Genomic DNA, 144,179 nt, shown 5'->3' on the forward strand with positions numbered 1-144,179 from the left:
ATTGTTTAATCAACAAAGCCAGCAGGAAACCTTCAAACAGCAGGAGAGTGAAGAGACATGCGCTTGTTTGCCGATTAATTTTGTGCATGCTCAAGCCTCTCAGGTTTCCTGTCCTGAGCAGGGCTTTCCACTTCTCGTTGGGCGACATCTTCATTTTCTCTAGGAGGAGTTTCTGTGGTCAGCTGGGGGCTAACAGTGTGTGTCTACATCCACCACTTTCATCACCACGCTTGCCTTGTGACCAGCTGCATTACAGGAGCTGTTGCTCGGTCAACTTGGATCTCACTAATAACGACCACAAGATAATTTGGACATGTATTTTCTGTTCAGAAGGACTGAAGATTTCTTCTGCACTGGAGTAGTTTTCTGACCCAGCTGTGACTATTTTATAGGAAAGACTAAACCTCAAGGCACGAGACATGCTTGCACTCTCCCATGAGAACTCCTGCATGAGAAGAAAACTGTATTTTTAAATTCTTATGTACATTGATTGATCCATTTCTATGCTTAAGTCAAAGTACGGTCAATATGCCTGAATTTTAAAATACTTCTCTAAATACCTGGGTTTGTTCCTGTTAAGAGAGAAGCTGCTGCCCGAGCATTCACACACCAATCAAGGTGTCACACACACTACCCGAGACTTTTAACTGCTAGGACCGGGGTCCCTTTGCAGCGGGCGACTCCAGTGAGCCAAGGGGTGCCCATTCTGACGCCTCACACACACACCACTCTCACCCTCGGGCGCTGCTTCTTCCCTCAGGCTCAACCCTACGTTCCCTGAAGCAGAGACTCCAACACGACGTATGTCAGAGGAATTTATTGAGTGGTACAGTGGTATAGGACAGCTTGAGCTGGGGGCCTCCAGAGAGGGACCCCAAACAAAGAAATCTCTGGGCAATTTATCCCTTACAATCCAAGTTCCCCTCCCCTCACACAACGGTTCAGTCCAATAGTAATATTTGGATCCGGGGTTGTCTTGTTCCTCATTGGATCCCTTTTCAGTCTCCAGGCGGGCTGTTCCTTTTCTTATCTTGAGGATGCAGCTTCTGCTGACAGATGTGGCTACTTTATTTTTCACAGGATGCACCTTCTTGGGGCCTCCCTTCATGTAACTAAGTATAAGTTCAGCATAAGCTCACCTCTTGTGGCCTAAGGCTTCAGCAAGTCTTTCTATTAATGCTATACAATGGATTTTGTTTGAGCTAGGAAGTAACTATACAATGGATTCAGTTTTAAACTACTGTAACAGTTCCCATTCTAGCCCTTCATCGGGCAGTGATCCTTTTTTGTTATATGCACTGGACCTGTGAAGTGCCATGAAAGCGCAATCCATGACCTGGCTTGTTTATCTTAGTGTCTCATCTCTGCTTTCTAGATAACTTAAGTGTAATCTGTGAACTCTTCGGAGCCAAGACATTGTTTGGTATCTACACCTAAAATTCCACGAGCTCCGAGACACCTTGGAGTCCAGAAACAAAACATCTACAATTCCTAAAATTAAAAAAACCTTACATATTCTCCACCGAAAGCTTGAAATTAGGAATGAATGTATTGTTCACCCTTTTAATAATACCTGGTTCAACAGACAAACCAACACATCCTGATGATACCCGAGTTCAGATCGGGTACTGCCACGTTTCCAGGCGTGATCAGTGGCAACCTGTCTGAGCCCTGAAAGGAGACAATACACTGGAGGAGATGGAGGAAATCAGAGATTTGCTTTTGACGCAGTCATATAACATCATGATAAAACTTTTCTTTTTCAGTTCTTATATGCAGAATATGTACTCCTCATTGTTGCTTATTTTGTTAAAACCCACCAACTTGTTTGACTCCAGCAGGAGTTTTGCTTTTAGAAAGAGGCTTGCATAAATTGAGACACCAAAATTAATTTCTAGAAACAACCAATGATTTTCTCTTAGTTCTAGTATATCAGACTGCATTTTTACCTTTGCTTCTTTTAGAAATGAAGAATAAATGTCTTAATAACATTAAACTAAACAAACTGAAAGAAATGTAAAAAATGTTGTTATGGGGATACAACTAAAATTCTGTAAATGAGTTTTATGCTGTAAATGACTTGTACTCACCCTTGTGTATCCTTTAGAAATACGTTAAATCAATTTTTGAGACTTCTGCAATGTGCAATGTATTCATCTTTATTCACATAACATTCAGACTCAATGTTGGAGATTTTTTAAAAAATGAATTTTATTTAGTTTTTCTATATATTTCTGTTCAGAGGAAGATTTCCTAACATTAAAAAAAGTCATAATTGATAAGTTTAGCTGATAGATTGGCAGCTGGCATAAACTTTTAACTAAATTTTGTTGAGTAATGCTGACAGACAGGTTGCAAATACCAAACAGTTACTAAAAGGAATTAAACCACCTAATGCTAAAACTATGATGGATTCCTTATAGGACAAGGTCCACCTAAACACTTACATAAACAGCTCTTTCAATCTAAGATATTAAATAAGAGAAATTATTTTAAGACTGTTTTGTAAAGCCTTTTAGTTAAGACAAATAAAAATAAGAGTACACATCAAACAGAGTCTGATTCTTCAAGCCTGATGGACAAGTCTTCCCTGGCCTTCAAAGGAGTTCTTTCCTGGCTGTACTTTCAGGACAACTTCTTCTGAAAATTTTTCATAACTGTATTTTAATTCCTAATTAATAATTTAATTTCTTTTTTAAATACAGACACCAAGTTCATTTAAAAATAAACATATCTGTTTTCTTCTTCCTCTGAACTCGACACCAAAGCTTTTGCTAAAAAGTAAAACTTGAAATCCCATTTTTAGTAACTTGCTGCTGAAAGCAGATACTGCTGATTGCACGAACCCAGATACAAATGAGCAATGAGGAATTAAACTTATAGATACACTAAAGCTAAATGAATTGATTTTTGCAAAAGAAAACCAAACAGCTTGTAGAAGGCAAGTAATTAGTAACCAAAAGAAACCACAAAAGCAATAAAGAACATCATAAACCTATTAACATTACACAGAATAAAACGTTAAAGAATAATCTCCATTCCAAAGTAAAAATGATTTGCCAAAATGCTAACAGCACCAGGTAAAAAGCAGCCTTGCATTAAAGCCAGAGCTGGAACAAAGCACACTTTGGGTGAACACATACCCTTTTGTGACACAGAAGTGCTTTGCTCAGTTGTGTCCTTTTTTAATTATTTGGTGATGCAAAGCTGGCTGCAGTACTTTGATGCCAGTCCCACTGCCCCACCTTTGCTCCCATTAGCTATCTCTTAGTCATAGCTCCCATCACCAGAAGCAGCAAGCAACTTCCAGATGCACATAGTAAACCACGTATCTAATTTCTTGTTGCCCACAGAGCAGTGCATGAGTTCAGTTTCGGGGGGAGGGAGGCCGAGGCACTTGCTGCGTTGTATTTCATTTGAATTATTTCCTGAGGGAAAAGGGATCCTTGGTGGTCACTGGTGCCTGTCGACAGATGACAAGAATACAAGCCTTTTTTTCTTTAACACAATTGTAATGAAAGCTCCAAATGAAGGCCATGGAGAGAAGAGCTGCTTTGCTAGCTTCTCACTCTATTTCCCTAGGAGAGATCACCACACTGAGGCTTGGGCGGTAGGACTCCTCCTCAGCACAAGCCTGCCTGACGGCTACCGACATACCAAATACACTCTCTGTAATCTCAGTACTCCTTACGTGGGATCTTCATGATTTCCTAAGGCGGTTTTTCCCATCCCTCTGAGTGAGGGCTGCTCTGATGTCTATCTATCATGGAAGGTTCCCCTCTTCTCAAGACTCCCCCCACCAAACCCCAAAGAAATTACAACAAAACACCTCCTGTTGAGCTTATATATGACTTTTGAGAACAACACAGCTAGTGTCATGCTTAAACGGGATGGATACTTCCTCACAGAGTGGTGAGATTTCTTGGTTGTTTTTCTTGAGACATTTCCCTAGTCCATCTTTTGAGCCTGTTATCACAAACCTACCTTGAGATGTTAAGCTTTCACCCCAGCCAAGCCGAGTCAGACAACTGAGATAGGGAAAGAGGAAGAACCCTGAGAGCTTTACATATAAGTCTATCTCCTAAATTTAGTGGCCAACCAGGAAGACTGATCTGGAACTGGGACTATTGGCTCCTAAGGTTATAAGAAAGAAAAAACATGCAACATGCACACCTGTGTATACATAGATGCACACTATGTTATAGCTAAAAAAAGTTCATCTATAATTGCTAAATATTAATTTTGATCTGTTCCTTGTTTTACTGTTTAAGATCTTATGTCTAACTTTGCACTTTGGAGTAATAAACATTTGTATTTGCTTTTTCATTGGACTTACTATTCCCCCAACTCTTGCTTATTATAACCTTGAATTCCTGAGATACTGCACCATTCCCTGTCACAACCTTTAGTACGATAAAGCAACTATTTGTTACACATTCACCTTCTGCAATACAATTAAAGCAAAATAGTTATGACTCAAATTGTAGCTACTGCTGTTTATGATAGAATGAGGATTTTTGCTTCTTATTTATATTATCTGTTGAAGAGGTCTGAGAGACTCAAGGCACATTCATAGATCAATGTACAACTTTTAAAGCCTGTATCAACAGTCTTGTTTTTCCAGTTTAGTATTATCAGTATGAAGGTAGACAAACCAGACATCCACACAGGATCTGGTGGAATCATCCACCAGGAACTACTACATGAGCAGTTCAGAGTAATGAGGGCATGAGCCATGGGAATTTTCCTTTTTGACTTAGGATAACTTGATTTGCGTGGATTGTGCAAGTGATTTCGCCTTTTGGAACTCTGTCCTTGCCAGAGAAAGAGAACTGCTGTGTTAGTGGCTAACTGAGATGAAGTCCATTCTTCCAACAGGAGATGATATTGCTGTGACGTTCCTGCCAGTGGCCACTATTAAATCCTGCGTATGTTGTATGCTACAGTGCAGGGTCAGACTCCAGAGAGGAGTAAACAACACTATTCCTTAGAACAAGAGTGCCTCTGTATGGAGTGATAACAGTTCTGTAAACCAAACTGATTGCACTAGAACAATATAAAATTATTGCATTAGAAACTGGGTTAATTAAACTTTAACTATAGTAAAAAAAAAGGAGTATTTTTGATTCAGCTATTATGTAAACAGGACAGACAAACTCCCCTAAACAACAACATTTATAGCAAAAGAACAATGGACTGCTTTAAAATGGACTTTTCCCAGTTTGCTTCCACACTTCTTTGGCTCCTTTAATGCTTTCTCTTTTCACACACTTCCAGTAACCTTGAATGCCTTGCTGTTGCGGTACCTGTTAATAAAGTTAAAGTATGTTTAGCATTTACACAAAAAAGACTTTTATTCACAGACTGTGTAAATATAACATGTAATGCAGTGCTGCTGCTTCCATAGTTCACATGCATAATAACAAGTTCTTGGTGGCAGCACTCCTCCCAGATTCATAAGCAGTAAGGAATATTCAGTTTAAAATATAACTTCTTTCTATTCACTATCTCTACTTGTGTTTCTACAAGCGTTAACATGATAGTTGTAGCATTCATCTGTGGTATTTAAAAACAATGATGTCAGCTTGTTACCCTCAAACCGCGATGAATTCGGTTCCTCAGGACTCCAAGAAACTCGCTGTGACTCAGGCAGTCATCTCCATCTAGATCAAAAATCTTGAAGATGGTATCCAAAACATTATCTGAGAGCTCCTGTCCTGTTGCCACCTTCACTGCTCTCTTGAACTCAGCTAGTAAAGACATAATATTACATCACAGGTGACTGTGAACTTGTAAAGAAATTGGAAAGCACATAAATAGCAGGATTCTGTACAATTTACAGTGTCTCATGGGTATCCTAACTGGAGAATTTGTAATGTGTGAACTAGTAAACTATTAGGAGGCCTCAGTTCATGTGCTCTTGAGCTTGCTTCATCTTCCATAACACTACCTTTCTTAATTGTATCATAAATTTTTGAAATGCACTACTTCTCAAGCAACAGCAAGAGTGACAATTTTTGCTAGAAATAGCTGCATGCTGAAAACTTACGTACTTTCGGCTGATACCTGTGCATATGGATGATAAGTGTTTACATCACTACGGTCTCATAAAAAAATTTTATCTCGAATCAGTTTCATGCCAATTCATTCTGCAAGAAAACTCTTTTCCTCAGAGCACAGTATTTTATGATATGCTCCACCTCAACCAACAATCCCCTCAGCAACTCTGTAGAAACACAGACCATCAAATACTCAATGCACTCTTTACAGCACATAGCTTTATATACCTGTAGTTCTTTTAAAGTAGGCTACTTTGTCTTAAATAATGATTGAAGAGTTTAGGAGGATTTATGGCAGAAAAAGCTGTCATACCTCTCTGGATATCTACTTTCCTCTTCAGCTTTTTGGCCTTCTCTCTTCACACTACCATGTGCATTACACTAATACCTCCATATCCCCACTTTTGGTCTTATGGTGTAAAGAATTTGGAGTTTTGACTCAAAGAAGATGAGGAAATGGGGGGGGGGAGATAGTAAGAGTGAAATGATTATTGTTTATTATAGCAAGCACAATCACAACACATGAATTGGATGCATTTTTTAAGGCATCATGGAAGTGTGAATTTCAAGGAGGGACTGGAGGTTATTATTGCAGTATTGTAGATTATTACAACAAGTTGTCCAACTAAGCCATAAATATAGTAATAACATGGTTCTGCTATCATAAACAAGTGCTGTTAATAAATATCGCTATAAATATAATTAGTTCTGAAGCTTACTAGAGGAAAGAGCACTCCTGATTTAGCTCTCATCTTTGCCTCTTTGAACAATTCCTGTATAAATGCAGTTGATTACAGTTGGTTTAAATACACTTAAGTTGAAAATCCTTCTGTAAAAGGATACACCACAATTTGAAACGGACATGAAATATGGGTTGCTTATAGTAGAGTCTTAATTTTGTCTTTAAAAACATGTTAACTGTTTCAGCTCTTGAAGCTAAATGTAAATCCAGAAATGGCACTGCACTTTTTTGAACAGAAGAAAAGGAGAAAGATCTTCTAAAATGGTGAAACACAATAATCTTCAAACCAAGAAGGGTCACCTTAACAGAGAGAAAAGATGAGCTGCTAACTTAGAAGAAAAAAAAGTCTAGAATGAAAGGAAGGACTAAAGGACTGTCTTATTTTTAGATAAATATTCATATGTGTGTGAATACACGCATGTACACACATGCAAACAGCAAGACAAAGAACTTAGTGAGATTCAGGAAAGGATTAGACGTGTATACATGTAACATCCGTGAGTTACCTCAGGAGCTGACTGGTTTTGATCACAGTATGGTTCAGTGCATAAACAAAGTCACAACTGCCTGTTGGTTAGGAATGAGGTTTTACAAGGAAACATTACCAGAGTCAACACCAACTGTAGGCCTCATCATCCTTTGGCATTTAAAAATGGGATACTAAATAGAAAAGCGAACTAAACTCTTGTATCTCACTTAGGACTATATTTTCACCATTAATTCATCCTCTTTCCTCTCCACTCTTTGTACACCTTGTGCAAATAAAATCTGTCTCCCCCACAGAAGAAAGATGTTGTCAAACCAGGCAGAGGAGGGCCACAAACACAGCTGGGAACTGGAGCACATGGTGGAAGAAGGGAAGCTGAGGGAGCTGGGGAGAACAGAAGCATCAGGGGGGACCTTGCTGCAGCCTCCAACTGCCTAAAAGGGGTTACAGAGAAGAGAGTGCCGTATTTTTCTCAAAGGTGTGTGGAGGTAAGACACAGTCATTGTAAGTTGCATCAAGGGTTTGACACAGAAGAGGAAAATCTTCTCAATGAGAGTGGTTAAGTACTAGAACAGCCACTCGGAGAGGCTGTGGAAACCAAACTCTTCCTGAAGGCTGGACAAACTAGTGACAAAAGTCACAAGTTGTAAACCTCCCCAGTTTTGGCCTTCTTTGGTTCAAACCCCATCCAAACACTTCTCTCTCAAGAATACTGAATTATCTTCCTGTCCTCTCACATCTCTCTCACCTTTTTCACATGACCCCATCAAATATTTATTTCAATGAATGTTAATGTCTCATCAAATTTCCTTAGGAACTTTTTATGATGCTATTTTCAAATAACTTATGAGATCTGTCCTTCAAGTATAACAAGCAAGTAACAACCTCAGGTTTATAACAAAAACGATTTTTATGTCCATGAAACTTTTGTTGCACTGCACCTATTTCTACTATATGGGAAGGAAGCAACTTCCCTCCTCCAAATCTTTATTTTAAAACCCACTTTACTACATTGTTTGTTCTTCATAGCCATGATTGCATAACACTATATAAGCACATGGAGAAGGCCGTATGGAGGAATAAATAAAAGACAGCAAGATCCTACAGACCCTGCAAAAGAAGAGATTTCTATTGTTTAGTTTCCTCAGAAAACTAGTTTCACTGTGAGGAAAAAGCTTTGTTATCATCAACTGCTACTAAAGCATGTACTGTTTCAATAAATCCTTCCTAATCTAGAATTTAGATTGGACTGAGAGCAGCCCTGTGGAGAAGGACTTGGGGTACTGGTGGATGAAAAGCTGGACATGACCCAGCAACGTGCGCTTGCAGCCCAGAAAGCCAACTGTATCCTGGGCTGCATCAAAAGCAGCGTGGCCGGCAGGTCGAGGGAGGGGATTCTGCCCCTCTACTCTGCTCTCATGAGACCCCACCTGCAGTACTGCATCCAGCTCTGGGGTCCTCAGCACAGGAAAGACATGGACCTGTTGGAGCAGGTCCAGAGGAGAGCCCTGAAAATGATCAGAGGGATGGAACACCTCTCCTGTGAGGAAAGGCTGAGAGAGTTGGGGTTGTTCAGCCTGGAGAAGAGAAGGCTCCAGGGAGACCTTATTGCAGCCTTTCAGTACTTAACGGGGGCCTATAAGAAAGACAGAGAGCAACTTTTTACCAAGGACTGTAGTGACAGGACAAGGTGAAATAGTTTCAAACTGAAAGATGGTAGATTTAGACTGGACATAAGGAAGAAACTTTTTAGAATGAGGGTGGTGGGACACTGGAACAGGTTGCCCAGAGAAGTTGTGGATGCCCCATCCCTGAAAGAATTCAAGGCCAGGTTGGATGGGGCTTTGAGCAACTTGACCCAGTGACAGATGACCCTGCCTATGGCAGAGGGGTTGGACGAGATGATCTTTAAAGGTCGCTTCCAAGCCAAACCATTCTATGATTCTACGGTTTAGTTTGCTGTGAACGGTCCAGCATATGACAGCACATAAGAACTTACAAATCAAAACATTTTGGGGAGTTTATATTATTATTTTTTCATGAAATAGAATTCATTCAGAATAAAGAACAGCATACTACTTTTGGACTTCACAGCGCTACTTTGGGATAACTTGTTTACATTAATTCCATAACAAAAATGCATTTTTTCTTTTTTAAAAAAATACATACGAAAGGTGTACAGCACTTACCCCGTTTAACAGGACGATTGGCTACAGTAAACATCTGCATGGCAATAGAAAAATCTTCCAGGTTATTTGTAAACTTGCAAAAAGTCTTGAATTCCTCCAAACTGATATTCTAGAGTATCACAGAAGTCAGATGATATACAATGAATAATACATTCAAACCCCAGTAAATCTATTTCATTAAATCTGGTGGGACCTAGTGTTTAGGTGTGATTGCCTACTGATCACCAATATCTGTGTTTCTCATTGGCAAATTATCATTGTTATTTGCGTAAAATTCAAGGGCTGCAATAATTGACCTGGAAACTAGTTACATTATTAGATACTCATATGCAAATGAAAACCTATACGTAAAACAAGGAAGTAAAACAAAGCATGCTTTATGTACTAACCTCTCCTGCTTCAATTCTGTCTTTCACATTCTGCCAGTAAATTTCATTGTTTTCCTCATCAGTGAAGTACAGTAACCATTCTGCAAAGTCTTCTTTTCTCATGACGTTCAAACCCTTTGAAAACTTTATGAATTCCATTTCTTGGACTTCAGTTTGCAGATTTTCCATGAATCTAAGTGTAAACAGATATTATCCAACAGTTGACACATGCATCACTGTGTCACTACTACTAAATGCAGTAGACACTAACTCTTAATCACAGATACTATCGACATCATTGTTTAAAATGTCACTGGTTTAATTTTACCTGTGCGTGCAGATGTTTCCATGGCTGCATTTCAATAATGACACCAGTAGGGTGCTCTCTAAGTCTGCATAGATGGCTGCTCCTTTGCTATTTTACAGATACACTTGGCATCCAGTTTAAACTAATGTTTACAAATGTGCAGATAGTGAGATAAAATAATTGGTAAGGCAGTATTATAATGAATGAATGAAAAAGGACATGGTAACTAAAGGCTTGATACATGATTTATGAAATTTCATATTAATAAGAGAGGAATGACAAGGTTGGAGAGTGCCTAGAAAGACGAGGCCCTGATAACCACAAAAGTGAAAGAAAAGAGGGAACTTGAAATTATAATTTCAAGAAAAGATGACTAAAAGCCCCAAAGATTGTAACTGCAAAGAGAAGTTCGGCAAGTCAGTTCTGTGCTCACTAGAGGATGGATTAGAGAGGATTACCAGTGACATGTACAGGGTTCGGAAAAGCACAGAAAATGATGTTGCAGGTGTTTGGGAAGGTAAGAAGACAGCTGTCTGAAAAAAGGAAGGGGTGAATATCAAGGTTTTTAGGAGACACCCATTCTTTTAGGAAGAAAAGAAAAAAAAGTAGCACGAGAAGCAAGTAACAACCTGCAAGCACAGAGCTAGAACTGTAAGGAGAGTTGTAGCTTTGAGTTTCTGCAGTTTGGTCTGTGTGGCCATTATAATTTCTTCTGGCTAATATTAATTTTGAGAAAGTAAAAGACAATACTGTGTGATCCATTTGGTAATTTCCACTTCAGAAATGGAGTAATCCAAAAACAAGTGATAACTTTTAAATATAAATAAAGGCTAAAAACACAGTGATGCTTGCCAGAATCCCTTTAGTACTTTGAAAGAACCCTGCTTTATTGAGTTGCAAAAATTACTGACAGGAGAGAATCAAATACTCCTATACTGGGACAAAGCAATTAGTTGGAGAAGAGGACAGCTAAGGGTCTATGTAGCAACTATCAGTAGAGGCTCATTTGCTCATCAGTGTTTGCACGGCCTCACTGGGTTTGAATTCTTTCCCTTGAAATTACGGCATTTTAGTCCACACAGCTATCTTTAGTTCTTTAATGAGATCACTTGGAAAATTAGTGTCTCGAAGCTCTGTGAAATCTATAAGGGGTTAGCTGAAGACTGCTGTTGCAGCAGAAGGTCTCTCTTGTATTTTTCCCTCTAATAATTAGAGCTGCACATGCAAATAAAGGGCCAACAAATGCTTCACGGCTCAGGACATGCAGGTAAATGAAGGCCTGACAGTGGAGGTGATTTGAAGTTTCAGGCTAGAGTTTTATTAGGGTAATACTGAGGAGGGGCATGATATGCTCTCACATTTTATATGGGCATTTTTCTAGTCCAGTGAAGGGGGTGACAAGCCTTCCACAGTACAGTCAAACACTGCGGTATATTCCTCCACAGTCCACCGCAAGACCCGGCTCGCTTTCAGGTCCCCAACTCTCCCTCTCGCACGGGGATGGAACACCAAAGGGTCTGTTTGTGCCACCAGTGCGAAGGGGAGCCCCTTGCCTTACAGACCAGCGAGAGCTTCCTTGCACGGCTCGCAAACCACCCTTCAGCGCTCAGACACAGCTCCTGTCCTTCTCACCTGGGAGGCGACTGCTGCCTCTGGCCAGCCCAGTGGTCAGCACAGTGCCGGGGAGACCGGCCAGCGTGGGCTGGCAGAACCAGTCCTGCCGAACCGCCCGCTGGAGCCTCCCCGGATCCTGGGAAGGGAGGTCGAGCCGCGGGAGGAGAAGGCGGCATGGACCAGGCGTGTAGAGCAGGCACGGAGTCAGTCCAGCAGAGACTGAGTAGGGCCACTTGGCCGCTTTTGGGAGTGGTCGTCAAAGGCAAGGAGGAGATGGGAACTGGGATGTGTGGCTTGTGCTTGGCTGGAAGTCGCAGCAGAGACCACGCGGAACAGCAACCGCGTCTTTGACTGTCGTTTCCAACCCATGTAACATCTGGTCTGGGGGAGGAGAACCTGCTGAAAATGAGTTCACTTACAGAAATATGCCTAAAACATGGATGTAGGGAAACAAGACACCATGTGTTTTATTTTCTTGGCTTTTGATCTATGAAAGGTGGACACATTTTGCAACAGACTTTAGGTCTGTTATTGAAAGTATGAGTTATTTATTTTGGGGAGCTAACTCTCAGTCATTTGCTTTACTGGTCAGTAGCCACAGGTGATGACAAACTACACATTCTTCCATCTTTTCTAAATACTGCATTTCCTTAGGGAGAAAATCCTGCCCTCTAGCCATACCCAATAAAGGCAGGACAGCTAAAAGACCAAGCATTTCTACATGCTGAGGAAGGAGTGGGTGGCCCACCTAGCCACACGCATCAGCCAGCTGAAAGGTGCAGCAAAGCCAAAGAGGAAAGTGAAGGGTTTGGCTGTGGCATTTCTGATGTGTTCTTGCTTCTGCACCCTCTTCTAGTCATACAGCAAACGAAGCGTTCTATTTCTCCAGCCCCACTGTGGGTTTTCCACTGCTTTTTCTGAGGCCTGGGTTCTTGCCCTCTCCAGTTGCTTTGAGGCAATGACACTGCACCCTCCCTGTGGCAACAAGAGCCGTGCGTCTTGCTGCACTACGCAGATTAGGGAGGGGAGTGGGAATTACTTATTTAGGTACAAAAAAATTAATGGATATTTCATTTCAACCTGTAGGCTTGCTCCTGGCAAGCCAGAGTGAGAAGATTTCCTGCCATACCAAATGCTACTTGGAGCAGCAGCTGAAATGTACAATTTAAAATTTATATGATAGCCTCCCATATTACAAAAATTAAAATACTATGAATCATCACATCAGCATTCTAGGTCACTCTTATTCCCAGATGTGAGAGTTAAAAATCCTAATGAGTTTTTTTTTAAGTGAAAGTTATTAGAAGTTATTAAAAATAACTTTCTGGTTAGGAAGTAAAACTTGATACTTAAATGCCAAGACATCACTAGGGATACTTGCTTTCGTATCTTCTGGATCATGGTGCGATGAGTTTCAGCTGGAAATTCCTTAAAAATTTATCCAGATCTTAGGAAAAATAAGCATAGGAATGAAATTCCTGCTCTCCCAAAGTCAGTGGGAGCTTGGCCGGGGACTTTGAAAGGAGTCAGAAATCAACGACGGGAACAGGATTCTGATTGTAGATGTGCTCTACAATTCAAAAATAATTACACTGGGAATACTCTTATGCTGTAGTAGCTTGAAAATAAAAGCAAGCCCTAAGTTTCCAAGTAACAAAAAGGAAAGGTAAATCATAAATTTATAAGACAGGGAAAAGGCTGGGAACAGACAGTGCTTTCTTTAAGATGGCCTGTTTTATCCACGCTCTCTAAAACACCCACGTTGAAGGCCAATGGCCAAATTCGTTATCATGTTACAACAGCATCCAGAAACCTTATCAGGATTTATCCCTCATTTTGTAATGTGCTCTACTATAGAAAGAGGGAGTCTCTCTAGACTTTTTGGCAACTCAGCTTTAATAGAAGTGAAAATGTAATAAAAGTGGGGAGACCTCAGGAATGCAGCTATTGCCCCTCCAACCTGAGATGTTGCAATGAAGTGCTAGCGTTGTATTACTTATGGTACATAAAGTAGTAGAATGAAACACAAAGGGAAAGGTTAGGGCTAGTTTTCCTTCCTATACCTCTTGACCTGAACTGAAAGTCTCTGCAGAGCTTTAACACTCTAATACAGAACTGTCCAGTTCTTGTTGCACTGATTTATAGGAAGGAAACTTAACAACAAAGATAGTGGTGAATATATCACCCTGCCATTTGTACTTTGCTCCGGCTCCTCTTTGGACACTGAAGCCCTTTTGAAGACTTGATGACCCTCTTTGCACAAAAGACTGTTGCAAACCAGCTGCAAGGTTGCCTTTTTGCAATTTGACCTTCAAAACAGAATATAGAAAATTTAATAAAGGCTTGACCATTGACCTTTAGAGAACATTTAAGTCTATGCTTGTAAATTCAGTTTTGCAAGCGGTAAGACAGTTAATCAATCTCCCCATTTTCAGAATTACAGGCAACCCCCTTTTTGATTTACTGTCCTCAACGTTTCCAAACCAAACAAAACAGAACTACTCACTTTCATTTATAAGCATTCTGTAGAAACTAATCAAGCTATTCTTTTGCTAAGTGTATAGGAAAGGAAGAAACAGCGATTCTTCTCAACATCATTACTAAGTATTTGGGAAATATTCAGATTCAGTTATGATAGGAATACAATCACAAAGCCAGATTTTGTTCCCATCTCTACTTCCTCACTCTCTGATCCTGGGTGCACAAGATGTAATCTCTATGTGTATTAGGGCTCTATATACATACACACACACACAGATACAAGTGTAGGTACAGGGACAAATGAGGTGGCAACCATATTCTATTTCTGCAAAGCACTTCCAAATCCCTAGATGAAAATCACTGAAAATGTACAAGCTATCATCACAGCAAAAGCCCTGCTGGCTGACGATGCTACCTGGAAGAGATTCTGCATCCAGGCATTGGCGCAAACACAGAACAGCACCAGACAAATGTCAGCACTAGCAGTGTGGTTCAGCCCAGACCATTCTGGTTTCTTAAATGAAAGGTTTCAGATGAAACGTACCATGGAATTCAAAATACTGAAGGAAAGAAACATGACAGGTAGGGAAAAAGACATGTTTTGTGTATGGTTATACAATTTGTGACCTTTAAGCTAAAGCAGAAAATAAAAAAGAAACCACGATTAAAGAATATTTCTGGTGCAAAATTCTATTAACTGCTGAGACGTTTGGAAGCAACAAATCAGATAAGAAAATGCTCTAAACTGGATTTGAAAAGTTAACTTTCCTTAGATGATTAAAAGATGCCAATTGTTTAACCATACTGGGAAGTACGTTTTTGTAAGCCATCCCAGGAAAAACATACAACGATCAGAAAGTTTTTTGAATATTCTTTCCATACTCTCTGCACTTTTTCTTTTTTTTTTTTTCTTCAAGAAGATTGTGAGAGATTTAAGCTTGCTTGGGGACAGATTACAGAAAAAAATCATGGCAGTCATAAACTGTTTAGGGAGTGAATTACTGTCTCCTCTTTTATTTGGGATTAGACATACTTAAACAAGATCAGTAAGGGACTTTTTTCAGGGAAAAAAACCAGTGGCTGTCAAGAAGAAATATTTGCTATACCTAGAAAAAATAGTTTTCTGCTCAGAATAAAAGATAGTACATAGAATATAGCTGGAAATTAAAGCGCAAGTGAAACATTTTTTGGAAGGAAAAGACCAAGAATTATGTATGTCTTAAGAAACAGAGGAAACACATGCAAAAGAATAAAAAGTGTGGAACCCAGAGAACTTCTGGCTTCATGTTTGAAATCTGTCATTCCCCAAGATGAGTCCTGGTATTAGAAGATGATGCTGTTGAGGTGTAAAACTGAGTGGTGGTCATCTGAAACAGAAACTTGTTCAGCTCTTCTAAGAAAGTCTCACCTGGTTACAGCTTCTTGTATTAAATCTACCCTTCTTTATTATATGATTTTAGGCTTGCTGCGTATTGTTTTATATTTTCTTAAACTGATACAGGAGTATAATGATTCCAGCTGTATCTGACTAGGAGGCAATACCTTTACCAGTGATGTACATAAACATACTCCAGAATAATTCAGATTTACATTTCCTAACTTTTGCCAGGGAAACAAGCTGTTGCTTTTGAAGTTGTGAATTATTATTAATAATTATCATACGGTCCTTATGTTAAGGACAATACAACTGGCAAGAAACCATGTAGCAGTCTGGAGCTGAACATGTGTCCCTTGAGTCATACCTTAAGATCCCTGAAACCACCTCGTTACTATGGGAAAGACACAGGACGGTGGGCTTTCTGCATTGCTTCCACTACTTCTAAGCAGTCCCTGGAGAAGCTGCAGAACAAAGCGGGAGTCCCACCACCACTGCTCAGCAGAGAATGAAAAGGAGCGGCTTTGGTTGCTGTTTTGACTATGTTCTGTAGGACAGTGAGAAAAGAGCATGACTGGTGTCACAAAATACCTATGAAAAGGTTACTTCTTTACTTCCAAGCTCCCAGAATCCCAAGAAAGGTTGAAAAGTGATTTGATATTCTGTTTCATGGTCTCATTCTTTATGTCCAGTAAAAAACACCCTGAGGACTGTGCTTGTGTGTATTGCCTACCTATGATTTCCCAAGAACCATGCACCAGCTGGGCACAGATGGAGCACAGTGTGCTTAACTATTTTCCCTCCCTGCATCAGTGTGCCTCCTGTGTTCAGGGCAGTAGGAAGGGAGGCACAAGAGCTGGCTTATATCAGCTCCACGTTGCCTGGAAAGATGTAGACAGTTTCCATTTTTGTGTGCTGTCTGAATGCAAAGAAAGGAGAACAGGGCAAATTAATTGCCCTGATATATTCGCTGTGGCTGTCTGACTTATTTTAAATCTTGGGACTGTGGGCTAAAAGGGTCAGACATCACTGGTGTACATGTAGATACAGATGGTTGCACACTTACAAAAGGATTTTTTAATGTTAGCCAAACTGAAAAGGAGGAAGCATGAGGAAAATATATGTAAGTAATGAGGTGAGAACACTAGTCTCAGCTTTCTGAATTCCCATGTAAGTACAGTGAAATTTTACAAAGAAAGCATTCCTGCCTTTTTTTTTTTTTTTTTTTTTAGTTTCAAGGACTCTACAGCACAGCAATATCTGTGTATTTAACTAATGTGACAAGTTTTAGTGTGTCCTAATCAAACCTAATCACCCCTACTTTCTACTAGGTACTACACTGATCAATGGAAAAGCTTTCTAGGCAAGAAGTTGGAAAATGATAAAAGCATTTACCATCATTATTTTCTGCTTTTGACAATGATCTATGTCTGTACAGCTCATCAGTCATCTCTTGTAAAAACAGCATGGCACTTTGATCAAACAGCCAACAATGGCTTCCCGCGTAAGGTAAAATGTTATGAGAGGCCATCAGATAGAAATCACATTTTCTCTGAACAATAGGAACCCAGAAATGATGTGCTTGATTTACTTGCAAATAAAATCATGTGAAAGGTGATATCTTCACAGAGGTTAAAAAGACAGTGATCCTTTTATTCACCTTTCTGCGTGTTAAACAAACTTCACTGTCATGTTGCAACTGAGATGGAGTGTCTACACAGTGATAAAGAGGCACATTCCAGCTCTACGAAACATAACTGCCACTGTTGAAAAATTACCTGCATTAAACCTTACACTTATCCCACAAATTTTAAGAGCAAGATGTGGGAGTTTGATTTTGATTACAGGCCTCTATCTGTGTGGTAGGCAAAGGTCTTTAACCTATGCATTCTGAATGTACTAGGTACATAGTTTCATCAATGTCATGCCTCATTGGGTCAATGTAGGATTTTATCTAAAACCTGAGGCTTTTCAGTTTACACTGTGTATGCAAACACAACCTTTTACTGGTGCTCTCTGCCTTTTGTTTCATTGAGAGGATCTACGGTATTTACAGAAAAGGTAGCTAGAGGCATCTTAAAACTTATTTTACTCACTTAGATTCCTATTGAGTCGAGGTCTTCAAAAGAGAAAGGTTGTTAATTTGAAGACTGGTGTGTGCCAGAGCCAGTGGAGCCAAACGCTTTTCAGTGTTAGAAAAATTGCCACTCTTCCTCTTCTACTCTGGCTTTCCCCAAGCCTCTATAGATTGCAACAACATTCATTTTTAAGAGGGCTGAGACAGATTCTCTGCTTCTGAACATAAATTGAAGTAAAACACATTATCCTAATTTATTTTTGCAGTCTGTAAATGACTTATTTTTGTAGAAAAGGTAATACTGATGTAGGTAATCTTCTCTTGAAGTTGTGCTACCAGGCGTGTGTCAAGATTCACACAGGTATTTAGGCACTTAACTTCCATTTATCTCAAAGAAAGACTGTATGTTTGGATTCTGGGCACAAATTCACATAGCAAGATGTGTCTGGAGTTCATACTAACAGGAGAAATTGATCTCCCAAGTAACTGAGAGTTTTAACCACTTAAGTTGTGATGCTGTGTAGGTGTTGGTCATCATTACTGATTGAAATAAACATTGGAAGAAAGAATCTCATCCAACTAAAACACTAACAGCTGATACCTGGTTGGGTTTTCAAGTTAAAAGCAACCACAGCAGAACTTCATACTCTGTTGTAGACAAGGATCACACCATCTTTCTGACATGTATATGATGTACAAACTGAACGATTCCCTACACCAGTCTTAGAACTTTCTGTTAACTGCTGATTTTGCAAAGCTTACAGTGAAACAGGTGGGTAAACAGCGCTACGTTTCCAGGAGTAATGGCCGCTTGGTATTCCAGTGTAGTTTCAGTCTGACGTGGTGTTTACCATCTGGCTCAATTCTCAGTTTTGACCTAAGTGCCATGAAGTATCCGCATAGTCCCATTGCAAAAGTAGTTCAAAGGGTTAAGGAAAAGGCACAGGTGAAGTTTCAACAGAAGCTGGAATTTAAAGCAAGCAGAGAAGTTTCCTGTAGCCTAACATGACAGCTGTAACGGGGAGGGGGGTATCTCAGCTCAGAAAAGCTTTTTTAATTGATTAGCAGTCACTTCTTAGTGATTTGATCAAGAAAAATATTCATGAATCATATTGTCTTAAGGTATGCCATCACAGAGCTGCCAAGAATGGTAGTCTCAACCCTCACAGCCTCCAGGCCCTCTGCTGCTTTGGAGTTATCATGGTGCCCAACTCCTCCTGCAGACAGCAGACTCCAGGAGCTACACTAGAAATTTAATCATGCAAAATCATAAACAATCTCCTGCTTCATTACCTGCTCAACTTTCTGAATCAGCTCAGTGTGAGGTCAGATTAATGCCAGTGTTGGTGCAAAGTAGAGGGGGTAGGAACAGGACTGGCCGCCGTTAGGCTTGCCTAGCTGAAAAAATACCTGAAAAACTCAGAATAGTGAAGTTTTTCCTTTCCTTCTTTTCCAAAGAAATGTACCAGCAACATGGTATTAACACCACAGCTTTCCAGTTCTACTCCCTATAAAACAAAAAATTGTATGATTAATTATTATGCATTGTATGATTATTAATATCTATTCACCACAAATCTAGAAATATTTATTTGAACTACAATTTCACAACAGATACTTGCAATTCAATTACCGTTCCCAAAGCTATCCCAGAGGATCTCAGAGCTGAATAATTATTCCACATCAACTAGTAACAGTGTATTATTATATGTTCTGCTTCTATATATTCTGTATGAAAGATGAGCACAATTTACAACCACCTTCAGTGTATTTTATTAGAACTGAGAAGGTTGCTAGTTAAATCTTTAAAAACCTTTATGTGCAGATGAATAGAGGCTTTAAATAAAGTTATTATCTTTGTAAAAAAGTTTTTAGTCAGATATTTCTAATTTGTTACAGCCATTTAAAAACATTCATGATAGTCTAAGAAACGAAACTAGAAAGAAACATTCACAGTGCTCTATCATAATGTGGTCTTACAAGGCTTCTCACAAATTTTCGATGTGAGTGACTTTTCTATATATTTTTTAAAATCTGATGAAGAGATTTCTGCAGAAAAAAGCATGCACATTATTTCAACTCAACAGCATCTTTAACAAGCCTAAAACCACACATAATGCTGGATTTCTGTTCTATTCTTCTTTCAGCACTAGCATACTGGCATTTCTTTGAACACAACAAAACACTAAGCAACATGAAGAGAGATTTTTTTTTTTTTGTAAGTCCGGAGGGATTTCAACAAACTATTCTTATGACATCTAAATAGCCTCTGTGTCTTTTATCTGGTTGAAGAGTTAAGATGAAAGACGAGAGTCTATTCATAAGATTTAATACTAATGGTTATTTAGCTTTCAGCATCATCAGTAACAAGTCCCATTAGTCCACTGTGTGTTTCATGCTTACTGCATATGTGACACAGTTATTTTATAGTTAAAGAGGTAACATTCCTCATTTCTACTGCAAGCTCCAATTCACTAAATGCCAGTGATACGAGTTCTGTATGAGTGAACCTAGAAGAAAACTTTTCAAGCCATATGCAAACTGTACTTACTGAACTTTTATCATTTAACTGCAGGCAAAAAATATTTAAATACCCACAAGATCCATCCTTCTAAAGTTTAAACCCTTCAGATTACAGTGAAAACTGATGCATAAACATTGGTATATGCTATTTTGAAAGTTAAAAGTCAAACATTCATGTATGCCTTTTTGAAATTGGAAATTTTTGAATTTGAAATTCAAACCCCAAACTATTTACGTCAGAATGTAAAGTTTTCTAAGAAGAAACAGAGAAGAATCCACATATTTCTCACTGCAGCATGATTCTAATCTGCTTTTTGTGTTTTTTTGCTTACATGTTTAAAGGAGACTTGAAAATTGCAAGAAATAAATTTGCTGATGTAATTTTAAAAACTGAACTCATGATTATGCGATTTAATGCTTCGAATTTAATTCATATTAAAATCAGTGTTGTATTGAAAACAAACTGAAAAACAAGGTTTAAAAGAACCTTTTAAAAACTAAGTCTGTGACAGAAAAAGATTTTTTCTTCTATTCATGTTTCTCTAGTTATAAGCTAGAAGAAGACATACAAACAATACTCATCTCATCTTATCTAAGATGACAAAGCCTATCCCTGGATTTATAACAAATACGCACCTACTTGTTGGCTACTCTCTTTATCAGTTGAAATTCCAAAGTGAAACTGGCAGGTGTCCAAATGCTATGTTAGTGAGAGTTAAATGTATTTTAAACTACAAAACAGTACATTTCTTTAAAACAGAATATGCAATAGGAGACCACAGAGACTAAAGCTTAAGGGTAAAATTTCAAAAAACTGCTTTTCCTGGAGTTAATGCTATTAAATTAAAGTACATGTTAGTACGTAATTCCTTTTTGTCCACAGAATCATTAGGAGCTTTTGCTGCTGAACTGTATAAATTAGTACCAACATGACAAATCTTTGTTAGAAGATAATGAGAGCTCTGTTAATATTTCCAACACCTCACCCTCCTGAGCTTAGGTAAAAGAATAACTTACATTCAGAATGTCTCGCTTGACAATGAGAATGAAATGGTAACCTAATCCTGGAGCTGTAAAAAGGACCAGACCGGTAGCTTTGAGTCAGAGCTACCATCTAAATTGAGTCAAAGTTTGTATTCTGGCGTACCTGGTAGCTTCAGCCCCAGGAGGTTGCACCATCGCACCCTGTTGGGCTGTGCACTTTACAGCAAGCTGAGGCACAGCGTGGAGAAAGGACGGGGATGTTCTGAGTCTCATCTTGATACAAGCACGGGATGGGGCAGGGACATGTATCCCGACGGGGAAACTCAGACATGTTCCAGGGTGCATTGATTCAAAGAATCCCAAAGACCTACCTCTGATGCCACACAAGTCTAGATGAACTAATGAACATATGTGTCCATATTACAAACACAGGCTTATTTTCCTAGAGTAATGTTAACATCTCGTACACTTTTCAAAAGCACCAGGAACTGCTGAATTATGCAGTTATTCCTTTTCAAGCAAGATCGGATAACACAACATGTATTTCCTTATTACATTACACAGACTGTTAACATAGAAGCCTGATGCTGCAAACACCAAGTCACGGGCACAGACCTACCTAATCCTGTAGCTCCCCACTGAGCTTCTGACATTTAGGACCCGATACTGCAGCAAGTAGCAACAAGTGCCACTGAGAAGAAACTTATCACACAGTGAGACAGGATTTTCGGAATCATGTACCCAACTGATTTTCAAAACTCATCTGAAATGTTAATAGACTTACTGTCTCTAGATTCTTTCCGCCTTTCCTTGCAGAATTTGCCTGAGGCATGACTGGAAAGCATTCATAATTAAAATTTGTAATACGTTCCTTGTTCTCTTACTTGCTTCCTGGGAGATGGTATTTGCTGTGCAATGTCTTGTTTCAACAGAAACTGTAAAAATAATACATATTTGGGATAGAAATATTTTTTGGCTAAGGTAGAAGGAGAGTGAATAGATGAAGAACAGGGGCAGAAAGAGAGGAGGGTCAAGGAGAACAATATCTCAGTTTCTGTCTGATAGTGATCTCCCAAATCTTTCCAAAGGTAAGACTAAAACTTTGCAAATTTTTCTGAGTCCACTTCTCTGAAATGCTCTTTGTTTTTCAGCTGCTAGATCAGTCAATTCATCATGCCAGGCTTCTATTCCTGAAGGCAATCAAGACTTCAATCTAAGCAGCCTAGCCTCAAACACTGCTCAAGAGCATCAAGCTTTCTGTCATTTTGAGAGTCTCCAAGATGTTGGGATATATCCTACAACTCAGTTCTGGGAAGAAGGTTTAAAAGATATATCCATTATGAAATTAATCCTACCAGGTACAGCCAGTCAACAGAACTGTAAACAAGCAAGCTAGTGGGACCAGGAGATCCAGATCTCCAAAAGCTGTGTTTTTTGGCAAAGCCCCGACAGCCTCAAGTGGGCCCCAGAATAAAACAACATATCATTTGATGATGAATCAGCTTTAATCATGATGTAAATCCATACTAAAGTTTTTAATGTTTTGCAAGACACTTTCTTACTAGGTAGGATTCAAGAATGCATCAGGTCTGATACAGAAGGGCTAAAATGTGCACAATTTTTTTCTACAGAGAGTATATAACAGACAGTATCTGAGAAGTCTGATGGAGCATTTTCTAAACAATAAACAGCTTATATCCAGCATTCAACAACATCCATAATTCCCATTATTGGGGGATTAATTGTTTTTTCATGATAACTAATGCCGTGGAATCGCTATGCTGTACTGTTAGTGCCTTTAGCAAGGAAGAAAATGTAACTTCACAGACATCCTCAGCTTTCAGTGTGTTACCCACAGTTCTGCACCAGTTCATGAGGAGGTACAGAATAAAAACGCTTTCCAGCCAAATGGGCTAAAGCTAACGGGGAGTAGACATTGTAGGAGATACTTTATGCCAAAAATAGGAACAGGTTGAAACTAGTCTTGTCGCCAGCAGGTTGACTGTGTCGAGCAGTCAGGGAATGGCACTGTTGCACTGCGAAGCCTGAGGCTGCCTGACCGCTGCGGGGAAAGCAGCTCCTATGCACAGCTGGGAACAGCCCCTCACAAGAATTCAGGTCCTGCCTCCCTGTCATGCCATACTTGAAAAATATTCATTTCCACCAAAAGTGGAGAATCCGTAACAAGGACCGCCCTCAGGAGGTACGATGTTCTTCGAAGCACACTCTTTTGATTAACGTGGACTTGGCCTCAAGGGACGAGCGCACCCATCCTCAGCGTACGTAAACTTGCTCTCGGTGCTAAAACTGACTCAGATGGACTGTGACCAATTCCCCTACCCCGCTGTCCAGATGCGTCCCAAGGCAGTCCCACGTTCAGGCTGCCATCCCAAGTTTCGGTTATCACAAAATGCCAACTGAGCATGCTTATGTGCACCATTTCCAGTTTATTCCAATTAATTTTGCAAGCACATGCACGAGGTAGCCTTCGGAGATTACGACCAGATTCTTACTGCTTTGAATCAAAGATCAGAGCTGCTAGTGCAAGGCCAAATCATGTGTCTTCCCTGGCCTGTCAGTAGCCCACACTGCTATCTGGCTTCTCTATATAATTTAAAGTGCTTCAGACTACGCTGAGTAGCAGAAACTAAAGTGGTAGCCTTGCCTCACACATCTGTGCAATGGAAAGCAATGCTACCATGACCACAGTGGGCTTTCCAGATTAATTCCTCGTGGGAGAGACTTGCGCTATCCAAGCCAAATTCAACATACTTGCAGAATAGGTACCTAGAAAGATGTCAGAAAGCATGTTTCTTTGTCTCTCTTGAGGTTATAATGTTGTCAGATGACATGGAAAAATAAAATAATTTCCTTGCCTGCGAGGTAAGCAACGACCCAGCAGTTTTTTAATAGCCTAATATTTTGATGCCACATGGCTTGGTTCTTTATGGGGTTTACCTGCCTAGAGAACTTCCTTTAAAGCATGCACAAACATTGCAGTGCTCCTTGGTTTAAAGTACCTAAAAACTTTTCAACAGAATCCAATGTTAATCTCCTGATACAAAACATACACATGTTGGAAAAGATAGGTCAAGAAAAAATGTGCATTCCATCTGAACTGAGAGGTGACAAGATTAATGACACACTCTTTTGAGGAGGGATATTAATTTTAGTCTTGGACCAGATTCTTGCAAAATTCGATGTGCTGCACCCCTGCTACGGAGTATTACTGCACTAGAAGAGCATAGCTCTCAACCACCATCTTCCTCCCTTCAGTTTAGGCAGTCTTTAGTTATTATGGGCCCAGAGCTTTACAGACATTGAAGCTATGGGTAGAAAATTTTAAACTAAATAGAAATTCTAGGAAGCAGATGGGCATGTTACGTTAGCCTGCACAGTCTGGCTGAGGAGATGCATTGCAATGCCACAATGTCTGAAGGTCCAAGTGTAAAACCTTGTGCCGACCAGCTAAGTGGTGATAAAGGTGTGAATGACTAATGTCATTCACCTCTCTTAGGACCAAAAAAACCCCCACAGAAAGAGAAGTAGACAGGTTAAAACAACTGATATACAATTAATAAGAAAATATCCATGTGTGGGTCTAAAAGTATACTGCTTACAGTCAGACTGAATTTTAGTTCAAAAGTTTTCTGGTTAGTACAGTATCTCAGTGAGTATTACGTGGTATCTCCATACGGTAAATGAATCACTGGGACCTCTGTCTACACACTGTACAGGGAACATACCTGGATATACCGCCTGGTTAAATAAAGTTGCAGACTGCTGTTTGAACCTTATTTTCGTAAGTCAGTGACATTTACCATCTGGTATCAGAGACCGGGATTACTTTGAAAAACCAGCAACTCATATGCAAACTGTGAAAGTGTTGTGGAAATACAGAACTATCCCAAACACCAAACTTCTGTTGAAGTATTTCAGGTTTCAAAGAACACAGTCAATTTAAAAGCCCTATTTTTATGCTTTATCTGCTTTGCTTGAAAGTAATACTCTGAGTGCCATAATTATTAAGAATAAGGGGTAAAAACATATGCACTGACTACATTGTATAGTCAGAGTCACTGCTTATAAAGATAACCAACTTATTTTGTGAGGGGCTGAGACAGGAGAGAAAATAAAAATTAGAAGAAAAGTGATAATTTGGACTTTGCCAAGTAGAAACATAGAAACCAGAAGAATTTCAAGACAGCTGTACTCCCCAAAGCTATTTAATTCTTCTTTTGAACATACTATAATTCCATTTATAATCTGCTAAGAAACTGTATTAAATAGTATTTTCTGGTTACAGTAACTTCAGATTTTTCTCAATGGAGAATTCTGAAGACAAAATTTGAAGCAAGACAAAAAACAAAATAGAGACATTCAGGCTCAGGTATTTAATTAGCTCCCAATAAGCTTATGTAGTTATAACTAAATCTGTCCAACTGTATCAAAGTTTCTCTGGAAATTTTATACTACAGCTGTGCATTCATGCAGAATAAAGATCCTTTTTCTTTCACTGTCATGGCAGTTAAGTCTCAATTGAAATAAGTTTTGAGGAGCAGACAACCCTATTAATCCCAGCTATTTTAATTTGGTGACTGATGAAAAGATTCAAAAAAGGAGATGGTTGTTAGTCAGTCAAACAATTTTTAACTGAACTCTGGATGCATATTGAGGAAGTAAAGCCTTTATGCATCAGAAGACAGGTTTTTTTATGCCTAGTAAATATTAAAGGTGTTAGCAATACTGCCACTTCCCTTTTTTCCTCAGGCAGGTGAAAAAGTAAAGAACACAAGCTGGACCAACTCTTCGTAGAAACTGTTGACACATGATAGGTTTATAAAGCAGAGCCCTGTATAAATTTCTTATTGAATGCTTCCAACATGACCAATTGCTGCCTCATGCCTAATGTTTCAGTTTACAACTGAAAGCAAGTTTGTGGTGAGAAAAACATCCTTCGGCTACACCATCCAATTTAAGAATGCAACAAAAATAGTGCTGCTGATGTATGCAGCACCTTGTAGTAATGGATGGGGATAATCCCTCTGTACTCTCCCCCTACTTCGCCCTGGTTCATCAGCTTCTCCCAAGATGTTTTCAGTATGCTCAGGACATGGCCCTCTCTGTTTTCGGTCTCATTCAGTCTCATCCAGGCTAGAGTATCTTGTCTCTACAGCCTGAAGAAGAGATGGCAGCTGGCAAAGACTCTGCCTGGGAAGAAGGCAGGTTGCAGTGGCAGGATTCAGGGGAAAACAGACAGAAGGGAGCAGGAATTTACCTGCCCCTTTCTTTGACAAGATGTATTTGCCGTTTGCTAATCATCTGCAACCCAGTGAAACTTCTAACCCAGCTGGAAGATCATACTAAGATTGTTTCTTCTGGTCTGCATCTACGCCATTTCTTTCTGGAAGTGGACCTAACTGAAGTAATCCTTGCCTTTGTCACCTCAATGACAGTAATTACATTTCAAACCAACTCAGAATAAGCTGATACTACTGCAACAGCAGCACTTAGGTATGTTTAAGGTATCAATTTCTGTTTGGAAAGCCATCTTTTCTCATATGGCAACACAGTTTTTTCTGAGTTTTTCATAAATAGAAGAGAGTTACTTTGAAACAGCGGCTTACAGAAACTAAATAACGGAGTGGCTACACAGTAATGAAATACATTAATTGCATACATTTCATCAGGAGATTCAGAAGTGACAAACATTTTTCTTCCCCAGTTAGAAAGTAGTTGACACATCATGCATTTTCACTTAATTAAAGCACTAATACTGATGCTTACATAGTTCTCTAAAACCTCTGGAAAAAATAACAATGTTCATGGGAAATATGACAACGTTTTTGTAAAGAAAAGTGTATTTCTATTTCATACCCGAAATACTGCTTCATCTCCAGCTATTTTCAAATCATCTTCCTTCCCAATGATTCTCTGCAGCTGTATTTGTTAAAACACAAAAAAAGCACAGGAAAATTACAAATTAGGTCTTACAAGAATCTCCTTTTTCAGAAACTTACATTAATTTCATTTTTTCGTAATTATAAAGTCATTACGTTTCTGCAAGGTTCTCTAGTCATGACGAATATTTGCATACTTAAGGATATTTTGCTATTCAGACACACTTTTTCCCCAGAATGTCTTATCTACTGTAGTTAATACAGCCAAGCAAAGCATATGAATCTATCTCATGCAACCCAGTGCTTGCTCTATTTTTAGAGATTTTCTTGCACTAGGAGCTTAGCATTCACTCCATAAGATTTTGAAACTCAGGGGTATAACATCAAGGGTCATTCAGGAAACAAAAATTATCCTGCGATTTTCATGCTGTCCTCCTAGATAGCTTTACATAGTCCTGCTACAGGCACAATCTTCTAGACATAAAAAACATACCTGTTCAAATGAGGTACTATACAACTAACAAAGAATAATTTAATTAAATAAGCAAATGTATTTTCAGAACTGGCCACTAAGCAGAATGTGGTTTGAATTTCCCCTCCACCCCACAAATAACTGAATCTTGAATGTGTAAGCTAAGAAGATTTTTAGAAGTACTGAAATGACTCGCATTTAAAAACACTCACATTTAAACTTCCACTGTTGCAAGCAGAGCTTTAAGGTAATATAGAAAGTGCATTAATTTGCAGCACCTCAAGTATATCTCAGCTGCAAGGTTTCTTTGACTGTATTTTAGGTCAACACTGCCACAAGAATGAGTGATTTAACATAGCACAGGGTATACCTACCTTTCACAGACATTTGCATGAATCCTCAAAAGGACAGCAAAAATGAAAGAACAAGGGACTTATTACATTTCAGGTATAGATATGGACTTACACCGATCACTCTGGATTTTGAGACTTTAGGAAAGATGCTTTTAAAGCTCAGGATTTTCAAAGCTGCTCAACTTGAAGCTACTCAAACATTTCTGAGTGATTCCTCACCTTGCCCATTAAAACTGGGAAAGAAAATCCATGACTGAATTTGCATAGCCATTATTTTGTGGGGTTTTCAAATCTCTTCTTAGGGCTTTATTTTTTTCCTTTTTTTGTTACGTTGTTCAGAGAAGCAATATGGGCTTTTAAGTAGTGAGTAGGAAAAAACCTGCTAACTGTTCATGTTGGCAAAGGTCTTCCCTTGGCCTTCAAATTTTGACTAATTCACCTGTTCTGTTTTTTTCATAGCCTCAGTTTTTTAGTTCCTCAGGATAGTTACTTTCTATTATTAATTTTGAATGACATGCCTTTATCGTTTTTATCAAAATAAATACTGTAAAACAAGACAATTAAACAGTACTAGCTCTTCTAAGTTTCTCCAAATTCTTTTTATTTTTAATCACTTACAAAACAATTGACTAGTACAGTAAAAGCATTATGAATTTCTTCATAGCAAAATAGCAATATAGAGCTCTGGATAAAAACACAACTACTCGCCCATATTCTCACTGAAAAATTAAATTTTTTCTTACCTGAAAAATCCCTTTTGCTCAAACACAAGAAATACAACTGCAAATACCTTCTTAACAAGAGAAAATATGATTTTGTCTTTTGGTTTTTATTTTTAAAAAAATCTGCAGAGACTACTAAAAAGCACAGACACACAGTATAATTTTTTTCACAAGTGTTCTGCAAGATTTAGTTTATTGTTTTCTTACACTGTATGTAATCCTTATAGTGCACAATGAGCAACTACTCACAGAAGGAGAAAAATTCTGCCCTCAAGAAATGGACTCTAATACTCATGTGCTCCATGTGACATTTATCTGTATTTAATATTTATATCTGTTCATCGTTGGAAGATACTAATGGCTAATTCAAAGATAATGAGACCTATAATGCACAACTAATGCCTCTTTAGTGAAAACAGACTAAGAAGTAATCTTTTCTGAAGAAGACAAGCTGGCAGAAAGGCTACGTCAGTCTTAAAAAAAAAAAAAGGTGATTTTGCATCTTCCAGTTGTTTTGAGAGAGATCAGTGCTTGTAGATGCTCTAGGGCTGCAGAGGTGCTCTGTACCAAACCACCAAAACTGCTGACAGTGTCGGATGCTAGTTCATTCAGCCCTAGATGAACCTCTACAAGTTTTTTTGTCATATCTGCTGTCCAAGACAAGTGAATAAAGTCTATTTAGAAAGTCTAAATCACATAGCTCTTGCTATGTGTTACCCTACCTCCATTCCCAATAGTTTCGAACTGTCGTTAATTTTACTTAGAAATCTTTCATCAGGACAGAGTTAGGGAAACTCCTCACTTGCTGGGGATTTGGGGATCTTTGGTAGCTGTACTCTCGATGGGAGGTCTCAGATTAATGTGCACGGGTTATTATGTGCACACGTCTGGAAATCCCCCTCACCAAGACTCATGTGAATGTCTCGGAAGTGCAGAGTTCGCAGAAGTATCTTACTGTCCTCACAAAGATGCAGATAATATGGCTCTGAGAAACAATTCTTTGCACTCTGGCTGGGGCAGATTTAAGGATGGCAACTAACATTTGTGAACGTGCCGTTTCTACCACATCTTCACCCTGGAGTTGCAGGGCAAAGCAACAGATCCTTGTAGATGCCCACCTCAAAATACAGATTGCTGGGCCCTAATTGCTGTGATTCTGGGCCCTAATACTGAAATGTCTCTTGTATTGTGAAAGTTTACCACTGAAAGATGGATGAAGCAGAAATTAAAAATAGACTGGCTTGAATACAAAGAAGTAGGGAGGAGAGAGAACAAGGGTCCGTCCCTGGGAAGGAACAGACTTTTAACTCCTGCTGGAAAGGAGGAAAACGTGCTCAGAAAGGGAAAGGCTACGGAGGACAGGATAAACTCTCTTGTTGAAAATGTGGAATTGCATTCAAGATCTCCTTTCCTGAACATTCATTTATGTTAGTGAAGAGGGAAATCCTGCATCTCGCACTCCTTGGGTGTCCGATCCCTACAGGTCCGAACCGCCTATCTCCATCCCGTGCTGCAGGCTCCAAGGACTTGGGCTGCAGAGTCTGCGTGTCACCCCTCGCCCTGTCCTGAACAACGCATCTTGTGCCTGTTTATCCAGTAACACGTAAGAGCTGAGATACACACAATTCCAAGAATGATGGATGTTTTGCAAACAAACAGGCAAAGTTCTTACCTCAAAGAATTCACAGTCTAGGTCAACAGATAACAGAGACGTACACAGATGTCTAATCAGTAGCTAACGGGTGGGAAGCAGGGAGAAGAAAAGGTGACAAAGCAAGAGAATGGAGTAGCACTGAAATTTATTTTCCCATCACATCCTGCTTACAGTAAGCGTCCTCCTAATTACTGCTTCTTCACTATGCTTTTCCAATGCCCTTTCCTTACATATGTTTCCTGATATTATTGTTGAATATAGTGTGGAAATAACTATAGAATACTTCAGATGTATTTCCTGAGATGCCACCTGGGACAAGACAAATGACTGATTAGCCACACAATTCACTCATTTATTAGAAATACAGAAGCTTTCTATGACGCATACAGAACTAGAGTATACAGAGATTAATGCACACACATTTTTCCAGATTCTTACATTCAAAAAAATCTTATTTTTAAACCTAACCTACAAAACCCAATTTTTGCTTTAAAATAGTCGCTGCTTACAAATGTTAAGTAAACAGTCATGTGAGAAAAATTCATCTTTTGACTAGCTTGCATCCTGCAGGACTTCTTTAAATTTAATGATTCTTGTGAGTTGACATAGCAATTTATAGTTGGGTTTTTTTTACCACTCTATATTAATTTACCAATACAGCCCATAAAGGAAATGCAAAGTAACAATCTATCTAACTTGAATAATTTTCATTTAATTTGATTGCCTCTACAGAAATCAAATTATTTTTAATGATCTGTATAATGTTTTCACCTCTGCTTTTGATGACTTTCTGTTGTTCATGCTGGCTGATTCAATTAGAATTACCTGAAATGGGTAATGGATACTAAATATATGACATACTGTACGTCTCCCCAGGAGGGTTGTGCTGTATTTCTGCAAGAATCTCCTTATTCGCTTAACTGACACAGTACCTATTTAAAGGAAGTACTGCTAACATGGCATTTTGGTGCAGAGGCGCTATGGGCTGAACATGTTCACGGACTTACTTTCCCCTGTAACATACTGTTTTGTAAATGAACAATACAGCCATAACGGACATATTTCAGTGATCAGTGCACTGCTACTCTGATAACAATTCACTAGGATTGTCCCAGGTTTAGTAGGTGAAAAATAAAGGCTTTAGTTAGAATTTGATTTCTTTTTAATCAGCAGAATAATTAACATTTTAACAGAGCAAATTCTTCAAGCTTAAAATATTTTGTGTAGCAACAAATGAGTGTAGGGTACCTGCAGGCTCAGTTAGGGGCTTCTGGGAACATTGTCTTGGGAAATGGTCTAATTTCAAGTATTAATTTAAAATAGTACTACTAAGTCTAAAAGTATTTTTACAATATTTTAAAATATATTTAAGTATGACTCATCAATTGTAATCTTGCTAAGAGACAATTCACTGAAAAAATGGTTATCAGCACAAAACACATGCTAACAGCTATTGTATCGTTAATACAGAGTTTAAGGCTATGAAAGTACACTTAAATATATTGTTGGTTATTTCTCTATCAACAGGTGTATCTTTGCAAGTTTTAGATTCTATGGTTCTCTAGATTTGTTGCATTAATGATCATCTTTAACTTTATCCTAGTGACAGAAAATAATTTGCATTGTGGTAGCCATTTCAGCTTCTCATAAAATTGTCTCTCTAGTCACCTCCAATATGAATGAAGGATCTGAATTAAGCTATGGGAGTCTATTCAAAATTATGCCAGTTAATTTTGCATTTGACTTTTGACAAGAAGTATTTAGTTAACAGTCTCCTGTTACATACTTAGAAGTTGAATAAGCTATATAATTAAGCCTATTCTTCTTTAAAACACCAGAGCAAGGTTTTCTTCGGTTTTTAAGCATCTGCCTTTCTCCCCCATATTTTATACAAAATATGGGAAAAACTGCTGTTACTGTCCAAAGTGTGAATTGGTAAAAAGTCTGTGCAACAGCAAACAAAATGAATAAAAACCAAGAGAGGATGGTAAAATTAAAAAAATTTATGAAAAATATTTAGAAAATAAAAGACTCTTCCAGATGTTTATTTAAATTAGCTCATGGGATTAAGGATGTACACCAACTCCTACCTTCCCAGTAACAGATTTTTAGATACAAGTCAAAGGAAACATTTATAAAAGTGGATTCAAATATGGTAAGTACTTCTATAGCAATGCTTTGGTATGTGCTCCTTTCATATAAAGTATTTTAGTAAGTATGTGATCATAGATTGGACTGAAAAATAGGCCTGAAGATTTTAATGAATCTTCATTTAGCAAATATAACCCATGGAACTATTTAAATACTTTAATATTAATATGCATATAAATACACATACCTTAAAGAATTCTTTCTTTTCAACTTGTTCATTGCCATCTGTATCCAACATTTTAAAGGCAATCTGAAATCCAGTCTGGGGTTCTGCAACAAATTGCAAAAGAACTTTATTGTAAATACACACACACACTTACACTAGTACTTAAATATTTAATGCAAAAGGAATATTGCCTATGGTTCAGTTCTCCATGGTTATGCATGTACATGATATTTCCAGTAAACCATATGTACCTCCTCCAATATAAGCAAACATTTTAAACTGCATTTTACTACCGTTTCAAGGGATAATTTATGCAATGGCAAAGCAAGAAATGCCAGCAGTGCCTAAGTACAGCCACGACTGTCCAGCTGATTCCAATGACTGTGAAAATGTTGTATGTCTCACTGTCCTGGTCTTACATCTTCTCTATAGATGTCCCCATAATCCCACGTCACTTCTGAAGTCCGGCTCTGCCTTGTTTATTAGAGCTCCTTTTCAGGTAAGAAGACTGGAAAGTGCCTTGAGAAACCAATAATTCTTCCCAAACTGCGTGAAAGAGCTAGTGTGCTCCTCCGGTACTTCTTGCGTGCGTTACTGTGTGCCGGTGTTTCCAGTCTCCCCCAGTCTCCCCAGCAGACAGACCGAGGCTGTGATGGTGGCCAGCTCTCTCGGCTCCTGCTCCCGCTGTGTTCGCCCCAGGCCTTTTTTTTCCTTCCCTTCTCCTTCCTCCCTAAACAACATACTCAAATGTTAGTGAGAGGTAATAAACCACTCTTGCTGGCCTTTCTGGACAAAAGCATGTTTTGTATGACTCCCATCGAGCTGATTTTTTCAGGAATTTTATACAATTTTACCCTGCATTTCCTTCACTGAGTGGATGTTTCTTTTCAACGCAAAAATGTAATGAGTTCTGAATCTTGCAGGCGCTATAAAAACATGGTGTGTTTTGAGCTCCTTCCCACAATTTCCTGATCTTACTTTGCTTACAGGAGGTGGCCTCGCTCATTAGCAAGCCCACACAGGAGCAGCATGCCGCTGAAATGTAGTTACAGTTCACTGCAGTAGCAAGCACTTATCCCAGTAATTTCTGGAGCAGGTGAATTAATTCCACAACCCAGTCAAGTCAGGCATTAATATGAAAGCCATGGACTTATCGTCTCTAGAATATATTCATGTTTCCAAGAACAATGTTGGACTCATGAGGGCAGTGAAGCAGTATCTCTAAAAAACTCTTAATGCCTTCAGAGTTTTTCTTTTGGAAATATATTCTTCCAGCTCCATCCTGTAAAGTTTTAAGTCTTGCTTTTTTTTTTAGAGAATTTTTCTGCAAAGGGAACAAGTTAAAGAAATATCCCATTCCTTTTAAGTGATAACAAGACGGTTAAAGACAGTTCTATTTTTACATTTTAGAAACAACTACATCTTCAGCAGCCAACCAATGTTCTCTGTGGAGCAATCTTGTGATGCAGGGATATTTTATAAATACTGCTGCAATCTGCATAGCAGAGCCCTTCCCCGGCAACAATCAATATGCAATAATCAAAACTGGCTTTCTTTCCATGGAAATGCCACACGTTAAATTTGTGTTGCTAGTACAAAAGCAAGGAGAGCCTATCCTATAACATATTTAGAGAATAAAAGTAACTGATGTATTTTGTAGTAATTCATACCATCTGTGTTGCAATTTTCAGATAAGAGAGCTGTTACTGAAAATATAGGACCCAAAGCTGCTTATACTGTTCAGAGATGACATACTTATCTGATATGATGTAACCCCAAAGGTATGTGTTCGTAAAATAAGCATAGTTCAAAGACTACCTCAGATATAGTTGTATTTAATTAGAATCAGGCAAAATTCCAAAATCTGAACAGAAGAGCTTCATCTTGGCTGTGAGTGCAGGTTAGACTTAGGTGCTTCCCCTCCAACTATTCCTACGTTGACCAAGCTGTCAACCTGTGTGAGTGGCTAATTGAAATGAAGCTTTGAGTAAAGGTGACAATTCAGTTCCTGGGCTCCTTCACCAGGCAGGGCTTTACGAGCCGCTCCATTAACCAATTGCTAGAAATGAAATTCAATAGCACTGGAAGAAAAAAGATAGTGGTGATACAAGGCACACAGAAAAGAGAAAAGGGGATCACAGCGGGCAAAATAAAACCTTTGTCTGCCACAAAATTGCGTTTTCAAGTTCAGTGTTGTTACAGACAGTGCTTTCATAAGCCAGGCAGCACGGTCTGGTCAGCGTGTCCTGGAACCGGGACTCTGGAAACCTGGTGACTCTTATCCTGTTTTCTTATTGCTCTGTTGGTGACTGAGAAGTAATTTAAATATTAATGGCTGCTTTAAGTCTCACATTAATTCTCACTAGTGAGAGAGACAGGTGGTGTAACGGGGAGCTACTGACACGGGATACTTGTTAGGCAAAGATAGAGGCACTAACACTTGTTGACATTTGCTTTCAAACTGATAGGTATGATAGCCCTCTGTGTAACCAAAGCAGCAACATCAGCGCTGCATTTTTATCCTGCATCAAAAGGTGCCTTTGTTTTTGCAGTTCAATACATTCCTATGTAAATTCTGTGAAAAATAGTGTTACCTGATTGTCTGGAGAAGTGGAACAACTTGCTCTGATACTACTTCAATTTTCTAATTGTTTCAGCCAATAAATCAGCATGAATTTACTTTCAGCTGCCATAGATTTTTAAAGAAACAGAATCTTTGGCACCTCTTTCTGCAGCTTTAATTAAGGTATTCTTCTGAAGTTATAGTGTGGCTGTTGTGGTTGTGCTTTCTGAGTTGCAAAAAATATTTTAAAATCAGCTTTCTAACTGGGCTAGACTCTTCTATTATTTCTGATTTTAAAACCCACTTGAACACATGGTATAAGTCATGTTCAAGTTGCGTGTAGCAGTGGACAGTCACTACTGGTGAAACAGTATATTTGTATGTTAAATAAGTTATCTTAATGCATATATACTATTCAATACCCTGTACTAGCTGAAGTTTCCCGGGAAATCACCCTTCATGCCGTGTCATAGGAACTAATGCACTTCTGCTGAGAAATGACAGAAGTTGCAAAAGGGCTATCTAAACTCTGCGAGAGGTGTGTACCGACGGTCATTATCTGTGAGGGTTGGACATAAACTTGTCTCCACTCTCTGGAGACCAACGTTACTTGTTTGTACTACACCATGAGAGGGTGGATTTCTAGAGCAAGGAAAATTTGTCAATTTGTTTAAGCACCTGCCATGGACCTCGCAGCCACAGAAGTGACAAGGCTCAAGCATCTACAGTCTATCGGGATAAGAACGACTGCTTCCTTCTCTTCTTTCCCCACCCACTGATACCATGAGATCTGGTACACGTGGTTTCGTCCCTTGCTTAAAATGTTAGACCTATAGAATTCAGTCAAACAAGACTGCATTTGGACTACTTCACTACTAGTCTACAGGTCTCACTGCATCATGCTCATTGCACACATCTTATCTCAAATCTCGGTATTTTCCAGCATCACCTACACTTCATCAGAACAGCACAGGGAGGTGGCAAGGATGGCACAGACTAAGTATGGGTGAGGAAACCCAGAAAATCCAAGATCACTTCCATGCACAATAAAAAAATGCCTGCTGTTTGCAGATAAAGCAAATACCAAATAAATTTTTTTTTTTTAAAAAGTGTCTGATAGAGAAAAGGGAAGGAGGCAAAGGAAGGGACAGAAATACATGCAAAATACTTGGAGGAAATAAAGTCAAAAGGAACAGAGGGGGGAAAAAAAAGTATTAAAAAGTCAAACAAAAAGACTCTGCAGAATTCTGCTGTTTATGTATATCATCCGTTGCATATCTGAACACATGAATAACAGGCAACAACCTTTCAGACACCACAACAGCGTTTTACACCACTGCGTGAGCTGTAATGAATGTTAATGTCTCATTGTCCAGAATGACTAAAACTACTATCCAAAAAGACAAAAGACTACTATCGTCCCCTCATTATGTGGTCCTGTAACCAATGTCTCCCCTCTCTCAAAGTCTCTTGGAAGACTTTTCTGATCCCATGGTGCAGGGATTATCATGATTTTTGAAGTACTGCTGTGGACCAATGATGACACTATGGAAGTAAACTGCAATCAATTACAGTTATATCCATTTACATTAATGCCTTATCACTCTATATACAATAGTTCTTTACGTTTTACTATCATGTAGAAATTTAGAAGCTAAAAAATATCAGAAAAAGTTCTTGGAAAGCTGTTAGTAGCTGAGGATTTATGCATATATATTTTTAATATGTAATACTTACTTGTAAGGATTGTCAGCAAAAATAGGTACTCTGCGTAAGATATCAACCCTGAAATAAAAGAGTTAAAAAATGACTTGCAAAAAAACCCCCTCAAAACCCCTTATAGAACAACTTGAAAGATCAAAACTTATAAAGAAATGTAGTTTAACATCATATTAAATAGGTTATTAAAGTAAGCCGTGGTATTATTTAATAAAGTTTTTACTTCTGTTTTTAGTGCTCTGAAGGTGAAATTCCCTATCCAGAGACTCATCAATGCTGATGTCTAAGCAAGAAAGTAAGGTTTATTTGGTATTAATAAAAGGCCTACACTAAATCTTTGGATTCGCACTGAAAACATTCAATGTTTATACAAAAGGCAAATAAATTAAATGCGCTTTGTCACATTTAGTACCTGGGAGGAGAACTACTCTAACGTTACCCTGAAGGATCAAAGTCCTCCATCCTTTGGCAGGCTCGCGAAGGCGGAGAATAGCTTCCCTCTAATTCTCAAGGGGAACATGGCAACACGCAAAGCTGCCAAGCTGCTAGATTGTGCTGATAGTATTGCTGGGCTGCATGCCAAGAGGAGGCTTCTTTTTTTTTTTTTTTTTTTTTTTAAATAGGAACATGTCCTTTCTACAAGGTGAAAGTATTTTGCCCCCTTTTGAAGGAAAATTCCAGTGTTTTCCTTTGAAATACCGCCTTAAGTGAAAAGCCTGAACAAACACAAAGATGTGATAGCGTCAAAATAGAGCATACGAGCTAAAGATACAGAGCGCATAACGAGGGTGGTTAAACAACAGAATCTGAACCATCTGCCCTGCAATAATGTTTGGAGAAAAAAATGTAAAGGGCTTTTTTATAAATCACTTTTCAAAATAACTGAGCTACTTTTAACTTGTGAGCTAAACATTGTATAATGCCGGAACTGCTTAAAATAAGGAAGTTCAAACATGCCTATCTGTGCAAAGATAAACTATTTTTTATAATTTATATTTAGTTAATTGATAGATAATTATAATTGATAGATAAGGAATCCACTTAAGCTTCAGTGATAAACAATTAACTTCTGACAAATTACTATGCAGAGCCAACAGCATTTGTATTTGACCTCAGATAACGACTTAACACAAATACCAGAGTTTAGAGGTATTAAATTGCTGAACGCAAAAGTCTGAAAATCCAAGAACAAGTCTTAGCTAAAGACAGGTCTAATGCTGATCCTGTTGCCAACTCACTCTGGTTCCATATCTCAAGCTTTTCTCTCCCTCAAAATAGGGCTATTCACCCTATTACCCAGCATGCATCATATGTAAATCAGCACAGTACTACAGTCATACAACCCACTGTGGAAATAAAAAATATTTTCATCTCAAAGATTTAGTTTTGCTTACAAGTTTTAGGGTTACTGCCATTGCAAGAATATAAATTATTATTTGCATTGCTGTAAAACTTGGAATCGTGTTCCTAGACAAAAGTGTCCATGATTTCTACAAATTCAAAACCAAACAGAGAAAGAACTCCTACTCCATTTTTTTTTTTTTTTTTTTTTTTTAGCTTATATGCCTAAGTATAAAAAAAACAGATAGAAACAAATTGGGGAGGAAAAGAAATCAAGCAAATAGTGTCATGGGCAGTGATCAAGATTCCTGCTCCCTAATTTTGTTTTGTGTGTGACGCAGCAGAAGAATGTTTAAAGAAGAATATAAAGGAAGACAAGGAGGTAACTTTTCAAGTCTATATAGAAAACACCTCTGAGTCATGGACTGCAATGGTATCAGCACAAAGATCCCTGCCTGAAAATTTCACCAGCAAGTGATGAAGGCCAGCACCACTGGCCAAGGAGAAGTAGGAGTCTGCCTCCCGGCTGTCTTGAGATGTCCTGCACAGGGATAGTCTAGGGAAGACCTGGAAGGTGAAGACAAGCAGCTTATGCTAGATAAAACGGAACAAGGAGACCCCAGTATTGGGATACAAAAGAGATGACACTCAAAGGAGTCATGTAAAAAACCCCTATTTATCAAAGCATTTGAAAGGATATTAACATGGCAGATTATGTTTGTTAAAGTCAGAGAAAAAAAAGTCATAATAATTGAGATAAAAAATGCTAAGTGCCTGGAGAGTTCTAGCTATATGTGTAGACAGGGAACATTGTACCTTACAAAATTCTGCAGAAAGAATCTGCAAAATTTATATGGAGATTGTAGGATGTAACTTAAAAACCAATTTAAAGACAACACCCTGCTTATTGGCTCAACGGAGGAGCATGACGGCTCTATTCACTCGAGTTGCAGAGGGCTGGAATGAAGAGCCTTGCTAGAAATGGCAGGGGTGAGGCACAGACTCTGTTTTCATCATCTTATTGTAAGCTGATTGAAAAGTTGCTATAGTGAAAAAAAATTATTTATTGTTCTTTAAAACCTGTCTCAGTGCTTTAAAGCAAATGTACAGGCTGTCTGACATTTTCTGGCAGACTGATTATACTAAAATAATTTGCGATAAGATTTTTTTAACTTGTGGACTCATTTCCGTAAAAATTCTTCTTTTAATTTTATTGTCCTTTTACAACTGTAGTGAATAGACAATTCACCTTATCCATAAAGTAAATTAAATATTTTGGTAATTTTATTTTTCTTCTACAGTAATCATTACAAAGCTACTGAAATTAAAAGATGCAGTGCAACAAATTAAAAAAAACAAACCCAAACCAAACCAAAACATATAGGAAATTATATTGATGTCCAAGCAAAATTTAAAAGATAAAAGCTTCACATACTGTTGAATGACTCAGCATACTTGCAGCCAAGTATTTGCAGTTAGCATTGGCAAAATACTGTCATTTTCTAACATTAAGTGAACTTTCCCTATCCCTCCCTGGAAATCTCTACCCTCAAATTTTATAGCAAATGCTGACAGTACAATATTCTTATTGCTGAATAAATTGTAAAGTACACCCACAAAATATGACGTGAATTTTAAAACTGCCCACTAGAAGGCAGAATTCCCTAGCATTACATTTAACAAACTGGACTCATGACAGTTTTCCCTCTACTTGATATTTAAATAACAATTTGAAGGTAGTTAAAATAATCTCAGCTAAACAGTGGAACAGGTGTAGATTCATTATTCTGGTACTTGTAGAAGCAGTATTTAATACATAAATACACAATACATAAATATTTACATTTTAAAAATGTAATAATAATGCATCTCAAAGCAAAAGCATCAAAGTCACTGAAGAGGCATCATGACCAAAAACTGTACAAACTCTGTGTGTTGTGGAGACATATGGATGACTGCACTGAATGTTCCTGCCTCATCTCAAACTCCTACCTGACCTTTGAAGGACACAGCATACGGACCCACAGTCCTAAGCAAGGGGAAATCAATGCCTTGTCCAGAATGCAGAAGATGTCAGGCTGAGCGTATCACCGAGCCCACTTTCTGCCAAGCAGTCAGCTGAGAGAGGTGCAATAAAAGGAGGCTGCACTGATTTGCTATGTTTTCACTTTCTGTTGGTCGATTCCCAGTTTTCCCAGGCAGAGTGCTTTGGGGATTTGCAGTGTCAACCAGTAGCAAAAAAAAAAAAAAAAGCCTCTGAAAAAGCAGGGATAGAGAAAGAATATCGAAGAATTAAAGACTGGGAATCTTTTGAACCAAATCATGGGAAAGCACATGATGATTAGCAATTTGAAAAGGCAGGGAATGACTATTCAATACAAAATCCAATACAAGTCCAATACAAAATTCAGTACAAAATAGGATAGGACAAAATTATTCAACTTGTTCAGCGATGGGCTGCTGGGGTATACTGGGGCTTGCAGGAGTGGACTGACAAGCAAGGCACCCAGCTGAAGACCCCTCCACGTCTGCACAAGGATGCAAGAAATGCAGTGCAGGCAGAAGATGCCACGAGGCCAAAGGGCAGGCGGAACGCTGCAGGCTGGGATGGAGGGATGCTCTCTTGGCACAAGCTGCCAGCCATGCCTGGCGATCTGCTGTGCGTGGAGAGAGCGTGGCTCGTGCCTGCCAAGGAACTGCAGCAGTGCAAAGGCAGCTTTATTTTCCAGAAACGTCCACCGGATAAGTGATTCGGGCTGAACTCTACGATACAGAAAGTTTGTGAATAGGCGCTCTCAGTCTTTCTCATTAATTTGGGGCTCTCAGTCTTTGTTACTGGTGAAATGGTTAATTACTCATCTATTTGGTTTCCTTGATCCCCTTGTTTGTTTTCTCCCTTCAATTAATTTATGCTAATGACGTGTTTATCTGGTGTTCTTTAATTCCCTGTTGTTATACAAACAATAACCCAGCTCTCAGAGTTTTCTTTTTACATAGCCTGATATAAGGTGGAAACGCTGGGTGAAAAACCAAAGCACAACGGTGCTGTGAAGGGCCACCGAGCTCCTGAAGAGGTAGAAGTAAGTTCAACTGCTCTTGGAATCAGGGATGCCACTTTACATAACTAGGTACAAATTTTATTTTTATTCTTAGTTTCTGTGCATTTAAGTTATATAGTGAAACAGCAGCTATTAACAAGCCTTAAAAGTCCATTTTGTGCTGAAGTCATCCCTTTGGCCCCTTTCTCTTCTCCAGGTAGGCTTTCTGATTTCTTTCACATCTCCTCCTGCACCTCAGAAGGCTTTCAATTCCCAGCCCTGCCTCTTTATTCTCTCTTGCATAACTGAGAGATTTGCCAAGGAGGCTGCTACTGGCTAGATGGGGATGAAGTCAAATCCGTGAAACCTTCTTTAAAAATACATTCAATTCATACCACATAATGAGATAAAAAGCAAGATGTATTTTTCAGTATCAAAAGTGCTTGTTACCTTTATCACCAAGCTCTCTGAAAAAGGTTGGTCCTGGTTTAGCTTTGGCAACACAAAGTAGTGCAGCATCTACCTCCTTTAAAGACACAAACGAGAAAAGATAAAGCCAGTTTTGAAAGAGAAGTCTATTTGGTTGGGTAACAGAAAAAATGCAAGTTCTTTTGAAGAAGGAAAGGAACATTTTGCTTACCTTTTTTGTCAGCTTCTTGGCTGAGGCCTTCCCTATAATAAAAAAAATCATCATCATTCAATAACAAACTGACTTCAAACTTTGATCAGGTTCTGTGGCATTTCTTCAGATTTTTATGGGAAAATGCTAAGTAATATGAAACAGAATATTCTGCAACAGGCAGTTTGTTTCTAATTCCCACAATGATCAAGAAAGGACAACATTTAAAAATAATATGAGCAGTCTGTTCAAATGTTCTTGCAAGCTAGATGAAACCACAGCCCACTTTGGTATCTGTGACTGACTTACTAGTGTGATTTTGCATATTCGCTACAAATGTAGTACAGATTCCAAAGCAAGATTATACAGTAAGAAACAACTGTAGTATTTACAAAGGGATTTGCATGCACATATAATAGTCCTTGAAGTACAGGTTGAGTATGCAAAAGCTAAGAAATGCTAAAAAAGAGAATGAAAATGTTGATGTTTCTATTAAGCAGAAGTAAATCGAACAACTCTGCCTCCTGAAACAGCATCAGATGAAACCATGCAAACTCCTAAGTGTTGATTAGTAGGTTAAAGTCGATACACTCAAACAGGGGAGTCACTGGCAGCGGTACAGGTTGTGTTCCTGTGTAAACCGCCCGTTTGAGGAGCTGCGATGTATGATCAGTGGAACGTTTCAGCTGGTTAGGCAGGGACCACAGGAATCCTGCAGTCATGGACTGGCAGGAGCTGTGCTCCATCCCTTCTCAGTCTACCTGCCGTTATCACGCCAGCCAGCCTCCTCAGCATTGCTCCTCGTACAGTTTTTAAACGCCCGTGTCCTTCACTCTCACCACTCAGCCCATCGCTCCCTTCCTTCCTTCATCACCAGCTCCTCCGGACTCCAGCCAGCCGTTCCCTCCGATTTATTCACACTGTGCAAGCACAAGCCGAGCTGCTTGCGCTCGCCCTGAGGACGGGTGCCCCTGCGTGCCGCAGCCCGCTTTGCTCCACGCTCGGACTCCAAGGCTGGCTCTGCTGCTGCGCGGGCATCTCGCGGCCGAAGGGGCACCAGCGCAGGCTGCTGTCTGCGAACGCACGTGGCGGAGGCAGCGTGGTGGGCAGCTCTCAGCAAACTTCTACCAAGCATTTTCACAGGCTCATAATTTAGCCAGAAAGAGGTGCGTTCTCAGTACAACAGCAAATTTCCGTAATGCTGGCAAAAGACATGCCCAGCTGCAGGGGGTCTCCACCAGCAACTTTTGGCTTCGGACGAGGGAAGCTGCTGGAACATCTCAACCAGCGATAGTTCATTTTTCAGCACAGGCAAACCAGTGCCCTGGTCTCTGCTCCCTGAACTGGCAGTAACAGTTTTGCTGATAAATTCCTCTCCCCATCCCCCCTCCCTCAAATCAGCCTAAGGCAGACACCTGGCACATAACATTTCAACTCAAATGTTTAAGTTTGACAAAAGTTATAAGCAACTAAAATTAGGGTTTTAATACTGGAGTGTTGAGTGACCCTAGCAACAGGTGTTGCCAGCACCACCTGTTACTGTGGATGAATACATTTTTGTGCACTGCCTGTACATATATTTACACCCATACACACACACACATATAAAGCTACATAGATAGATACCTTCTAGCTCAAAGGACATATGAAATCCTCTACTTTGCCTCATTTGAGACAAAAGAAGTCAGACTAATAACAGTCTGGGAGAGCAAGCACAAATCACTACAGCCAGTAAGGCTGAGTCCCGAGCAGAGTGATGCAACACCACAGTTTAACACTGTTCACTGCTGCAGAGCATTTTGATGAATGGCTATTTTGCAAATTAAGTGATTCAGATCTCAGCTTTGAAATGTCACCTCCTCTGTACAGCACACTTCAACGTGGAATTAAACTACAGCAGCTCTTTCAGCTCTGGGAGACCCACACAGTGAGAAGCCTTATAGGAGGGAATGAGTCAGGCTGTAGGTCTGCGAAAAACAGTTTCTGAAAGAAAAAAGGGGAAACCATCCTGCAATGTTTTTTGCTGTAAATGGTCTTTGTACTTGTTGTCTGTATTAAAGCCAGCCATACACCCTCATTTGGTTAACAGCAGCTCCACTCATTCCATTCTCCTGGTGGCCCCAAGAGCATCACACCTGGGACAGCACCTGCTACCGCGGCAGTGCGCTGGGCAGGAGCCTTTTGCCGGCATCCAGGAGGATGATGAAGGGAGACAACCTGAACTCTGTGGGCTGGAACAGCAAAGGCACGAATAATTGATGCAAGGTAAGGAGAAAGCACTGGGAGCTACAGCTGAGACACCAGTTGGCCAAGTTTGTGAAGCTCTACACTTGGCTAAGTCCATGTTTCTGCGTGCTGTATTCAGCACTGTAACTCCGAAACGCTTCAGCTAGCCAGTTTTAGGGAACATATCCTCAGTGAGAATTGCCCTACCTTGATAAAAACTAAGAAAGGGAAGGAAAATCTGTTGTAGACATATGGACTCTCTTTTCACCAGCCAGCAGTCACAACCGCAACTGCCCAGAGCTCATAGAAACGGCTGTGGCAGCCATCAACATCTGCTCTCTCGCGTTCAGCTGTGGCCACCCTCCAGAGGATGTTTAAGATGCTGACATGCCGACTGACTTCTTTCGGAGATGAAAAGACAGTAACGACAACACTACAGAGGTGCTCATGCTACCCTTGACTGGGGAATCTTGGCATGGGTGAAAGGACTAGCAGAGAGAGGAAGCCTTTGCTGAGTGGCAGAAGAGGAGGAGGATGGTCACACCACCCCAGGACGTGGCGAGGGGCAGAACGAGGTGGGCGAGAGTCTGTCCCTGCCACGACTGACTGCAAAAGGGGCAGCTGCTGCAATAAAAGAGGAAAAAAGGCAGGAGGAAAAGGGACAGATTGAGAGGTAAACAAAGACATTTCTACTTTTCTTAGTAGTAAATACAGCAGAGTAATAAATGTGGAACCTTTTAATGGTGCTCTTCTCAAATGGGCTTCAAAATCAAAAGGTTTAATAACCTAGGCAGATGAAAATGGCATACAGATGTCAGCAAGCATGTGTACTGGTAGGCCAGGAATTTTTAGAGAAAATCTGACATGTGAGACACTAGTGTTATTTTTCATATTGCCGTTTGTGTGAAGTATGAGAAGACAATCTTATAATAATGCAATAATTTAAACTGTAGAATGAGTTTCCTCCAATAATTATTTGAATATTTTTCAAAGAATTAAATCCAGTTATATTCTACTGGTACTGTCAACATATAAAATAATCTGTGAAGACTCAAATCTCTGTTTTTACTTGCAAACATTAGCTCCTTTTATTGTAGCACTCACAATATTCTTTGAATACTGATTTAGCTCTTGGTGCTTATTCTCTCCATTTATTCACTTCCTAACAATGAGATCCCTTTAAACACCAACAAGGAAAGCTCTGTTAATATCGCACACTACCATATCAAACGTGCAGCTCTCTGAGGAACGAGGTCTTTTAAGGCCTTGTCTACAATAATTAGGAAAAGAAGGTTAATTCCTCTTTGCAGAAAATGCACTGCAAAAGTATGAACAGTTTTCTTAGCCAGTTCAGACACTGAAAAAAGAAGTCTCTTCCTTTCTATCAATTAAATCTTGGTGCTGTCATTCCTGACACATGACTACAAATACATCAGGATCTAAGTCTCTCTCTGAGGAATACAGGCAATGGTTATAATTATTAGGAACTTATTAATCTAATAAGTAAAAGATCTATACAATGCATTTTTCTACAGTTTTATTCTTTTACCTTGATAGATTCTTACTAACAGGTAAATTAATAATGTATTAGAAAACTTTTTTGTAGTAGTAACAGTCTTTGGTATCAGAAAAAGAAACTTGGAACTGTTATTGTTTTGAACTTGAATGAATGAGAAGAAAAACAACTTTTTTTTCCTGCAGAGCTGCCAAGACTGTGATGGAATTCTGGCTTAAAGGACAGTGAGTATTTTCAAGGGTCTCTACATATTTTACAGATGCTATCATCAAGTTTTCACCATTTATAGTGGGTCCATGAAACAACAATGAGGTACAGACACCTTTCATGGACAAAAAGCCATTTTAGCTTTTTAAGTTGAATGAATACTGAGTCTACTTAGAAGCACACAAATTCTGTGCTGTTAGCCAAGAAAGTTAGCTGACAACTGTAATTAAGAAAACACTGCCAAGAGCAGCTATGTCAGCCTTAATTTGCCTTCGGCAAACCTGGGTATTTTGTCACATATATTTCTTACATTAGAAGTGTTTCCGCCATCTATCAGTTTTTTACACTAAGATGTAGAATGGACCCGACATCAATGTTAGGATTAACATTAGGAATGGGCTGAATTGAACAAGTACCCACTTGCACTCAGTAACGCCCATTTACACCTGTACAGCTAAGGAAAGGCTTAGATCTGACAAAAGACGTTCAGAGCCAAAGAATGAACAAAAGCAGTAAGATCAACCATTACAACAATAATCAAATGCTAAAGCAAAAGTAGAGAAGTTACTACGACCTGCTAGAAAACATAATTTAACATGTCTCTTCAAATGACAAGAGTATATCATAGGTATCTTTTCCTAGGAGGACAACAAACTCCTGTCCTTTTCATCAGCAAAGTCACTGAGATGGTTTGACCAGGATCTCTTTTTAGCTCCATTTGAGACAGACGCAGTGATAACCAAGTACAAAAAAAAAAAAAAATCTCCTCCCAGTTTTTTAATTTTAGATGGCAATCATTGCTATCTTTGCTGAAGTTTGGCAAGTTCAAAGTTGTACTGGGGTACCAGGAAACCATTTTTTTTTTGTGAAAAATTAAGACGAGAATAGCATTAAGTATGTCACAATTCACGCAAACTCTGATTCCGCAAAATGATGAGTGAAACAAACCTTTTAAGCTGGACGGGATTTCGGCACAGTTGTAACCTGAGGATCAGGGTGTTTTAAAAACCAAACCACTGTGCACAGCTCATGCCATGGCCTTTACAGCAGAGCCCACCCTGCAGCCTTGCCTGCCATGGGAACAAGAATTTGTATTTCTCCGTTTTAGTCAGCTGTCAGCTTTCACACAACCTGAACTCTGAGAACCCTGCCCCTACGCCCTGGTGAGCTGGGTTAGGTAAGAATTGTGTATGTTGTTTTCCTTGGGGAGATCCTGTTAAAATTTTTGTTTAAATCAGCCTAAAATATAAGATCATTGAAATTCTACAGCTTGTATTTCATTCCCAGCTCTCTCTCAGATATTTTTTATGACACTGGACAACTACCTTATCTCAACAAGGTGTCCTTTGTTTACCTGCTTTATTTACAGTCTCAGCTCTTTAAAGCTCTTCCATGCATTTATGAAGTACTTACTGCTAATGAAACCAATACTGTAAAGGGCAAAAATTCAAGCCAGTAATTAGTTCAAGGCCTCCTTTTGAAATATTGGTGATATTGGAGATAATCAAGGATAGAAAAAAAAATTAAAGCTTTTTGAAAGCATGACAAACCAAGTGGTCAGATTCCTATGATAGCTCCTGGCAAACCAATACCTGAATAATAAATGAGCGTGCTATTTAAATGAATTAAGAATCCACTTCAGCTAGAAAGCTTTTACTGAACTAGTGCATTGCTCCATTGAAAGATAATTGATAAAAGTAATTTCAATCATGTGAATTGAACCACCTGAATTAAAATCCAAGTATGCCCAGTGGAAAAGGCAATTTGCAATAACAGAAGCTTCTGATATGCTTTACAAAACAAGCTTTGCATCTGTCCTTCTTTATTTAGAGCAGTCGTTCCTCTGAGGAAACGAGAAATATACAGTGCTGGGCAGAGGCCAGCGCTGGCAAATCTCCATTTCAGAAGAGCAGTTGCATCAGAGCCAGTCAATACCAGAAGGCTTCTCTGTGAGTAAGGCAGCCTGGGGTAAAAAGGGTGGGATGCTGATGCAGGGAGAAAACATCAAAGAATGACACAGTCTTTTAGGAAACTGAAACAGACTGAAAAATTAAGATAAGCCAGTTTTCAAAACCTGTTAAAGAGACCATGGCACCGAGTCACCAGCAGTACCAGGAGTTCCAAAATAACCAAAGGCATCAGGGTAAAAGCAGATTTTGTGGTGCTCGTTACAGAGCACGCGAGCAGCTCAGTCCTCGCTGGTTCTGTAGCAGGAGTCTGTGGCGATGGGCAGGGAGAACAGAGGAACAACCTCTCCTTAGGTATTATCCAGGGAAAGCGACTTGCTCCCAGACCTGCTCTCTTTCTAATAACACATCCAAACTGCAGATAGGAAAAGTTGAGAAGAGGTTCAAACTTCCAAGCTTACCACAAGACTTGCACTGCAATGATACATGGCATACAGAAAGTTATTTCTTCCAAAACACCAGAAAAGTCTAACAGGCGTGTAACAGCAGTCCTTGGCTGCAAAAAGAACATGTGATGCGAGTTAAGATTTCACATGTAACACACAAGCAGCAAGGAGCCAAGCAGAGAGCGCAATCGCAGATGAGCATCTCCCCGGCAGAAGAGGCTGCCAGCGCGCTGGCCTGGTTCTGAGCTCAGGACTGGAGGCAGCATCCAGAGGAAAAATGTGTCATGTGAAATACAAGTCCTCAGACTCCCAAATAAGCACGTCATGCTTGGTTCCTCTGGCTTCATTTAGATGTCTAAAAATTAGATGCCTAAATCTGAGTTAGTGATCTCTATGGTGCTTTGCTGTAACTATGATCGTGTAAGGACATATGTAGAAAAGGGTTTATAATTAACTTTGAAATCTGCTGCTCCTATTTCAGCTCTGAAGAAGAGCGCATATGCCCAAAAGCTTGTCTAATTTTTCCAACTCACAGCAGCTGGTCTAATAAAAGATACTATCTCTGCCTACAAACCTCATCCTGACTAATGACCCCAGGCTCCATTTATAGTCAAGGGAGAGAAACAGTCACAGCAAAAGAGCAATTTAGTCCAGGTTGAGGTACGTGTCTAATACAGGCCTTGGACTTACCTGTTTCCTTCCATTAACTTTAAAGAGATGCTACAATTACTCCCTCTGACCTGACATTCAGCTTTTATATATCTAAATCGAGTAGATGAATCCTTCTGCACGTAACCAGATAACTCACACCATGACTGCTTTTTGTATTTGTTATATCTGTAATCTGTTTTTTCCAACCTCCTATCTATCAGCACAATGTTAGCAGTGCTAAGGGCATGTATTCTCTGTTTTATTAAGAACTTAATCAGATACAAGGGCAAAGTGTACTACAGTTTAAGAGGCAGAGTGACTGCATAATTGGAGCAATAAAATATTATAAAGGACAATTAAGATTACCTGGAAGGAGCTGCATGCAGCTGTATACATTTCTGAGACCAGAAGGGTGGAGAATGACTTCTGCTAACCTACAGAGAACATTATGCAGTTCAGACTTTTGGGATGGATGGCATCTCCTGAATCTGCACAAAACCATGGACCTTCCATAAAGAGCAGGCAGGTAGAGCCTCAACTCACAAAAAATTCCTAGTATGAGGCTTGAGATGGTAGTCAGTCTCACCTAGCAAAGAAAACAGCATAAGCTAGACTAAGCCTTCAAGACTCAATTCAGAAGTTCAATTAATGAACTTTGATCCTACTCTAAAATAAAGAAGAGATGATTCCTGTAGCATTGCTATGCTTTATGTTGTCATTGCCTATTGCTAACAAAGACTAGTTTTTCAAATACTGTAGTGCCGGAGCACATGCTAGGTTAAGGTACTAACAACAGATGAAGATAAACTATTATGATAGCCTCATAGCACTAGAGGTTTAATTTTGTTCCTCTGCTAGACAGTGTTAGAAGTTGTGAATCCTGGCCTATGGGCTTTGTAATCTACAGCTGAAGAAGGTAAGTATAACAAAAATTAGAAGAACAAATAAAGTAGGGTAAGAACAACTACAATGAAATGACACAGTTAAAAATCTAACTGCATGCACAACTTGAGCAAATTGCATCTTAATCATAAGCAGAGATTAATCTGGATTCAGAACGAAAATGTGTGCAAATTAATTGTCCCACAATCAAAATGAAGGAAGAAAAGGTCAAGACCTTAACAGCACCAGAAATTGATTCTTACCTCACTGTGTAAGACTTGATTTAAGCTTATGTGCTTAAGATAAAGCCACCATCACCACTGTAGCAACTATCCCTTTCGTATCTCATTCAGCCAATTCCTTTACAATTTGTATTCTTTCATATATCTGGAGACCTTCCCTACCATGACAAACTGTTATTTTTCACATGCATCTTACAAAATGTAAAAAAATATAATACAGTTAAAGACTAAGCACAAGAATATTAATTATTACAAATTGGATTCACTTGCTGGCAAACATTACTGAGGTGCCAGGTGAAAAATTCATCCTTTATGTGGGAATTTGTTACTAGCATAAAGCTACTTTACTAACCCTGGAATAAGGAAAAAGAGGGCATGTGTCAGAGAGGACTATCTTTTTCACCTTCTTGCTTTAGTGCAATTTACCCCTAAGCAGGAACTGCAAATCATATCAAACTGTGTCAAATTATATTAAGTAACTGTATGGTTTATTTATTGCACTTTGATACGTAACGAACATTCCAACATGCAAGAATTACAGATAATGAGGCCAGAAATGACCATGTGGGTCACCTACTTTGTCCTATTGCTCCCAACACACTTCTGCTTATGCATTATCTCATCAGTTTATGTGCACACAAATACATGTTCGCACATTTGAAAGACAGTATTAATACTAAACTGTAGTTTGGAGTTAATAGTGACATTAATTCAACTGCTTTTTTTTTATGAAATAGTTTGCTTTTTCTTAAACATACTCATCCAAGTAAAAACTTCAGGGTACTGTTGATATTGCTGATTCCTAGAGGAAAAGAAAAAAAAAAATGCAGTAACTTGATATAATTTAAAAATTAAAACTGGAAATATTTTGTGAAAAAATTGAAGTTATTCATGGCATCAGCATGAAAAATGCAGCACTGTTACCATAATTCTGTTCAGATGTAGGGCATTTATAGCACTTGTGTCCAAGCAGTAAATAGCTGACATATTAGTGCATCAAGCCAATTTAAATTACTGCAGTGGGTAAGTAACCGGGAGCACTGACATTTCTCATAAATTGAATGGGTTCTCAAGAGTCCTGTAAATATAAAAAGCTATTTAGATCTAGTTTATATAGTAGCTTACTTTTTCCCTGTTTCACCCTATCACATATCAAAATTATTTACACCATCATTAATGCTTTCTTTTTTGTTAAAACAGTATTTTTCTTTTAAAGATTAATTTACTTCCACTACAGCAACATGCAGTAAAAGTTCTTAGAAATATTGCAAAAATATGTTCCAAGAGGTGACAGCTGATTGGAAAAGTACAACAGAATTTTGCTAGAAGTATCAGTTTGGGAAACTTTTGTTCATCATGTCCCAGCAACCCCTAGTCAAACCTTTGGAAGAAAAAAAGAAAGAGAGAGAGAGATGGCTGATGTCCTTCTGCACTGCTATTGTGAGATCTGGAAATCTCATCGTCAGGATGCCTGATTTCTATTGCTCTACTATTCTAATGATGGTGGTAATCGTTGTTCCTGTTTCGTTCTCCTAGTGCCTTGTCCCTCCATCAAATGTCTAGAATTTGACTCCTTTAGGGCTGCCCTATATCCTCCACAGACTAAACACACCCTTTCCAACATTTTATTGTTCTTATTTCTTTCCCAGTAGTAACAATTCTAGGGAATATAGCACAAACAGCACCTTTTTGGTGATTGGGAAAGATGGTCCCAGGAGTTTCAGAGAAGCTGGTGGGAAGACCCATGAAGTGGGGCTCCCCTGTGGTTAAGGGAAATTGCCTCATTCACAGAATAGCTGAAGTTGGAAGGGAGCTCTGGAGATAGCTTAGAATGTCCTTATCTTCTCATGGTGACAAGTGGAAAAAGCTCAAAGCAGGGTCAGTCAGGGCAAGTTGCCCAAGACCGTGTCCAGTTGGGTTTTGAATATGCTTGCAGACGTTTGTTTCTAGAAGGGTTATGAATACAAGACATCTCTCTAATTTAATAGTCACCTGACCAACTTCACAATAGGAAAACAGCAGTTTAGGTACTTTTGTAACCTACACAAACACCAAATGCAAGCAGTAGTTGAGAGGTTTCATACGGAGTTTTAATATAAGCAAGGGGGGAAGAATCCTAAAGGCAACAACATTCTTGGGCAGTTGAAGACTGTATCCTGGCTTCAGTTCTTACCGATGACCTATGAAAGAAGAGACAGCATTTTTGCCTTATATGTCAAGACATGAGAGCACTAAGTAGTGGATTTAGCAGTGAATCTGGGCATTTTATTGAAAGGAAACAATTCTATGTTGCTAATTTCATTAATGAGAGCTCTGTGTTTAAGCTCAAGGCCCAGGACGTTTTGTCTTGCTGTCCAGAGCGTGGTAAATACCCCCAAAATACAGAACCTTATTATGCTTATCTTCCAGAACATAAGCCCCATTCATGAACATGCAATTTACAGTGACTTGATGTCTTAGGGCATTGCTATTGAGTTTACAGAACAGTTAATTTGTAAAATATAACCAATATAAATTCTGCTTAGGAGTGAAAGGATTAAGTGAACACCCACTAGATGGTGTTCAGTTACTGCATGGGGTGACCTGGGCTAGTAACAGCTCTAGCTCCTGTTCACCTCTGCTTTGCAGGAGACTTTTCTTGAAGAAACAACAAATACACTTGTATAAGAGGACAAAAAGGGATGAAATCACCCTCTTTACTAGAAATTTGGAAATGCTTTACTAAATTAATTACTACCTGTGTTGAATGTGGGTAAGTGGAACTTATAAAACGTATGACAAATTTAAACAGAAGAAAGTACACAATATTGATTTGGATCCACTTATTCTATGGTTTTACTCAAGATACTTGTATTTTCGCAATTAGTGATATTATCTGTCTGTTCCTCATCCTCCCAAACTCTCCTGACATCATCCATTGAAAGAAAAGGGTGAATAAACACTCACCAAAGAAACATACCCACTTTGCAGTTAGTTTTATTCAAAGGATGAACTGAATTACTGGATGTCTATTCGAGTAGAACCTAATGCATCACTTTCTTTTTCAGCAGAATTATAATAACTGCAACTAATTCCCATTAGTGATTAGTGAATCAGCATAAGGAAAAAAAAAGAATAAAAGTGCTATTTTAGGGGAACAGACCTTTGGCATAGGTGCAGTACTGTAGCACTTCAGATATTTTAGATTCCTGGAGATTACAAGGGTGACTAGTGATAAAGGGAATTGCTATTCAGAGCTGAATTAAGCTGATCCTGTCATGTCAGAATTACCAAAAGGAACCTTTTCCCTTTATAAAGCTCTGAAGTGCAACCTTACACGAAAATTTTAGGAAGGCCATTTTAATGCAGATGACCCCAGTGATGACATTACTTTTTCCAATTGCCACCGTGAGAAGATAAGGACATTCTAATGACCATGTTTGGGAATTTTCCTACAGAAGACTCTGCCTACTGCTTTGGGCATTTTAGTGATCCTGCACAGCCCTACTTCATTATTTCCATAACCCTCCAGCTTCAGGCATTATTGCAATCTCTAGCTTTTCTTTCTTTCTTCCTTCTCATGCTTAATCAGAGTTCCTTTCAGTAGCTGACTTGCTTTCCTTCAGTTGATGGTCCACGTCATTCTCGCTTTTACCTTTAAATTAGCCAGGAGTTTCTTTCTACTTCTAAGATTAGCTCATTCTGTTATTAGCACATACAGAAACTCTGAGCAAACCAGTAACAGCCCCTGCTGAGTCTGACTTGTTTATACATCATTAACATCTGTCACATAGCAATTAACAGATGTTTGGGAAGTTTTCTTACAGCAGGGGCTCCAAGGCTATGTAAAAGTGATAACAGAATGCTCCTGTATTTTAAGCTAAGAAAGGTTTATCCTATTTTTGCCACACAAAAAGACTACTGGAGCAATACAGTTTCTGCTAGTTTCTGAGAGTACCAGAATGAAGAAAGTTATATAAACCGAATTTGAAACATTGTGTTTATTCCAAAGATAAGGTGGTAACAGAGAGAGGAGCAGGATCATGAAAAGTCTGAGAACCCCCCTAAAAGATCAGAGAGAACTCAAGTAATGAGAACTCACAGAAGGGCTTAAAAACAGATGTTAATCATGCCTTATTGCAGTGGCCCAAACAGTTTGGTTAATTTGCAAGTTCGAAAAAAATAAATGCTGCCAATAGTAAATTTAATAATAAATTACTGACACGATGTCCACCAGCCTTCCTTGTCAGTAGAAAAGAAAGTCTCGTGCGCCAGTTAGAACACCTCCTCCGCTCTAAGGGGTGAACTTTGGAGACTGAGTAAGAGAAGCAAAGATAAGCTGTCTCTTGACCCTGTGACTTCAAACTCCTCACATTCTAAAGCAAAAAGTTTGGCAGAAAGAAAAGAAAAATCTAGACAAAGACGACCAACAGTCTCTTTCAAAAAAATGAAGTTATTGTTTTCTAGAATTGTCTTATTTCCCCAGGAAAAAAAGCTTTCTCCCCTGAATTCAAATCATCTGATGAAGGAAATCTTAAAAAGACATTTGGCTTTACCCTGGATTTAATTTTATATTCAAATTTTCTAAAGAATTCTGATCTTATTAAGCATGAGAGGAAACACTGTATTAGGTCTGTCAAAACAGAAATAGAACAGAAATATTTATTCAGTAAAGATAATGGAGGAGACAAATCTAAAAGCATAAATACACTTCACTCAAAATTCCCACTAACACCTTCTCATTTAACTTGTAGCAGCTTTCAGTATACAGGGCTTCTCTGTCCACTGCCTCTATCCTTGCATTGTCTCCTTTCTGCCACACCCAGCCTCTCTCACAAAACTAACTGCTCCTCCAAGAGCAATCTTGGACTGAAAAAATGAACAATTTTCCCTGTTCCTGTGCAAAGGTGTACATTACCTGGGGGCATCAAGCCCTTAACATCCTAAAAGGATGTTCTTTGCCAGCTCGCTCTTTGTCTTAATCACGATTCCGTGACTACTTTACAACTTTCTTCACCTAAGAACACAGAAAATAACTTGCTTTACTGTACTACCCTCAGCCTAGCAGACACATAGAGCTACAAATGAGGACCAATGCACCTATGGTTCTGGAAGCTCTTCTGCACGTAGCAACTGTGAGTAAAGCACAGGCTAAATGAGTTTGAGTGTTTTGCTCTAGTGAGTATTAGTTTGTACCACTTTTCTCCTTGACTGAAGCTGCAGTTTGACAATTCAGATATTTCAGTAACGGTATTAATTTAAAAAGTTCCTGACTTCAACCTTGCTCCATCTCTTAAGCCACAGTGATTGCTAGCAGATTGTGCTGTGAGCCAGCGAATGAAGCTGGCTTTATAAAAAGAAATCAAATTCAGAAAAGCATGGAATAAAGCTACCTACACAAAGCCATGGAACCGATGGCCTCACCCAGCTAGAGGAGATAAAAATAAGCTTGGGTTTGCCTAAGACCAGTGCTGACTGGTAATATAATTATCTATAATGCATCATGGGGCTAAGATTCAAAAGGGAAAAAAAAAACTATTTTAGGTAATGGGAAGTGTTAGCACAAGTGCAAGTGGGTTTAAACAGACAGTGATTAATTTTAGGTGGGATATCAGAAGAGTTTTCAAGCAACAGAGGAGATGCTGTGTCACTGTTTTCCAACATAAGCAGTGGTTACAAATGATTTTAAACTGAGCATGAAAAATTTATAAAAGGTCTATATTTTAAGTTTTAAAGCTGCTAAAATAGGAGCTTACTTTTATAATATATATGATAAATTTTGACAGCCATGAAATGCTAAAAACAAATGCTAAGCCATTATGTATCACACTAATAGAGAATACAAATTCTTAAAAACACATTACAAAATATTACATGTTAACTTAGGTGAGCTGTGGTAAAAAATACACGTGTTCTTACACTGGTACAACTAAGCAGATATCCTTTTTCCTCCTTAAAGCAGTACTGGACATAAAGAATAGGGACCGTCCTCCTGAAATGAGCATTCATTTTAGCTGCAGAGGAAAGAGATTGAATTGAAATTTGAATCAAACTTTAAGTAGGCTTTTTACAATTCTCAAAGTGGGTGCAAATGAAAAGCAAACAATAGATGGCTTGATTTTAGTGAAAGAGTAAAGTAATTTTATGTTGCCCACTGTACTTCTAAATTGACCATACTGGTTTAAAAGCCCCTCTTACTTTTTCAACAGCAGAGACTGCCTTTACCACCATTCACATCAGAAAAAAACATTGCTCTTTCCTGCTAAATAGTTGTTCTCTTTTGCCATTTCGAACAAAGCCAGAAAAGCAGATGAAATTTTTGAAAATCAGATTTTCTATTTTCTCCCAAGAAAGTGACAGCAAACCAGAAGTGAGCTCTCACATTTTCTATCACCAAAAAATCCATGGAGAAGAAATAATTGCTATGTCAGGGTGTGGGTGACTGTTCAGAAGTTGTCAGACACAGTAAATAAATACAGTCCCAATGGAAAAGCAGATGTCCATCCACATGAGACAAAATGACTAATTTTAGTATTCTCTATTATAAGAATCTGCTCTGTCAGGCCCACAACTGTTTGGATCCAGTCCACAGTTAAGAACAGACACACCTCACTCTTCCCCAGGAAAACCAAAAACAAAACGAAAAAACATTTGCACAGGAACAAAAAAGACAAAAATTGTCTGTTTTCTGGAACTGGCAGTTTCTCTGGTGGGATGCGTGACTTACTTAGCACTTGCCAATACCAATGCAGCAGCAAGACTCCACTGTCCCAGTATTCCAGCAGTATCAGAGGTATTGGCACAAAGGATGTGAATTCAAGGCTTGAAAAGAAGGCTAGCACTTGGGAAAACAAGCTAAATCATACCAAAGACTTCAAATGTCAGCTCTTCTGAAAGACAACTGAAATAGTCTGGATAAAGTCAAATGGCAGCTGGCTTGGCCATGTTTTATGTTCAAATCCCATACAAGGAGCCCATTTTTTTATCTTTATTAAGCCAGGTAGGACCGCAGCTCTTGGTGAACAAAGTCCCAGGATATTGGCATTTTCTATATACTGATAAGCTAACCAGAAGAAACAAGAATGGCCAATTAGGATGCATTTGGACCTAGCAATGATGCTGAATTACCTTTCACCTGGTAAGAACCAAGGCAGGATTTGTTGGAAAATGTGGTATCTTTCGTTAGCTATGGCTGAAAAATCATTATGCTTTCAGGTGCACAAGCCTTTTCCAGGTCTTGGAGGAAAGATAACTAAAGACATAGCCAGCAGAATGACAAGGTGCTCAGCAGTATTATGGATGGTGGCGTGAGGACCAGAGCTCTCTGATGGACTGGACAACGTTGGCAGATGGATTCGATTACTAAGAGTTGGCTCTCGGCTGTATTCTCCTCTGCAGTAACGAAGCTGGTAAGCCCAAGACAGGGCACTGCCACGTAAGCAGGTGGCTCTAACAAGAGAAACCTGTGTGTTTTACACATGGAAAAAAGTCTTTGAGCTCAGTATTTGCTTTTGTTTCACAGTAGATGAGAAAGGCTACTGAGCACAATCTGTGCTATAACCCACTGCAGGTGCAGGGGCGGGGAGCAAAAAAGGAGAGCACAACCCAGGTAGTTCCTCTCTTAGGAAAACAACGCCAGTGTTTTCCAAAGAGAGAGCAGTGGAACTTCTCAAAGGTCTCCCTGGAGACCACAGCCATTTGGCAAGTAAGGACAGCTCCTCTCACCTACCAAAGCAGGCTGCACACCTTGCCTGCTATTACTGCCTAGAAGGAAAGTGATTGGTACTCGATGGTTCTACCTTAGATATTTAAAAAAAAACCCCTAATGTAACATTCCTTATGAAAATGTGCAGGGGGAAAAAAAAATCAGTCTATATCAAGATTACTTTTTCAAAAAAGCAGAAATCATATGACTAATATAATAAAAATTCAGCGTTGGCCTAAGGAAAAAGCACAGAACCATCAGCACTGAGAGAGTTACAAACAACTGAAAATGTGAGGCTAGAATGCATACTAGATTTTGGCAGGAGCCTGACCTGCACTCCTGGCACTTGATATCATCCACCGAGGGTCCGCCAGATCCCCATCAGTTCTAAATATCTGAATGCAATCCAAGGAATTTTAAAAACAGATTGTACTTCTTAGGTACAAACCAATACCTGTCTGTGTTAAGGACATATGTTGCAAGAAATTAAAATACATTTAAGAGTGATAAAAATTCATTGAGTCTGATTTTCACGCTACATCTGTGAAGACTTAATTGTCAGTTAAGCAGGATGTTTCAGAACTGATTAAGTTCCACTGAATTTATTAAAAAAAAAAATACTGAAGTAATCTGTCAAGAAGTGTTCAGAACCCTTGACAGAAAAAATCCCAGAAATATTTTCTGTGGTATGCCGACAGTATGTTATAAATGTAGTTGAAATAGTGTGTGGTGTTCTACAAAAATAAAAAATCTTTACAAATAGGAAGACTATTCAGAGACCAAGAATGATTGTATGAGTTCTTGAAATTTGCTCATATGTATAAAATAAAGTGACTTCTCTGTTAAGTATTTTAAATATCACGGTAGTATGTCACAAAACTGGAATACTTGACTAAAGCAGAAACTGTTGCAAGACTTCTGAAATTCTAAGGCAGCCGATGTTTATACAACAAGCAGACTCCTGTTATTAATAACCAGATCTTTCCATTACTTGTACTACAAGTATTCTGTATGCGCACAATATAGTTTCATACGTTTCAAGGAATCTGTTTTCCATTCAGATGCCATTAAATAACCAATAACTTTCACACTTTAAATAACTAAATCCTTCAAGATGTGTGCTGAGACCACTTGCCTCTTGCTCACAACTCTGCTGAAGCCTGACCAGTTTTATTATTGGTACTATTTTTGTGCTGAGTTTTAAAAAAATTGCTTTCATTCATTGAGAAGTTGCAATATATCTTCTCATTAACAATTGTTTTTCAGAAAGCTAAATAGCTAGTAATGTATTTTCAAAACATAACATCTTGCCAAAGTTTTTAGCAACAACTAAAAACATCAGTGTGTTACCAACATTATTCTCATACTAAATCCAAAACATAACACTGTACCAGCTACTAGAAAGAAAATTAACTCTATCCCAGCTGAAACCAGGACATCTAATCAGTAAGCAGTGCAGTCAATTGAGACAAGAACTCTGATTCTGCGTCATTCTCCAGCTAGTCAGCGATGCCACAAAGGGAAAAATAAGAATTAATCACAACAAAGCCATGAGGTTATTATAACCTTACTGTCTTTTCATGCAGACATAACCACAAAAATACATATGTAATTAATACAACGTCAGTACAATTTTAAGGATCAAAAATATATTTTCTTATTTGACCTTACAAGGTACGTATCCCAGGTACCTTCAGCACTGTCTCATAGCATGCATGGTTCAAGGCATGGAAATGGAACAGGGAGAAAAAAAGGACACCTTGTCCCTGTGCAAGTGCAATGATGTGCTAAAACCTGCTTCTTCTTAAATGTCCATGGTTCCCTTTCCTCCAAACCCCACTGCTCAATCCTTCCTCCTGCTCCCCCATCCAACCGTGCACTGGAAGCCAGCTCTTGCCTGACACCTCTGCTCTAATCACAGCACCTCTTGCATCTATTTTTTTGAACTCTCAACCTAACAAGTTTTTCTGAAAAACAAAAGCAAACAAATAAGTCAGTGCAGTGGCCAGCGGTTAATACACCAAAAAAGCAGCCTAGCCAACAGATCAGATTTGATTGCTGTGGGGTGGAAGACCCCATTTCCCCTCAAGAATCCCATCTCTGATTCTGTTACATAGTACCTCATGATGCAACTGCTATGAAAATGCATTAGTCTTTATTTTAATTTCACAACAAAGCTTATGTCCAGACGTAAATACACATTATCAAGATTCTAAGAATTTCTGCAGTATTTCTGCTGTTTCTAGATAAAGATCTATTTCCCTTCAGATTAATTTTTAGATAAACCAATCCCATGAAGATCATCAGTGTTGCATCAGACAGCCTATGTAACTAAGTTATCAGTTTTAACAAACTATTGCTGAGGAGAAAAGAAGAAAAAAAATCTTAATTAGCTTATCTATTTACCAACAATTGGCTGAGGTACAACATTTTATCCACAACGATCTAATATTTTATCCACAACATCAATTCTAATGTTGTATTTGGACACTTAAGAGAAAGTAAAAGGCCAAATGTATAGAATATGTTATTTGAAAGACTTTCTCAGGGTTGTGGTAGGATTTCCTGATGCTGTTTGGGTGATGAAGGATAGCTGAAGATGAAAAATTCACAGTATGGGCTGGTTACAGAAGCAGAAATTTTCAGCAATCTGCTTATCTTTGCTTACGTGTACAGACCCCTCAACAGGAACATTACTTTCCTTCACTCATAACCCCACTTTAAGAAATGAGTAAACAACAATGACTAAGAAGCTTTGGCTGAAATGGCTGATTTTGTTTCATTTTTCTAAAACTCAGAAGAGATTCATATAATGACCTTAAACCATCATATTGCTTCTTCACCTTTGCTTTGGTTTACCTTCCATCTAGCACTGGGCAACGGGTCATCTCTGTCCTGCATACCCCAGCTTGCAGAGTTCTCTACTGTGTTTGGAGTATTTGAGCAACGACAACGTATCAGTGCTAAAAAATACTAAATGCAGAGACAAAGAGAAAATGATCTCTTTGTTAACACATTAGAAATTCAGGAGGATTGAATTCAGTTCCCAGCTCTGCCAATGGCTCCCCATATAACATTTCAATCCTCATGTCCCATATGGAGCTTCATCACTTACACAAGCTTAAATCTTATGAATCCTAGGTTTTAGGTCTGACGCTCATGCATGACTTGTATCAGTCTGATTAGTTACCGTGTATGAAATTCAGGTCAAAATGAAGACACTTAAGCATAGGCATCTGAACTCCCACTAGAGGCAAAAACTCGAGATCCAGAAACAAAAAGACTGACTTAGCTCGTTCTGAAGCGCCCATCTACTGGCTGGTCCCTCTTGGCTCTCCAAACCCCACCAACAGCACCAGCACTGATCTCCTCTAAGGGCAATGGAGAACCCAATTTTTCTAGCCATTGCAGCCTTGCACTGTATCCTTTCCTCAGATTTATTCACAGTCATAACAACACTGATGCTGTGACAACATAAAGTCATACATCATATCAAACCTGCAAACATACCACAACCTTGCGCCAACCATGTTTTCACAGAAAGCTTAACCAACTCAAACAACTTCTCCCAGCAAACTTACAACACACTAATACTCACCAACAGATAGGACTTTACTGTGGAAATACTGCCTCTGGCACCCTGGTGCTATAAGAACACAGGAAAATCTGTTTTACTGCAGATAAAGGAATGGTTCAGGATGTGAAGATGCTATGATGCATTAAATCTGGACTGCGTATATACAGAAGGATCAAGAACTTTATTTACCAGGTATCAAATGTTATCAGACAAGCTAAGCTGAACATTTGTATTCTACTTGAAAGAGGAAGGTATTTCTGGAATAGAATAATCTTCTCCAGAAAAATGAACATAAACACAGTCCAGATTTAATGTACTGCAAAATATTCCTTTTCTGAAGGATTCTTCTATCTGTAGTCCTTTTCAAAATTTAATACAGATTTTCTTATATGTTCTACAACAATAGCACACCAGAGATGATATTTCCATGGAGAAGCTCTAACACAGTATTAGCTGTATAACCTGGAATATGAGCCTAAGCAGGCACAACTGTTTAAAACACAGATTTTACATGAAGCTGGAAGGGTCTTTTAAAAACACTCCTGCATTGTAATGAAAATTCAGTGTAAGTGAGCTTAGCTTTATCTTTCTTATACCCATTATCTTAAAATTTTAGAAAAAATCTTAGAATGTCTGATACAACACAGCAAGTTCATATTATTCTTATTAGGTATTACGAGACATTGAGGAGTTTTTACATCATGATAAGAAGAGTAACAGAAAACACTTTCTCACTAAACTATCATTGCACCAGATACAACTGTTTACATGAACATCCCACACATTACCCAGAAGAACTTGGTTGGTTTTGCAATGGTTTGCCACAAATCCCTGTAGTAACATTGTTTTAACAGGAGATTACATGGCATACAGCCATGAATCCCAAAATCTCAATGGTCATTTAGTAGGCACTGCATTAACAGGTACAAAACACTGTCATAGGTGTTTTGTACCAGCACACATGCTGTGCCACACTATCACGTCTCATTTACTGTTTGCCACTGTTTACAGAGGTGGCTGCTTCCTTCCATAAAATAACTAACGGTAATAGAATTGGGCAAATATTTACAAAGATAATCCAGTGTGAAACACTGCATCTAAAAGCAAGCAAATTTTTTTTGGACGGTGCCTTTCTTCCTTCATACAGCTTTCTGCTTTGTCAATATGCAGAACAAAGTAATCTGTCAGGAAACTCTGCATTTGTTATCAGCTGATTCTCCTTAGATGGCAAGACTGTAAATATTTTTCTTCATTATCACCCTGACAGTAAATAACTTTGCAGGTGTGATTTAATCAAGAGGAATGCCAAGATTTCACAATTTTTGGCCTACCTTAAAGAAAATGAGTAATAGAGAAACCCGTGCACCAGGAAACAAATGAGCACAACTAGTGAACTAAGGTCTATCAAGCAGGGTTCAAGATCACTTGGGTTGGATGACAGTTGATATATTTGCACTACAGTTCATGTGTTTTCTTATCTGGGAAAGTGTTCTATAATAAATCATAATTTATTGCATGTTTTGCAACCTTGTCAAAGGGCACACCTAAGATTTTTGCTTCAGTAATAAATTCCACCCAACTGTGTACAGGAATGCACTTGACAATCTGGACATAGCTGAAATATTTTGGTATTTTCTAACGTCAGCACTTTTGATCTAGCACCAACAATTGATCTGGTTTACACAACACCACGTTTACTTTCTTCTAAATTTAATTATGCCTAAAAACTAACATGAGATTTCAAAGTACTTCTCCAATGGCAATCACCAGTGAGCAAAAAACCCCAAGGCTGTTGGACAAGGACCCCTATTCCCAGCCCATAACTGCTTCTCATCCCCTCTTTTTGCTTGCCTTTTTTCCCCTTGGGAGTGTTTATCTCTGAATAGGAACAAAGCAACAGAACGTTGTGATCAACCTCAGCAACATTTCTTGGTGTACACAGCTAAATTGCTCGTGAGCCTTGTCATATGTTCCTGCCTATTATCTGTAAAAAAAGACAGCAGAAACAAAACTTTAGAACAGCCTTAAGACTTTCATATTATTATACATAGCAACCAGTTGGCAAACTCCAAGCAAATATTTATGAAGATGAATGGTTACTGCCAGGGTGCTTCAAATTTTCCAAGAGTTTTTGTTTTTGTTTTATTAGTGATTCATTAAAAAATAGGTAGAGAATAACCAAATCATTACAGCTTTAAGTTCAGCATTATAAGACTCACCACTTGTATGCAGTATCACCCTGAAAGCCACTGTTCAGGGTGACAGGGGATTAATTTTATGATATAAGCAGAAAGTTTCAAAAAATAATTGCTACTTTGCTGTGAAGTTCACCATCTTGGATCTACTCTGAAAATATCTGAACGGACACTTGAGATAGGCCTGTTTATTTGTCTCATATGAAACTCTTCTAAACACAATGAACAAACCACTGCCTTTGAAATACTTAAAACGCCATACTTCTCTGCTAACAACTGCTACCTCTGTTTGCAGTTACAGGAAAACCTAAAATCCCAAACAATATGACTTGAAGAGAATTGCTTACCATTGTGTTTATGCTACTGGCCAAAGAACCCACACCAAGGATGGTTAAAAAAAGTGTTTAGGAGCATTAGATTCAAGTATTAACATTTTTCTATGAATTGTCTATGATACTATTGTTGTAAGCCTGACCTCAATTTGAAATGCTAAATATGCATTAGTGCAAAGATTTTTTTTGTTCACATGTTTTTTTCTTGTCATTATTTTTTCTTTTCCGTTTAACGCTGTTTCCTACTCATATTAGCAAAGTAACTGAAATTAACTTGGCTGCATTACAAATAAATCTTACCCGTATACCACTTCATTAAAAATCTGCATGTGTACTATTATAGTTGGAGTAACCGATTAATATGTATGAACTGCTAAGACTGAAAAACACTTATTTTTCTAACCTTTCTTTCACAGACAACTGCCTGAAATCCACACCTTCAAAACTGAAAATTGCAGTAGTCACTGTCTTTCAGTGTTTCAGGCTAGAAAACTCAAAAGAAAATCCCTTCTACATTTTTAACTGAATGTCCTAAGTTTTGAAGGGGAAAGAACTCTTTCTGTTAGCTATGTATTAAAAAAAAAAAGTTATTTTAAGAGGCTCCATGACTCTCAAGGTCATAAAGTCCTCCTAAGGATTTATATCCAGCTTTGTATAATATTAGAAGTTGTGTGTCAGCAGTGAAGCTGTGTATCCTTATCACCTATAGATTTTTGGCAGACGCAAGAGAACTTCTTTTATTACAGATTTTTCTGTCCTATTCTTTGACCACTTGCAGCTCAGTAAACTCTGTTCTGCCCCAGGTTTCCCACAGGCCTGAATCAAAGTGCGTCCAGGTCTCCTTCTTCCTCCCCGTCTCTCAAGCCTTTCCACAGTACCTTGAATTCCCTTCTGGATTTCCTGTTCAATACCCCCAAGTCCCTCAGACATTCGCTGCTAGCTGGGCAAAGCATCCCAGGCTATGAATGGCTTTTGCTAGACAACACAGTCTGCTGGTCAGTGTATGCACACTGCAGCAAACAACGATTACAAGTTGAGATTTCCCCCTCTTTCCCTCAGCAGACGTACTAACAGAGTATTTGTCCTCTGAGTGACAATCCTCTCTGAAACATGGAGAACTTAACCTTTCTAAAGCATAAAATTCTTGGGAAAGCTGTAAAAAGCCAAGTCTTTTGAGAAAAAAAAATGTATAATTCAAAAAAATTATTGTAACATGGAAATTACAGAAGATGATACAAAGACAGATAAAAGAAGCTGAAGGAATGAGGCAGAGTTAATGAGGCCAGAAAAACAGGAGGAAAGGAGGACAACAATCTATGCACTTTGTTATTTGTGTGCTGGTCCTATCTTCTCCTCAGAAAGCATGCTTTTAAAAGTATTTTTTTAAAATCATGTATACAATTTTGATTTGTTCTTAACTAGCTTTCGTATAAACCAGAGGAGATTTGAAACTAGAAACCTAGAGCTGAGCTCAATGCTTCATTATGCTCACTCAAGTCACTCTCATCACTGCTTCTTCTAAGAAAAAAGGTCACAGAGTACTTTCTGGTGAAGCGGATAGACTGATAACGGGGCCAGGAATGGTATGAACGCTATTATATTACAGTCTTCCTATTTTCTGTGGTATGTAAGTACTTGAGGAACTACATACTGATCAGACATGCAAATTATGCAGAGACTTAATACCATCATCAAGTCACCAGATTTCTAAATCATCAGCCTCACTTCACTGGTGTAAAGGGTGGTGGTGCCTGTGAGAATCCATATGTACAACATTTATAAATTGGCTTCTGATGATTTATGTCAGATAAAGTATCTTATCCCAGTGATTTGCAAATTACATCTTTAAGGGGACCTGCAAGTTTCTTCTCCTTCACAAATACAATGATAAGAAAACAACTTACGTTCAACTTGATCAAACATTACTGAGAACAAGAAATCTCTTGGTGTCATGTAATATTCTCCTTCATATTCCAATGATGCGAAATGCATGAAGCGATGCTTCCGAAGAGACAGTCTTTCATCCCTTTCCACATTAATGACATCTTCCTTCTGAAACAGAAAAAAAATCCATGCAGAAAGATGGTTGTATCTGTAGACCAACTCTGTAATTAGAAAGAATCTTATACCCGATCTTGATTAACCTCAATATTTTGTGGGTAGCCACAACAAGAGACTACCAGAAATTAAAGCTTTTATGGCGTGGTCTTAATGAATGACATGCTTATATAGCATTCAAAGTATATTTTGGCTTCACTGAGAGCATGCCTTAGCAACACAGCTGAGCCAAATTAATGGCTTGCTGTCACCAAAGGCTGACATTGCTTCCCATTCCCCTGCTCTTCTGCACCCCCTCGTTTGCCAGCTCTGCTACTTGTTGGACTCTTGCTGAGTCAAATTCAGCTCGCTAACTCAACAAAAAACTAAACTGACCAAACAGCACACAGTATTTTGCCAGTTTAGCAACTGGCTCAGTAAAGGTTGAAATGTGCTCTGCATCCGTGCAAATGATCCACTCTTGAAGTTAATTATCAAGTTGTGGAGCAACTCCTAAGATGGGAAAGTAAGATGTTCTAGTTTAAATATGGGCCTATCTTTCAGAGAAGTTAGAAAAATGGGAAAAGCAATGAAAACACAGACAAAAGAGTCAGAGATTGTATTGCCAAACCCAAAGATTCAACTAGTCAAGCAAACAAAAATATTCCAACTTCCCCCCCCCTTAAATATTGAGAGACTCATGACTGAAATCATGCAAGTTGACAGACACTCTGACAAGTAGTAACAGCACTTACTGGCAGCAAGAGAGGACACAGACACAGTGAAACAGTCTCGTTTACATTTTAGGATTTCAGAGATAGTAAGTGACGACAGGAAAACGATACACTCTAAAATTCAGAACACACTGTATGTATTTGAACATTAACCATGGAACAATTTTACCACCAGCAGCATCGCTTAATTTTAGGACTGTTCAAAGATGTGAGAAGGTGAAGGAAAAGCAAGAAAATCCAAGGCTAAGTACCAAGATCCCAACTTGAACATACTTGAAACAAGTCAGTAAATAACAAGATGGATCTGCAGCTGGGTCAGTGCCCGTGGCATTACTCGCTGCGTGATGCAGAGGAGCGGTACAGCCTCGGGCATGCCCTGCCGAGGTGCTGCATCACATCTTCCAGCGAACGATCGCTGTTCATTTATGCAGTTTTCACTTTCTGGATTGTTCCTATGGACTGCTTGGCATTTGAGCAGTCCAGTATAAAGCTGCTGTATGCTGCATTTTGCAAATTGGGTTACTCCTGAGACAGGCCAGTGTAAGTGGCTCCTGGTTACACTCAGACCAGCTGCAGGTACAGTGAGGGTCTCACCAGTTGATGTTAAAACACAGGGTGTGCTGTGCTGAGTGTGTTCGGGCTGGGAACTGTGGGACACAGGCAGAGAGTACGTGAACAGAGGAAGGGGGAGACCAGTGGGAACACCTCGCTTGGTTTTGCTGAAGTCAACACTGTTATAGCGACACGCAAGGTAACAGGCACCCAGTTGCACAGGAGGTCGTTAGGAAAATCGGGAACACGTAAAGATATTTGCCAAATACGTAGCAGGTAATGGGGCGCTTGTGTGTTTGCATGCACACATCCCATGGAGTGGGCAAGCAGAAAGGGAATGGGACTCTCTGAACCACTTAAAAGCTGTGATCGGATTTCTGACACTTTAGTTTTAACTTGCTATTCCTCCAGGATGGGGACTGCTAACTCTGCTGAGTTCAAAAAATTGCAGAACCAAGTGCTAGCAGTTACAGTTCCTCCACCCAGCTGACAACATGCCAGGACTTTGGTACGAAGTGGCAAAGACAGCAAGGGAGCTAGCTGATACGATGAACATACAAGCTGTTTTGGCATGATACCTTCTAGCTCTCAGACAGGGCTCTGAAGTTAAAATAAAAAACATTAGGTTTAGTGTCAGGCTTACAAAGTAGAGGAAAGAGATGGAGGACTGATATTGATACAGGCAGCTCCAAAAAATGGGACCCAGTGTGGTCCGAGAGTAACAACCAACTCCTTTGAAGTGAAGCACTCCGGGAACAGGAGGGTGTACCTCAAGCTGCAGCCAGTAACCAGTCTGCTGAAGAAAGCATGAAAACACAGTTCAGCGGACAATGAGATGTGAGAGAAGAGGATGGAGCATTTCAGCTTTGTGTCATTAGGTTTCCTTTTTCTCTACCCACCATGGTCCCTAACTGGATATGGGGACCATATGTACGTACAATTTGGGGATCTTAAGACAAGGGGTACAACTGGCAAACCTACAGCTGTAGCCTGGATACAGTTATTACCACCAGATATTATATTATACTTAATTGTAGTTCTAAATAGAAGTCTGCAGCTTGCCATTTAATCCCATGCGTTGCACCTTTGTGTTAGCATTAAGCACTTGTTAAAATACTTCACTGAAAGATACAAGCACCTTGTTATAATCAATTTTAGTTTCCCCTTGTAGCATGTTTGCTTCCCTCAAACCTCAGGTTTAAATGAAGGCGGGAGGGAGGGGACCAACAACAAGAAAAAAACCCAAATACTTATAATTTAGAATTAAAAGTCATATTCTGACACACAAGGAGAATGAAGGCTACTTCTAAGTATCTGAAACCAATTTGCTTTATTTTAGATATTTAATATTTGTCTGAATTCTGTCAAAAGTTAAACTTGTTACTGATATCAAAACACTGAATTCCAGCAATCCACAATTTTAACTGAAATAGATAGGTACAAGTTCACATATTAACTCTGAAGAGCATCTTGTATTTGGAAGAGAACATATTCCCATCAGAATTACAATAACGCGTGACTACAGATTCATCAAGCCCCTTTCTTTTCATGAAACTAGCATCCCTGATTTGCAAAACAGCCTTGGGAACATGGGTAATTTCTTATGAAAGTCACTTCAAATACTAGCATAAATGAGATAAGCAAACCTTATGGGATGAAATGCATCAGCTGTGCCATCTCCTACTTTGTTTTCAAAGCTTTTGTAAAATTCCTGATGTGCTGTCACTGTAGGAGAAGTTCAGTATCTGCTAAAAGCGCTCTGACCCCTCTGCACACCAGCACGAGCTCAGCTAGAGCTGCACTAGAGCTCAGCTGCTCACGTGTAACTGCTTACTTCTTCTGAACAGCGTATGGCCCTCCGACTGAAAATTCACGGCACTCCAGTGGCAGCCAAGCAATTTATACCACCTACAAAGCTGACCTGCCATCTTCATGATTACAGGTATCTTTATTTCTGCTTTCCCCCCACGTTTTAGTATGGTTACTGTAACAGTCTCTACAGGATACTCCAAGTATGTTAATATTAAAGGAAAAAACAAAAAGACTGTGCAACAATCAGGAGTGCAGAAGGTATAACATGAAAGCAAAATGTTTGCAATTATCTCATATTCTATTATTTTGCACTTTAATTTACGGAGGAGCACAAGGCAGACCTCTGTGAAGGTCTGGGAGAGAAAAATGTACAGGTAAAATTAAAAGCCTATCAAACTATTTCAAGAACGCAGAGTAAGTTTTAACCCCCTCGACAGTTAAGAGAATAAAGACTGAAATTTCCCCAAATGGCTCCGCAATCTGCACAAAACCTGAAAAAAAAAATAAATCTGAAGGTCTTTATTAAAATCCTTTTTACTACAGAACATCTAAAAGCTGAGGGAACTGGGCTTTTTCAACCCAGAGAAGAGAAAGCTTCAGGGGGACCTGATAGAAACCCACCAGTGCCTACAGGGAAGTTATCAAAATGACTGACCTGTGCTTTGCACTGGAGCTTCATACAGCTACACTGCCAGCACCTCCATTAAACGTGGTTAATGCAGGCTCCCTTTATAATGAGTGGTGAGAATGGCAGTTCTGGAGTGCAGTTACAGGGACTTTTTTTAGCTGTCTGGACAAACAGTTCGGAAGATGCAGAGAAGGATAAAGCACCAGAAAAAAAGCTGACCTCCCTTCACACCAAACACATTTGCACAATTGTATTGCACGAGAGAATGAAAATCTGGGCAAACGTAACCGGAGAGTAGAAGCTTGGAGGAGAAGAGGTGGTGGCAGAGGTGTTATACAATTCAGCCAGACCAGAAAGTGTGTAAGGAATATGGAGATTTTTACTGTCCAGAGTGAAGGCAGGTAGCATCAGTGGCCACATACTCAAATAGCACATCATCACGACATAAGGCCTTTTAATTGTCATCTTTCTCACAATGTTTTTCAAACTCAACAATAATACTGTTCAAATTGGTTTAATACCAGTTAAGGACTTGAACCTGCTACATTTGGCATCAGAGACTAGAAATTCACAATCAAGTTCTAATGACATCAAAAAGTGATGACTCTTCAGCTATAAGCCATATAGTTTATAATTTGACAAAAATATTCAATTATTTCTGCAATTTTAATTAAATTGAATGTAGCTAGATGTTTGCCCTTTAAAGATCAATACTGATGATCTTATTCTTACTCCTCTTCATTTCTTCCTTAAACATACTGCCAGCATTTAATTAAGCTTTGAGTGACATCTTCCTCATACTCCAGTCATCACACTTTTGTTAGCCACACTGCCAACTACAACCTTCATACTGCCTCAGTTCTCTACTTCACCACTCAAAACCACTCTCATAGCCTAAATAAACAATATGATCATAGCACTTTACTATGATATTCTCCAAATCAAAATAATCATTTCAGAAGGTGTTCTCGAGCATAATTACCAAACTCTTTGCTTTAACTATATCACTTCTTTCCACCAAATTGTTTGCTGGTTTTGGACTACTATTGCAAGTGATCAAGTTCCTCCTGAAACTATGGTTTAGGACAGTCCCTAATCCTGAGCAAAAGCAGACCTACTGTCCCAGAAAAAGGGACATGGGCATCCTGAAGCAGGTACAGGCCACGTAATGTGGCTAAGTGTAAAATATAGATAAGTCTACAACAGCAGCTTACATGCTCTTTTAAAAGCTGTATCCCCCTCATCACCATTGTCCTCTTCACCAATACATATCTCTCCATGTCTTCAGCAAGCAGGGATGCCGGACCCACCAAAGACAGTTGGTAGAGGATGGAAATACATGGGAAGAAATAGAGCGCTATGGATTTTTGAAAAAAGATTAGAAGTATAACCCTCATTTGCTCTGAGAAGTGATAAATGACCGAATAACTATTCTAATCACTATTCCAAACGCCTAAGCAAAGAGTGAATAAAAATTATGTTTTGAAGAAAAGGCTGATTCAATCACTTAAAATTAAGATTGATCTTCTTTTAAAGTACCAATCTAAAGCATGCATAGCGGAGCAAGCTGTCTCTCAACAATCCAGTATCCTTCCCACTTCAATTAAATCATGACTAATTTCCAAGCACTTTTTCCTGAGTCATCCAAGGAGTCCTTCAGATAAAAATGATCTGACATTCCTGACGTTTCTAAAAACACTGTCAAAGCTCATTTTGATCATAAAAATGCATGGACAGGGCAAAAAGCAGAGTTTTCCTCTTCTATTCCACAAAATGAGTTTCAAGTAAAGACAGGTATACTGTAGGAAACAATTATGTGTTTAAGGCTGGACTTCAGATATTAAGGTATCTGTAACCTAACACCTCAGCAGTTTCCAGCAGTGCAAACTCAAAGCAAGCAGGACACAAAAATTCAAATTTACTGAGAGGCAATGGGTGGGAAGAATCTATTACTATTGCTTGCACAAGATTCTTGTAAGCATAATTTAAAATGACTCTGAGATTGACTTGGGCTTATTTTGTCTTTAACAGTGCCATATAAGAAGAAATCAAACCACAAAGAGCTATGCTGCATTAACATTAAGGCTCGGGCTGAAATTCCATCCTTAACTTGTTCTATTGTGTGTGGGTACAGCCGGGGCTTCAAACGCTGGGTGTTCCCACATGCTCCACAGCACCCCCGCACAACCGAGCGAATTAAGAATGAAGTTTCAGCTTTAACTTGGAATTTAGTTGCCTTTGTGGTTTTATGCCAAGCCTCCAACACCAACTTGAGAATGTCCATGGTAAAGCTATGATAGTTGATGGTAAATTAGAATTGAATGACATAAAAAGGGCTCTAGAAGGATGCAAGTGTTTTTCTCTGCAGTTGACATGGCAAGGGATCAGCAGCTGACCAGCCACTGGCGTCTATAAGCATTACTGAAGACTATGGTTTCCTTCTTGGCTTCTGGCACCGAGAAATGCCTAAGGGCAGCAACATCACTTCTTACAATTAATTTTCAGATTGATGTAATGAATCTGTTTATCAGTCTCTTAATTTAGGAAGCTAATAAAGAATTCATGGTGTTTAATTTTTGGCTTTGATTTTTTTTTTTTGTATGAAAAATAGCAAGCTTAAGTCAAGTAAAAACCTTATATTTACTGTATGTTTGAACTTTTTAAAAAAAAATACATTAAATAAAAACGAAGGGTTACATAAATAAAACCTTGATAACCCTTACCTGTGATTTTTGTAACACTGCTGATCACTGTGATTGGATTTTGGTCACACTGCTAAGCAAATTCTGCATCCATTCAAAATGTAAGTACTTGTGTACCAACTCAAATATTTGCAGCTGATTATGAGTCAGAAATGACTTAAAATAAACATACACTTATCTTTCCCTTAAATTTAAAATGACGTCTTCCACTTTTGTTCATTTTAATTTTCTCCCTTTGCACAGAATTCGGTGTTTTGATGTGCCTGCACCTTTTATATGTTGTCCATCTTAATTTTTCTGCTTATAAAATAGTCCACATTTTCCAGTTAATTTTTCCCAGCATAATTTTTCTTTCTTCACTTTGTTCCTTTCCACATAGTCTACTTATTTTGCCTCTTTGTGTCCTTTCATTGCCTTTCTTTCCTCCATCATCTATTCATCTTCTTCCACTTTCCCCTTCTCTTGGAAAAAAATTAAGCTAGAAAACTTTTTTTCCCCATCTCCTGAAAAGAGGATCAATGCTCTTTTTTTATTCCCTGATCTGGAAGAGTTAAACTTGCACCACTCATTTTACCTGCTATAAGGATAACTAAACCAATGTGTAGGATGTAATTAAAATCCAGTTGGTGCCAGCAGGCTCTCTGGGAGCCTTAGGTTTGGATCCATTAATTCACACTAGATCTACAGATGGATTTAGCAACTCTATATCAGATTTCTGTAAGACTGATGAAAACTTTGCAGTTAACTTGTGTCATTATTGTATCTCAATTTCAACTCAATCCAATTTGAAATGATCAAAATAACAGAAAATGTAACTTAACCTCAAATCCCGCTGCACATGTTAACATACCCAGCATGCACGCTGAATGCAGAGGATAATGCGTGGAGCTCAAGGTTTGAAAGTTTCATATGATGCAATAATTGATAGATGAAAAAGGGTTTTGACAAGAAATCCATTTGACAGAAATATGTGCCTTACAGAAAGCTCAGGATTGTAATTTCTAAGAAAGTTTGTGTAAGTATGTTCAAAAGTAGTTTGTGCTTTCACAATAAAGAATGTGAGCCATGTATTATGCAAAGTCTTGATCAAATGCACCAGTTACCAAAACCAACATCAAGTTAAAGACATAAGATCAGAACCACAATGTTCATATGAAGTGAACTAATCTGTATCACTTTTTATAACGTTCTAGTTTTTGACCTTGCAGATCAAACTGCAAGCCTGGACATAAAGTTAGCCAGGAAAGAAGAGAAAAAAAGCACTGATTTCTGTTTGGAAATAAGTTCTAAGTATTTGAAAGACTATTTAGCAATACGAAACTAAATAAACAACTATGTTACTAAAAGCTCTAACAGCCTTGAAATCCCTAAATATGAAATGGACAAAAGATTAAAATACCTTCTTCTCAGGGGCTACTTCTGAGACAGAGAACAGACTGCTAAAAGAAGGACAAGTGGAGAATGAGAATGCAATAGCCTTATGTCTGGCTACTCTTAACACTGCTGAATATAAATACTCCAAAATTAGATGAAGCCCTTTCTATGTACTAACAGGTGCCACTCCCCTTCTTTTTTTCAAATAGCTGCTCAGACAATTCTGCTGTGCTAGTACTAATTAGCAACGGTTGCATTTGAAGCAGCAGCTGAACAGTTTATTTGCATCTAAACCCCTGACATTTTTTGTTTTAATTTTTTCTCTCACCCTTTGTATTTCACTGAATTCAGACTAAACTGGTGCACACAGAGGAGGTCTTCCACTGTTACTAGAAGCCATATCAAATGCAAAATTAACCCAAATATAAGGATAACACAGAAAACAGTCTCAGTTTATAAGGTTTTTTAATTTCACTACTCAATTCTAGAAATTTCAGCCTTAGCGGAGCTCGTCTTTAAACATAAACTTAAAAAGAAGTCGGAAACTAACACATTTCCACCAACAGAATATAACGAAGGCAGAGAAGGTGCCCAAGCTCTAACAAGCCAGAGAACCAGTTCATTTAACAAACCATACATTTACACCTCAACTTGCAAGTTATCACACCGCCCTGCTTACACATTCCCCTACCAAGGCTGACACACTGCTCGAACACACTGGTGCAGAAGTACTAAATACATACAGAGTGGCCGGGCGACCACGTAGACACCCCAAAGGCAACACACCCAGGAAACATGTTCATACAGCTTTCTGGGAAAGCTCATCACACTGCTGTTGTATTTGACAGTTAGTGGACTTAAGCGAAAAATGTGTTGTACCTACTTCTTGCTGGTATTTTTCAGTCAGTCACTGCACATTAAAGTGCAGTTAAAATGTGAAGACACAGGTTCATTTATCTTTAAAGGTAAGAAGAGCTAGGTATTTTTGAAAGATGCTATGTGCAAATGTGTAAAAAATACACGGCGCTTAACTATTTGCCTCTAAAATGCTGTAATATCTTTATTTTTCCTCCCCCTTCTCAATCCAAATGATGTATGGAGTGTCTCTCGGCACACCTTCTCAAGAGGAGCTGGGAGAGGCTCTAAACCATCTGAACTTTTTGCTTACCCTGGCCTTGCAGATCTTTAGGACTTTTCAAGTTAATAGGAGTTTACCTCTTACGTGTGCTTGTGCTGTAGAAGGAAACCATATGCCCTTTTCAAATAGCTTCTTGCTTTGTTTGGGTAACTCAGATAGTAGCTCTACTTGATCTGTTCTGAACTACGTCAAGAGATAATCCATTTATTACATGGCAGTTCAGTTTAACTGCATGCCCTTCAAAATGGGACTATATATGTCTGAGTTTGAAAAGTGCAACTTCAAACTGCGGGAATTTCTGCAGTCCAACTCATGCCAGCTGCACAGTGCTATATATTTACCTGATGCTTTACAGCTTTAAAAGCTTTTTATTGTCATAGTGCTTGGTCCTGTAACAACTGTACAGACAGGAAAAAAGTTAACGGCTTTAATAGTAGGCGGTTGAATGCTAGACCAACTTTTGTTCTGAACCAGAATACAAATGAATTCTGGACTCACTGCTTATAAGGAAGAATTTAAAGGAGAAAACAAACTTTAATGCTACATGTAGTAGACAGACCTAAGCACAAGGACCTAAGAGAATGCATGTCCAAAATCAAGACGGGGAGAAGACAACAAAAAGGGGAGATGACTTTCCAATAGGTAAAGTATGTAGTACAGGTTCAAAAAAAAATTAAAGAGATGAAAAGCTGAGGATAAGGGAGCTAGATTTGATGTAGCAGTATGTAAAGAAGACATACGAAGAGTCACATAATAAGAACCCAAAGTGGTTAGATTTTCAAGAATATATTTTAATTAAACAGATGTATTGTGTTAGCATTTAATGCTTGTGCAGATTTAAATACATCAATGTCCATGTATGAATAAAAGAGACTAGAAGGACGATGGCTACTATAATCTGTGTAAGGGGTGAGCAAGAAGTGGTAAATACAATGAAATGGGAATTAAGATAGTAGGGACTTTAGTGATAATGGGAAGAGAAAAGCAAAAAAAAAAAAAATAAAAAAAAAAAATTACCATAAATGGACCAGAATTGGTCTTGCAACCTTTTTAAAACAACTTCAAAGTGCCTTTGTGAATGGTTACATACACTTCCAATAGTTCTGTATACCCTAACGTTTGCAACAATGTGCCAAAAGCATTCCTGAAAAGGCTGATATTTTACAAAGTATGTGCTTCAAGGGAAACACTGTGAAAGAAACTGCCTCCCTGTCACCAGAGAGGACTGAGGCTCGCGTGTTTTCAAAACACGTTTCAGAATACCAATCTTGTTTAAGCACTACTGTTAACGTGCTTGTGCATCCAAAATTTAACAGTGGCTGAATGTAAGGTGCCTTCCATAAAAGTCGATGTAGAACAGCCTTTGATTTCTGTATTGCTCACTGAAACACGCCAGGTGCCAAATACAACTATCATTAAAATGCAAATCCTGTTAATTTTTAACCTAGGTACTTTGGACTCACCCTGCCAGGGAATTTTCATCACAACACTGGGATTGCATTACAAGAAATACACCCTGTGCTGCAGTTGCTGACCAGGCTAACACAGCACTGACCAAAACCAACCACGCAGCGGCAGAACCCATGGACTTACAACTACTTCTCTACCAAGGACAAGCACACCCAAACAAGAAATAGTCCAGGAAGATGAAATCACAGGATAAGAACTATGTTTCTGTATAGAAGAGTAAATACACAACCCAAACCAAACCGAACAGGATGCCTACGTATGACTTAAAAACACTTATATTACACTATCAGAGAATGAAAAAAAAAGATGACAATCTTAAATATGCAAGCATCATATATGCTAGCTGTCATCGGTCTCTGCAAATGAGTGCTTCTATTTAGTCAGCCTGCAAATACTTTAAAAGAAACTTGCAGTTGTTATGAATTTATCCAAATTGCAGCGTCTCCCCTTTTGAAGCCTTTGACATAAAGAAAACTCAGATAGTTCAAAAATGCGGTGAATCTTGGAAGAAAGTTCTGTTGGCTCATGCTCAACTGAGACAGGAGCCCTGAATTTACTCTTTGAGGAAATCAAGATCTCCTTGGTCACAAGATCTACAAGGTGGTGCTTTAAGGCTCTTGTTTTAATCCACACACGTATTTAACACTATCACAGGTCACTGTACATCATACCAGTGTACATACCAGTTGTACACTGTTGGATGGCTTTACACAGCAGAGTTACATAAAAGCATTTACTGGTAAAGGAATTAGGAATTTTACAGTTAATCAGTTTGTGGCTTTTTTTTTTTTTTTTTAAATAAAACAATTCCCTCAAACCAAACCACAATAAAACAGAAGAGTGCATGCAACTAACTACACAAGCGCTTCCTATAAATACTCTGAAAAAAATAATAATTCACTGTTTAAAATAAAGAAGACCCCAAATAGTAGGCAATACTCAAAAAACATTATTCCCTTAAGAACAAATATATAAAAATCCTAGATGTGACAGATTGCTGGAAAGACAGGAAAACTGTGTTCAGAGTGAGTCAGAATTTCCTTCTGTGATGAAGTGAACATTACTAATCACATTACTGTTACCCCAGAAGCTTGAAAATTTCCTTGGGAGGTGGGTCAGGGGGAGTTTTCTAAGCTTTTCTCCACTCCTTTTAAAACAAAATTTTCCAAGTTAAAGACACATGCAAATGGCAAAAAGAAATGAGAGTGAAAAGAAAAAAAACCACCAACCAACCAAAACCAAAAGCCAGATAAGCTCCAGGTTCTTCTGCATAAGCAACCAAACTGAAAACAAAATAAATACTTAGCTGAATCTGTCACAAGATGCTCTTTACAAAAAGTCTATCAGATTTTAAACCCCATTATTACCTATGTTACACCAAGATGTTTTCTCAGTTCTCAGAGAGCCTGGCACTTAAAAAGGTGCCATAAGTGAAGGGGAGGTAACTGATTAGGTTGCCATAGAAAAGACTACCACCAACAACCCTCCCAAAGCATTCAACAGCATCTGGGAAGTGTGAAATTCTTCACTTTTAAATACAGTGAACTAACACTATTAGATAAAACTTCCACAGTGGTAAATTAATCAGGGAATAACAACATGTAAAAGATTGAAAACAGAATCTCTTTAAAGCTTTCCTTTCTTTTTCTTTTATTTATTTATTTGTTTGTTTATTAAAGGTTTAGTTACATAGATGAAAAACGGCTAACAAGTTAAGCTCTTTAGAAGAGTGGTCAGAGTTATGGTCAGAGGACTTAGCAGGTCCCAGGAGGTACTGAAACAAACATCCGTATGTCCTGTAAGATTAATACAACAATAACAACAAAGTCATTGCAACCACAAGAAATGTTTACACTGTAATTAAGTTGTAAAATTATATTTATTTCTCCATAAAGCTGCTGACTTCACTTCTAAACAAATGATTTGTTTTCTGTAGGAGTCACTGATCTTGTGACAATGTTATGTGTAAAACCTGAATGTCTTAAAACACACTATATTTTCCAATGACCAGACATATTTTTCATAGACTTGCTTATTTTTTTAAACTTTCTACCTATGCAGAATTTTTCCTCTAAAGCATTTTCATTTGACACAGAGATTACACATGGAAAGACTGGATGAAGAGACAGCTAAGACAGTTCTGCTGCACCACTTGTTCAGAAAAACAGAAACCACAGTGAAAGTTTTACCTAAATTCTGGTTTTCCCATTTACTAATAAAACATTTTCACCAACATTCTTTTCTAAAACTAAAACATTCACAATAAATTCAAAATACTCAAAACAAGAATTCAGAAATCTAGAATTCTGCTTATTTAAATTGACATATTTACTTTGAACTAAGCACATATTATTTAATCAAAGATTTGTGCAATATTTTAAGTTTTCAATAGATTGCAAAAGGCATCACACTCAAAATTGGTAAGAATGATCTTAAAAGTTCCAGCACATTGCTGTGTAGAGAAGGACTTTTTAAATCAGGGTTTGACAGCCTCTAACAAAAACTACAGAAAACTGAACAGATGAGACAAAGTTAAGGGCACCAGCAGAATGTAAAAGAAGCATGAATTCATTAAATTCACTAAATTTATACACACACTTTATTTGCAAAGACAAAATGTCTAAGTACCTCTAAACTGGGCATCAAGGAGATGATTGTCCAGGATATCAGATTTACATCAGAGAAATTCAAAAGATCCCCTTTACATTCAGTAGTTTCAGTAACAGTTATCCTGAAAGTTGAAATTAATTCAGTATGAAACACTGTGAATAAGGTAACACTGACAAATATTTATTTTAATTGGAGCCATTACAGAGTGTAAAACCAGTGTATTCCTGATTACAGCAGACTTGTAACAACCCTTCATTTTTCACTAGTGTTTATAAATTCCATCCTCTAATTTTGAACTTTCCTTCTATAATGAAAGTTCAAGTATGTTTTCTCAATCCTCCCTTCAAAGACCATCACTGCTGCACCTTCAGCAAGACTACAAGGTCACAACGCAGCACTACAATTTTCTACTCCGCAGCATCTGAATCTAGCAAAAACCTGTACCTGGTAGGTCATCCATTTCTCTGTGCTACATTCCTCTGTACCAGAGATAAAGTTGTTTTCAGTCATCCTGGCTGCACCTTAAACGGCTTTTGTAGAGGTTGTAGTACCATTTAAGCAGGTCATCAAGCATCTGCTGATTTTCTTTTTCAAGACCTCAGTGGTTATCAGTGTTGCTTCATTTATCAAAGCTGCCATATTCTTGGAAGCAGACTGTGCTATTAGCACAAACATTACATTTCTTTGGGAGGTCCAGAACTCCATCTGATGCAATTCTCTCTTCTCCTCCTCTTCAAAGTTTTTAAGATTATCTTTATCTCAGACTTCTTTTGTGAAATAGTTTGACTACAGCATTTAATTCAAGAAGGACAAAAATTGTGTAAAACCCAGACTGAGTAAAATTAATGCTAATAATTGTCCAACCTCTTTTCTCTTAATAAAAAATAATTTCTCAGACGTCCTAAGACCTCAGGCATGCCTACATTGTTCAAAGACAGGCTGCCTATTTGTAAATGTTTACAGTAGTAACTAAATATAATGCAAGTTAGTTTTCCCCTGCTCTGCTGGAGAAGATTCACTAGCCACCACTAAAATTTAACAACTTGAAAGCACAAATTGATGACTTGACTTTTCCATGAAAAACAGATTCATTCTGGATCTGTAGCACTGAAGCCAGTAATGAGATGGGCAGAAACTAGTTACAGGGCTGTTCTCACTGTGCTTAGGAAACACCTTGTTCGTTTTGAAAGACATTGAAAGAGAAATGTACATTTCTTAGGTCTCCACTGCATCTAGGGCATGGACTCAGTCAAGCTCAAACTCTCCTTGCCATCACCTGCATTTAGGCAGGTGACCTCTGGGGAACATCTGCAGTGAAGAACTGGGTCCCAGGGTAACCCCTACTGCAAACAGACATATAGGGTTGCATAAACTCCATAGCTAGCTTAAATGTCATTATGTCTTAATGTTTTTATTGGTCATATAAATAGAGTGAAGAGAGAAGTCAGCCCATACAAAAGTTGGTAAACTCAGAAATATTTAGATTATTTTAACGGGGATATCTTTGGAGGATATATCTGACATGAAAGCTTATTCCATTATAAAATATTCATTTAAAGTAGTTACACAGATACCTTGCTTCTAACTGCAGAAAAAGCGCCTTAGCACCCTTTTGTCCAAGGCTCCACAGCCTTGACTTGCCAGCTGGGATATTTCAATTTTGTGACCTGTTAGCAGACATACAGATTTCAAACCCACTTCTATTCAGAAAAACAAATAAATACACACATGCACTGTAAGACTTAAGCTCATGCTCAGAGCTGAACTCATGCATATGTCTAGCCCTGTCTTGAAAGTATTTAGAAGACATTTAAATGTTGTCCTGAATTTGGTCAGAGATGGTCTCAGAAGAACAGAGGAATGACTGTGCTGGGTCAGACCAAAAGTCCACCTCATCCAACATCCTTTCTCCTTCCTTATAGTCTGTGGCTGCAAGGTTAGAGCATCTGAGTCAGACATACTTAAAATTCAAGAGCAGTGTGTCTGCATCAATTCCAGCATCGGCCATAAGCAAATGCTTAAGAAGGAATAAAAATATTCTCTCAGTATTAATCTATTTTGAGCTCAGGGACTTCCTGAGCTGTATGTGGTTTCTATGTGTATTAACAACCCTTGGTTATATCACTTTCTGGCACTTACCCAACGTCTCCTTGAGTCCATGCAAACTTCTAGTGACATTAATGACTTTTGGCATGGAGTTTCACACATCTATTGCCTATTGTGAAGAATTGCACAATGGGTAATAGACGCTGGGAATGTCAAGCTCATGTCAAATTATATGCTGGTTTTGTGACTGCGGCAAACTTAAAATATAGTTGATTATTTCTCTCTCCAGGATAGATGTTTAACACACTTAAGTTTTTCAGCCTCACAGTAGAGGTGAAAAAAATTCTGTATGTACAGTTTCCATATCACTTCACAAACTGTACTAAATAATAAGATGATATCACCACAATCTTTTCCATTAATGACCTATCCAGGGACATAAAACTTTACTTCTAGGAGAAAATGCTATTTCTTTATTCCACTAACCAGTCCTTTAAAAAGTCTCTTTTACAGGCCACCTCTTAAGTCCTTTCTTATCCATTTTAATAAACATTACTTAATAGCACTGCACACTGCCAAAATCCATTATCTTAAGCTGTAAATTGATAGCTGGAAAAAAATGCTTTAACTTCAAGCTGAATAAAAGCATTGTGCTTGCTATATGTTTTGTTTTCTGCAAAACTGCAGCTGCACATTTCAAATTAAACTATATATGGTTTTACTCAAGACTGATGTATTTTCTCACACTTCATTGATCTCATTGATCCAGCTAGAGCAGTTTCATGATTGCCAAACTGTTTTTAAGGTAACATCTGAAGCTCTTCAGACCTGAGTCTAATGATTATGTATGCCACTTTTCTCTAGCTCTTGGAAACAATCTGAAGTGACGTTATCAAATGTGGGTCAAAAGCAATATGGTTGAGAAACAGCTTTTATTTAATTATTGAAGATTAACAATTAAAAAGACATCTTTGGGCTAGATTTGTTCTGGAATTCAAATGCTAATTGGGAGGGGTGTTAATAACAGAATACATTAGAATACATTTTTGGTATCTAAACTGCAGAGATCCTCAGCAGCAGACTGCTTCTTCCCACTGAATCCAGAGCGACTTAAAGACCAGGTTCCTCAGTTAGGTATCTAAAGGTATGTAAATGTAGATGAGTAAAAGTAGCATGAATCTCCCACACAGTATGACTTTATAGCAAACTTCTGCAAGGCTTTGACTACACTGTGGAGTATCAGGACACACTCACCAGGGTAACTATATCTAAAGAAGCAGTTCTAATTCAGCGTTGTGCCTGCAACAGCATGAACAGAATAGTATGTTCCCAGAAGGGCTCAAGTCTTCATGTAGGAAATTGCTGGCCAGAGATGTTTTTTAAGTGTAGTTAGAGTAGTGCCAAACAGCACGGGTATGGCCTTTTGGACAGACCTTCCTCAGGACTAAGCAGGGAAGAGCCAGAGCTTGCTGCCTCTTGGTCCTCAAGCTTGCTGAAAGCAAGGACCCATTTGCAAGGACCCAGAAGGCAGAGGAGATCTGTGTACAAATATCTTTGTTTTGACTCCCCTAGATGCTTGAATTTTCTGTGTTTAAGTTTCCAGCTTTAATTCAAATAAAGTCAGTTTGCTTTTTTTGTGGAGCCTCCTACAGGAGATGTTGCTGACGGCTCCCTCTCAGACCATGCTTGACTTGCTGTCCCATCATTACATACCATTAAAGATACTGAATAATTAAAAAAAGGTACCACTGGCTTGACTTTGCTTCTGGCAAGTCACAAAGTTTTTAATGACCTGCTTTAAAGTGATTCTACCTGCATTTAGAAATCCATATTGTAGAAGTTGCTAGTTTAAAAAATGAGAGGAAAAGATGTAGTAGGAATTTGATTTGTATTAACTTTATCCTCAATCCTAAAATCAAACATTTGTATATATGAAGCTACTGTAAATATGATCTGGCTGCTGAGACTGTCTTAATATGCAGCACCAAGTTTTTCCCATCGACGAACTAATCTGACAGTTCCTGGTCAGATGACTAAAAGCAGATTTCTAACATGGCAGAGGAACAACACTGGGAAGCAAGCCGCTCAGCCTACGGGAAAGTCAAAATCAGCTTTTTACTGCAAAAGTGACACCTTGCTTATGATACAGATGACAACATCACAAAGAACCTTCTTCATGACATATACAAAGTCTGTGTCTGCAAGAGCATTAAGGACAGAAAGGCAATGTATTTGGGTTATCTTTGGGGACTACACTGGCAGTTCAGGAGCCATCACGTAAATGCCTTAAGCCCTGTTCTAACCAATATTTTCATTAGTGACTCGGATGACGGAAACAGAGAAGGAAATAAAACTGAAAGTAATTAGTCTGTCTAGAAACCATGATCTATGGGGAAAGGCTGAAGAGGCCTTTATGCTTCAGATAGCAAGGTCGCTATTTAATTTTGAAGTCCTGCAAGTTCTGTTTCTGCATGCTGCCAGGAGCCACCTAAATCTGCCTTGCTATAAGAAATTGGTGTCTGTGCCCATGTCACTCCACCCCAACTGAGATGTGTGAAGAGGCACTGTCACACCACAGCAATGAGAGCAGCACCCGGTCAGATTTTTGCTGACACACAGCAGGACTTGCGTAGAGTTGCAAGATGAAGCAGCTCCGTGACCCCACGAGATCTCTTTCAACATGCACAAGCATACTGCTACATGTCAGTAGTATGTGTACGGCAGGCTCTTCGGTGATCTGGAAGTCAGTGGGAGCTGAGAAGAAAGGGTCAGCTGCCTTTCACAGATGTATGATACTATCCAACACTCAGCAACTTGCTTTAATGAGAAGCTACCTTCCAACTTGCACTAAATTATCAGTCAGAGCTAACAGCAGAAGCACTACTGCCATTCGCACTGGTTTCATTTTCCTGTCTGCAAAGCTCCTGGGCTTTGTAACTCCCCTTCTGAGCTCCTCCACTCCCTTGGTAACGTATATGTAATGTGTATGGAATTTGGGCGCCTGCCTCGGAGGTAGTCTATCCCAGTCTCATGAGTATCTACCTAAAAAGTAGAATCACAACATTAATATTGAGTTCTGGGCTCTGTTGCGTACCTCCACAGAAGTCTTGAGAGAGAAATGGCCCTGGCACACTGAAGACAAAGAGTACAGCAGAACTGTCCTCATTGCCACAGCTGTGTGACAACAGAGAAGCAGCTAGGACCAAAAAACTCCAAAATTTTTAAAGCAGGGAATCAAAATGGAAAAGGTTCCCAGGAGAAGTGAACAATTTACAGCAAGTTTGACAAGTTGCTTTCTCAACACCAATTCAGTGACCCACTGCATTTGGTTTAGATCCAAAGATGCAGATAGCTAACTTCAAATCTGTGGAGCAACTGTCTCCAAAGCACTGAAGTCTGTGGAGTTATCCCTTATATTATTCACATGCTGTCTTACTGCTCCTGCAACAGCTAGCTAAGCATTAAGGGGGAAAAAAAAAAAAGCAAGCAGCACTAAGCATCCCGCCCAGCCAAGTGCTGAATCCTGAAAAAAAGGGAGTTTTATTACTTAAAATAGTTTAATTGCTTTAGCATATTTTCTCATCTTAACTATAATTTTACCACTTACATAAACTCTGAATGCCATATTCTTTAATATGCTTGGCTTTCTCTCCCGCAATTTTTTTAATGGAAGAACCAAGGTTGACGAAACAGCAAATGCTCTAAAACACATTTCCAAACCTGTGGCATACTGTGTAAGTGCATCATTATCCTGAAATGGCATTACAGAGGCACTGGACAGTCAGTCTTAACTTCTAGTTGCAGGACTTTGAAAACAGAAAAGCACAGGCAGAATGAACACGTTATTCCTAATACACATCATGAAGAATCTGGGTGCTCCCTAGTGTACTTAAACACAGTCTTAGCAGACACAGAAGCGTAATTCATAGATACAAACTGTGTGCCCACCCCCCCACCCCCAGTTACAAGCTGCGGTAAGTCGAGAGCTATGGTCATCCAAGTCATGAACCTTTAAGAGGGCAGGGAAGGGAAAACAGCTTAACGTGCCTGCCTTCAAATTTAAAAACTCAATCACAGATTTATCACTGTCGTTCCCTTTAGTTCTCTTCACGAAATCTATAGAATTTATGTATATTCTGTATATGAACACTTTCTGAAATAATTTATTCCAGATCCTTGTCACTCTTTCTATGCAGTTCTAAGTTGTCCATTTCTATTTCCCCATTTTTAAGATTACTCCTAATTTTTAATCTTGTACAGAGAAAAAGATATATGTATCTGTTTTACTAGATCTTCCCTAATCTTTACACTTAAAATATTTATCTTTGTTACAGCTTTTGCACTCTTTCCCAGACAATATCTTCCTTGTGTGGCACGGTGACCAATACTATATACAGTATTCCAGATGGAGCCTAACACTCCTGTAACCGTATCGCCTCTTATTTTGTATTTTATCCCTCTGATACAACCTAGTAACTTACTTTCTTGCAGCTGTGCACAAGCCTCATGGTTTCAATGATTTTTCCACAATAACTTTCAAATCCTTTTCCTAGTCAGTGTGCTGAATGATTGTTCCATTGCAGCACACACTGTGTTTCCTTCGGTTTCTTGCTCCCAGACTAATTATTTTACATTTTTCCACAGTGAACCACGTTTGCCAGCTGTTGGCCCAGTCACCTAAACAGTTCTAAATCCTTTTATATCTGATTGTATCGTTCCTAATTCACTGCTCTGAATTTTACTACAAAAAAAAAAGGTGGTGGGGAGGATAAACCTCTGCGCACAAATATACATTACTTATATGGGGGCCATATGCATGCCATCAGTATAATTTATCATATGGTTTTGCAATCTATCAGGCAGCTTTGCCCACCTCACTTGCATTTTTCCAATAATCCATCTCTGTTGGGACTACTTCGAACACACCACATTTCTGAGTAGCTTCATACAGCTGCCATGAAAAAAAACCTGCCACAAAAAAACCCTTTTATTTTCCCAAATGTAAACCTGCCACTTCAAATCACACTTACCTGAAGTTCAGTATTCAGTCTTGAATAGTCAGCGATACTCTGTCTGGGATCTGTGAGAGATTCATGGCTTCTTTTTGTGAAACTTTGAGGATGGAGGTGGTAAACTAGGTTCACCAAACATTCACAAACTCTACCTATTTAAGCATACAGCCAACAGCTGTTTCCAGATTCTAGTTGCAAGAAAACTATCAGAATTTAAAATAACAACACTGCGTGTTGTAAGACAATTTTTAGTAATATTTAAAAGATTTAATTTTCCTTCCTAATTGTACTACTGATGTAATGTTAAAGGAGTCTCTGCTCATCTCACACCAACAGCAACTCAGGATATTGACCTACTCAGTGTGCATATGTGGGGAGGGCAGATAAATCATATCAATTGCTAGCACTTGTACAGCCTGGTCTTTCCGTACATTTGCTCCTCCTTTAAATAAAGTCCTAAGCTGCTACTTCCTCATGAATTTTTGAACTCTGGAAGCTTGATGCAGAACTTTGTGTTGCATTAGTGCAACAAATACTTCCATTTCAAAGCTTGTGGAATTGCAACTCATCATTTAAATGGTGCTCTACCACCTTCTACCTCAGTGGGCAGTCTATTGAACTCACCTAGTAGCTGAAAGCCTCTAGCGTCACTATATAAACACACTTTTCTTCCAGCATGAAAGAACAACATGGAAGCACCTGCTACTCTTCAGGCTATCAAGTCAGGGAACATTTTATCCGTGCTACAGCACCTGTTACTCTCTGTGCTATCAGCACAGAGAAAGCTTTAACAGAACTTGCAGGTTTCCATTATTTCTTCCATCCAATCCCCATTCTCTGCCATTAATTCCTCTTTCATATAACAGTATCACTGTTGTAGTTTTACACTTGAGACTATCAAAGACATGTTTTAAAGAACCATAAACGATATGTCTGCAATGCCATCTGTGGCATTACAAGAAAACAATTTTAAAAGAACAAATACTAGTTAAATCCAAAACCTGTTGTAAACTTGTACTGATTTGCTGACAAAAATGGTGTGGGATATGAATTAACTTTGAAACTGCATGCAGTGGAGCATCAGTATTTGGCAACATGCTAGTTCTACCTACACTACAGAAATGCTGCAGAATACTAATCTTCAAGTCCCAAATTAAATGCGCTCTGCTTTTTATTTATAGAAATTTGAAATAGCAGTCTGTGCTTAAACAGACTGAAAAATAAATTACTTTAAGGTTTTTACTTTAATTATTACTTCTGGCTTCTGCCAGAACTCCATTAAGGCTACAGAATCCGAGCCATCTGAATATAATTCTTGTCAATTGTCTGATATTTGATGAAGCAGTTTTCTCCTGGATTTTTTAAATTTCAGTAAGTTTTGGTTAATTATTTTTTTTTTAAAACAGGAAAACATGAGCCAACAGTTCAATGTTTTATTAGAAACCACTAAATATAAGTTATCTCCAAACAGAAGAAGTTCAACCACCCTTTACAAAAGAGAACACCGATGAACAGAGAAGTTGACAGGTTAATATCTCCTTTTCACTCCCTCTCAGTTTGCAGACTGCAAAGACCATTTCCTCTGGCAGAGGAACTGAAGTGTTACATTAGTGCCACTTTTTAAATTACTTACGGTGTTAAATAAAAGTGCAAGAATTCCCCAAAAGGAGTTGAAATCCATACTGAGGCAGAAACCTCACTAGCAAAAGACAGATATAAATTCATTTCTCAGAAAATGAAGTATAAGGAAAGGAGGTAGAGCCAGTAATTTCTGGCCACCACAGCAAACAAGGAGAAATGAGTGAGTTTGAGCTAGATTAAATTTCTCTTTGGATGTCAAACAATAGTTAAGCAAGGTACATCTGGGATGATGGACAGGTCATTAGCTCAAAGCCACCAGAACGCTGTTCACAGATCACTGTCTACATGCTCGTAACAAATTCCCAGCTCCAGCCTAAAAAGTGAGAACTCTGTTACCTTAGACTCCTCCTGGCTTCAGTAGAGAAAGTTGGGTGTCTCTCTCCTCATAGCATTCAGACACCTAAAATTTGATTTCTCCCCTCATAAACCTATGTCTGACTTAACTCCTTCCTAACCAGGTGTAGTAAGAAATGAGACAGAGCATGGAAGTTGGCAATAATAATCATATGTAGCCTACAGCTCACATGAAGAACTCCAACTGCCTGGAAAAGACAGGAAATCTTTGTTGAGGAAAATAAAAATCCCAAGCACTATCACTTTCTTGCCATAACTCAGGAAAAAGACTAGACTACAGCTGATACCCAGGTCACAGCAATCACAGCATTGGTAGATCTGCGGGCAGAGAAGAAAATGGGAATGTCTGTTCCAACCTGCTCCTGCATTAAAAACTATTTTTGCTTTTCTTTATGGAAGTGTAAATTGAGGTTGCATACTAAAAGCAAGCACTACTCAATTATGACAAATTTGGTCAAAAAACCAGAGGAATTGTATCGGGAATTAATGTTGTCCTTTACCTTTCTAATCCTAAAGTTATAAGAAACACCATAAAATCCTGCATTAACTCCTACGCTCATTATCCAGAGAAAAACACAGAGTTTTGATTTTTCTGAAAGTGGTTGTGTTTTTTTTTTTTTTTAACTTATTTTTAAGGTCATACACACACTATATTTTCTAAAAGTCTAAAATAAATATACGAAAAATTATATGTTGACCACTACAATTATTTTGCTTAAAATGAAATAGTAGGTCATTTGCCCTTTTGTACTTCAGATGCTTGATCGTAAACATACCCTATGTCTCTGACTAAAAAGTTGCCTGCATTTTCATTATTTTACACTATTGCTCTGAGACTCAGAGTAAATACAACTCTCTATCATGGCCATCAGCTGCAACTCCAAGCAATGTGCTAGATAACTAAATGTTTCATTTTTGACTGCATAGCTGGAAGTGTGAACATGACCCATTACACCACTGTAAAAACACATCTCAGCAGAATACGCAGATGATAATTGTCCTTCCACACTTGAAGATGTCAGTGGACTGACACAATTACAGCCTGCCATTGCACACAAAATCACTGCACCCTGCTGAGTACTACCACCCCAGGGACCTGGGCAATGACAGGAAGGGAGACCCACTGACAGACTGGTGGTACCACTGCTCAACGGGACTTAGCCCTGCCTTAGCTGTAGTAGAAACCATGCAAACTGTGGACACTGGGTTGCACCCGCTGTTTCACACTGATTTTGAAACTATGAACAAAGTAGCTGTACAGATTTCAAGCTTCGCGTATGACTGACTTAAGGGATTTTTCAGGTCCAGCTATTGAGCGAGAGCACTCCAACGGTATTCGCAAATGTAGTGACAACACTCTGCTGTTACACCTATGTCACTATCAAAATAGATGCACTTACAGCTTATTTCATAAGGAATCATCTGCTTTAAATAGGATGCTGTTGAAAGCAAAAAAATGGCTTTGAAACATCTCACTTAGCAGGACATTGGCCTCTACCAAGCACCTAAAAGTATACCCAACTTCACCAAAGCATACTTACTACATAAGTGTGCTTTCATTGGAGAACATGTATTAGGACGCACCATAATGATTACTGTGAAGAGCATATTTTTTTGCTTTTTAGCTCATCTTTGATAATGACAACACATGTTCAAATTTTAAAATCTGACAGACTGCGCATAGTGCAGAAAGCATGCCTTCTCCAAAGTCTCAAGGGACAAAGCTAAGACTGACATGCTCATTGTGTTTAAATTCCTTTCTGTAGCCAATTAAAGTTTTGTAATGAGTGAAAAAACGGAGAGGAACTCCTTCTTTGTTTAGCATAATATGTCACAAGCACATCTGTCTTAAAAACCAAAAACCCCACAAAGAACCAAGGAGCACAGTTAGGTAAGATGGGAGGGGAAGGGGGAAATATCCATTCCACCTTCTGAAGCATTTCTAGTAAAGGGAAAAAAAGAAGAAAAATTTAACAGTGGAGAGAAACAGAAAAATTAGGAACATATAGGATTGGAAAGGACCTCTAAGATCATGAAGTCCAGACCTTTGCTTATCTTTTTCATGAACTACTAGGCGCATCTGAAGAAAAAGTAAAAATGGACAACACAGGGTGAGTTTACATGTGTTCAAAGCACAATTATCTTGTATGATTAAGCCTAGGGCTCCTGAGGACTTTATAACAAAAAATCATCTGAGTCATTACAGGACTTGCACTCTCTCTAGTTGCTTTGATCAGCAGCCACATAGTTATCACCCACACTTATATTTTCAGCTTTCAGCACTTCATTTAAATGATTAAAAGAGACCAACCATTCCTGCAGATTTATGCTTTTAGAAAATCTAGAAAAATGAAAGGTAAGCACAGCATTGCTTATGTTTATATTTGGAGACTTTTTTCACAGTCATAGGAGATACAAATTAATGCTATGGAGTTTCTGCGTTATCTATGGAAAAGGTGCTTTGACTCTTCAGCTGAAAAGATAGAGATGGTGTTATATCACATCTCTTGCAACAAATTGCTACTTAAAATGTAATAAACATTTCACTATTTGAACACATTAAGCCACAACACTATAGCTTTCAAACTTTATTTCAAAGAACTTTATCTGGAGGAGTAAACAATACTTTACAACCTCTAATGGTATCAGTTCTTGAAAACAAATCTCAGATAACCCTCACAATATACGATGCAAGTAAGAAGCGACTAGTTTAAAGGAAACATGTCAAAGAAGGAAAAAAGATCGCTTAGCAGAAATGGTATCAGGGGACATTTTCAGAGAGAGATGTACTACAGTAACCCTCTCTGCATCCATGTACAATTTATGGCAGTGCTAGGGAGTGGGACGTTTAACAGAAAATGGTGAGCTATATATTCAGAATTTGTTGGCATCAAGGTAGAATGTTTAAATGCTGAATTAACTCAACTAACTCAACATAGTACTGAAGGGCCCAGCCTGACAGATGTACAGCACAAGTGGTAGCTGGACCTTTTGAAGTGCATAGCCAAAGCTTTTTTCACACTGGCAGCTATCACCCATCAACAATTCAGGGTAAGTACAGGTGCATGAGTTTGTAGTCCTGAATTTGAATGCTAGGATGCTAATGGGATGAAGTAACACGTCCCTCCTGCAGACACCCACAGAACAGTACAAAGCCAGAAACTCCTCCTAAGGCCACTGGTATCTGAGTTTCCATTGGTATGAATTTTGGGAACCCTTCATGTAGGGGAGTATATAAGATACTGGCAGGTCATTACTTGAATATTTTAATGCAGCAAAAAGGAAAGCAAACATTTATCATACACCGCAACAAAGGAAATTTCACTCTGTGATAGGAGAGGTAACAGCAGACCCTTTGTGACAGATATGACCCCAAGCATGAGTGCTGAGAATGTGAAAATCAATTTTTCTGAGTCTTGCATATAGTACTGCGAGAGCGGACATACAATGTGTCAGACAGGTATTTCAGCTTTTCTATACTGGACAGATTCTGCTGTATCATCAGTCATATATTAAGTTTTTCTAAGAGCAGTTTTATTAAAATGTTGTGCATCCAAAGCACAAAACCATCGATTTTATTTTAGCAAAGAGTTAAGTCTTCAGTTACGAAACTGGCAATGCAGTTACAATGCACAAAGTCTGAAATAAGAAATCACAATCTGGAAATAAATTTGAAGTTAATCCCTTCTCTGTTAGCTAGAAGAGCTGAGATCCTGCCTCAAAAGGTGGTCGGCTCTGGAAAGACAAGAAGATCAAAGTCCCTTTTGTCCCAATTACACCTGATGGCTATCACGATGCTATACTGTGCATGAGCAAAACTTCAAAGCAGTCTTAAGGGCTCTTACTCTTTTTTTCTAATAAATTTAACAAAACTCATTGTGTTAGCCGTTTTGATTACCTCTGGATTTCTCTGAGAATACAAATGAAAGAGTTTCATGTTACACATTATCTGCACAATCCTTTACAATGCCCAGACCCTGCACTATGCTGATTTTTTTCTCTATCCATCTTTCTGCTTAGGAAATGAAGGGACCTACCCTGTCATCCGACTTCTCCAAGCAGAGTTTCTAAAGCTTTATCTCAACTTCCCTGTTACAGAACACATTAACTATGTAATATTTTGAAATCTCAGAATCCAGCACGCGTCGCGGGGGTTTTTAAATAGAGCACATGCAGTTGAAGTGGCTCAATTTCCCTTTTTAGTTGCAAACATTCAAACTAACAGAAACTCAATAGTTATTTCCTGGATTGCCAAAGTACACAAGTTGAAATGCAAACAATTGAATCTCCAATTACTACATGATTTTATTTTTTTAACATGAAAGCAAGACTATATCCAATTCCAACATAATAATTTTATAGACAGGTACCCACTATGTTCAAAGTGCAGTATTTAATTTATTAGTAGAAAAGTAGCTAGAGAGAGAAGAAAATTTGGGGGGGGATAAAAACCCTGGAAAAGTAGTGGGACAAGAAGAAAACAGCGCATGTTAAACAGCAGCATAGCTTAATCAGCACTAGAAAAGCATATTACATGGATATTCCAAATATAACTAGATGGATTGACAATATGACATCAGACTGAAATAATGTTTGGTACAACAATTCACTTACCTTTCATTTATCACAAAATCATTTTGGAAAATCTTTTTTGAGTATACAAATGTTGTTTATGTTGCTAAAGTGATTCAAGTTTTTGTGGCTTCCTTGTGAAATATTGCTTCGTTCCACCTTCAGAGGAAGAAAACTTGAACCCAGCCGAGGTCAGTTCACTGTTGTTTACCCTGAATGAGCTGAAACTTCCAGTAATTCTAAGTGGGAAGTAATTTCTGTTAACTATGGAAAAGTTTCTGCACCTTTTTTTTGACCTACTAGAAAACCAGGAACATACTCTGTTGGGATACTAAAGTGAGTCCCCTTTACTCAAAAGAAAAGTAAATAAATTTATATATATCTGTTATATGCAACACAGAATCTCTTTTAATATGTCTTATATGTTAAATATTATATTGAAACATGAAAATGAAAATCCATTTTTTCTGGATTAATTTAGTTTCCCTTACTAACAGTTACATTACAAAAAAGCCAGCATGTTTTACCAGCTTCTAAGGGCCCAGTCACTAACTGTGAATTACTCTCCAAATGACTGTATAGTTTGGCTAATTAAAATTTGAATTATTTAAAAAAACCCTATCAAACCAGTATAATATCCTGCCTGGAAGATTAATTTTCTTAAAATTCAAGTAAGACTGAACTTCACACATAGTGACAGAGTAAAGAAGGCATTTCTTGCAAACAAGAGTTTGATTTTGAGCAGCACACCTCCACAGGCCCCATGGAAATGTGGAAACCTGCCTGTGCAGGTGAATAGCAAGAGCTCACCCCAATTTTCTCCTGCCAGCGGTTTCAGCTGTGGCAGGACAGCGGATTTTACAAGCATCGCAGGCCCCGCTCTGATTGTTCTCCTGTCCTGCGAGAGGAAACTGATCCCAGCCTACCAGCGGTTCACAGAAGACGCAGGCAAATACTGTGTATCGGAAACACTGTAACATATTTTTTCTATTTTATTAATTCCATTCCTCCCAGCCTATTGGGCAACTAATTGCTTTTCTCATCTATAACTGAGGGTCCCATGACATCTGCAGTTTCACATAAATTTGTGAACAGGACTATAAAAAGTTATTCTTGTAATATCCCAAGACAGAATGTTTTGTTTATAGAACAAGGGGGAAAAACTTCCCAGGGACTGATTGAGCCAGGCTTTAATCCCCTTAGTAAGAGATACTGTAAGAAGTGAAAAGGTCCCTCCTCTTGCACACTTTTCTTAAGGCTTTCCAAATCCTTGATCAGAGTTAGGCAGGAGACGGTCTTACGCTGAAGCAGGCAACGAGGATGGGCAGAAGCGTGAGGCTAACGGCCGAGGTGGGGGAAGAGGGGCTCCGCACCAAAAGGGGCAGGGGAGAAAAGGAACCAGAGAAGCAGCACACCCCACAGGTACAGCACCTCCCCTGAATGAACTCAACGCATTTTTATCTCCTGCAAGCAAAAAAAAAATTACTAAAACGTCTGTTCTGATGGACACATAGCAGTCTCCCTGCCCCTGAAGAATATAGGAAGCTAAGTTAAGTATGAGTGAAGAATAATAGCTATTTTGCAAACACACTATGAAAGGAAAATTGACAGGCAGATAAAGACCCAGCTTGGTTCCTGGTTTTGGCTGGGATAGAGTTAATTGTCCTTCTGGTAGCTGGTACAGTGTTATGTTTTGGATTTAGTATGAGAAGAATGTTGATAACACACCGATGTTTTCAGTTGTTGCTAAGTAGTGTTTAGACTAAGGGAATGATTCTTCAGCTTCTGATGCCCAGCCAGCAGGAAGGCTGGAGGGGCACAAGAAGTTGGGAGGGGACACAGCCAGGGCAGCTGACCCACACTGGCCAAAGGGATATTCCATACCATGTGATGTCATGTCCAGTATAGGAACTGGGGGGAGTTGGCTGGGGAGGGGTGGATTGCTGCTCGGAACTAACTGGGCATCTGTCGGTGTGTGATGAGCAATTGCATTGTGCATCACTTGGTTTGTATATTCCAATTCTTTTATAATTATTATTGTCATTTTATAATTATTATCATTATTATTTTCTTTATTTCTGTTCTATTAAGCTGTCTTTATCTCAGCCCACGAGTTTTACTTTTTTACTGTTCTCTCCCCCATCCCACTGGGTGGTGGGGGAGTGAGTGAGCGGCTGCGTGGTGCTTAGTTGCTGGCTGGGGTTAAATCACAACACTGGGAAAATTAAAACATAAAAATAAAAATCAGACTTATGTGCCCGATTCACTTCCTTTCTTCCCTTCCTTGCAAATAATTTTGTACCTGGGAATTGTTAGGACTCTTTTCACACACTACCAATAATACACTGTGCTCTAACGGAATAAAACCTTACTAAACCACAAAACCTGGCAATTAATCAGACTGCATATGCGATGTATTCTTCTGTAAAACAGAAAAAAAATTCTGCTTGTCATCAACAGTAAAGTGAATTTTGCACTGATGAATCAGTTCCCACCTTCAATATTGAAAGTTGGCTTTCTGAATGTTTAATAGGAAGTATGTAATCTAAATATTAAAGTGTAAACTTGACACTGCATTAGCTTGAAAAAGAAAGTGTCTACTTTAATGATGTGGTACACTTCTAGAAATTTAAAATCTCTAAGAATCAGGACAAAATACACCTAAACACAGCAGAAGCTATTTCATAATTTGACATTTCGGAATAACTGCTTGCGAGAAGTGGATGCAAGCTTCCTACAAATGTAGCATCTCACTTAAAATGAACCAAAAAAGGACACTGGTTAAAGTCAGTTTCTTTATGTAGATTTCTGATTTAGTTCATCTTAGCAGGAGTCGTCTAAAGACCAGAAGCCAACTGTGTAAGCCCACACAACTGGCTCTCTAAAGACAAATTTCAGTACAGGAAAAAGCCATTGAGCTGTCTTTATAATTCACTCAAATTACTAATGGGATATTGTAGTTTCCATTATTTTCAGTACCCTACAGCAATATAGCTACTTTCAAAGGAAGTTTACTTAATTATTCTGAGTTACATGGCAAGTTAAAAACATACAAGATCCCTCCGTTAAGAGTATTTTTTTAAGACATCAAAAGCACATTTTCAAACATGCACACTTTATTATTGCAGAGGGAAAGAAGCATGTCACAGATCACCTCCCTTTTCTCAGAAGCATCGTTCTCCAGCACAGACCCATCAACTGGTGAACAAACTGAAACAACAACATTTGTTTTAGGATGATAAAGGTGTGTGAGATTTCTTTCTGTGGCTGAGACAAGAACTGGTTTTAATCTACTATATAAAATATCCAAAACGCATGCTATAAAAGCCTTTTACTCAGACTAACATTTATGTCTGTATCATGTTTTATTTAAAAAAAAAAATTGTGTCAGTGAAGTCCTTTGATCCTTCTGTTATTAAGAGTTAAACTTTTGGGCTGATGCCTTGCATACATTTCAAGCATGTTATGACTACTGTGCTATTTAACTACACAGGGATTATATGGGAATTATTACAGGAATTTTGATCTTTAAAGGAAAAGCAAAAACGCAATCACCTTTGTAGAATTGATTTTTAAGGTTCAGGTGGATTTCTTTTCTTTAGACAATTTTCAACATACTGATCTTGACTTAGATTTACAGAATGATCTGGCAAAAAAGTTAGTCAGGACTGAGATATAGTGAAAACTGCAGTGTAGACTTTTGTACCAAATCAAACATTTATGAAACACCACTAAAGGGAATGCCAATGTACAAATCTGTAAGATTTAATATTTTACATTTCAGCTTATAGTCACAATTACATTAGAAAATAAGTCTTTTGTTTTGTTTATGATGGAATAGCAGATGCAGCACACTATTAAAAGAATATTATGATTTTACAGCCTGTTGATGGTTCAGTTTATGCTACCAAGTTGTAAAAATTAGTGGAAGGAACATGAATGCTATATATATTTCACCTTTAAGACAATGCTAGCCTAATTGTAATCTGTAACAAAAAAAAGGAAATAGTAATAATAAAAAAGGACAAATGCATTTAAATTCATCAATAACAAGGCTCCTCAAAAACAACTTCTTGTATACTACAGTCCCAAATTATGGGGGATTGGTGTATTGTTAATTTTTTTTTGCAACCGTTGGCCTGTTACTCCGTCCATTGCATTAACATATTGTAAGAATGATGGGATTATGTAAAAAGAACCCTTGGCCCCAGCTAGAGATTAAGTAGTCATGTCACACTCTTTCCATTCTGCCACCTTGAAAACTATTTGAAAGCCATTCTAAATCCATGCTAGGGTTTTAAATACAGAGTGCTTTCAAAAGCCATCTGCAAAAGAAAGCATGCTAGAAATAAGCCAGCTAGCTATTTTAAAAATTTCTGTGATTATTAATCTTTAGACACTCACAAAAGGCTTCAGAAAAGCTCAACTCTAACAGATATTTACAAAGTAATTAAGAAAAAATCAGTACTTAATCTAAAGCCATAAGCACGAATCCAATTTGATAGCTGAAAAAAAGTAAAATATCAGTTAACAATGTTCACCTGTTCTGAGCTTCATAGTTATCAGTATTAAAATCTTTATTAGAGGGTACTTCATGCCTGAAACTATACAACAGCAGAATCAGTGCCCATAATCTTGTTCAATACTGATTAATTGAAAAGCAATCCTAGAAGTAAGAGAAGCCTTGCAACTTAACCTAACCTTCCCTGAATAGACAGGAAACAAAAGGTAGATCTTCAGAGTTAGCAAGAAAGGAATCATGCTAAAGATATTTCAAACAAGACTAGAGTGTGCAACCGATGGGAAATACTTTGCAGCTTATTCATAATTTTTCTTTGTAATTTCAGATTTTAATAAAATGAATCACTACACAGCTTATCTCCAGCAGAGCTCAGAAAATCAGAGTTACTTTATGGTTTCCACTGCACTAGTACATGAGCACAACTTATGGGTGGGAGTCACCTAAGACCGCCAAGCAGTCATCCTCTTCTATTATAACATTTGCAAAAGCCATTTTTCACGCACCCTAAGGCACAGAAATCAGTAGTCCAATCAAAGATTAACAACTTTTTCTTCAAACCACGGACCCCAGAACAAACCTGCAATATGCCATTTCTTGATGGACCACCTCAAGAATGACTTTCTAGGTAACTGCACTAGTAAAATTACTCTATAACCAGAACACACAAAATTACTTTCTCCATCATCTAAATCAAAACCACAAACTTCCTCATTGATTTCTACTGCAAACACATCAACCTCCTCCCTTCACCAAATCACCCTCTGATACAGTCCTGCTCTAAGATCAGCTTCCAAGGCACCACAACAGACATGCAAAATACACCACCTTGCTACCACAAGCAAAGAGCCCACAGCCCAACACACTTGCCTACATAAAACCAGCAACTTTATCACTTCGGCTCTGAGTAGAGCCACTCATTACACCCTACCCAGCCTAAGGATAAGCTCTGCCCAACAAAATACTCCCAGCAGGAAAAGGTCTTGTCTTTGAAGAGGATACAGATATTGCATAGTAACCTCCTGCAGTAGAAGATTTCTGCCTCACGTCCTTCCTGCAAACGTGTCCCTATCTGTCAAACTGCCCCATGCTGGAAACCATACAGGGCAAAAAAGCATCAGAGAACAACCAATACACACTTGGAAAAGGGTGTATAATCGAAGGTATGTTTTCCAAACCCCATTCTTATGACTTCTTCAGTCTTTTACCTAACTCATTATTGGTAGCAAATCTCCAGTGGTTTGTGGAACAGAACAAGATCTTGCAGGGATTAACCATCCTTGTCGCTGTCTCTACAATAAACACTATAAATGCCTCCCAATACAGCTTCACAGTCTGCATTTCCTCTATGAGTACATAACAGATGCAAAAAATGATTTCATGGAGATCATAAAATAAAACTACTAACCAATGCACAGCAGCATGAACTCGCACAAACGAAAACACAAACAGCCAGCTGCCAGCAGACCATTTCTCAAAACAAAAAACCCAAACCAGAACCACTCTATCCCTAAACTTTCAGTCTTGACCTTCAAATAAGACAAAATATTTCCAGAAAGTGAGCTTGTGAACTATAATTTATAATTTTACTATACACTAAATAGAACAATGTTGATATCAAAACTGGTCTTCTGACTCTTACAGACCTCCACACACCTACAGTTGTGTTAACCATAGGCATAACTCACTGCTTGCTTCTCTATTCAAAGCTGGCCAGTAACACTCTGTCAACATGTCCCTCTGCCCTGCAGGTACCAACCACCCTTTTATTTTAATTTGTCTAAATGACATTTTAAAGTTACATTCAGAGCAACTGCTCTTCAGTCATCCTTTGTTTTCATCAGATCTGAGGAATGCCTTGTGTGATCAAGATGTCACATGAGAAAGTGGACAAAACATAGCTACACCATCAGCTAATGCACCTGTAAGTACCTACTATCATAGGAAAACTGATATTTTGGAAGAAAAATGGTAAAATCCTCTCATCTTTCTGATGAGAGAAAAACTGATTGTCGATTGTGTTAAACATGTAAGATGAAAACATCACCGTAATGAAGAATCTGTATATCCCTGGCACAGAATATGTTCCTCTGCTCACGAGATGAAAGTAATCCTAAAGACAATTAAATCCACCTACAATCAGGATGAAAAAGCAACAAATGAGGCTCCCAAAAGTCTTCTTTTAGTATAGCAGGCCTAACCTACAACTTTTACCTTAGGAACAAGGAGAATCAACAACCTAACAGAGATGGTCATAGGTCTTTAACTGGAAGGACCAAATGAAAGAGTAGGGACCAAACACAGCTAATGAGAGAACAAAGGATTTGTAAGTACAGTATTTATCAACTGGAGTCTATCTTCTCATTTGATTTGAACTTTCAGATTCTCTTATGCAAGGATGTGATCATAGCCTGAAATGGTCTTTTGTCTAAACCAGCGTACTAACACATAGAAAATACAGATTTGTAGTGGGATGCTTCAATAAAAAGCATTAAGGTGCCAAATCTAGAAACATAATGTAATTATCATAACAAAGTATTCTTGGAAGAAAAATGTGGGTTTTAATAGACTGGTTACTCTTTGGAGATACAAATCATATCCCAAAACGCAGGAAAGATACACAACCAACTAAAAGGTATTCTCAATAATTATCTTAATGTGAAGTGGCCTTTGTTCCTAAACACTGTTTTTGCCACACAAGTATTTTCATGACAATGACGTATTAACGTTTTTGACAAAGCAGCATAGGCGGACAAGGTACAAAGCGATAAAAAGTTATGTACATAATGGCTGCTCTGTAAGCAAAGGTCAAGTTGGGGAGCTTGGAAAAGTCTCAGAGTTTGAGATGCCTTGCTCAGTACTATCTGCAACGTTAGTTGTCATCAGTGAGCAGGCTACTGCCTGCAGCCCACCTGGTGAGGTCTGTCCGCTATAGGCAAGGTGGACACTTCTCCTCTGGCCCTATCAAACTACCATGTCCCTCCACTCTTTTAGTTAAATGCTTGAGCTACTCTTGTCTGTTTTGTCTTCCAATATCACAGTATACTGATGATGCATAAATTACCTTTCTCTCACCAACCTTGACTAATTCAATCCACAGCTTGGTCCCAATCTCTGATAGCCACTCTTGGATGCCTACCCATCTTTTTACAGGTGAAATGACTCAGCCCCAGCTCCTTCTCTTTTTATATGAATTCTACTCCCTACTTCATTCTTTGCACTGTTGTTATCAATCTCATTGTTCAAATTTTCAAACAAGGAGTCATCCTTTAGATCCATTTTCCATGTAATGCAACTACCTTTGTTACTTCTTTTTTTCTTTCTACATAGATACACTTTAGAGAGGACTTTATCCTTTAACATTCGGGGCTGCCCAACTTCCCTCGAGGAAAATGACAGCTAAGATCACGAGTTGTGCTGAACGTTTTGTTTAGTGTCATCTCAACTCTTCAGCACTTTGTTTTGGTTTTTTTTTTTTTTTTTAAAAGAAACCCACCACAATTAATTCAAACTTTGCCCTCAATTTCTAGTATCTGGACTACTTCACCTTTCTACTCACAACATGTTATAGTGTAACTGGTTTTTATCCTTCCAGTGGCACTATTTTGAAACAGTCCACTTTGTTGAACATTAAAGCCACAAAAGCAAGGACTCAGAAACCTGCCCTAATTATAAACTACTAGTTCAGTCATAACTTAGCCTTCCTTCTTATGTATATAATGTAGTGATACAACTCTAAAAGTTCTTTCAATCGTTTCAGCACTCTAAAATACACTTCCCACTCCCCCCAAGTTCTGTTATATAGCACCATCTTTACTCTGTATCTACACTTACTTCTCACCACAGCATATGCCTCCACCATTTGAGCTGAGGGAGTAATTGGCAGATTCAACAGGATCTTATCTTGATTGACCGAGGGGAATAAAAACCCACGCCTCATATTTTACAGACAGCAAAGGAACGTACCAAGACTAGACTTCCCAGAACACGGACTTGGCAGAGACTGTCCTGCCCCAGTTACTGCCCCATCCCCACTGCCCAGTCCCTCAGCCGTTCAGTTTCCCCTTTGCTAATCCCTTTACCAACCCTGCAGCTGGTTTTATCCTTCCATCTCCTGATCCGAGTCTGCCCCGTTCCTGTCTCCTGCACCTAAGACACTTCCCTGAAAGCGCCTGTACCTTCCATTTCACTTTCACTGAACAGTTTCAGAAAAATTCAGCCTAAGGCTGACTCCTGGCACAGAGAATTTCAGAGTAAGCAGTTACGTTTTGACACCTGTGAACACTGGAAACAGGCTTGTAAAGAAAAAGGTCGAGTAACCTTATCTATCAGCAAAGCCACTGGAGCTACCTGGAAACTGCAAGCGTCTGCGACTTCAGAAGCCCATTAACTTTTATGTTGCCCCATACAAGTGCTGGGGCACAACTGTTGCTCCAGCTCCTCAAAGCATGCATATATGTATATATATGTAGCTGTGTGCATGTAGATACATAAATAAAATTTTGCAACTTATCTGTCCTCTGTCCAAGCTAAGTATTTATTGGTAAAAAATGTCAAGTATTTTACCACATCGTATCAGAACACCAGGGTTTAACCATGGAGGCACTAAAAGCGCATCCCATTCCCATTTCTATTGGGTGTGATATAAAGCAAAATCATTAAATCACCAGTAAATAGTTATCAGCAGATGAGGATACAATGCTTTCACAAACTAACTTGCTTCAGCAAAAGATGGTTTTGTGGGGAAACACTTCTTCATAGGGGAGAGGTGCAAACATTGTGGTGAACATTTCAAGATGTGGTAGGAGTTGTCCACATAGACTCATCCTCTAGCCTTTGCCAACACACAACATAAGCGTTTGTAACAATCTCTTTCACGAATGCCCAAAGAGCACTGGAAGTATAATTTAAAAGTCCATACAGCACTGCCTGGTCTTAGCTGCCTCACTTGATTAGTTGATAAAACAACAACTATTGCTAACAGCTACTGTCGCTGTGTACACAGACAGAAGGCTGCTTCAGAAACATCAGTGATAGAGGCAGTTTCAAAATAAGACAGGCGAAACACAGTGTGTCTGCCTGGTCCAGCAAATAAGTTTATTTTTAAAACGCAGGATGCTGAAAATAAGCATGACTTTTACTGTTGCCTCTGAGGGGAGTGTCTGTTTTGGGAGACCAAAAGTAGTCTGCAGTCACTCCAGTTTTGAAAAGTGAAGGCTCTACCCCAAAAGGGTGTCCAAAATACATCTTTTGCAGCAATACATAATATGCAATGTCTCACCACTGCCACAGGGTGTCACAAGTTTAATAACGTTTAACAGGATTCGAAATGTTGCAAGTGAAGATGACGGGGAAACTCCAATTACAGCTTAACATAGACTATTGCCTTAGTTAACTCACCAACAGCAGCTGTGAAATTTGTAATAATTTTTAATGATCAACGGCAGCTACAAACAGGACTGGGAAGCAGTGAAATTACCACATTTCATAGTATGCATCCACCTGAATCAGGTACTTCTACCAAAATATTCTAAATGTCTTGCCCCTAACTGAGCTTTTGCTCCTACTGAGTCTGGAAAATGCCACCATTAAAAATAAAAAGATGTGCGTCTTCAGAATAACCACCATTTCTTACTTCCAAAGGTCCAAAGTAGGTAAAAAACTAACTGATAGTCTCCATAAATTATTAATACTTTTGACAGTTATGTTACTTTTGCAAAGCAATCATAATTGGTTTCAATACTTGCCCTTTCTTGGACTAGATACATTTCATTTGGTGATACTGAAGCATGAAAATACGAGGCGGGGGGGGAGATGAAATGGACTCAGAACAGTGAATTTTAATTATCGGAAGAAATAACCCACATATCCAGTTTGGGATTTTCATATATGCGTGTTTGTATACACACACACACTACTACATATGTACTGCATCTTACGTATGTATATATACACACACATACAGATAAAGAGAGAGGGGAAACATTCAATACAGAGTATCATTTCATTGGTTGAATATTTGAAGGAATAGTATGATTCACCTGAACTTCAGATTATTACAGTGTTTCAAGGTCTTTGTGAATATGCTCCCAACTCCATACCAACCCTTCAGCCCATTTCTCCAAGCCATTCCACAGGACTGTTTGCCCACGTCAAGCTTCACCGACAACTTTAATTCTTCTGTGCATTTACAGCTCCCTAAAATTTTTTTTTTTAGAAAAGGATTTAAATATCAGAGGCTGAAAATGGATATTAAATTCTTCTATTCTCACTCAGTAACTTGTTTTGCACTTAGCTCTGTAAATACTGATGTCTGATGATGATAATTTAGTTGAGAAGTGTTGAGGGTAGCAGTTTATGGGAATACCACACGCTTTGCCAGGTTTCCATTTCTGCGTTTTAATACTACAAAGGCAGCCTACTGCTACATATTGTGAAGAGAGCATAAGACATTGAAGCCAAACATCTTTGATCCTACATCCCTAACCTAACAGACCGTGGTTTTAGGAATACAGGTAAGAGTACACAGTAGATCATGGCAGATCAGAACATTCAAACACATGCAAAACTTAGTGTGAGTCTCTTTCCATTTGACAAAACACTTAAATCTGTGCTCAGCTTTACAGACATATTTATGCACAGTTAGTTTAACCAGAACTTAAGGAAACAGGCATTAAGCATAATTTGAAGATATTTTTCAAAAATTCTTTTAGCCTGCTTTCTTAGCTGAGTTGTTTTACCACATTTGAAAATTAAATATAAAAATTATACTCTGTGTATACACACAGATTGGTCTCTCTAAATGACATAGCCCAGAGAAATTCCTAGGCCATTTTTGCATTTTCCCCATATTCTGCATTCCAAGGTTAGGTCAGGGAGCATGATTTCCCAACTCAACTTTCTGCTTTTTTATATTTGACCTTTAAAGTGACTGTAGGACATTTTCATTTTGCCCCACCTTCCTTCTCCCACTTTTTGCTATCTAGTCTCTGCTCAATTTTTCTCTTTAGTAAACCAGGTGAAGCTAGTATAAATCAGAAAACTCAGATGAAGTCAGTGGATTTATCCTGATTACAGATCAGAGAATCTATTTGATTTTTATTAATGTATAAAAAAATTACAAGCCTGACTGATTTTGAAGTAGTCGTCTGAAACTACTAAGCACCAGCCTTAGCTACAACATACACATTTGGACAAGCAGTGATGCTTTTATTTTAATATATACACACATACATACATAGATACGCACTACTAAGGGAAGGGAGAAAAAAATTCTTATAGTCTTAAAAATGAACACATGGTAAATTAATTATGGATTTTTAAATAAATATGGTAAGCCACTGTTTGAATTAAGGAGGGTTTTTTTTTTTTACTTATATATTCCATGATTAAACTATTCAATTACTTCTAAATTATAAACCTGTTTCTTCATTAATGCCAAGAATATGGAAGTGAGAAATTGTAAGATTTTTCATAGCTGTCTGCCATATGTTTTTATTGCTCTATGAGAGCTTTCTGCTGATGAGGCGACCTATTTCACTCTGAAGCTACAACTAAATTCTCTTCCCTTGGTGCAATTTTGAACAAGCCAGTGATGTGATCAGACTAGTGTCACTAAGCTTTTCTTATGAAACACATGAGGGTTTTCTTTTTTTGTTTAAAACAGATTTAGGACAAGTATTGCACATTCATGGAACAAGAAAAACACTTGTTACCATGCAGTAAAAAAACCTCTTCTACCCTTCACCTTAGGACTAAGAAAAGTAACACAATGAAAAGCTCCCTGAAAGCTGAGAATACGTACCAAAGCTTTGTGAAACACAGACAAACTTCATGTCTCTAATGTCAGAGATGCTGGATCTCTGTCTTTTTTGCTTCAGTTCTCCAGGGGGGGTTGGAAAATCATGACAGGAAAATGCTGTAACAAAACCTGCTTGCAGCATGGTCAGAAGAGAATAGATTCTCTCTTCCCTAACAATAAATCCTCTCTTCCCCCAAATCATAACCTAATCAAAATATTGGACTGACAGCTTTCACAAAGAAGGAAGAACAGATGCACAATAATGAATTTCTAATCTCCTAGGAAGCACAACACAACTGAAGAAAACCAAAAATAGAAAGTCAGGCCATCAAGGTATCACCAGAGATGATTATTGTTCACATTTACTGCAATCTTTCCCCAGATTCTGTAAAGGACTGAAGTTACTGGAACATGAGTGGTGGCCTATTAAATTAAAAATAACTGAGAAAGGCTTTAGTGACTTGCATGGCCAATATAAAAGCATGATTTGGGGAAACTTATTTTTCCTTCCTCAAATTTAGACCTCCTAGAAAGAGTTTGCTTTCTATAATGTTTCTAAATTTGTCTCAACTTTGAGGCTCTAATTTTTCATGCTCATCAAAAAGCTTCTATAACATGAACCACCTCCAGGCAGACATAGGAAAGCATATATTGGCCTTTTATTCTTTTCTTCTCTGAGAACTGCCACTTTTCCATGAAGATGAGAATGCAATTACATCATTGTCATTAGAAAATTAACATTATGGCATCTAAAGCTTTTAATAATCAAGCTGATATAGGAATGCTCAGAGAAAGGAAATAATTGCAACCTCTACAGTACATGATAAACAGTAATATGATTGTAAGTTCTTACTTCAAATCAGCAGAAAAGCTTTGGCATTCACTTAAAAAGAAAGTATAATAAATTGAAAAGCCCTCACTCCATTAGTTCATCTAAACAAAATATGTTACGTTAAGATTGTGTATTAACTGTTCTTCTGAATTCAACATTTATTTCAAACTGGAACAACATCCGTGAACCAGCACAAATAATGCAATAATTGTTTACATGATATTTTAATAGAGAAAGCCAAGGTATTAACAGTCTTTTGTGACAGTAAGGAATTAATGCAGTTCCTTTTAAGAACTATTTTTTTTCTCAATAAAATAAAAGCATAAATAAGAAATCCCTCACAAATAAACCACTGAAGAGATTTCAGCTCCCCACCCCAAAGCATTCTTGCTCTCGAGTCAGACAGCATTTTACAGGGAAGATACAGAGCTTCCCTTTGAGTAAAAAGGAAAGAATGCCAATAATTAGCCACCCAGGAGGCATTTGTTTCACAATATTTTTGTTACTCCATGGCTTCCATTGTGATAGGATTTGTGAAGACTTACAAGTAGGCTTGGAATATAGCTTCTAATTCAACAATGCTGGCTTACCATAAGTAACCCTCGTTTGTTTGTCAGAAATCATCAAGGTCGTTACGTTTTCCTCTACACTTTCAATGGCCACAGAAAAGCTAGGATTTTATTTGTGGTGCACTCCAGCTAAAAACAACAGCAATTATATAATGCTGTTCTCACTTCCATTTAAAGGGACAAAATTTGTTATTGTTTTAAAAAGCAGAATAGAATACTTATGGCCTACTTAATACTGGCAGATACAAGTAACCCAGTAAAATGCTAATTCTGAAAGCTGATTTTAAAAAGACCTAAATATCATAACCTCATGCAAAAATCTCATGAGAACTCACCAGGATTCTATCCAAAGACACTGGAAAATATAAATTACAGAACTACAGGAACAGGTGAAATGACAGAGATTAATAGAGGTTCTTTCTTTCTGGAACGATGAAAAAAAATTCTCATAACCAAAACAAAAACATTCTCTGAAAGGACTATTATCAGTACATTTTTACTGTATTCAGGGTCACAATCTGAAAACAGAAAACACTGACATCAAAGCATGAGAAAGCCAAGTTATAGCCTACTGAAAAAAACATGGTACAATTTTCATACAAAAGTTTGTTTCTAAAACAGGACAGGATTTTTATTTAAACAAAGAAAACCTAGCCCTTTTGTTACATTCTCTACAGGAAAGGCAGAGACAAAGCAGGTAAAACAACCACAGCAATCTAAAACTAAACTATATCTCAATTGTAAATTTCCATACCTAGAACTTTAAGAGGCTTAAATGCATCCTTACTCAAATAAACTTTTACTGCACTTTCTCCACTACTTAATCTGTAATGCAAATGCACACCTAGCATTACAGAAAAGAAGATGAAGTGAAAAGAAAAATCACATGGTATTATCCTAACAAAAATTTTCATTTAATCAGTAGACTTTAAATTCTACTCATCAAATCCGCAGCTACCTGATGTGGTAAAAATAAGTTACTACTGAGTCACAATTAGTAAGTCAACCACACTTCTACAACTCGTGCTAGTCTCCTCAAGTACACACCTTCTGTTCTTGGGCCTAAACAAATTAAGGCTTCACTGGCAAAGAGTAACTTAATTCCTTACACTGGGCCGGGGACTGCAGCCCCATCCATTTGATATGATGACTTAAGCAGGTCTGATTTACAGCAATCATCATCTTTTGGAGGGAACTGATTTGCTATGACGATTGCAGCCACTGATCTAACCGCATTCTGAAAGTACCATTTAGAACAAAAGTCATTATTATTTGGAATAAAAGTGCTTTAAAGAACACTAATCTGTCTTCCGTCATTTCCAGATGATAACATCCCTATATGTTCTCAAATGGAGATGTTATTACACTTTAAACAGACAAGGCTTTGACATCCATCAAATTAATGACTCAAAAAAACCAGACCACCAAAAAGAGACAAAGAACTCCAGAACCGATATAGACTCCAGAGAGAGAACAAGTAGAAAGAAACATTCTCCTATCTATAAATCTAACATAATTACAGTTAAATATTTGAAAAAGGATCATTTATCCATTATTCTAGTTTTAATCTACACACACTTCTTCCAATCACTATAAAAAAAAAAATCTTTGTAACCACACATCTAGATTAATCTTACAATTTTTTTTTTTAAAACATTAACTTAAGTCTCTAAGCAAAGCTACAGTTCTGCACATAGGGAGTCCAATTCTCCATTCACCTTAAGGCGTCTTATCAGTTCTCAACAAGTAGCAGCACCTCAGAGTAAGAGGACAGTGGAAAGAATCAGATTTAACAGAATACATTACTATCATACATTGTATGTAACAATTTAGGAAGAAATCACAGAAAAATTTCACAGCTGTCAAATACCAACACTTCAAATGTATATATTAGCATTTTTCCAAACAGCAGAAGTCAATACTAAAATATTCTTCTAACTTCCCACTCATTTTTGAAAGAAAACAACTCTAAATTAAAAATTAATTATGCTTTAATTTGAAATGGCTCCACTCAAAACCAAGCAAAAAAGTTCTGGTTTATATAATGGAGCTGGAGAGAAATCTCAAACTCATTCACCTTAAACAGACAGAAAACTTAGAGAAAAGAATTTTCACATTTTTTTCCACAACATAATGAATTTGGGCAATTGACAGGCAAATCAAATTCTCTACCGTATGACTACTTGGAAGTCCCAAATAAATTATTAGTCATTCCTCCAAAGTCACACAGACTTGCTGGGTTTGATCCAAAGAGTTGCAGAACAACGGTGTCTGGCTAGGAAGCCACGCTCCGTACACTTCTATCCTTCTGCAAACCAGACTGTCTCGACACAAAGGTGGGAGCTGGCACGAGTGGAGGGGTCCCAGCTCTCTTCAGGCTCAAAGGAGGTCCATGTACTGCCTGCCTCATATCCCCACCCCTGTTGGCTGGTGGGGGAGATGGTTCAGGTGAAAATTGAAGTTGGCTTGGGATAGTCCAGAGAGAGCAAGAACCTCAGTTCTCAAAGATCTGGAAAGTTGAGAGTCATGAAAGAAGTTTATAATTAACTGGGGGGAAAGGGGAAGCAAAAGAAGAAAGCAAATAATGATCAGAAACACAGAGGGAAAGACTGACCCTAAGCTATGGTACACTTTTATGACTATGGACTGTGAGCTTAAGAAAACTTATACTTGATTTTGTTAACTAAACATGAGTTGTCGTCTGATCAGGAGTGAACGGTGCCAGCAGTTCCGAAATTGCGACAATTTTCAACAGGTGCCTGTACTTCAAGACTAGCAACAATTGTGAGCAGATATTTGGGTCCAAGAAGGAGATTTAAACAAGTCTGTCTGGGAAAGCTTAACTCACAATGTTAGCAGGAGAAAAGACAGTGAGCTGAGCCATTTGGAGCACAGCTCTACTACTTGACTTACAAGAGAAGTACAGGTCACATCTTTTCATTCCACTGCAGTTAGAAAATGCAGCTTAAAAGCTACAGATAAAATTAAAAAGTGGATCTCAGTGGGAGGAAAAGAAGAAAACAAAAAGCCTTTAAGTAACAGATCAGCATGAACCACACTTACAGAACTGTCCTGGAGATAAGCATTTTCTAACTTCTGAGATAATATAAGAAATATTCATTCATGTGTCACTAACAATATCACATTTATCAGAAAAGATTAAAAAAACCCCAGTAACAATCAGAACACAGTTAAAAGACAGAGTGGTTTTACAGGTAAGGTAGAAAAATGTGCATCTTTGGCACTTGTTTAACATACACGGCATACAGGGTTTTCTAAATTTTTCTAGAAGGTTCAAGGCTGCAGAAATCCTGCGGTGATATGGAAAACTAGTTTAAAATCTGTCTACAGGCACCTACTTTTATAACTACTAAATCACTAGACTGTTACTGAATTTCTATTGAAAGTTCTGCTCTCGTCACATCCGATGGGGGTTTGGAATTCTACTGAATCCCACCCAATCTTGACAGAAGAGCTGAAGTTACTTCAGTAGCATCCTATTCATATACCATGACTTTTCACTTAAATCTTCTGAAAGTATTTTAAAGTACTGACAGCATGGGCAGAAGTTGAAATAATACTGTTTGAGGATTTGCTTTTTTATTTTATTTAAGTAATATCCCACATAGGCATCCAGAAATTTTAGCCAACCTTTTCAGCTTACCAAAATGTGACCTCTGAAATGAAATACTTACATAACTGGTTTTATAACAAGATTATTCCTTTAACAGCAGAAGCAGCTACAGACTTGCCAAATCCTTTTCCCCAATATAGCCATAGCAGTTCTGGAACGCAGTATGATACCAGGAGGAAGAGAGGCATTTAACAGTGTCAGGAGTGGCACTGGGGTGGGAGGAAGGAATCCCTCACCCTTGAATGAGCACAGACCCCCAGAAGGGAAATTGCAGCCCCCCTGGCCGAAACAGAAAAGAAATGTCTGAATCATCAGAGAGCCCTTTTCTTCACCAGGGAGTTTGTCCTTCAAGGTAGAATTCATGAAAAAGGCTTCCTGAACTGGAAGGACAACTGGAAAGAAAGGGGTAGATTTATGCGCTGCAGTACAAGCACACACCCTTTCAAGGATATACCAGAAGACAGAAAAATACCCACAGGAGGCAGGGGGCTACCCCCTGCCACCAGCGAACACCGACACGCAACCACGCTGCAGCATTCACAGAAACTATTTGAGAACTTCTGAACATGTCAGACTTGAACTGCAAATAAAAAAGGAGACACTGAAAACAAAGCAAAAGTATATTTAGGTCAAGATGAAAAGGACTCATACTAATTCTTCATTTTGTTTCATGCGTTTTCATATATAAGAGAAATATAAGCTTCGGCAAGTGGCTTTGCACTGCTGGACCAGACAATTCTTGAATTGCATATCATGGATTTACAACCTTAAACATGTAACATAGCTAACCGAAAGGTGCTCTACAATGGTATTTCACTTCCCACCAAACGACAGCTGTGAACTTCACAGCAGAGAAATTAAAACCACACACCAGTACCAAACCTTGTGGTAATTTCATAAAGACACAGATAATTTAGCACGTCTAAAAATACACTAATTATTCCTAAGCGGGAAAGTTTAAAAACCGATACCTGTTCAGATATATAGCCATTAGTAAAATCTGCGGTTTTCCCTGAATAAATAAGACTTTTTCAGTTTCTTTCAACATAGAAAGTGAAGAAAAGATTTCTTTTAAATTTTCACAGTGCATTGCAGAAAGAGATGGTTGTATAATAGGTTTCAGCACTGAAAATTTGATGTCTCATGCAGAGATACCATAAAATAAAGACAGAAATTAATTAAATTAAATTATTTAATTAATAGCAATTTGTTCTACAACAGTTTAAAATATGGATGAGACTGCCAATTATGCAGCTGCTAAACAGAACAACTCATTAAATAATTTAATTGGATTATTAATTTTCTAGTTTTGATGTAATTTACTTGTATGACATAAGTCTGATTTATACTCACAGTAGAAACTAATTTTGTGATCTGGTTGTATTTTTCTAAAATTATTACTTTGTTTCTAGCTGTAAGTGTTTCATAAACACTCAGCTTATGATTATTTTCAAGTACTAGGCAGGGCAAACCGACTATAGTACTCACATAAGAGGGGATCAATATGCATGCTGCTTTCAAATACTTCTTGAGAAAAAAGCCTAGGGAGGTTTTAAGTGGGATGTGCCTGTACTGCAATTCTATTATACAGGGACAAGAAAACGTAAGACAACCTCTCATTCATGCAGGACAAATAGCTGTGCCAAAAGCACAAATTACACCTAATTACAGGGTATAACTCTGTCATCTTTCTTTTTATAACCTAGCCGTTTACACACTTTGATTTTTGACTTCCATTTGGGTTTATTAACATCAAAGCTTTGTCATCACTTATCTGTTTCTACAGACTTTTCTACCTGAGGCAATAAATAAAAACTTCTTTGCATTTCAGCTTTTCGGATGCAAGGAAGGTTTAGTCTACATTGTTCCTATGATGTTTCATGCTTATTAACCTTTCGTATGTTGTTGTAAAGTTTATTGCCCTTGGCATACCAATCTTAAATGTACTATAATTAAACCTACTCTCATTGCATATAAGTGCATTAGCACTATCCTATGATAAATTTCATTCTTACTGTTAAGGGTATTTTTCATGTAATTACACTGTCTTGCATAAAAGTGTAATGGACAATTTAGTCTAATGCATTGTTTAGCTTTCTGTCAAACATAAAATGGCAATGAATTTTTAATTAAGCTATACAGGCCTGCTTCTGTATATACAGATTACAGCAAAAACCCCACATAGATGACCATCCTTGAAGAAATGGAGAAAGTAAAATTAGTGTTAGAAGGCTAAAATAATATTGACAGTCATGTTGAAGGGATCCCTTTCAAATTCAAATCAGAGAAAGGTGAGGGACAGACTTCTGCCTGAAAGCTATGATTATACAAACACAATATATTGTCTAAAACTAATCTGAAGATATCAACTGCTAGAAGTCAAATTCCTACTAAAGCATTAAAAGGATATTTCAAAAAGAAAACTTCTCTTGAATCAAATATATTATGTTTGAATCAAGATAAAACTATCAGTTTGGCCAATATGAATAAGAATCTTCCTGAAAGAAAGATTTCTAGAGTTTGGAACAATTTTTTTTTTTTAAACCCCCCCCCCCTTACACCGAAGAAAAGGTTTCCCCACTTTCCTTCTCAAAGAAGGTGGATTCAAGCAGGCCATGTAAATGTAACTGCTGATGTTATCTTGCCTCAACTTGAATACTTCTGTTCCAGGCAGCCATTCAGTCAGACGCTTTTAGAAAAACACAGGTAAAGGAAACAGTTTTTTGAAAAATGCATTTCCACCTTACTCTCAAACATGGGGGAAACTATAGCTACACATGTCTTTAACCAGGTTGTCAAAGCCCAGCAATGATAAAAATTCAAAGCCCTCCCATGCAATCTGCTTTATTACTTCGTTCACCTCGCATTTAGAAAGGTTTCTCTAATATCTCCTCTGAGTCTTTCTTGGTTGAGTTTGGACCCTTTTCACTTAACATGGTCACCAGCAACACAAGAGATTATTCCTTTATTTCTTCTGCAACAGCCTTTTACGTTTTAGAAAACTACAGTCTCCTATCTCTTCTCTTCTGCAGGCTAAACAAATGAAAATGGTTTACTCTTCCTCCAAGGGATGCTTCCTATGCTTCTGATCACCTGTTGAGCCATTGTTCAGCCTCAAAGGCATCCAAGTCTTCCTTGAAATGTGACTCCCGAAGTGGAATACAGTGCTCCAGACTTCGATAATGCTGAATTAAGAATAAAGTTGACTTTGCTCATTTTATTGGCTACACTTCTAGCTGTACATCCCAATGGAAAGGTTACCTTTTGATACAGCATAGTGCTGTCAAATAAAAAGAATTCAAATCCTTCTCTGAAGGACTGCTATGATTTATTCATGAATAAGTGTCACATCTTCTCATCTCCACTGAACTTCACCTACTGGTTTGCAGATCATTTTTCCAGTTTTGCAAGATCATTCTGGAATGTGACCTTGTTCTCCAGCACAGTCCTTCCCCAGTTTTGTGTGATCTGCAGAATGACTCCAGTTACTCTCTATTTTATCATTCAGTTCACTAGGTAAAAAACAGAAGAAAGAACCGGACTCCAGGCAGGTCTCTAAAGAAACCCTGCTCAATATACCTTTTCATTTTGAGAGCAATTCATTGACAATTAATCAATAGCAATAGTAATCCAATCAGTTTTGCACTTACTGTACACTAGTTTCTCCTAGATCACATTTCTCTGCATTACTTATGAAAATGTCACAAAAGACAGACTTATGAAGGCCTTTAAATAAAGTCAAAATACATGACAGCTACTGCTTTATTTCTATTCACAGGTTCAACTGTTTTATCATAGAGAGAAATTAAACTAGTTTGACAGTATTTATTCTTAATAAGCCCATGCTGGCAATTATTCACCTCTTCATTACTTTGCACATATATAAAACCAGTTTGATAAACTTTCTTGGGGGGGAAGGGGGATGGGGGGATGGAGGACGGACATCAATATTAAGATGACTGCACTCTCTCTCCTTGACTCCTCTCCCTGCTCTGACAACTGGTACACTTATCCTTTCCAGTCCTCCAGTATTTAATCCATCCTGCACCATTTCTCAAAGATAAGGCTGCTATTAGATGACTTAGGAGGTGATCTGGTTAACTCAAGTAGCAAATGTTGGCAGCACTGCCCCCAGATGAATTAATATGGCTTTATCCCTCCTTCTCATATTTCCTACCTAGGCACCAACTGGAAAAATTCTCAAGAAGGGGAATTTGGAAGCCAGAACTTTTCCAAGGAGCAGCCTATTTGCCTCCGTACCCCCAATAAAACCACTGTAAAAATACTGCATTAATCTGAAGTCATCTAAACACAGTAAGTTCCTTGTGTTTTGTCATGTGTCTCACCTGCACCTATATTCTTAATGAATTTTCCACTTAAGCATCTTCAGAAAATCATAAACTGGTGAGGTAAATCCAACAGGATTATAAGCACATGCACCAGTCTTCCCACTTAAGTTCCAGCATTAGGAGTGTACAGTCAGGTAGCACAGGCATTCGGATACAGACAATTCTGGTAGGAGCATATAGAGAGCTGAACTTTGCTTCCACTTTGAAGGTGCTAATACATATAAAGACCTTCTGCCTTTTCTATCACATCTTACTGTATTTTTCTAATCTAAAAGTGAGATAAAAATTTTCACTTACGTTTTAGCCAAGTGCTTCATTTCAACATTATAAATATCTAACACGAGCCTTTTCATTGTCTTCCAACAGGAGGATCTTTAAATTCTTTTCATAAAGCTTGATTTGCTTGACTCCTAGCATGTCTCACTATCCTCTCCGACCTTCTAGGTAGTCAAGCTCCTGCTCTAGTCTTCTGGTTTTTGAGGTGCTTGTATCTTCCCTTATGTTTGGAGTCTTTCCCTGGAAGTTTCTCTTTCCTGTTTGGTATTAAAATTCCAATTATTTTCTGTGCTAACTCCATAACCCAGCTCCTATGGTCTTAAATCACTGCTTTATTTAATTTCTCAAAGTTTGTGTCTGAATTTGAAACTAAATCAACCCAAAACTCATGCATTTTTTTATTTTATTATTTTCTATTCAAACTTATTTTTACATCTATATACTGTTAGTCAAACTTCTACAACGTCTTCACTGAACAAGAGCTAGTCTACAATTAGTGTATTCCTTTGCGGGCACACAGATATGCTATGAAAAAACATGGCAGCTGTTACACCCAGGAACACACAGGCTTTATTATTAGTACTAGCATTTCTTTGCCAGTTTATAATTGGGGAAAATGATTCTATCATGATTTCTGTTAGTATCTCTTTCTCAAAGAGATATTTCCATTCAAATCCAAATCAAATCCTGAAGGTCTAAAGCATACTTTCCAATGTTATAGGTGATAAACTGAGCTATTTCTATGATCAGGAGAATAATGTATTGAGAAATACATTAAAGAAGTTTGGCTTCCTTGGCCTAGCAAAATGAAAGCTAAAAGAGATAAAATTGTTCTATATAAAAATATGAAGTAGTGAGGGAAAGATCAGTTATTAAGAAGAATGATTATAGTTTTAAAAAATGTTAATGTGAGGGCAAACCACTGACCAGAAGTAAAGGCAGCTTAAAAATAAGATGGTCCCAAACAACATGAAATTCTGGAACAGTCTTCCAATTAAAAGATTAGGCAAACAAAAGCTACAAGCCATAATGAGTTAAAATGGAAGTTGAGCAATTTGTGACTTGAATTATATAGGATATGCTTACCTGCTACAGAAGGGGTTTAGATTTGAGGTCCCAAAGGACCCTACCCTGCTTACAGGTTCCTAAAGATGTACTGATCCTTCCAACTTGTTTTACTTTTTCTGCCATTCCCCTTCCCCAGTTTGTGCCTCATACACAAAAGATAAATTCACCATGTACCATTAGTATCTCTCTCTTTACCTGATCCAGTAGTTCTAGTTCTATTTTCTTGACTTTGTGCTTTGGCCTATGCATATTGCAAGTCTCTCTTTTGAAACTGATACAGTGCCCTGTCATTAAGATCACAGACATCCACTCCGCAAACAGGTGTTTCAGCTAAAGGAGGCTATTTTCCTTCCCTCTTTTCCACTGTTCATTATTGTTTTATCACCAGTGATATGTGCTAATGTAGTCAATTTTGCCTGAAGGAGGACGGGGAATGCTCACACAGTTTGGCTGGTGGGAGAGCAATTGCCAGCTGATGAATGGTGAAAAAAATGATTAGAGGTGGTCACATTTCCAACAAACTTAGTACAGAAGAGAAAGTGTGCCCATGAAGTAAATCTTAACTACCTATTGATTCTACATTTTCTTTGCTTTCTGTCATTTGTGTCCTAGTCTCATCTCTACAGCTATATTCTCGTTTGTTTTACTTCTTCCTCCAGGGTACAAAGACCAGGCAAAGAATTTTCTGTGTCATTCTCTCAAACTTTCAACTTCTTCAATGCTCTTAGTTTATATTGGACCTTCTATCCCAGAATCCAGAAGCACTTTGCCTCAGGCATTTAGTTGGGACACATCCATCAAAGAGTCATCTTCCTCCAGCTGCTTTCCAATAACTGAAGAGCCCCAAATCTTCATCGTTACCACCAATGACTTCCTGATTTTGTTGCATCTTTACCTTCCTTCTCTAAGATGTAGGAGATCACTTCTTCACATCCCACACTGAAAAGTTTTCTGGCCAGGATCTGACATTATGATTCAGGGGTTATTACAGATATTTTGCTGAACATTATAAACTTAACATTTTCTACCAATGGGAATTAAACAAGAAAAATCCTGACTAGGAGTATGGATATCATGTTGCCTTCACATATGAGCTCATGAAACAACAAACACTTGAGTTTAATTTTGGAACTCATTAAAAAAAAAAAAAAGCAGCAGATAAGGTTCAAAGATGAGCTACAAGAACAATTCAATCTTGTAAAACACACCTAGAGCTGAATCTATTTCTCCCATCTAAAAAAAGATCACAGAGCAATTTATTTTAGTGTTGTTCTTACCTAGAAAAATATTAAAGCTTCTTTGTTTTGACATGTATAATCTACAGGCATAACAAGACTAAACAGCAAGAAGATGCAGGTTTCAGATTGGGGAGGGAGCATAAAAAACAACAGTAAACAGGTGAGCTGATGATAGCTGTAAGAGCAATGAAGATGGTTTTCTCAGGCTCTACAACAAGCAAAAAACCAGCAAGGTGTTAAGATGACAATATATACCTTGCTCTGCTCTTTCATGTCTTGCAGAAATAATTTAAGTCATGTAACACTAGAGAAGACCATCCCTAGAACTGGTTAAAGTGCTAAAATTCCTTAAATCTAATGCACACTAGCTGCCCAGGACCAGGAGCCTGAAACATCAAACTTCATGCACATGAGCTGATCGCTGTACATAATGCTGGCGTTAGATGCACTATGTCAGAGACAGCCTAAAGGCTGAACACACACAGCTGGACCCACACCAGGCAGCTGCCTTAAGCCAAGAACATGCCTCTCTCCCTCTCACAAACAGTTCGTGACAGATTTTTTTTTGTAATAAAATTCACTGTTATCGTATTTTTGAGGACTTAAATACAGCCAGATACTGTGTGTGTGTGTACATGCACAAACACAAGCACACTTACACAAAAAGCTATATACAAGCAGCTGTACACAGCATTCTGTTAACTGGAAAATAATGGCACTGGTATAAACAAGCATCTCACGAAGTACATAGTGTTAAGTATTTTTTGTGTGTGTGTTTTCTTCCTCCATATGATGGAAAATTAAAAAACCTGATATTTAAAAATATCTACCTGCTTTCTAACTAACCCTTGAAACAGAGCAGTAAAATTCCATCAGAAATTAAAATTGTAGAATAAAATGCAGAAAGAGAGAGGTTATATTGACACTATTTCTTTATAACTGACATTTCACAAAACACCACTTGAATTTTAAATGGACTCTGCATATTGCTTTGGTATACATAGACAAGCAAATTACATAATTTTTTTCACCCTTTTGTTCAAGGGAACCAGCAATTTCTTACTCCCAGACAATTTGTGTTTGAGAATATTTCAAGCTTAGAACAGCAACGTATCTCCAAGCACCAGCAAACACAGAGTCCCACAGAAACCACTAACCTGGAGATCTCCCAGGTCTTCTCCACCTCACTGTAGGACCAGGCAACTTATATATTTTAACTGCTGCAAAACTGCTATAACCTTACATCCCAAACTATAGACTTACATATAATTTTCTCCAAAGATACATACATTAAAAATAGCAAATGTGCAAGAAAATATATTTGAACAATCACTTTTGTTGAGTCATCTGTTCACAACAGATGAGGGTCTGGAAAACAACCACAGTAACAATGACAGACTAAATGTACTTAAGGACCGTAAAATATCAAATGAAGACACTAAACTGTATTTTCTTTCTTTAACTTCTAACAATGGGAGTGTACCTATTAACATTATCCAGTCTAATTTGATTAAACCATTGTCATTGTTGAGAGGGAACTTGCTGGAGCACAGAATTAATGACAGCAATTACAATTCCAAAAGCTATAAAGACACACAGTAAATCAGACCAAACAATACTAGAAAGAGAAGACAAGTGGAAAAAATAGAAGCCATTGCTGAACAAAATATGCCAAAATATGACAACAGATCTTCAGAAATGTTAGGACAGTTCCCAAGGGAAATACAAGGGGGAAATTAATTAATTAGACATCCAAAGTAATGCGAGTAATAGGAATAAATGAACAGTAAGATCACATACAGATAGAAAACTAGTAGAGAAACACATGAACACTGATACATATTTTTCCATAAAAGTTTTAAACATAGAAGTTTTAAATTATAAATAAAAAACGCAACTGCAACAAAACATTGTATGGCACATGAGGGATACCAGAAAAAGAGAATTTGTAGGTAGTGGGTGGCATTCATGGTTAAAGAATGTGACTACAGATGTAAATGTCTGAAATTTCACAGGTCATAACCCTTACCAGCAATGTAAGTTCAGCCAGGTTCTTCAACTCAGATAATTTTGGCAAAAAATAAGCTCCACATAAGACTGCAATAAGGACAAGGGAGTTTGAGACGCACAAATTTTCTAATGCCTGCCACAAGCTAGGGCTATCTGTACACCAAGCAAAAAAAAAAGAACCAACAGCTGAAATCCAATGCAAATAAGTTCAATGTAAATTAACCAAGGAGGATGCAAGGCATGCATAAAACCAGACAGAAATAAAAAAGTGCAAAGAAAAGGAGATGCTAAGTGATGTGAAAGAACAAAGAGAGGGTTCACTAGTTGTCACCAATAATACAAACTGCTAAACAATGTACCCAAGGACTGATTTTAACTACAAAATTTAATACAGGTAGAAAATGCAATTCTTTTGTTTACTACTCTATTTAAACAGAATAGCAAGTGATACATTATGAAAGCTGTATGCTACCAACTAATCAGGATCCACAAGGTACACTATTCTCAAACTGACCAGAACTATTGCAGCACAGCCACGCAGACCTCAAGAGATGATTGCTTCACAGTGAGCTGTGATTCCTTTCCCCACTTCTAATCAAAAGACCCCCTAGTTGAAACAAAACAATCATCCCAAGACATATGTGGTTTTGAAGAGCTTCAGGTTTTATACACCAACAAACTGTAGCATAGAAGCAGCAGCCTCATAGCTCTGACATTCAACAAAACAGTGCAAGCAGCAGCCTGCCTTTGAATACCACTGACAAAAGAAAAAAAAAAAATCATGGCAAATTAAATGGAAGAAGAAATTGTACAGAACCATGCACCGTCCTAGAAAGGTAAGCTTCGGTGTATTTCCTTCCCAAGTTATGCCTTGGAAAGTGACTGATAATCAGCAAATGCCAGACCAAGGAGTGCCACTGAAAGGGGAAATGAGCGCAATGCAAAAAGCATGCTTCAGGACACAACTCTTTACAAAATAAAAAAGAGAATGCATGGGCTGCAAAAAAAAAAGAAAAAAAAGAATTAATGCATTCTGCAAAAGTACTAAGATTGCTTAGCACTGAAGTAATGGCAGGTAAGTTTACAGATGGGACTATAGACAATGATAGGTAAGTTCTTTTAGTAGAAAAGCTGTTTAAAGGTAGGGATTTTCTTCAATAATATAGTAATTTTCTAGCATTCTGGTGGCCCTGGACTCATGCAAAGCTTTTAACACTGTCCTGCATGACATCCTTGTCTCTAAATTGGAGAGACGTGGATCCGATGGACAGACCACTCAGTGGATAAGGAACTGGCTGGATAGTTGCACTCAAAGAGCTGTGGTCAACAGCTCAACGTCAGAGCGGAGAGCAGTGATGGGTGGCTTTCCTCAGGGGTCGGTACTGGGACCAGCACTGTTTAACATCTTTGTTAGTGACATGGACAGTGGGACTGAGTGCACGCTCAGCAAGTCTGCCGATGACACCAACCTGTGTGGTGCGGTCGACACGCTGGAGGGAAGGGATGCCATCCAGAGGGACCTTGACAGGTTTGAGAGGTGGGCCCGTGCAAACCTCATGAAGTTTGACAAGGCCAACTGCAAGGTCCTGCACATGGGTCGGGGCAGTCCCAAGCACAAATACAGGCTGGGCAATGAGTGGATTGAGAGCAGCCCTGCAGAGAAGGACTTGGGGGTGTTGGTTGGTTGACGAGAAGCTCAACATGACCCAGCAACGTGCGCTTGCAGCCCAGAAAGCCAACTGTATCCTGGGCTGCATCAAAAGAAGCGTGACCAGCAGGTCGAGGGAGGGGATTCTGCCCCTCTATTCTGCTCTCATGAGACCCCACCTGGAGTACTGTGTTCAGCTCTGGGGCCCCCAACATAAGACAGACATGGACCTGCTTGAAGATGTCCAGAGGAGGGCCACAAAGGTGATCGGGGGCTGGAGCACCTCCCCTGTGAGGACAGGCTGGAGGGTTAGCCTGGGGAAGAGAAGGCTCTGGGGGAGACCTTATAGCGGCCTTGCAGTACTTAAAGGGGGCCTACGGGAAAGATGTGGAGGGACTCTTTGTTAGGGAGTGTAGTGGCAGGATGAGGGTTAACGGTTTTAAACTGAAAGAGGGTAGATTTAGATTAGATATTGGGAAGCAATTCTTTACTGTGAGGGTGGTGAGGCACTGGAACAGGTTGCCCAGAGAGGTGGTGGCTGCCCCGTCCGTGGAAGTGTCCAAGGCCAGGTTGGATGGGGCTTTGAGCAACCTGGTCTAGTGGAAGGTGTCCCTGCTCATGGCAGGGGGGTTGGAACTAGATGGTCTTTGAGGTCCCTTCCAACCCAAACCATTCTATGATTCTAATCCCTATGAGTATTTTTTTTTTCCAAACTGGGGAAAGAGGAAATCTTAGCAACAGAATATTACTTTTAACATTAGAGAACATTCAGTTCTTAACAAAATAAGAAAATTGCTCACAGAAATTTATGGAGAAAGACCATTCAACAAATATGAAACCATTAGTGACATTACCAGCATAAGAACATTATACTCAACAGAGAAAGCTCAAATTCTAAAACGCCCTTAAGAATGTACTACCTAATGCCCAGCACAGCTTGACAGACTAAATCACTACACTCAGTTTAGTGTGCTCACTGCTGTTCCTTTTCCTAGGGACTCCTCAGATGCAGGAAGGCAGCATATCATTGGCCACATACATTTTCAAAATAGGATTGGAATTTATAATATATCCTTGTTCACCTGACAACACAGAAATTATCATTTTTGCTTCCCCTACAAATGCAGGTGTATTAGCAAGGCTACAGCTTAGCTGAGAAAGCTTACTGCTTAGGTTTGGTTAACTTGACTTTAACAAAGGACTAGGTGAACTGTGCTGTACTGCAGGTAACAGCAATCCTTCCTGGCTTTGAAATCTTTACCAAATTTAAGAATTATTTGAGCATTTCTGTTGAAATTACAATAGAAAGTAAGCATAATATTTATGGTCTTAAAAACTACCAGAATCCTAGTAGCGTAGAGCCTGACTGAAACCTATTGCCTCCTTTTAAAGAGAGAACACATTGGCTATTGTGCTTTCTACATTCATGGCTGGAGCCAAAATTGGCAACTGCTGCCTACAGCTTACAGATGGACAAAGGATCCTTTAACCCATACAAAGAAAGAGAAAAAAGTTTTTCAGCACAGCATACAGTACTCCCCAATTCCAATGCAGCTGTTTCTTCATTTGTTAAATGCAATTAAAGACAATTCAAACTTCCTCCAAGTATGTCTTTTGCTGAAGGTTCTCAGCAAGACCAAACAGTCATGCTGTGGTGATAAACATGTTACTGATTCTAGGCCACCAGCAAGCCAGTGTAAACTTCGCTCCTGCATCTCGATTAGTCTGCTATTTCAACCTCAAGAAATCCATCATTTTCTCTATTTTGTGTGAAGAACGCAAGAAGTGACCTTGTCTTGCAATGGCAATCTGCATTATTTCTTGCTCTAAGAAAACTGCTGAAGATATGATGAAATGACTAAGCACATCATTATGTTCAACCAACCTGTATGGAACAAGTATATTCACAAACAGAAAGGAATGCTGCATAAATATCTGCTGTTGCATATTTCTGTAATCAGTTGTGCTAGATTTCTGAAAGATTTCTGTATTCACAATTCCATTAGTTATAACAAAGAAGTATTCATTATAAAAGATAACATTCCTGTTACAAAGAAGCCTTTAATTTAACTTTATACTTGTTAATTATACCCTTGAGGTACTTTGCACTATACTCAATTGCAAATACAGAATTTGGATAAAACATTAAAGTCTGTTTCTAGCTTCATGGTAGCTGTCTTGGATACCAAATGCTCAAAACCCATAGGAGATGGTTCATGACATAACCAGCTGTTAAATACTGCCATTTTATGCTGTAGACACTATAAGTTTTTGCATTCAAGTGAAATCTGGAGATGTTCATTGAAAAGAAAGAAAAAAAGTGAAAGCCAGTAAATCCTGAGCCACACATGGTTTCTCCTTAGGCTGCCAAACCTCAAGTGACCAGCATACTAGAAAAAGTGCCATATACTCTTGCCCAATTCCTCTGTTCTTCCTTGGCTGAACCTGTATGGCTGTTCTCATGTTTCTATGAGAAAAGGATCACTTCTCAACTGCGAAATCAGAAATGTGGGGGAGTTCAGTTAGCAGAGCAAAAATTAAAAAAAGCTTTGATACTCTTTAGCTATATGAGTCACTTCCTTAAAATTATCAATAATCAAAATATGTCTTGCAGAGAATTTCAGGTGACAGACTTTTGCTAAGGCAACCAAGAACAACAGTGAAAACCATCTTACTTTTTTATTCCAAGTTCAAGAAAAGAGGGCTACAATCTAGTGCAATGATAATCAGAGGTTAAGAGAGCTTCCTCAGGAGGCTCTATCACATAGTATCAAATTCCAGTTGAAAAATATGTTTGAGGATATAACGGAGGGAATAATACTGCCTCTACAAGTTAAGAACAGTTCAGACAACAGCAAGTTTTCACTAATAGTCTGGATAAAGTTTCTATGAAAGATTAAATATTATGTGATTTTCCACAACAAATAAAGGTAGGGCTCCTGTGTATTTGACGTCTCCAAGTTACTTACTGAGATCTAATGATATTTTTCATCCCTCCATTTACGCTTACACTTGTGCAAGTCTGGAAGTGCCTGAAAGGAATTGGTTTTACCTATACATATTTTCTGCTAAGATTTTGTTTCCACATCTGTATTCATGACTCTCTTTCTAAATCTGTTTTCTGAATAGCTGGAACATTAACGCTGAAATAATGACTAACTGTGGATTCTATAATTCTAAATGTTATTATTCCGCATCAAGACAGATAAGTTGCAAAAGCCAAACCCAAAAACCACAGGACCAGATACAGTCCAACAACACTATTAAATTGTACATCTTGAACAGCATTCTAACCCAAGTACTGTGGAATGGGAACACCATCTAATTGCAATAGCAGCAGCCCAAAACATTCCTATCTTTTTCCAGTACCTGTTCCTTTTATTTTAAGAAATACAATGTTAAAAGAATGTTAGAATTACCATGTCAACCAGTTCAAAGTTAAAGGGGCCAAAAATTCAACATTAATGCAAGAGGCATAAAATCCCACTGTGCACCTCCACCATACTTGTTACTTTTTTTTTTTGTATTAAATATCCAGCTAGATCCATTTTATTTCAATTTATGCCCACTGTGTCTTGTCCTCTCCACCATTCACCACTGTGAAGAACCTGGCTCTATCTTCTTGATCACCTCCTCCTAGGCACTGGAAGGATGCTATTAGGTCTTCCAGAAACTGCCTTTTCTCCAGGTTTAACAAGCCCAGATCCCTCAGGCTCTCTTCACACAGCAAGTGTTCCAGCTCCCAACCATCTTGGTGGCTCTCCACTGAACTCACTCCAGCTTGTCGATGCCTTTCTTGTACTGGAGAGTCCAAGACTGGAAGTGTTGTTCTAGATACAGTCTAAAGAATGCCAAGTTAAGGGGAATAATCCTCTTCCTTCCCTCAATTTACTGTTAATACAGCCCAGAATACTTCACACTCTTTGCAGCAAGGGCACACTGCTAACTTACATTCAGGTTGCTGTCCACCAAAACCCTAAGATCCCTTTCCTCAGAGCTGTTCCTCAGACAGTATTGCTGCAAGGAATTCTTCCTTTGCAGGTGTAGAACTTTGCATTTGTTTTTAGAATTTCATGAGGTTCCTGTTGTCCCATTCCTCCAGCCTATCTAGGTCTGTCCAAATGTCAGCTCTGTGTATCAACCGGTTCCCCTCAATTTGGTGTTGTCTGCAGACTTGACAAGTGAACCCTGCCACCTCCTCTGGTTCACTGGTAAAGATATTAAACAGGACAGGTCCCAGGACAGACCTCTACAGTACTCCACTTTCGCTGGCCTCCAGGTCAAGTATGATTCATCAACCTTTACCTTCTGAGGCTGATCATTCAACCATTTTTTCACTCATCTTGTCCACCCATCCAGACTTTATGTCGTGGTTTAACCCCAGCTGGCAACTAAGCACCACACGGCTGCTCGCTCACTCCCCCCACCCAGTGGGATGGGGGAGAGAACAGAAAAAAACCCTAAAACTAACTGGTTGAGATAAAGACAGTTTAATAGAACAGAAAAAGAAGAAAACAATAATAATGGTAATAATAATAAAAGAATTAGAATATACAAAACAAGTGATACACAATGCAATTGCTCACCACTCACTGACCAATGCCCAGTTAGTCCCCGAGCAGCATTCCCCGGCCAGCATTCCCCCCTCCCCCAGTTTATATACTGGGCATGACACAACATGGTATGGAATACCCCTTTGGCCAGTTTGGGTCAGCTGCCCTGGCTGTGTCCCCTCCCAACTTCTTGTGCCCCTCCAGCCTTCTTGCTGGCTGGGCATGAGAAGCTGAAAAATCCTTGGCTTAGTTTAAACACTACTTAGCAACAACTGAAAACATCAGTGTGTTATCAACATTCTTCTCATACTAAATCCAAAACATAACACTGTACCAGCTACTAGAAAGAAAATTAACTCTATCCCAGCTGAAACCAGGACACTATAGTATCTTAACTTGGAGGCAAGCATATTGTGAGAGACAGTGCTGAAGGCCTCACAAAAATTTTTGTAAATGACTCCCACTGTTCTCCCCTTACCCACAAATCCACAAGAAAGCCAAGAGGTCTGTAAGCACAGCATTCTCCAAGCATAAAATTAAGAGCTGTACTATAAACCATGTGACCAAGAGTTAACATAATAGTACACACTAACAAAAACTGCGGAAGTTATGAAAGCAGAAAAGCAACTACTCAGTATTTGAAATGTCTCACTGTTAGATATGTAAATAGGACACAACTGTGAGAACAGTAGTATTTTAGACACCATAAATTATTCCTTCTGCAAGCTGTCATAAAAAAGTAGAAGCAACTTTTGATGCAGGAGTGAACAGGTCATAAAGCCAGTTACATCTTGAATCAAAGAGCCACTAACGGTAACTGTAATATATTCACATTAAACCTCTTTGGAATAACAAAAAAAATATATCCAGTCTTATAAAGTTAAATTTCACAAAAGTAAGCAACATGAAAATGAAGAGGAGCTCCCATTTAAAAGGAGCACCTTGAAGAGTAAATGCTTGTACCTGACACGGATCAGGTGCAAAATAATTAGAAGCTCACAGTAAACACATACCTCACTTACTAAAAACAAGCGAGCAACAATAAAAAGGCCCCAGAAAAGCCAACCTGATTAAAACATTGGAGAAAGCTATTTTAGGTAGAAAAGCATCTTTTTAAAAGTGGATGTTGCTCCTAAATAGTGAAAATGGGGTGGGGGAGGCCTCCCCATAAACTTTAGCTAGTTAACTAGGAATTGTGAAAAAGGAGAGCAAAAATAAGTTTTAAAACCAACTTTTTACTAACTCTCTCAATTCATAATTAAAACCTGTTCCAAGAACAAGCATGAAGATAAGAAAGAATCAGTAGGGTAAATATGCGATTGAGACATAAAGGAAGAGCTAAAACAACAGTACCAGAAAAGCTACATTGATTTTTTTTTTTTTCCCCCCCCCTGATGCTAGCTATAGAAGAGCTGATGGAAGCTGCAGCAACAGAGTCTTTCTCCAGGGGGGTAGAACAGAGAAAGCATTTTAAGCAATCAGCAGCAGAAGATAATCGAAATAAAGCCATTAACAAGTCATCAGCATCAGACAGTATTTACCCCAAATTTCCAAGCAAAGTAAAATATGAAACTGATGATCTAACAGCTGTGGTGGGAAATTTATTCCTTAAAACTACACTATAAGACAGCAATGAGAGAGTCAAATATTTTATCATTTAAACAAAAAATTAGCTTTCTGGGAACAGTCAGGGAATTTTGGTACAGATATGTCAGGCCTGCACCACAGCAAACAGTTCAAACTATAACAAAACCAGCAAGACTAAGCATATGGATAAATATATGGGAAGAGTCAACAACTTTTGTAGAGGGAAGTCACTACTACTGGCAGTAGCTGAAGGATTGATAAGCAACTGCATAAGTGTGATTTTAGGGACAGAACATATTTGATTTTTCAAGAAGTTTGGACAAGCTACCTAACAAAAGGTAAGGAATCTCCTAAACAAACTGTGCTAACACAGAACAAAAGGGAAGGTCCTCAGAAAACTAAATAACTCGTTAAAACAAAGCAAAGCAAGAGCAGAAGCAGTTTTTCATATGAGAGATTTTGCCAGTAGAGTTCCTCAAGGGTCAACGTGGCTCAGCACATCTAAGATCTAGAAAGCTAGTTTAAAAAAAAAAAAAAAAAAGTCAAAAGGCTTACTAATTATACAAAATTATTTGGTGTAATAAAAAATAAATCTGATCAAAAGGTATAAATGATTGAAGGATAAAATTCCATGTGAATGCAAAAGAAAACACATAGAAAAAGAAATTACACAGGATGAATGATACCAATTCTGTTACTAGTCCAGGGAGTGGGGGGAATGGAATCATCACACGGTTCTCTGAATAAATCAGCTAAAATCCCAGTAGTGATCAAAAAGACAAATCTAAGGCTAGGAGTATCAGGAAATGATGAAAGAATAAAAAAAAAAGAAAAACACTATGCCACTAGTGTACCCACATTTTTTAATAATTTGTACAAAATTCTCATAACTCTTCTTCAACATCTTAAAAATGTGAACGCAGAGCCAGAAAAGATAGAGAAGACAAAGAATATTACAGGCATGGATTAGCTTCTAGATACAGAACAAATAAACCAAACAGAGCAACATGACAGAAACAGTTAGGCTAACTAGGTTTACTGTTCCTAGCTCTGAACCTACAATCAAAAGAATCAGTAAACTTTAAAAAGTTGCAGTCTCAGAATGAGAACATTAACTTCTACTAATTACCAAAACCAATTCAACTGGAAATGCCAAAAAAGAAATTATTAGATTGGACATGTCTCCCAGTTTAGTGATACAGCAAAACAAACTGGATTGATGTGCTCAGAGGAAAGGTTAAAGTTTAAGTCCACAGAGCGGAAAGCCAGAGAAAGTGAACCCTCAAAGTATGCGTGTGGCAGGAGGCAAGAAAAGCACAGCTTTCTCCTAATGGTGACATTACAACTTTCAAAAGTTTATAAACAAATATTTTCATTTATTTCATGCCAACTCAAGAGTTTTGCTAACATCATTTACAAAATGGCATTGCCTGGTATATATCATGAGTTGCACTGTGTCAAATACACTAATAGCTCCACGGACACAAAACCATAGCATGTGTCTTTTCAAGTTACTAACAAGAGAGTTTAATACACAACAGACTCTAACCACAGCTTGGGACTTGTTAGGCAGGACTATTTTTTTTAATATAGATAACTTGAAAAAGTAATTTGAATACTGATATTTAATAAAGACGTACAAGATAAAGCACAATTTTAATGAAAACAGCATAATCAGGCAGCCGAGCAAATAATATGAGAAATTAAGTGTATTTGCACACTTCTGCTCAAAGTGCAAGTCTTCCCCATTTTCTAATGCTTACATATTAACACAGCTGAAAAATAGTTCTTAGAGCTGGTATGTTGGTGTCTTTATTGCTACACAGCAGGGTAGTAGTCTCTTGCAAAGGTAGACTTCTAGTAGTAAATAGCTGTCAACAAGTCTATGCATGACTGAAGCCAAATTACAAATACTAAAGGAACATGTTTTTGAACTTAATGCCAGCGAAATATCATGTATCTAATCCATGAAAGAATTACAGACCTCAAGACTGCTATTATTTTATTATCCATACCATTTACTTCTTGGTCTGCTCCACAGCTTGCTTTGAACTCACTAATCAATGGTACTTACCATTAGTACTTTACCAATAACAAATCTCTCTCTATATATATTAGGAAACATTTTTATATTTAAATTACCTATGTATTTTATTACATCTGCAAAAATTATAAACACCCAGAAATGTTACTAGAAAAATTAAATATGCCTTTATTAGCAAGCAATTGGTTAAGTCCTCTGAAATCTCTGCATCTAATTTTTACAGTTGCTCATCAAATGTGGGTCTTTTTTGTCAATGAGAAGAGATATGAATGACTGGAACCGCTTCCTAAGAGTAAAACTAGGAGTAAAAGCCCTTGCATTAAAAAAATAAAAAAAATAAAAACCCCCCAATTCACACACCACACAAACACTAACTTGCCCCCCCGCAATTCCATGACACAAGTACAACCCCTATTTCATATTCTATACTCTGCATAAGAAAGGTCTTGCTCAGTCCTAAGCACAAACAACACAATACAACAGCAGCAATACTTCTGCTTGTCCTTTGGAATGACATGCAGCACCAATTTTGGCCATGTTTCTGCCATACCAGTTTAAAGCACTATAATTTTACTCATAATTAAAATGAAACCACCTATATATTAATCTTTATTTAAATTACTTAAGCTGCTAAAAGCTTAAGAAAACAATCTACACAGTTATTTAAAGGTACTGAAAAAGGCATGTGCTATGAAAATTAGTCTTTCCATAAAAGCTCTGTTACACAGAGAACAATTTCTTGTCTTCTAACACAGTAAGAGGTATTTGATCAAGAAACACCAGAGAATCCAGTATTAATGATACAACACAGATATTGATATAATATATATTCATTCTTCACTATTTAATCATAAGCACAAATTATTTTTATTTTTTTTCCATCTCCTAGTGGTTTTGCATAGTGAGGAACAGGCTTAGAAAAATTACGAATCACTTCACAGATTCCAATTAAATCCATTAACTGTTGCTAGGAGAGTGAAGTAGAACAAGTGATCATAAAAACAATGTAGGTTTGGGGTTTTTTTTAGCTACACACAAACCTAATAAGAATCACTGTACTTTCATAAATAATTTTATAGGTGATGTCTGGAAAGCCTGCAATTATTTGTGACTTTATGTGAAAAACTAGGAAATAGAATTTGACTGTCTGGTCTGAAAAAACAATCAAATGATTAAGATGAAAACCCAGATCAAGAGGAAGCAAGAGTGCTGCTTTAATCCCCCCTGGGCACCAGATTACTCACAAATTCCACGTTCCATATATTTAAGTATGGACTCCAAGTAAGGAACGATCACAGGCAAAAGATTTGAAGAAAGTATGACATGTAAGATTAATGATAAGTAATGAAGACTATGTGAATTGTCTGTGAATGGCCCGGCATAACACAGGATTAATGTGTCAGAGAACAGTATCTTCTCTCACAACTGCTACATGCCATCACATCACATAACAATGCTAATAAAATGTTAGTAATCATCAAGTCTTATCCTTTTTAAGATGCAGGCATCAAGTACAGACACATATGGACTGAGTAATTCAAGAAAAGCAAGAACTTTTAGTTTATCCCTGAAGTAAAAACATGAATGACACTGTAAAAACTTAGCAAATTTTTTTAGAAGCATGACAATACTTAAAAGTTTGAGGGAAAAAACCCCTGGTAATTTACTTCATTTATACATAGAAATTAAAAGCATTCTACAAATGAAGCAACTTCAAACGGTCAATATATTGTTAGGGATGGGAAAGAGGTATCCCCAAATAAACACTCAAGGCTGTGCCATACCCAGCAGTATTCAAGGAAGGAGCACAACTGCCTTATAACCAAAAGCACCTCATTCAGACAGGTAGCACGAAACTTGCTCTGCTGGTGAAACACCAGTGAGCGTGACAGCTCCTACTACACAGCGTTGGCCATTACTAAGCTGGGTCATAGTTTTGTTTCCTCTTTGATTAGAAGAAAGTATAGAAAGGAAAGCAATTAGCTGGGCTGAGCAGTAGCCTGAGCAATTTACTGATAATTATAAAGTACCAATTCTTATGGTCTCTACCTGCGCTTTAGATAAAATAGTCATTTTGATTACAATCTGTATGTATAATAGCATCTGAAAGCATTATTTAAATAAAGTTTAGCCCAGCTCTTTCACTGTAGTTTTGCTGTCTGGCATCTCTAACCTTACAGGTCACATGTCAATTAAGCAACCACTTATTAAATCCATTTTTTTTTGAAGTAATCTTCAATCAGGTTTTTCTAAGCTATTATTTTTTCCACTTCAAAAGATTTAACACCAGAGATCAGAAGCTTTGGGATGCCACTCCCACATCAGTTAGCAATGTCCATTTTTTATAATGATTTGGAAGACCAGAAAGGCACTTCCTAAGTACAATTATGAATTTGGAGGAATACCAAACTACAGAAAGTTAGGTACACTGTGCCTGCTCATAATACCTGTTGTGATTCTAGTTTTTCTCAGGTATGAATGTCATCAACTTAGTTCCGTTCAAACATCAATGGATTGTGCCAACCATGATGCAAGCATCTGGTGTCCCAGTTAAAGGGCTTCTTACCACCCTTGTGAGGAACCGGTTTGGGCAGAAAACTGAATTCAAAAGTCCATCTCTCTCTCCTTCCCCTTCTCCCCACCAATATACACTAAAAGGTGAAATATTTATTTCTAATAAAACCAAGCAAAGCCAATCACAAAATTAAATTTCAGAGGTTTTAAAATAAGCAGTACCAAATGAGGGTTTTTTTAACCTCTAGGTATCTGCTTAGAGAAAAGAATAAATTATTAATCCAGGCTTGATTTCAATGAAATGTCAAGTCAAACGGAGCTTACAAAGAAATTACAGCAATATTTTTCCATATCCTGTTCATGAAATAAAACCAATTTAGCATTTTAATTAGTAAAAACCTTTAAAGAAAGCTTTAAAAGTTGGTATTAGGCAATGCAAATTACAGTCCTTGCAATTTTATTCATTAATTATTCCAAACCTGTTAATTACCCCCATAGCTAATGTTATGTCTAAATATAAATTCCTTAAAAGAAAATGTCTTCAAGCTAGTCATTAAAGCTTCTACTGAGGGAAGCCCAAGCTATCTTTACTACGGCAGCTAAAAAACCCTAATGCATTACAGAAGGCAACTAAACAGAATGTATATGAATACTTTCAGTGTCAACACAAAGTAACTGTTAAAAAATAACATTCCTTCCCAATTAATATTTTGTGCATATTTTCTTTATTTATATTTAACATTCTGTACCTATTTACTAAGATACACAAGTGCTTGTTATTCATTCTAACATGAAAGAAGTTTGAAGTTTATGGTTCTGTATACTTTCTGACCTGTAAATCACATAATGCTACATTTTGGTTGGTACAGCAATATCCGTACAAATTAGTTGCAAGAATTTTTAAAAAGTTAATTGCTTTGGTTACCTGTGCATGGACAACTTGAAGCACATATTCTGGCTCTTTAAAAAGTTATTAAGCTATACTACTTTCTTAGAAAGAAAACAATTCCATTGTCTCTAACTCACTTTTCATAGTTATGTTTTAGTTTCAGAATAGGATACTACTCTTCATTCTTCCTCAAATAAATGCTTGTTTTAAATCAAAACGCACAAAGAGAGACTGGAAGTTCAAAGCAGGAAGAAGGTGGCTGAGGATGCTCTTTAGAGGCAAGAGGAAGGCAACATAAAAGCAAACTGGAAGAAAGAATTAGAAAATTCTTATCTGGGAAGAGAGAACAGTAGGACAGAACTTCCAGTGGACCACTGTCCCACTCTACACTACACAACAATACCAACATAAGGTTCAGATATTTATTTTCTTATCTTTATTTTGATAGGATTGTGGTATGAATAGATAACAGAGTTGAGAAAGAGATGACAAGCTATTCCTCAGTGTTACATTTTTTTTCCTCTCAATGTAAACACTACTGCCTCTGGTTTAGCTTCATATTAATTTCTCTTTAGATACCCAACACTCTAAATGCTTGGGAAAACTCAGTAAAAGTTACTAGAAAAGTGTAGTTAAACAGCTGGCACAGAGTAGTTCAACTACAATAACAAAAAAAAGCCCACTATCAGAACCAGAGGAACTTGCCAAAAAACAAAGCATGACTCTCCTGCTTGCACAACAGACAATCTACTGTAAGGCGTATTTTATACCATCTCACACTACTACTGCTGAATTAAATCTATTTGTTCTTAAAACCTCCTTGTCTTCTCAAGTGCTTATGGCTCCCCATATTTAATAGCAATGAGCTTAATGTTAGTTCTCCTAAACGTGTGAAACATGAATAGGGTTAGGCAAGGGCTCTAACCAAGAAACAGGGTGTTCATCAAAATACTATATTTAAAAGAAGTCTCTCCAGTGTTAGGGTGAGAAGCTATAACCATCACCAGTGTATAAGCTGGCAGCAGCTGTGAATGGCTATTTAGGTCCCATGCGTAAATAGCTTTGTTCTAGAAGCATGGAGAATGTTAAATGACAGCATCAAATTAAACAGAAGTTTTTTGGACCTTGGCCACTTTTTGAGCAAGGCTGTGGGAATGGAGGACAGACATCAGTGCACTACGTTTCCAACGCTAGAGAAGGAAAATGCCATCCCTTCCTATATGCTTTCCACTGTCCAGTGTTTCTAGTTCTTTGCATCCACAACTATAAACAATATTATGTAGCACTTAAATTAGGAAGATTTTCTAAGAAGGCAGGAGAAGTGAAAGACAAATCAGTTTAATTAATAAGCTTAGCTTGTAATAGTCCATCTTTGGATAAGGATTAATTGCTATCAACATAACAGAAAAACAAGCTATTTTAAAAATAGATTTTGGCCATTAGGCTCTTAAAAAGTGAATATAAACACTCATGCTAGAAATGCAGGTCATTTTATATTTTCAAGGCACAGCATCTCAATGAAGTGTGGGTCACAGTTACCTTGGGCATATTAATATCTTTAGATTAATCTCAGCCCAGCTTGACATTAAATATTTATCTGAAACTTCTTGTTACAAACCAGCTTTTCAATAAAAACGAAAAGTAATCATAGCTGTTAGCACGAAAAGTTGATATTAAAAGCTATAATATTATAAACACTTATATTTTGTTAAATGCTTTCATAACATCTCTTTTTTATAAATGGGTTGCCCATGATTAAACATACAAAGCTACAGCCTATACGTTCAGGCTTGCTTTGGTCATTCCATAAAACAAGTGGCCAATTAATGCTGGTAGTCAAAGACAACCTTGGAGGAATTAATTTCACAAAATAGCGTATGCTTGTCATCAGGAGATCTGAGGTAACGCATCCCTCTGAGCATAGGGAGGAGCAGGAGGCCATCCCTGCAAAGATTTCTAAATGCCTTTAAAGTTTTACTCCAGGAGACATAACAGGAAGTTGTATGCCTAATTCATCCTGCTTTTAAATGGTCAAGAAAATGGGAAAAGGTAGAAATTTAGGCTGGTGGGGAAAACGGGAATGATGCTTCTCAAAGGTTGGAGGATGTAAACTTCCATCTTGGACACTTCCAGGGAGTGAGTTTTACTGCAGCGCTTGATTGCTTATTCTTGAAATACACAGGTACCTTCCACTGATGATGAATCCTTTTTCCTTCTGTTCTTCCTCTTTGTGTTCACAAAAATGGATCATACAGTTTTTCCCTCCACTGTTCTAAAAGGTAGCAAACAGCTGTAGTATCAGAATAAGTTGCTAACATGAAAGAGAGGTTAAAAGGAAATCCTACCACCACTTAATTTTGCATGCTAACACCAATAGTGCTTATAAATTAAAAAGCGTAGATTAAAAAACCATCTTCTTAAGACGATTTCCTTACAATCAGAAATTAAGAGCAGAAACAAGGTTCCAATACTCTCTTCAAAGTAACAGCAAGTTGAAAGATAGTGCCTGCATAGTAGATTCAAATGGAGCTACCCGTGCCTAAGTGTTCCGAAGTCAAACACAGCCCTGAATTGAAAAGGCGACTACCAAGAAGTTGCACCAGTAATGAAACTGGCTAAGCTGTATGCCCGGCCCCCAGCAGAGTGGACCGCAAGGAAGATGAATTACGCAGAGGGCTCAGCACGCTCGGGGAAGGGATTGCACTTAATGCCCCGGAATGTGCCTCGGCAGAATGCCCGTGTCCGGCACCGCTGGCTGGAATCCAAGCAGATCCATTACCTTCCCTTTATACATCAGCTTACCACATGCCTCGCTGACACCACAGATATGCCTTTCCTCCTCCCCTTTATTTTTAACTTTTGTATCTTTAACACAACTGAGATACATACTTCAGGCTATACCATTAAGGAGGATTTTAAGCCCAGTTTAGCACTTGGTAAATTATTACGTTATCTTTCCAACTCTAATCTAATACTGTTTTAAAAGCGGGCAAATTAAACTAATGACAAAGTTCACACAGATGCTTACATGAGTTACACTGAACCAACTGTATTTTGAATACCAAGTTATCTGTGTGTGAACCTTTTAAATGCTCCATAAAAACAATTATTTTGACTCATAAAACCAATTATTTTTACTCTAAACATCAGAAAAAACTTAGTCCTTCAGGAAGTTCTTGGTAAACTGAGAGGACAGAGAAAAGCTGATGGTACATTTCTTTTCAAAATTGATTTGTTTTTTCTACAGTTGTATTTGCTGTATCCACTTATATCCAAATCTGGCTGAGAAATAGCATACCTTTGAAATTGTGTGCCTCTCTCACTCTGGCCCTAAAAGAATCATATTTTTATCACAGATAAACAATACCATGAGAATCTAAATATTTTTTAGTAAAAAAAAAAAGTCTCCAGACAGCTTTTTCTTTTTATAAATTGGCCTTATATATATATATACTTAATATGAAACTGGTTTTAAGTCCTGAAGTAGCTGGACTAGCAGGAAAAGAAGATCACAGTTTCAGTACATCCGAGAATTTTTGTTGTTGTTGCTCAACTTAAAAAAAAAAAAAATCAACCGAGACCACCTAATAAATTAGTTGATAAGACACTTACCTGTGATATGAAAGATGCAGACTGAGCTCTGTGTTATGCTCTATCCAAAGCATGTATTTGAGCCTAAATGTTTCATATCCCAACCTGAAATTCTGAAACATTACCTCTCCTCTCTTTCCTTAGGCAGTAGAAATCTTCCTAATATTGTCAAAACAGACATATTCCTATGTTGTAGACTACAACAACCTGCTTTGTTTTCAGTGGGAAAAAATTAATTGAAAAAAACCTCTACCAGTTCTCCAGCAAACTTACTACTACAAGGAAGTCTGAAGCATTCTGTACTCAAATGCAGATGCTCAGGATTTCCTAGCATAGTTATCATTACGCTCAAGTGTGGCCTTATTACATTTAACACAAGGCCGCTAAAATTCTACACCAAACTTGGCATTATGAACACAGCTATTCCCATACTGATAAGGAGAAGAATTGGAGAAAAACTAATTGCAAGACTACACCCCCACAAAAAAGAGGGGGGAGCTTTTACTCCCCCACCAAAACTCAACCCAGAATTCATGGCTTGGGTAACAAACATTTTTATTTGTTTTGCTGCAGTGCATGAGAACCCTGTCATTAACAACAATGTCAAAATACAAGACACTGTACAAAAACAACAGACACAAAGATAATCCAAGGTTAAATTTGCTAGATAAATTATTTCCATGTAATGAGAATTCCTCCCCCCACCTTTTTTTTTTTTTTTTAAACTTAGAATTTTCTCAAGTTTCTTCTGTGTAGGAAGTGATCTTTTCCCCCTTTCCATCTGGAGTAACTTGAAGGTCACTAGCCCTCAACAAATCAAGAAAATAAGCCATATGGAGCAAACTTATACTATAAGGAAAGGAGATAGGAAATGAAATGGATAACCAACTAGGAATTCCACAGGATTAAAGCAGCCATCATTTTTTACAGCCCTTATTCTATTATTAAAGGAGGCTTGTTTTCCACTGTGGTAGGTAGTGCAACTTGGCACTTCAGTAAAGTTTCTCACCTCGAGATTTAACAAACGCCATGAAAGAACTCATCAAGACTCTTGCTACTGTTCATTCTCAACTCAAGGGTATGTATACATCGATCCTGCCACTTAGTTTCATCATGAATACTAGCAAAGCATTTGGTATCATTGAAGTCTCATTATTGTTCGTAATACTGAGAAAGTATCTCAGCTTTCACTGAAAAAGTTCTAGCCCTTACAATTCAGAAGTTTCAAGCCTGGAGGTTCAAAACCAATAAAAAGAAACCACATGATCTTAAATAAAAACCTTACATTTTCAGCCAGTTCAATTTTAAGGCTTGATTTATGATTTCTGAACACATGACGACTACATCACTCTACCATGAAGTTCAACTTAGTCTCTTGTCAAAGTATTGTTTCACCATTAACAGGTTGGTTATGCAGTAGGTAAATTGCTTATAAATATATATAACAGCAATTTAATTTCTTTGAATGTCAGACATTTCACGGACACTTATTTTATGAATAATGGAAAATTAATTATGCTATGGTATATACTTATTGCATAAAATAACATTTTTCTCAGACAACTACAATAACACTGAGTGGCTTATGCATATGCCAGTTCCAAAAATATAGTAGAGCAAACTCTGGAGGATAGCAGATCCACTTTCTCCTGCCCTGCCTTCCCTACTATAGAAGTATTATATTAAATAGAAAGATTGCAGGACCAAAACTGAATAAAGGACTTTTTTACTGCAAAAGCAGAACTACTGTTTTTATGAACTGCCTATAGGGGAAGTGTCTCACACTCAGCAAAATATCTGAAGATGAAAAACTATTCAGCTGATGTATAGGCATGAGTGTTGCTAGCATGTTAGCTTCAAACTCTTATGAAACTATTCATGGATTCTGCTCTTTGCAAAGTACGGCCTCTAGGACCAATACCCTATCCACAATCAAAAGCATATCGCTATTGTCTCATGGCTACCTCAACATCATCAATAACTCATTATCCAGCTATTCAGAATTTACTGACAGAGAAGACACATTCTACAGCTTGGTGTTGTGACCAAAAGATTGTGTAATCTTCCCAGTTACAGCAGCTGTCTAATAAAGGATATTGCCTCTATCTACTTTACTTTGCCAAACACATTCACGGGGACGCTAAATGGGCTACAAGCGTCCCTCAAGCATGCAGTGATGGGAAATTTAACAATCTCCAAGTCTGAAGTGGCAAAATAACAGCCCAGATAGGACCTCCAGGATGACAAGGAACACTGTATGCATGAAGTGTAACACACTTCAAAGAACTGCGAGCAACTTTTAAATCCACTTGCAGTGGTCTAGTCAGATCAACTGGGTATTTCTGATGGCCAGAAGCAGATGTACATAACATGAATTTATAGAGGTGACACACAATCACACACACTCTACTGAACCATACGGAAGGGTCTGATTCCATCATATTAACACCACATCCAGAGTCTAATCCCTACACAGCCTGGCCTAGAGCCACTGTGTCTACTTCCCATTACTCGCCACCTTCTACCTCTGTATTCAAAGCCGAGCCCAGCCCTCCTGCTTCAGCAATGGAGGGACTAGAACCAAGCATTGCTTCCTCCTGGCAAGTGGCAGTGCACAGCAGTCCCACACGTGGAGTCTGCTGGTCCTGGAAGCGATGGAGGGAGAGTGACTTAACCCGCGAAGGACCCTCTGCACAACTTCATCCTGCAGCATCTGCCACGAGGAACGAGACCTGCAGGGAAGACTCCCAGACCCCCACAAAGATCTACTGGGGGACAAAGAAGCAAGTAAGATGCCCCATTACTCCCACAACTAGAGTCTCACAAATCCTTCCCCCAAAGGATGCAGCCATGTGATGACTCTCAGGATAATCACTCCCTGTTTGCTGTCAGTACAAGTACTCTGCAATACTGGAAGTGGTACCTCCTACCACCGCCACAGAGCATGAGTCTACAATGCAAAGAAAAAGCTATCTGCAGTGCGACATCAGGTACTGCTTTAAGAGTTTTACACCAAGGAATCTGACTACGAATCACTATTTCTGACAATGCACCTTGATCACATTGCTCTCATTTCAAAGAAGCAGTACTGTTGAGGGACCCCTTCATCACAAATTATAAAATGAGGTACCCATGACAAACATTCATTAAACAAATGGCATATTAACAGATGAAACTGCATTATTTTTTATAATCTTCACATAAAGAATCTGGTATTTATTGCTATACAAAGTCTGCTCGATTAACACATGCAACATTTCTGGTGCACCTAAAACTTTAGAATTTTTTTTATATTTTTCACTTCTGAGGCTGAAGAGAAGTGAGAACATAAATGTTAAAATTAAAGAATAACAATGCAACACCATTTGGCAATGTGACACTGTCAGTTTTCCAAGTTTAACAGCAGCTGGGAAAAAAGTATGTCAGCAATTTCCTACAATGTTTTTCTGGGAGATTGAGTAGGAACATTCCATACAACAGGCATATTCAGAATAAAAGAAAACACGGTGTTCTAGGAAAAGTAATTTTATACACTTTGCACTCTATTGTCCATGATGGTTCTTCAGCTAAGCTGAAAATTTAAAGTTTTAACAGATTTTTTTTTTTTTAAATCCAGAAACATAAGACTTGCTTTAGGTTTTACTGTTTTTGTTTTCCATGTTGAGTCCTTCCCATAGGTCACAGCCTAAATGCTGTTACTTACGACTTTTAGGTCTTTAGTACTCTTTTCAGGAAAGTTGCTGGAGAGAGCTCAAGAACGACACGCACAAGTTTCTTTACAGAAGTGCTTAACCACAGCCCTATGTGAAAAAATGAACAATTATTTTTTCCCAGGAAGAGAAATACTGCAGCAGTAACACACACATGCAATAACCACCAAGCTATAAAAACAAACTCTGGCTCTGATACAGTACAGAAATTGACTTACTTTGAATGGCAAACTACAATACACATTTTAACTGCATACCACAAAACAGAACATGTTTAGCTATTATAAATTAATCCCAACTTATTTTAGGATTTTGTTGAGAAGCTTCCATATGGGAAGGTCTAGCTACATCGAACTTAAATGAAAAGAGTTTACAGAGCTTAAAAAAATTGTCACTTAAGTAAAGAAAAAATAGCAGCATGCGGTGCCAGATAATCTGGTGGATGGTTAGAAGAAAATAATTTTGGAAATTATAAGTCACAGCACAAGAAAAGCATCTGTACATTGTAGAGCTCACCCAACTGAGCTCAAACAAATGAAATCTGCATATTGTTTAAGTAGCTCTATTTCCATCACTCAGTTGGTTCTCACATGCTTATAAACTCCCTGGCCTAACTACAGGATTTCTGTAGAATCAGAATATGAAAAACTATGTTCCTCTGACTGCAAACTTACTAAAACATGTCCACATTTCTAAAGAGCTGCTGTAACCACACCATTAACCCCACCCCCACCCCCCCAAACCTCTTCCTCTAAATTACATTAGTGACACAAAAATTTCAGGAAGACAAACCAGACCTTGCACTTGTCTGAAGTACCGAAAAAAACATTTTCTCTGATCTATTCATGTTAGCATCAAAACTCTTTTTTTTCTTCTTTTTTTTAAAACAAACAACTCCCTAGGATGTTCTATTGTGGACACAACTCGCTGCAAAATGTAGAAAAGCTACTCTTAAGTGGAGATGGATCTCATGAAGAACAGTTATGCATTAATAACCAGAAGCCCATCTAATGTGAATAACTAAATCAAGTACCAATTCTCCTCATTTGTTCCCTGTTGAAAAGTACAGATTTTATATTGATGCTTTGCATAAGACAAAAGCATCTAAATTGCTCTGGGAAACCGTGATTTTAAATTGATGCATGTTTTGTATTGTTTTTTTCATCTTCTTGAGTTTACAATGTTTATTCCTGCTGTTTCACATCTTCAGCAGAAGTCTGTAATTTTTTACTTATTCCCAAATTCAGCAGTGATACTACTGTATTCCCTTATGCCTAAGACCATCAAGTGTATTTTTCAGTACAAAAGGGTGCCAGATGTTTTATCAATCAGCTTTACTGCATTCCTCAGTAAGGACCATACTCTAATGCCTTCCCCTCAGGTAAATGAACAAGGGAAAACTTTTCATTTTGTGACAATTCCAGACTACTGAGACCACTGTCACTTTGCATTTAAACATTTTAAGATTATAAAGTAAAGGTAAAAAGCAGTATCTTAGTCTCCATGCCAAGTATCATTTTGATTTTGCATTTCCTTAAAAACCAAATTACCAGACAAGTCCACAGTTGCATCAAAATAAACCTGGAGAGAACTGGTATGGAAGTGGTACTGCAGCCCCAAACCAATTTTTCTGTCAGTTATGGCATTAAGCTCTGGTGTCTTCTAATTCTCAAAGTTTTAGAAAAGGAGAAGCAGCCTGTCAAATAATGTGGTCAATATGTAACTATTGAGACTTTTGTACTGAAAAATAAAGTTCATTTTGGCAACTTTGTGAGAGAATAGAATACTATTACCAAGTCCATTTCACCATGGTGAGCAACACAACAGCATGGAACTTTCCACTTTTCTCCTTAGCAAGATTTCACATCAGTGTGTGCACACAGTCACGTTCAAACCCCGGCCTGACTTGTCAGCACACAGCCATCTGCCTCTTACAGGGCCACCAAAAGGAGCCTTTGCTGGAACTTCAGGCAAAACCCATCCTTTAAATTCTGGGCATATCTGACAATTTAGATTAGAAAATTTCAAAATAAATCCCATAGCTTCATTATTAACACAGTATTATATTTATTTTTTATTATTGCATTCACACAGTCTGTATTTGAAGTATATTTTATACATACATATACTATTATATGCTTACTTATATATATAAAGTATAAATTTACATTATAAATATATATGTATATAGCTTTATATGAAGTTCAATGTGGTTTATGTTAATATTGCACTATAACTTGTTAATAGATTATTAATGGCAGTATTTCCAACAACAGGCATTATCAAAGAAAATGCCTACTTTTAAAAAAAGAAAGATTAAGAAAAACAAGATTTCTGGATACATTGATTTCCTTCATGTAAATTTTTCATCTATGCTAGTTTGCAGTTTTTGGAGGCAGACGAAGGAGTTTGCTGATTTGGCAAAGGAGCAGGGAAGGTATCAGTGCTGATAAGATAATATTTATTAGCTACATCTGCTATAACTGCTTTTTATAGACTCCATCAGTGCAAGACAGTTACTCTTGAAATTTCTCCTACCCTGAAAGGGACACTACCTTAAATCCTGTTTGGTGTTTAAAGCTGACAAAACTCCCTTCTCTTCTCTTTCAGTTCATTGTGTAATAAAAACCTTCAGGAGCAGCAGTAAGAAGATACAGTATTCTGAATAGTAAGAAGACACGTACTCTGAATGAGCACTTCACACAGTTTTATCTGTCATTTATCTTTGATATTTATTTTGGCTAGTGTCTTTCTGGAATATTATTCAGACAAAATTAAACCTAGTTAAGTTACAATAAGAACCATAGTAAAAAGAAAATTAGACAACATTACAATGTACCAAAATTTAGTGACCTAAAAATCAGGAGATGGAATAGCCCTAATGCTATTGTTACAGCTATCACCAGTGAAGACTATGTAAGTTTCTCCACAGCACAAATTAAACTAGATACCCAGTTATTTCTTCTTTTTCTGGCTACCTGCTGTTTCCAAGATGCTGACCTACTTGTTAGGAATAGCCATATTTAGCCAGCCACAGTCTTCACACAAAGGTCTGCAAGGAAGTATAATACAGAGCTCTCACACTAATCCAGCAAACACATGTGAAAAACAGTACAAAACAGCATCAACAGGAGAAAAGATGCTACTGCTTGTACACAACAGATAATTTCTTACAAAAAAAGGATAATTATCACTATGTTCAAAGTTTTTAAAAAACCAAAACCACCACAGTTGCCATCTAAGAAAGAAAATAACAAATAAACATTGTAATATCTATTTTTAAACCATCTAGAGTATTTACTGGAGGAAAAGTCCTGTATCCCCAGTAAATAAATATTAGTTTCTCCTCTGGGATCGTTGTTAAAAATCAGAATATTATTTTGTGCAATTCTTTCTATTCAAAAGAGCATTTTTTTTATTTTCAGGCAAGCTATTTTCTTATCTGCTTATGTTTGTCCACTAACATAAACAGCCAAATACTCTCAAACACTAACCTTTTATTACATTGCAATTAAAACAGTAGCTAAAACCACAACAAAACCATGCAGCTTAACTCACTCCATCTGTCCACATGTATCAAAGCGCCTAGAATGAATGTTAGTCAGATTTTAATCACTGAAGTCATATAGCAAGACTGAATTCAAGTAAGAGGTGACAGATCAGATGAAAGATAGTTAAATTTTAACCTCGACCCCTAAGATTACATTTGACATCATGTTGTTTTAGTATCAGTGAAGACACCTGCAGAAAGAATCTCCATGCTCACAGAGAAGGGAATAAATGTAAATATTTTCAAAGCCAAAAACTTCAGGATATAAATACCTCACATTCAAAAAGCTGAAAAGGATACCATATATTTAAAGTTGAGAAACAAATGCACATCCATAAGTAATATTTAAGTCTATAATTAATTATAACATCATGGTCCTACAGATTCCATACTCTCTATACCACATTCTATTTTAGGCACACAACATGACAATGTCTCTATGTTACTAATGCCGAGAATGATGTTTGTGATATATTTAATATCTCAGTTATTGATTTAGACTGCTTGGTGGATACCTGATACATACAGTATTTCCATAACACAGTGAAATACAGAATTAAACAAGAGGTAGCTAAGGTTACCCTGGTTGGCTGCACAAGAGGAACAGTTTCAGAAAGACTGAAGTATATTTAAGGAAAAGAAAAAAGATTACGGTAGGCTGAGCTGGCAATCGATTCCAAAGAGCTCTTCTTGCAGGGGAGATTCATATTTATTGATGCTTAAGAACTGGAGGAATGTTGTTTTAAAATGCATTTTTTTTAAACACATACTATTTTCATAATGCTTTGGGACTATTAACTGAAACTCATTCATTCTAGATTAATTAGGAGGCAACAATGTTATTAAGGCATTTAAATACACAGAACCAAACCAATTACATTGTAGTACTTGAGTTTACTTCTAGATGCATGGCCAAGAAAAAAACTTAATAGAAGTATACTCACATGATGCACCGGACTTAGAACGCATATGCATGAATTGTGTTAAACTTTCTCTTATGTAGCCATAGACTACTGAAATCTCAGTCATGTAATAAAAAATTGACTACTCATTTCCTATTCAAAACCAGGAAGTATTTAGTGCATTTACCTACAAAGTTGACTGCCTTGTCACGATCTAAGACAACATTTTTTTGTAACATTTGTCAAGACAGTAAATATAGAAGTAAAGATACAGCAGAAAATAAACCATGAAGTTGGCAGAAGGATGCTACCACATGCTGACAAGAGCACTGCCTGCAGCTCACTGCACCTCAGTAAGGAGCCTCTCCAGCGCTGCGCACTGCTGTAAAGAAACATCATGGGTTCAAAGCACCACGAATTAAACTGGCCTCCTCCTGAAGGCTG

At 38.1% G+C, this 144,179-nt stretch overlaps 1 protein-coding gene across 1 annotated transcript; it reads right to left on the reverse strand.

Annotated features, from left to right (window-relative positions):
• Positions 1–3,453: 3,453 nt before the first annotated feature.
• On the reverse strand, positions 3,454–66,721 carry MICU2 (mitochondrial calcium uptake 2). Its single transcript, XM_010572797.1, has 13 exons — positions 66,694–66,721; positions 65,674–65,874; positions 61,264–61,311; positions 41,926–41,957; positions 41,736–41,811; positions 36,925–36,972; positions 32,646–32,728; positions 27,084–27,146; positions 19,110–19,207; positions 9,867–10,038; positions 9,478–9,586; positions 5,593–5,750; positions 3,454–5,306 (listed from the first exon to the last, which is right to left on the reverse strand). Exons 1-13 carry the CDS (start codon positions 66,719–66,721, stop codon positions 5,202–5,204), a joined length of 1,221 nt encoding a protein of 406 aa, XP_010571099.1. The 3' UTR covers positions 3,454–5,201.
• Positions 66,722–144,179: the final 77,458 nt, after the last annotated feature.

Source organism: Haliaeetus leucocephalus, unplaced genomic scaffold (genome assembly GCF_000737465.1).
Source record: "Haliaeetus leucocephalus isolate CR32 unplaced genomic scaffold, Haliaeetus_leucocephalus-4.0 Scaffold351, whole genome shotgun sequence".
Taxonomy (NCBI): domain Eukaryota; kingdom Metazoa; phylum Chordata; class Aves; order Accipitriformes; family Accipitridae; genus Haliaeetus; species Haliaeetus leucocephalus.

Excerpts from the sequence above, each read along its gene's own strand:
- MICU2 (XM_010572797.1), bottom strand. The coding sequence starts at position 66,721 with ATGCTGCTGGTGGTAAAATTGTTCCATG. Across the intron at positions 61,312-65,673 it reads AATGTTTGATCAAGTTGAAC|CACCAGGGTGCCAGAGGCAG; the intron begins GTAAGTTGTTTT and ends GTGTTCTTATAG. Across the intron at positions 32,729-36,924 it reads TTTGCTGACAATCCTTACAA|AACCCCAGACTGGATTTCAG; the intron begins GTAAGTATTACA and ends AATTTGTTGCAG.